The sequence below is a fragment of the Pleurodeles waltl genome, chromosome 9 (genome assembly GCF_031143425.1).
Source record: "Pleurodeles waltl isolate 20211129_DDA chromosome 9, aPleWal1.hap1.20221129, whole genome shotgun sequence".
NCBI lineage: Eukaryota > Metazoa > Chordata > Amphibia > Caudata > Salamandridae > Pleurodeles > Pleurodeles waltl.
Genome location: NC_090448.1, coordinates 1,004,592,883 through 1,004,737,061, shown reverse-complemented (window position 1 = coordinate 1,004,737,061; position 144,179 = coordinate 1,004,592,883).

Here is a 144,179-nt window from a genome sequence, read left to right as displayed (position 1 = left end):
TAGCATGAACTTGAGAAGGTAAGCTTTAGTGTGCCCAACCGGGTGACTGTATCCGACCTGCGCTCTATTGGGGTCAGCCTGAAAGTGTGACTTTGACCTGGTCCAGAGTGACCAGATATTCCGAGTTGGCCCTTTGTGCTTTTTGGAGCTTTTTTCTCTAAATCCTTTACAAAAATCACATGTCTGGTTATACTTGGTGACATTTTGTCGTTTTGGTCTTGTTTCCCCTATTAAATCTTGTTCTATTTTTGTACAGTGGAATCCTTTTGTGTGATGTTTCACTGTTTTACTGCTTGAAGTGTTGCACAAATAATTTACACATTGCCTCTACCTTTATCCTGACTGCTCCGTGCCAATCTACTGGGGTGTACAGCACAGGTTAATATGGGGTTTCCCTGTGTCTTACCCTCACAAGGCTTGTGGTTGCGGTTTGACCAGGGCTCACACCCCAGTCAACCAGTAACCCAATTCCTCACAGGTGGACTGTACTATAAGATGTTGCATTGGTCATCTCACAGTGCATTATGGTAGATGTAGTTCACTTTACTTGCATTCAAGTTATTTTTAAATCTTGCTTAGTTGTGGTCTTTGCCGATAGAGCGGAACCTGCCTACTGAGTAGATAGAATGGCCCTGGGCCCAGGCGGCTGCCTACTTGCTCTGTACCAGAAGGCGCAGGAACAGACATTGCCTCTTCACACTCAGGCAGTAGTGAGGACGTGGAGAGAGGCTACCAGGTATTTGGGCTGGGAGGATAAACTCACAGAACTCACCCCGTTGTGGGACAGTGGCATGCTAAGGGAGGTGGGAGATCTTCCAGGCTTCTCAAAGTGGGCCTTTATTGGAATTGAGCACCTGGGGGATGTGTGGAGAAATCAGGCATATATCACATTCAAGCCCCTACAAACAGAATTTGAAATGAACAACACTTAACGGTTCAGGTATATGCAGTTGGGGAATGCGCTAAGGTGCCACATAGTGGAGGGGGAGAAGCTGTTTCCGGCAAGTCCACTGGAGGATCACTTGCTGTTGGACCCCCTAACCGAAGAAGCTATACCCCTTTTCTACAAGAAACTACTGTACAACTATCCAGACCCACTAGGGAAACTGAGAGCAGCATGGGATCAAGATGTAGACTCGCTCGAAGATGAGGACTGGAGTGAAACTATACAGAGTCCTAGAGAAGTAGCTATACAGGTCAGCTTTAGACTAGTGCTTTTAAAAATCCTGCACAGAGTATACTACTCCTGGACACTGCTAAATCCCATAGGGAGAGCACATACCACACTGTGTCTCAGAGAGTGCAAGCAGGTAGGGACCTTTTTCATATACTATGGGGGTGTCCTAAATTCCAATTCTACTGGGTAAGAGTGATATGTATTATGAACTAGGTCACAGGCCTGGATGCTAAATAGATTCTCCTTAATGTCACTGGTGAGGTACAATGGCCCAAGTATCAGAGGATTTGGCATACACTAGTGGCTGCTGTGGTGAAGCGTAATGTATCAAGGGCATGGGGATCCCACCACAGGTGGTTGACAGGGAAACTGACCTCGATTGGTGTCTAAGGGCTGAACATGTGGTGTACCTTAGCAGGAGCTGCCCGTCTGAATGGAAAAAGGTCTGGGGTGTATGGAACAGCTACAGAGACTTGTAGACACTGGGGGAGCGGTGGGTGTCCTCGAATGGCATGCAAGTGTCCATGGGTTCTATGGAAAATACCCCTGTGTGTAATGTAATAGACTGTATTCTGTCCTGTTGTCTGCAGTATTTAATCATAACTGTTATCCATGACATTCGATAAGCAATGTTTTGTACAATAAGCTGCTTACTGTCGCAATTGAGCAATTCTTTCATAAAAAGAGTTTTTTAAAGAAAATCTTGCTTAGCTGCATTTGATATCACCTAACACACATTTTTATGGTTTTTGTTCTTCAGAAAAATTAATGTTTCCTTCCTGGAGTGCTCACATTCTGCTTATAAACTGTACTGTGAAGTCCCAGAAGGAGTTTTGGTGTAGACAAACAGTGTAGGATTAACGTCCTCCTCTAAAGGAGCCTTTTTACACGTCTCACAGTTTAACGTTCACATTCACATGTTGCACAAGTTCTCACACAATGCATTTTGGTATATGGTTTTCATTTCACTTTCATTTCAAAGAGCTCTGCAGTGATATTCCTGATCATTCACACTGGAAACCTGACACTTAATGGTTTTGCTGTTCTTCAGAAGACAGTATGTCTTCTATTTGGGGATGCATACATTCTGCTTATTTGTTACTTAGCAGAAATACTAAAGTGAGCATGACACATATAACTGGCAGAAAATAACTCATCTACAACTGCTTTTAGGACAGATTTTAAACATAATACAAAGTTCCATAATTCGCACGAGTCCTCCTTCATTGCTTTATGATAAATGCAGTTTAGTAAGCGAATGCCTCTGCTGTTGTTATAGCATGGGAAAAATAGGTCTGGCTTATGAGTGCACTGCCAAGCAACACCTAAAAGTCCATGTAGGTTAATGACTGCCCTCCTCACATCTGTGCTGCTTCTAGAGGAAAAACACCATAAATAATCTAGTCTTCTAAGACACTACAATAACCTATTACAGGAGGCTTGTTTTTCTTACATCTCCCTCACTGATGGTTTGTGCCCAAGGCCGCTCTCAATGTTATCATTAATAATATACAGCTCACAAGTAATGGAACTATTCTCTGTAGTTCTAAGTGACGTTTCATAATAAATTATGAACTCCAGACTCTCTGGCTGCTATTTTGTATTGCCTTAAGGTACCTCAGCTCTCTGCCTTTCTCTCAGTGCAATAAGATTTTGTTTTTGTTTTTTTAATATAGCTCTGCTTGCTGAAATTATGCTTTCCTATATAATATTTGTCTTTATGTCTCAGGGAAGAGAGTGCTTTATACAAATTAGCTTGGGGATGTCCCTGTCCATTATTGAGGTTTTTCCTCTGTTGGTATAGTATCTGCATGTTCTCATGTGAGTAACCCTCAATAGTTTTAAATATTATATTTTTATATAGGCAGACATCAAAGAGTTCACACTTGCTCTGAGTCAACATGTCTAAAATTATAATTTCAATCTCTTGCCAAGTCTATGGCTGAAATGATGGAAGATAAGGATTCCCTTTCTATTGACACTCCTCAGGGCTCTGGGGTCATTGCTTAAAAAAAAAATCAATGCTTGGGGGCCTGTTAAGAGGCCAAAAAAATAGGTTGCCTCGGCTCCTAAATCGCCATTGGTATTGGCATTGGCATTGGCATTGACACTGGGCGACTTGATGGATGAGCAGGGCCAGATTTAGGGCTGTGCAAGCGGTGCAGCCGCACCAGGTACTGACCTGGATTGGGGGACGCTAACCTGAGGGAGTCACTGTGTTTAGCAATAACTTAGATACTTGGGATTTAGAGGCTTAATATGCCTGCTGCAAAGAACAGAACTGCATTTTATGTGGATAGTTGAGTGGATTAGTAAAGCCAGCCTTTACAATTGCTTTTAAATCAAATGAATGCATGTGAAAGGGAGGCTATGGAGAGATGAGACGCACATTTGCTGGGTGGTAGTGAGGGAATCTGAGGAGGTGGTCATTGGGTGGGGGAGCTAAAAAACACTGTCTCACAGGGTACAACCAGCTCTAAAGCTGGAGTGGATGAGCTAAAGACACTGCAGCCATTTGTATGGAACCTACTGCTACGCTGCAAAGGCTGGAGAAACGATGCTCCATATTAGATAAAGGATCTCCACTATGGAGCAACATCTTAGTGATGTGGAAGACTCGGTGCCCAATGTCTCCCAAATTACCAAAGCCACTGAAGACCTGGAGAACAGAAACAGGAGAAACAATCTTAGACTTTATGGCATTCCGGAAGAACCAGAGGGCACAGACATGATTGTTTTTTTTACAGACAATAATACCAAAGATTGTTTGTTGCAATTTCACAACCCCTTTAAGTATCCAGGGAGCTCAACGTCTGGGCCCAAAGCAACCTTTAATCTCAAAAGCTAAACCTAGAGGCATTATTATGTTATTCCTTCAATATTCTTACCTGATTGTCAAGGCGTCTAAATTACAAAAATGTCTTCAATGGTCAGGTAACACAGTTTTTCTATCTCAGGATGTCTCTACTGGAATTGTGGTCTAACATTTTGCACACACTTTTGAAATATCGTGCTGATATCTTCAGTTTAGGGTGGAATTGTATCAAGATATTTGAGCCTTTCTTAGACAATCACTTGTTAAATGTATTGATAATGCACTGCATAATCCTTTTCAGAGAGCAATTTCTCAGAGTTGTCCCATAGATGTGTGAAGACTATTTAACCCAAGTTTGCAAGGATACACATTTAATTCAGCTTTACATCATTCTCAATCAAGGATTAGCTATCTATTTATTAGTAAATAATGACTCAGGCCCTACTTAATTCAGAGATTGTTTCTATAGTAATTTTGGACCATGCCCCGGTTTGGTCTGATTATGACTTGTTACATAACAAATCAAAATCTTCTTGTTGCAGATTTAACAACACTTTATATAGTAACCAAGGTTTTTTAACACAATACTGGCAGTTTGTATAGGAATGTATTGCCTTTAGTTTGACTGACAACATTGACGTAAGTACAGTTTGGGATGCTTTCAAAGCAGCTTCTAGGGGATTTATTATTAGTTTTGTATCTGTTAAAAAGTGAAAACAGAGAAGGAATCTAGCATTTTTATTCAAAATTAAAACATTTGAACACATATTCGACACAGCAAAACATGAGAAAGAGAATTTAGGGGAAATTGTTAAAGCTAAGATGCTACTTATTAAGATTTTCACAAATAGGGCTAGCGGTTATCTCTTAAAAGTTAATGCTCACTACTATGGTGATAAGAACAGATCTGGTACACTTTTGGCCAAATAATTAAAATTGAAAAAGGAGAAGAGACAGATGAATTATATTCTTAATCCGCAGGGTTCTAATTTATATAAAGATGCAGGGATTTTAAGCTGTTTTGTTCGATATTATACTCATCTGTATTCTCCAGATATCACTCCCTCAGAAACCCTATTAAATATTTACTTTTCATTGATGTGTAAGAGCCCTTCTCCCCCATTAGATTACTCTTCCTTAGAATAGCCTTTAGCAGCTCATGAACGTCTTTCTGCAATTAAAAAACTTCCTACTGGTAAATCATGTGGTCCAGATGGTTTCCCAGTAGAATATTTTACACAGTTCTTTGACTTGTTGCTTCCACTTCTACATCAATTTATAACCTACTTTTCCATTTGTAATTCCTCTTAGGGTTCTATAAGGCATCATGATTTGCCTTATTCCAAAAAAAGCAAAGGACCCCATGTTATGTTAGAATTATAGGCCAATTTCTCTTATAAACATAGATTTTAATATCTGTGCTAAGGCTCTTCCTCACCTCTTAGAGACATTTCAATTAGACAATGTAGGCTTTGAACATACAGGGTTTGTAGAAGGACATAATATATCAGATAATTCCTGGTTTATTCTAAATATTTTTTAATAAAGCTGCTAAAATGCAACACTGTTTGGCAACCTTGGGCCTGATTTAGAGTTTGATGGAGGGGGTTACGCCATCACAAATGTGACAGATATCCCGTCCACCATATTAGAAGTTCCATAGGCTATAATGGAAATGTAATATGGCAGACGGGATATCCATCACGTTTGTGACACAGCCCCTCCGCCAAACTCTAAATCAGGCCCTTGTCTTTAGATGCTGAAAAGGCATTTAATAGGGTTAATTGGAGGTTTTTGAAGAAACCAATACAAGGACACTGATATGGGACCAAATTTATTGATCTGGTGTTTTTACTTTATTCAACCCATAGGAGACCACTATTTATGTTAAAGCTGCTCAATCCCCTTATTTCCCTTTGAAAAGTGGTACTGCACAAAGCTGCCTTTTATCATCTCTTCTTTTTTATTTTAGCTCTATATCCTTTTCAGTGTCAAATTAAGTCTTCTTTATTCTTTTCTGATTTACAGATAACAGGCCAACATATTAAATGTACTGGTTATGCAGTGATAGTTTATTGTTTATGTTGTCCCCAGACTTTTCCCTCCAGGACTTTTTTAAGGAATTGCAAACTTAGACGGTCATTATGAACATGGCGGGAAAGACCGCCGACCGCCGTGTCAGCGATGAACAGAATCCCGCCGTTGGCGGTGAATGGAAACCCGCCATATAATGAACGAAAAACCCAAACCCGCCAAAAATCCCCAGATCACCACTGCCTGCCATGACTCTGTCGGCGGGAATCCCGGACCACCCCACCCCACCACCGCCAAGCACACCCACATCCCGCCCTCCAAATAATGATGCACAAATCACCTCTGCAGACAGTGGAGGCCGGACGACTATTGGCGGCTGCGACCGCCACGGGAGGCAAGTGGACTCAACAGCAAGAAGTGCACACATTGGATAGGCGTCTGACCCACACACCTGACACACATCCAGAACCCCAAAAAACACCCCCAGACACACCCCACAATCCCGTGCAACGAAAGCAGGACAAGAAGACGGAGAGCACCAGAGCCAGACAGTGAACGCCAGCATACAGGAGCCGAACACCGACCCACAAAAGAGCACCCTTACCACGTTTCCAGTCCCGACAACATCCACCACACTCACCATGTCCCCCCCAAAAAATCCACGCTTCACCGAAAGGGAGTTAAGGACCATGGTGGGCGAGATCTTGAAGGTGGAGCCACAAATCTTTGGGGCTCAGGTGCAGCACACACCCATCGCCCGGAAATTGGAGCGGTGGCAGACCATTGTGAACAGGGTGAATGTAGTGGGACACTATCCACACACCAGGGACGACATCCGGAAGAGACGGAAAGACCTGCAGGGGAAGGTCCGGGGCATGGCATCCACATCACAGTGCAGAAGACTGGGGGAGGACTGCCACCAACACCACTCGACTACACAGACTGGGACGAAAAGGTATTGTCCATCCTGCACCCAGAGGGACTCACTGGACTCACTGGAGGAATTGACTTGGGTAAGTCATCTACAATTACCCCATATCCACCACAGCTGCAATGCATGCCCACCCCAACCACACCCACCTGGACCTACACCCCACCCAGCCATTACCCACTACATCCACCCCCCTGCATGACCTCAAACCCACTAACAGGCCCACATCCCACCCGCTGTGCACCACCACCCACCCCTGCACATACCCACAATGGAACAATACCCCCACCACAATGCAACCCCACACTGGCGCTAAATGCAATGTCAACCTCACAAATGCACCCTGGAAGGCCACTGAAAGTAACACCAGCACAAAATAGCCCAGTCCTGTACACCTCAAACTTTCATGCATATGTAACAGACATGTCTATGTCACCCAACAGGCACCACCACCCATGCAACCCTAATGGACGGGCCAAGGGTGCCACTGCCCTCCAGGGAGACAGAGGCACCTCACAAGACACTGGGGAAGGATCCCTGGACACTGATGAGCAGGCAGGCCCCTCACACTGTCCTGTACATCACCATGCAGCAGCCCCACACAGGAAACCACTTTCACCCCTACCACCCAGTCAAGACCAGCAGCCCAGGGCAGGCATACCCACACCAGTGTACCCAGGGCACAGACTTGTGGAACATAGGTACAGAGGCCACATTCTCCCACTCCCAACATGCAGGAAGGCGAGGGCCCCAGTACAAGAGGTACTGCCAGACCTGTGCAGGGGACGCAGGCACAGGGGGCTAGGGCAAGTGCAAGGGTCTCAGTGGGCCGGGGGGGTCACAGGATGGATGCATCGGCCCAGGATGTTATTTCAGAGGTATTGGGGGCCTACCACCATACCCAAGACAGGTTGGCACAGATTGTGTCCACCCTGGAGCAAAGTCAGAGGATGCAGCAGGAACAACACCAACAGGCCATGGAGCTGTGGAAAGAGCACAATGCCACAATGGCCACCATAGCAGGAGCACTGCTGAGGTTGATCAAAAAACAGTCTGACACCCAAACCGGACAAGAGGCCCCCACAACAGCCCTGGACAACCAGCATCAGATGACCCAAGCAGCAGAAACATCCCAGGAACTACCCTCCCAGGAAAACCCAAGGGCCAACCATGTCACCCCAAGAAGCTCCACAGCAGGCGCCCAAGCGTACTCTCAGGCCAAGACATGTCACTGGAAACCCAGCTAAGAATAAGACCCCCTCCAACAACTGACTCTGCTACAAATGCAAAGCAGCCATCCCACCCATTCCCCAACAACACTTAGCTGAGGGCAATTTGAAGTACTGTTTGACAAAATGGACCCATCAATACTACCAACAAGGCTGCCACCATGTTGGTTTTGAGGACCCCCCACCCCTACGACTCCCATCACTGTAAATAGCACAATTCACTCACTTCTACCAATAAAACACATTTCACACCTGTAACACTGTCACCTGTCTTAAATTGTGAACAAAGTGGAGTATGGATGCAACCGGCAGATAACAACTTTATTGTCAATTCTGTGCATGATGGTAGTCCTGTGTGCCCAAATGGTGGCAAGGGGGGAATGCATATATTTTCAGTCAGTACCATGCAGAAGTGACAGTTTTAGTCACTAACCCCAATGACAGGCTTAAGTCCCACACAGTTATTGGAAGTAGAGTTGTATCAGTTGGTACCTGGAATTGACATCTTCCCCTTCCTCTTCCTCACCATCACTCTCCTCACCTCTCTGAGGTAGCTGATCAGGACCTATAGCACCCACCACCTCCAAGAGGGGGATAGAATGTCTCATTGCCACGTTGTGCAGCATGCAGCAGGCCATCACTATTCTACACACCTTATCAGGCCCATAGGCCAGGGAACCCCCAGAGATATGTAGACACCGGAATCTAGCCTCCAGGAGACCTATAGTTCGCTCTATTACCCTCCTAGTACGTCCATGGGCCTCATTGTAATTTCTTTCTACATCCGTCCTGGGATTCCTCACTGGTGTCAGGAGCCAACGCAAGTTTGGATAGCCAGAATCACCTACAAAATGGTGCAACACAGACTCGTCATTGTTATGTCCCTTAGTCAGACAGGCTGGTTTTCTGCAATGGGTCAGTTAGTGACAGGCAAACTTACCTATGATCCACCCTCTGTCCTCTTGTAGTTGTTCCATCTTCTGTGGCACACTACTGTTCCTCAACACAAAGAAATCATGGACTGAACCTGGAAACATGGCATTTACATGGGAATTGTACTGGTCTGCAGTACATACCAATTGGATGTTCATGGAGTGAAAGTTCTTCCTGTTTCTGTACACCTGTTCACTCACTCTTGGGGGATGATAGCTATGTGTGTGCCATTGATGGCACCTATGACATGGAGAATTATGGCAAAGGCATAGAAGTCAGACTTGATGGCAGGGAGGTCAGTACTTTGGGGAAACCTCACATAGGATTGCAGATGTTGTACAAATGCATTCAGAAATCTTGTCAGTACCTGGCTGAACATTGGCTGAGAAAAACCAGCACCCATGCCCACTGTCACTTGAAATGAGTCAGTGGCCAGGAAATGGAGTGTGGAGAATGGCATGCTGATTACGATTTCCTGGAGTTAGTGCAGGATCCAGTAATGCAGAAAGGTTCTGAATGGTTGCACGTGTGAGTCTGTAAGTGATTATGATCTGATGCTCCACCATGGTCCCCATATCCACAAGTGGTCTGAACACCGATGGTGTCCTTCCTCGCCACAAGGGCCAGTACCTACGAGGGGTTACAACAAGGACTGATGAAAACACATACATAGGCACACTTGTCATCATTTGTGCACGGCATTGTTGATTGCGGTGCCTCTACAATAACTGCTACCTGATAGATATACATGTACATCACAATGAGGGAACAGAGTATTTCATGTGTGCTACAATACTGAATGGACAGAGGCCTAGGTGCTTCATGTGGCTAGTAGGGCCTGCATTGTGAGTATTAATTAATTGTAGATGCGTAGGTAAAGGCAAAATGTCTGCCCACTGTTGTTCTGTCCTTTCGTTGTGGAAGTGACCTCATACAGCTAGCGGTTGACGTCACAGCGTAAGGTGGTGTTTACCGCTGTTCGCACTCTCATTGGTTAACATGGATGCCAATGGGGAATCCTGGCATATCATGATCGCCGCTGGTGGTGACGGTGCACACCGCCGTGGAACGTATGCACGTTCGTCATTGCTTGATCACTTGACTCCCTGATCTTGTGGGGTCAGGTACTCCACTCTGTGTACTGATGTGGACTGCCTCTGGCTATGGATGTGCCACGTGTTGCAGGGGAAAGGGCCCCGGCCTTCACCCAGGAAGAACTGGAGAAGCTAGTGGACGGGGTCCTACCCCTGTACGCAAAACTGTATGGACGGCTAGAGGTACAGGTGAGTCTGGGTTTCGGGATCACTGTGTGTGTGTAATGGATGGTGTTGATTGCACATATGTTTGCACCTCTGAGCCTGCATGGGCCATGGTGCATGGCATGCTGCGTGCGACTGTCCTGTATGTCTGAGAGTACTGTCCTTCCCATAGTGGACGATTAGCAAGCTGTTCCTATTGTGCAAGTGCCTGACCTCTGTGTTCCATTTATGTGTCACCCTTTTAGGTCGGCGCCCACCAGAAGAGGGCACATAGGCATGCCATTGCAAGGAGGTACGGACATTGGGGGTCTACAACCGGCAGAGCACGCACTGTAGAAAGAGGTGGGAGGACCTGCGGCGCGAAAGATCAGTGAAGCCCAGCTGGGGAAGTCCTCCGAACGTGGAAGGGGTGCTTGTCGGGCACTGACCCCCCTCATGCGACGGATCCTGGTGGTGGCGTACCCAGACCTGGATGGGCACTTGAAGGCTGCACAGCAGTCACAAGGGGGTGAGTACTCATTGACTATACTTCAGTCTGGAAGGATGTCTGGGTGTGCAACAGGGCTCATGCTGCTCAGAGGCAGGGAATTTGACTGGTGTCCATCTACTGTATGTTACCCAAAGGGTGTAGGGGTGTCTCTGTCAGGTTTCACCTACTTCTGCTCCATAGGCATTTCAGAGGATGTGTGTAGAGCAGTATTCTGGTCAGTAGTCAGGGGCATGGCCATGGGCATAGTGAACGGTGGTGCCTGTTGGGTGTGTTCTCTCGGTGGGTGTATGTCTGGCCATTATGTACCTGCATTCAGCTATTTACAAGTGTCTCTCCTGTTTTGTCTCCCCATACCTGTTCTCTTGTGTTGGTTTGGTACAGCATCAACATCAGGCGAGGGAGCTGAGGCACTGGCACACGGGGAGGCAGCGGGCCACTGATCCTCCGAGGCAGTGACAACCGACGCCCAGGGACCAGTGGGAGGCTACTACCACAGGAGGTAGTGACTCTGAGACCTCCTCCGATGGGGCCCCCCCTGTGGTGGCGGACCCTGGTGCACACAGCACTACTATTACATCTGCTGCCCTCCCCATTCCATCACCACCCTTCCTTCTACTCCCCACCAAGTTGCCCGTGCCCGCCCACCCCGAAAGGTGGGCGTCTCCATCGCCCCAGGCACCTCCTCCCCTGCCCCGGTCAGCCCTGCTGCCCTCAGAGAGGAGGCTATTGACCTCCTGAGAACCATCTCTATAGGGCAGATGACCATTGACAATGCCATCCAGGGGCTAGCATCAGAGGTGCAGCAGACAAATGCTATCTGGATGGCATTCACGGTGCTGTGTCTGCCCTACAGAGATCTTTTCAGGCTCTGGCCTCCTCTTGGACGGCAGCCAGTTTCCCTGCCCATTCCGTACCCCCTCCAACCTCCTCTACCCCTTCCAGCACCCCACTCCCTTCAACCGTCCAAAGCACACATTCAGACACGCTGACAAGCACATGAACACACAAGAAGCACACTTCAAAACACAAGCACCACACATCCCACCACAAGCATTCACACAGCCAACATACACCTGCACACACAACAACGTCCACTTCCCCCAGTGTGCCCACCTCTTCCGCCTCCCTGTCTGTCCCCTCTACATCCACACCCTCATGCACTGCACCTTCACTCACTGTTACTGCTCCTCTTCCTGCACTCACCACATTAGCAGACAGCCATACATGCACCCCATACACCACACCTTCACTCACCACCTCTACTGTAGTTGACACATGCAGCACACTCACCAGACTTACAGACACCCACACAACATATTTCAACACTAGCTGTCTGTCTTCTCCCACTGTGTCCACCCCCCACCTCCCAAGACACACAAACGCAACAAGACACTCACCCATCAGACATCCACCACACCACAGCATACTGAACAGTCACCTGCACCCACTACACGCACCCCTACACCACACACATCCACTCCCTCTGCCTCCACTCCCACGCCCCCATCCACGTCTACCCCAATTGCTCCAAAGAAACTTTTCCTCTCCTGTGCTGACCTCTTCCAACCCACTGGCTCCCCCCGTCTTATCCCCAAACGTGCTCACCTCCTTGTCCTTTCCGCTCCTTCCACATCACAGCCCACCCCTGTCCGCCCTTCACATTCCCGTGCCCCTTCCCCAGATAAGAAAAAGGCCCGGACAGAGCCTAGGCCATCCAGCTCCACCCGAGCCAAACACCCCCACCCCCTTCAAAAGAGAAGCCCACCCCCCTCCACCTTCCCAAAGAAAGTCAAAGGCCCACCCCCCAAAAATCCCCAGCCCCCACCACCTGCCCCCCTTCCCCGAGGTGCCCCATTATGTGGAGTACCAAGCACTTGTGGGAGTCAGGTTGGGCCCGTTGTGGCCCATGACAATTGTCAATATGAGGATTGGCTATTGGCCCTGTTTTGACTGCTTGGCTCTGTGAGCTTGTGATTAAAGTTTCTGTGTGGCCTGTGTTTGGGCTGCACGCCGTTAAACCCTGGTCATTTGTTTCACTTTTTTATGGGTGTGGGGCTTTTATATGTACTATGGTCAAGTTGGGTTAGGCTTGTGTCAGGTAAGTACCTCTTGCTGTGGGGTGTATGACTTGTGCTGCTGTGAAGGGTTGGGGGGGCGTTGCATGGTGGGTCGAGTTGGTGGGTCATGTAACTGTGCCCTTTCCTCTATCCATGGCTGCCGCAGCGCGTTCTGTGGGACACCGGTACGTGGTTCCTTATATTTGGTCATTTCCGCCTGGCTTTGTGTGGAGGTGGTTCCCACCCCGGAACTGGTGGCGGAATGGTGGTTCATAATTTGATGGGCGGGTTGGGCCTTTCCGACTGCCTGTGAGCGGACTCTGCCGTCATCGTCGGCACTCCTCTCCTGCCAGTGGGTGGTTCACGGGATGCGTGTGTTTCGTTTGAATCATTGTTTGGCTGTCTGGACCACTCCTCTGTTGGCGGTTTGTATGACCACCGCCGGCGGAGCGGAACGGACCGCCATGTTCATAATGAGGGCCTTACTCTCAAGTCTCTGAATATAATCTTAATATTAATAAATCAGCGGTACTACCCCTTAACAAATATTGTGTGATACAATAAAAATATTGCTCCTTTCCCTTGTCCTTCTTCAATAAAGATCCGACAAACAGTTTTCTAGAAGATCGATAATATGCTTGAAAGAGTTTATGGATTGGGAAAAAGACATGCATTCTCCCTCATTCTACTTAAACTACATACAACTTACGGAAAGTTAATTTACCTGATTTTCCATGTTCCACACAGCATTTGGTATTAAAGAAATTCAAGGAATCATATTATCTCCTTTATCTTTTTTTAAGAAGTTATGGTCTAACCCGGGACTTGCACTAATACAGACATTTACATCTACAGATGTTTTACATATGTGTGCGCCTCCTAGAGATTGCTTCCCTACTACGTTGTCACATACTTGCAGCTTATTGAAGCCCTATATGGATTACAATAACCTGATCGCTCTCAATTTGTTTCCAGTCCTATTTGATATAAATCACATTTATACACATAAAGGCCAGGTATTATAGTGGAAAGATTAGATAGATAAGGGAATAATTATTGTCTCACACCTACCACATTATAACAGCTTACTCTAGTTGTTCAGATGTGTCCTCCAAATTCCATTTACCCAGCTCAGAATCAATGCTTACAACAACATCACCTCCATTGGTCACACACTTCATAAGAAAGCATATACCCTATCTAAGCAGTTAGGTTCTTCACATATTATCAGAACTAAATCCAAAGTTGAAATGTTGAGGGAATTAGATTTAGAGTGTAATTAGTCTATTGATTTATGGGATAAATTTTGTTTGAAATTACACTCCACTGCAAGTTCCACCTCTTTGACACAAACTTTGGTTTTATATTAAAACAGATAGTAGTACACGCCTGAGTAAATATCTAAATTTATACTTGCGAGCCAACAAACATGTTGGAAATATAACTAATTTGAAGATTCTTATATGCATATTTTTTCATCGTTCTAAATTAATGGATGTCTGGAAGTCTGTATGGTTGCAAATTAATGATATTACAAAAATATTCTCGACATTCTGGTTACATAAGATTTTTTCTTTTTGGGAGGACTACATAAAATACAGTCTCATGATCACCTTATTGGAAAATTAGTTGATTTGCAAATTGCTATTGCTATACAGTTGATTGCATCTAACTTGAAAACAAAAGACAATCTTTTAATTCAACAATGGTGAAATTTGATGTCGTAGTTACACCCTCATTAGCAAAATAATGTGACAGACTGGGGTCCTCAGTTAGTAACTTTCTCACCTAAGGATTATGTTGTACTCATTATATTCCCTGGTTTTTACATAGCTTTTTTCGATAAATTGAATTTTGCTGTTTTACAATGTTCAAATTTTATTGGAAACAATTGTGTTACTTTTACATATTATCGTCATTAATATGGCATATCTACTCACTGTCACAATACTTACATTTCAATTTTCTTCTCCCCGTTCTTCTTCCTTTCTGTTTTCTTTCTTAATGGTATATTTATAAGCCTCTCTTATTTTGATAGGATTATCTCAAAGGTGTTCCATAAGACTGTACTTATATTTTGTTATAAAAGGACGTTGCACCTTGGTATATTTCATGTGTCAATAAAAATGTATTTTTAAAAGACACTCCAATACCATTACAATGTCATGTGTGTGCCCCTGAAAGTTCAAATTGGAGGCTGGCTCAGAGGCAGAGATCGCATAGCTGCCAAGTTTCCCATTTCCATGTGTGACTAAGTTGGCCAGCCCCAGTTTTTTCTTAGAATTCTGGCACTTGTATTCCTATTCAACCAATTATAAAACCAGGACTACGAGTCCCAGAAAAAAATGGAAAATAATTAACTAATTACACATGAACCTGTGATACTTGGCAGCTGTGAGATTGAGAATAGCTACAGATATTTGCACCCAGAAGTGGCAAGGATCCATGTTTTGTGTTTAAAGTGATATGTGTTGTTACCACGCCACCAAAAGGGGTAGCCTTGAAACGGTTCACTGGCAGGGTGGTCTTGCAGGAGCATGGCCCACACAATAGAACCACAAACCTGTTGCATAGTGTTGACGGACACCTAGCATAGACTTTAAGAGGAGCCACTGAAAGCAGATCACAGGGCTTTCTCGTCTATGGGGCACTGCTTTGGGACACTGCCATCATGCTGAGAGAACTTGCCTTGCACTAAGTCAGCAACACTAAGCCTCACCTGTTTCTTCCCCTTTTTAGTACACACCTGCACAATGATCTTGCTTTCTTCTTCTTTCTGCTGATAAAAGCCTTCCACTAAGGACCAGCCAGGCCAGTATGTTCTTCATCGAAGGAGGTTACTCTACATGTGCTGAGTTCAGTGGTCACCTCTGTGAGTAATACATTTACTATTTTCTGTCATATATCAACGAAGCTTTACAAGCTAGATTCAGATGGGCTACAAAACACCTTTTGGAAGAAAACAGATAATTAAAAATAAATGTAGTTGACATTTAAGTAAACGAACGGCACGATCAGCTTTATGATTCATGATTTTGACCACATTTTTAATTTTGAGCACGAATGTGCTTGATGTCTTCAGTTTTCAATCACGTAAGCTTGATTGCAGATCCTAAATTCTATCAAAGTTAATTGGAAACATCATGTAGGAGAATGAAGAGAGCATTTTTTCTTAATTCAGCTGTTCTTGTTGACATTAATCGATGCACAATTAAAATTAACCTCAGCAGCAATTGCTCCGGTGACGTCATACTCTTTGATCGGTTAAGCTGTGGGGTCATTAAAACTAGGTACTGTGTAGGACCATTAATGCTCTTTACTGAATGCTTGTTACAGGTTGGAGTTGTTAATGCTCATTACGGTATGAGGTTATTAATTAATGTTCATAATGTGTAGAACAATTAAAGCTTGGTACTGTGTGGGGCGGCATACTGCATAGGGCCACTTCTATATATATGAACAGATGAATTAGTTATATTAGAGGTCTTAGGCATTGTGTGTATCAAACCCCTGAGGTGTATGTATATATATATATATATATATATATATGTATATATATATATATATATATATATATATATATATATATATATATATACACCTCAGGGGTTTGATACACACAATGCCCTATATATATATATATATATATATATATATATATATATATATATATATATATATATATACACACACACCTCAGGGGTTTGATACATACAATGCCTAAGACCTCTAATATAACTAATTCATCTGTTCTGATTGACAAGTACATGCAATAAGGCGTTGCACAATTAAATCTAACCTTAGCATCAATTGTTTGTGTAATGATATACTCTTGATCAGTTAAGCCATGGGCCCATTATTACTAGTAACTCTGTAGGACCATTAATGCAGTTTACTGAATGTGCTGTTAATGCATGTTACTGAGTGAAGTTGTTAATGCTCGTAACTGTGCAAGGTAATCAATGTTCATAATGTGTAGCGCCATTAAAGGTGGGTAATGTGTGGGGTAATTTATGCAAGTTAACTGCCTACCACCATTGACATATGTACTGCATAGGGCCACGGAGAGATATTTTACCTCAGGGAATTGTACATACGCTGCCTACAACCATTAATACTTATATTCCCTGGGACCATCCAATGTGTTTCCCTTTCAATAAATACTACAACAGGAGTGTCCATAGCCATTTTTTATCTACCGTCTACCGTTTTCTCTTATAAGCACCTAAACTAGGGCAGTACCTGAGCTCAGGCTCATACCAGGCCAAGGTGACAGAAAAAAGATCTCCAATAAAGAGTGCCACTCTGTGGGAGCCCTCTGGGTATTGCAGCGCCCACCCAGCGAGGAGCAGGCCTGATGATGAAGCATGTCACCTAGTGGCGTAACAAAACTGGACAAAACATGGAGGGCCCCCCCTCTGGACTCACTCAGGCCAGGTGCTGTGCTGAGGGGGCCCCTGCAGCTCAGCCCCCCCCCCCCCCCACCCCCCACACTGTGAGGTCTGCGGGGGCCTTTGTTACGTCCCTGATGTCACCTAGATGGGTGAGAACCTGTACATCCTTAAAATAAGGATCCCCAAGAACTGTGGATATCGATGCGCCTAGGGACAAAGTAACTCCTTGGTCTTCTAACAGAATGGCACGGCATTCTATGAATTGAATTATTGGTTCGGGGAGTATATTGCTGAACTGCAGGAAATGTTACCTCTCCCTTTTCCTCTTTTGTGGGCGTAACAATATACTTCCCCGGACCATGTTGCAGGTTGCTGTCAGGAGACACTAACACAATACTTTCAAAACAAATTGATGTGCATTGCTCTCTGGTGTCACAGGCAGGAGCTGCATATTCATCTACCCCTATCTCCTCCCAATCCATATAAGAGAAGGCTTCCCAGGCTCAGAGAAGAGACACACCGCTGCAAGTGAGCACAAGTAGTGTACATACTTAGCCAACCTTCTCTCTGAACCCCGGGATCGGTAGGTTATTGTTGCTGTCTGGGTTTCGGAGACAGGTTAAGCCAGGTAAGAGCTATTGTCTTTATAAATATTTGGCTTCACTCGTTCCCCTTGATGTTAAGTTATTTTACCCGTCTCTCTTTTGCACTGCTTCTGAGCGCTTTCCACTAGCGCACGGTTTGACTCATTTATAGATAGAGGAATCTCTGCAAAAAGCAACATGTTCTTCATTCTGGCTAATAAAGGCTTCCCCGGGGGAAAACAAATCTTTCTTAGATGTGGTTAGGCATCTCCACCAAAAGGGCCACCCGCAGAAGATGTACACGTCATCTACCAAGAGGCTCCACCTGGATTCTGATCTCTGAGAAGCTAGGCTGCATTAGCAGGGGCACCACCTGACATGTATGTCTATCACAAGCTTGTGGGTTGGTCCACACTCTGATGTGGCCTTGATTCTCTGGCATCAGAAACACTTCACCACCTGCAGCTAACTTTCAGGTTTGCTGCAACAGGTACTAAATGAGAAGAGAAATCACTCAAGCAATTACGCTGTCAGGGTTTTGCCTTGTTACTGCTGCAAGTACACACTGTATGTTCTGCCAAACAGCCTGTGGGAATCCTCAGTGTTAAATTACCTAGCAAGAGATGAAGGATGCTGCAGCGGATGTCTCTCACATAACCTGAGGTAGTCACGTGTATTGGCACTTAAAAAAGTGAAATATTTAGGCTTTAATTAAATTCTCCTAATAATTTATGTCAATTTATTGTGCTCTTGTGAAAATCATGTCTTATCCAAAGAATATTTTGGACACAATATTTTCCAATGAGCACCGCCATGTAAAGCCTGGTGGAGACGGGGTTCAGAGTGCCCCAGGGGGGCCCCTGCACTTGGCATGGGCAATGCAGGGGCCCACCCTGGCCAGCCCCGTCACGATGTTCACTGTCTGCTTTGCAGACAGTGAACATCGCAACCAGTGCAACCAGTGCAACCAGTGCTGGGGCACCCAACGCACTACAGCATTGTCGCCAACTCTATTATGAGCTGGCGTTAATGTTGTAGGCCGTTGACCCAGCCGGGTACTCTTAATGGGGCCCGCGGGAAGGTGACCGCACTGGGGGCAAACTGACTGTCGGGACTACAGTGGACAGTGTAAACCGTCTGCCGAAGTCATAATGACCCCTAAGTCTCTGTTCCTACAGTGGAGAAAAGTGACTTGTGTATTTTTAGTGCTACGAGGTCACAGCCTGTGACAGAAAGCATTGTGAATATGTAATTCATTAGTTTACACTTGCATTGCACACAGTATAATATAGAATGGTGCTCCAAATATATAGATTTTAATAATACCCAGAATATACTTCGCGCAATTTTCTTACAGTACTGCCCTTTAACACCTCCAGTAGAGGGCCAAATTATGGAGCAGGGTTGAGTAAATTATGTGGCAAGAAAAGGCAAACTGTGTGGCATAATGCAGCACATTTTGTGTTCGTATTCCTTCGTTATTTTGTCATAAACTTGGTAACACTGTATGGGCATTGGTGGTGCCCCATTATTACCGGTTTAACACCCAAATATAGCATAAGCAACAGAAAGGTGACCACTCCAGATCTGCAAAAGGTATTCCACTGCACAGCAACACGTGTTGCTGTATTTTTATTAACTTTTGAAGTGTTTGCGCTAGAAACAAATGTTTTTCTTGTTAAAATCTGTAGCTTATGCAGCAGATGATGGATTATGTAGCAAATGCAACAAGTTTATAATTTTGCAAAAATTGCAGTGTCTTCACATAATGTCAGAGGCCCTGACCATACCCTATTTATTATAAAAAGTAGAAATAGTAAAAATACTTTTAGAATGTTTTTGCTGTGTTTTTTCCAGGTGAATTGAGTCACCTGTTTACAAGGTCCCTTGCGAACCTCCCGTTGCACCACCAGAAGTACATGCTGAACTTGTTGAAGCACAGCGTATCACAGCGGTGTTGCAGGTGCTCCACCAAAAACACACTAATATGTAGAGGATAGGCTTGGGAGGAAGGGTGCCAGCACATTGTTTTTCTTTTTCTGTGTCTCTTGAGATCCGTCTATCTTCTGCTGCTTGCGTTGTTCTGGTAACTAACATCTTTTTTAGCAGGCTGATTTTTTGAGGTGTGTTAATGTTAGCCCATTAGCGGTGAGATGCTTGCTTTCTGCCCTTCGACCCACTAGTCTGTTCAACCCATAGAAGAAAAAAGGAAGAAAGTCAAGATCTAATTTTTATTTTGCATTTTACAAGTTTGCTAATTGCAACCACAATATATGATACCATATTCAATTCCTGGCTTTTAAAACAACAGCATTTTACATTGTGAGGCCTGGAGCTTTGCTTTTAACAGTTTCATTATGGGCTCTGTTGGAAATTGGGTCTCAAGTTGGCAGGGGTATGCACCCTGTCTGAGATGGGGCCACAATCCTAGTCAGGGTAAGTCAGATATACACCATAAATGAAACTGTGCTCACCCTCTGGTAGCTTGGCACAGAGCAGTTAGGCTTAATTTAAGCGGCAATGTGTAAAATATTGTACAACACTTAAATTACAGTAACACAGTGAGAAAAAACTGAAAAATAGAAAATATTTATCTGAGTAAAACAAGACCAAAATGACAAATATCCAATAAGTAGAAGGAGTGATATGAATTTTTAAAGATTAAGGCCCTCATTACGACCCTGGCGGACAGGGGAGAAGTGGCAGTAAAACCGCCAACAGGCCGGCGAAAAAAAAAATGGAATTATGACCATGGCGGTTACCGCCATGGTCATCCGGCAATTCTCCACTCCGACCTCCAGGGCGATGACGACCGCTGGGCTGGAGACTTCCGGCAGTATCAGGACCCTGCATACCGCCATGGATTTTGGGTGGTTTGGAACCGCCACAAAATCCATTGCGGTGGGCACTATCAGTGCCAGGGAATTCCTTCCCTGGCACTGATAGGGGTCTCCCCCACCCCCCTCCCCCACCCCGAGTCCTCCCCCCGCATCCCCCTGCCACCCCCCAAAGGTGGCAGGACCCCCCTCCCCACCCCCACCCCCAACATGCACATACACACATCCCCTCCCCACCCCCACCCCAACATGCACATACACACACCCCTACACGCACACATACACTACAACAACACATACCCGCACACATACAAACAGACATGCACACAGACTGACCCGCACACATTTCCCTTACACACAACACACCCCCGCATGCACACACGCACTCACACACCTCCTCTACATACTCACATGCACACCCCCATGCACACACACAACACACAACACCTCCCCACCCCCTCCCCTATAGGACAATCAACTTACCTTGTCTGTTGATCCTCTGGGAGGGGACGGGATCCATGGGGGCTGCTCCTCCACCAGCTCCCCGTCACCAGAACACCGCCACACCGAATCATGGGATGTTATTTGGTGGGCGCTGTTCTGATGACGGGGCAGTGGAGGTGGAGCAGCCTCCACTTCCCCCCCGACCGCCAGTATGGCTGCTGGCGGCTCTCCGTCAGAAAAAGGACGGAGGACTGCCAGCAGTCATAATACGCTGCGCGGAAAGCCACCTGCACTGGCGGTCTTCAGCGCGGCAGTACCTCAGCGGTCTTTAAAAAAGACCGCCAAGGTCGAACTGAGGGCCTAAATGTGGAAAAGTGCTTAGAAGTCACCAGCTGTCTAAAGGTTACTTGAAATCGCGAGGGACCGGTACAAATCCAAAGTTCAGGATGACCATGATGGAGGGCAGGCCGGCTACAGAATCCATGCAAGGTCCGCTGCAAAAGTGGCTGTTATGGAGCAAAGCGTTGATTTTGAGAGCACAATGCATCAATATTCTCCATACAGTCAAGTTGATGCGCTAGAGGCAAGCTTCGCAGGTGGTGTCAAAGGACCTGCGCTGCGTTGTCACCGACGAGCGATGTGCAGATTTTTCTGACGCAGTTGGGTGGATGTGCTGGTTTTTGCAGAAAACACCTGCAGAACCCACTTCTAAGGCCCAGGAATGCGGGGGGCACCTCAGGCAAGGGTAGGACTCACAGAAGGCAAAGTCCAGCTGCAGGAGGAAGGTTGCAGGCAGTCTGATGTCCCTGGGACTGCAAGAACAGGGGGCAAGCCAACAGGCTCTTGGAGAATCTTGGGTTCAAGGATGTAGAGAACTGATCCAGTCCTTCTCACTCCAGGCAAGAAGCAGCAGGCAGTAGGCCATCACAGGAAAGCAAGTGGCAAAGTGGAAGTCCCTCCTACAGCACACAGCAAGCAGTAGGCCAACACAGCAATACAGTTAGCTGAGTGGCAGTCCCTCCTGGCAGCACAGCAGTCCTTCTTCCTGGCAGAATGTCCTAGGTTCAGTAGAGGTCTAATTTGGTGGGATTTTGGGTCCAGTACTTATACCCAAATGCGCCTTGAAGTGGGGGAGACTTCAAAGAGGCCTTTGAAGATTACAAGGTCCCAGTCCTTCCTTCCCTGGCTCCAAACATTCTACAGGGGAGTAAGCAGCTCTTGTGTGAAGAGAGGCACAGCCCTATTCAGGTATAAGTGGCAGCTCCACCCTCCCATCAGCTTAGTGATGTCCATCAGGATGCCAAAGCCACACCCCAGGCCCGAGCTTTCATCCACCCCAGATGTGTATTCAGAAACAGGAGGAGGCACAGAGTGGTTAAATTAAGAAAATTCCAACTTTCTAAAAGTGACATTTTCAGACTTACAATTTAAAGTCAGACTTCACCATAAGTTGTGATTTTAAATTGTGAGCCCAGAGACACCAAACTCCAAACTTCTATCTTTTCCCAATTGGAAGTTACACTTAAAGGCTTCTCAAAGTAATCCCAATGTTAACCTATGACAGGGATGGGCCTTGAAGTAGTGAAAAACACATTTACTAGTTTTTCACTACCAGGACATGTTACACTTAAAAGTACATGTCCAACTTTTTAAATAAACCGGACCCTGACCTGGGGGCTAATAAGGGCTTACCTTAGGAGTGACTTATATGTAATAAAAAGAAAGGGTTGAGCCTTGCAGGTTGGTGCACTTGCCAGGTTGAAATGGCAGTTTAAAACTGCACACACAGGCTCTGCAATGGCACTCTGGAGACATGTTTAAAGGGCGGTGGCACAATCAGTGCTCCAGGCCTACTAGTATCATTTAATTTGCAGGCCCCGGGCACATATAGTGCACTTCACCGGGGACATACAAGTAAATTAAATATACCAACTGTTGATAAGCCAATGTTACTATGTTTAGAGTACAGAGCACCTGCACTTTAGAACTGGACAGCAGTTCTAAAGTGGACAGAATCCTGAAGCCAGCAAAAATGAGGTCAGAAAAACAGGAGGTCAGAAGGCAAAAAGTCAGGGGAAACCACGCCAAGGATGTCAGGTCTAGCAGGCTCAAAGTCCCAGAATCCAAAGTGCTTGTGGCCAATATACCTGAACTGGCTGAAGATATTGTACATAACATGGAGCCATTTGTTAGGTATGTTGTACAATTTTACAGTATCGCCTTGTCCATTACAAAAACGGCTTGCTTCACATATAAAAAGAACCTCTGCTCACATGTTTTGGGAATGTTCACTCTTTTTTCCCATCATGCATTAAAATCATTGATGAGGCAGCAGCCCATGTCATGAGTCATTGACATTCTAGGGGTGTTTCTGTCCCCTTTTACGTAAAAGCACATTGACAGAGACATCAGAACAAATTTGCATGTTGAAATTTCTGGGATTGGCTGCCTGGTGAGGGTGGGGTTTGAAGGGAGGAAGGGGGTTTAGTTCCTGCAGTGTCTTTTTGGAAACTCATGCTACTGCTTTATCTACCATTGCCTCAACATTTGGAATGCTGAGAATGTGTTTGATCATTCGCCCAACTTTATGCAGTGAGAAGTAACGTTATGGTCAGTCTAATCTCATGGAACATTAGTGGACTTAATTTGACAGTCGGGAGACTCAAACCATACATTTACCTTAGAGATGAGAGGCCAGAGGTGATATGCCTGCTCGGAACACACCTTTTAAAGTGGAATGTTAGATTAATGAGGAATAAGCTTGACTCCTTACAACACTGAGCTTCCTCCATTTCAAAGGAAAGTGGACTTATGGTGGTCTTCTATAAAGATCTTCTGCTTCAGATATCTTCTGTGAAAGCTGACAATGAAGAGGATACATATTTTACATCTCGAATGCTCTTCAAGACAGACAACACCAAGATAGATGTTATCAAGGGGTAATGTCTATGAAATTGAGAAATGAAATGGTAATGTCCAAGAAATTGAGAAATTAAATAAGTGACCTGTGGTTGATACACATGTAGAGAGGAACTCATCCCCAAGATCTCTAATATACTTTTTTCTTTCATATTCATCATTTATTCTCAAGAGTTGGCCTAATCTGGGGGATGCAATCATCAATAAGACATTCTATCCTAGTCAATATATGAGCGATTGATATTTCGGATCATGGCATGATCATGTGGTCAGACAACTTGGGAACAAAGCTCAATAAGAGGGAAAACTGGAGATTTTAATGTTCTCTCCTAAAAGACTGGCTAGTAGTCGAGTGTTTCAAAACAGCCTACAGGAATATTTTAATTTTATGAGCGATTGATGTTTCGGATCATGCCAAGATCATGTGGTCAGACAACTTGGGAACAAAACTCAATAAGAGGAAAAACTGGAGATTTGAATGTTCCCTCCTAAAAGACTGGCTCGTAGTCGAGTGTTTCAAAACAGCCTACAGGAATATTTTAATTTTAACTGGAACGCTGAGGTTACCTAGGACATTCTTTGGGATGCCTTTAAGGCTACAATAAGATGCAGGTGCATTTTGGTTAGGGTAGATCACAAGAGATTGCAAAAATAACTAGAGAGAAGTTAGACTTACTTGAGGAAATTGAACCCCCCCAAAAAAATTGTTTGCTAAAACATAAGAGGAAAAAACTAAAATTGGAGGACAAAGCAACTTGTTAGCTATGGAAAGGGGTGAGAATGCTCTGCTTTACTTGAAAAAAAAATTCTATAAAAAATCTAACAACACAGACAATACATTAGTGAAGTGATAAGGAAAGTAAATACAACTACTAGACTCCCCTCATATCTTGGTAGACCCCAGAACCATTAGTCCAAGTGAAGTAGTAAAGAAGACATTTTCTAAAATTATTATCAAAAGCTCTTCGGTGAAGAGCCTATAGAAGAGAACTTGTCAGATTTTTTACAGCATCTCTGTTTACCTAAACTCTCCTCTGCCATTAAAAAAAACACTAGATCTCCCTATTACAGAGAATGAGGTCTCCTCAGTCTTACAATCATTGTGTCTCAACAAAACCGAGTTACTGAAGACCTTTCTAGTTCTTTTTATAAACATTTTAGGGAGATTCATTCCCCTAAATTAACGAAGGTTTATCATTTTTTCCTTCAAACAAAAACCCCCTCTATTTCCTAAGTGAATGTGACATTTATGCATAAACCTGGGAAGCTATCAGATCTATACTCTTCTTAAGGACCTACTAAACTCTTAAATTCATATGTCAAAATGTTTACACATGTTCTGGCCAACAGATTTCTCCCACATCTCCCCTCCTTTTTACCAACAGACAAACCTTAGATAATATCAGAAGTATTTTACACCTAACTGAAAAATCTAAGATTCAAATCCCCATATTAATTATTTTGCTTGGCACAGAAAAAGCATTCAATCATGTTAACTGGACTTTTTATGATTGAATACAGGAATTTATTGGCCTTGGCCCAAACATGCGTAAATACATTTGGCTGACTATCAAAAGCTGGTTATCAAGCTATTAATTAATGGGCATAAATCATCTTCATTAACTTTATATGGAGGTACTAAACAAAGGTGTCCCCACTCACTCCTCAATTTATTGTGTTATAGAAGCCCAAGATATTATGGGCATGCCATTAAGAAGTGAGTAACTCGAAGCCCATCTCTTTGCAAAGAACATCATATTCACTCTCACAAATCTGGAACAACCTGTTGGTCTAGTTATGACTCAATTAAAATAATAAACACAGTGTCATATCTGGATTCAAGATCAACCTAGAGAAATAGGAATGTTTGAGCATGGGCCTGAATCACGCAATTAAAGAAACAATATCCTCCATCTCAGGTCTACAAGGGGTGAAGGACATCGGTATATCAAGCCACCTATCCCATATTATTTTTGACTATTCGATCAGATCTCCAATACTGGTATCCTCTGTTCTGGCTGAGGAGACTGGCCACTATCAAGATGGAGGTCTTGCCTTGAAAATTGTGTTTTTTTCAAACTCTTGCAATTCTGATTCTTACTGAAGAAATGGAACAAATATACTAAGCATTTTTTGATTTATTTGGGTGGGTAAAACCATGTTGTGAGAAGCACTGACTCCATGTAGAAGCATTGATCATGGGGGGAGACCCAGGGGTTGTACCCTGGCTTTGTAAAATAGACTACGCCCTAGTATGCTATGTCTCTACCGTTCTATAAACCGCTCTTGATGCCTTGCATAGTGCAATAAAAATGACACAGTTATGACATGTCCTTCCCCTTCTACTACCTTATCTTTAAATCCTGAGATCTCTCAGGGGGAAGACAATGTCACTATAATTCCTCGAAAGAAGGGTTGTAGGATGCTGAGAGATCTATTTTACATGGAGGAAATTAAATCCTTCGAGTCCTGATGAAGAGAGTTTTCCAATGTGGAAATGTGAAAGCCTACATTATTTTCAGGTTAGAAATTGGACCCTACATGTGGGTAATACATTAACTGCAAACAGGGATCTTTCAGAATTCAAGACTCTCCTCTTTAAATATCAAAAATCCAGGGGGGCAATATTGAACATCTTCAAATGATTGACTATTATGGACTCTAGTCATTACTGACCCAACATGCACCAATGGCTGCTCCTTCAGGGGAGAGAAATTCACTTGAAAGATTCGTAACCTGTGTGAGATTTCAGTTCTAAAATCTGTATTACAGCTCGAAATAGAGAAACTCTCTCTATAAAAATATTTCTGAGGCATATTGCGCTACTCAGAGCGAAGGAGATTTATAGCGGTTACAATGCAAAATGCTGGCGGGACTGTGGACAGTAAGGTGACAGTATTCATGTATGGTGGTTTTTCCTAGTTATGAAGTTTCTGGGAGGAGATCTTTAGTCACATCAAGAGCATGGTTGTTGTTAAAGTCACCTTTGGAAGAGGAGGGGGTCGTGTTGAGATGCCATGTTCATTAACAAAAATGTATATTCTGAAATACAGTCTTTTCTTTTTTGTAAAATTGTGGCTTATAAAACTTAAAATTAACAATAAAATGTATTTGAATAAAAACAGGACGGTTGATCAATGGGCTGTGCTTCTCTTTTACTTCAATCTGTTCCAACCCTTGAAATTTCCCCTCCAGTCCTGGGTGCCTTCCTAAGGACTTTAGGAATTTCACATTAGGTAGTGTAGTTCTTATAGCATGTGAATCAATTGCATTCTATATTTCCTTTATGTGTTCATAAGATGGGGCAGTAGCAGCGTAAACACCCCTTCTTCATATAAAGGTACATTGCCCTAAAGCAGTGGTTACCCGCCTTTTGGCTCCTGAAAACCCCTACTGAATCACTACTAGAAGCCGGGGACCCCCAAGCAATTTGAACAATTTAAATTTCAAACATTAAAACAGTAATTCACAAAAAATACACAAACAAGTACACACTAAACAAATACTCAAATTAGTAATGCTATAAATATTTTATATTGAAAACTTATACAAAAATCAAAAACTTTAATGGGAAGTTTGCTACTGCATCTTGGCGACTAACTTTTTAATATTTGGATTTATTTAGGAAAGCTAAATCCTCAGGTCAGAGTCTACATTTCTCAAGCAATTTCTGTTTTAATTTTTTAGGTACATAAAATCTGAGAAACCTTTTTTACATAAATATGTGGTGTGGAAAGGGAGTGAAGCCATAAGGACCTCTCATGTTTCCATACACTCTCTGTCACATGTAATTCATTTGCTTTATAGCACCTCACATACCAGTGTAGTGTGTCGGAGCACTTTACAGGGGACAGCAAGGTGTAGGATTCACATGTCATCCACAATGGTATGCTTTTTATAGGAGTGCTTGGTCTGGAGAAGCACAAACTCAGAATTCAGAACATAACACAGTGGTTAGTGTTGACTTTAATAATAAGAATGTATTTCTACTCAAGAAAGCCTTTTTTTAGCAGCATTACGATAAAGAAAGACTGGGAAAAAAAACAAAAATTCTAATTTGTGTCATGCAGCTTGCATGCAGCTCTTTAATGACTGTACATAGCTCACTGTGCTAGATTAGGATTGTAATTTATGACCTGCACAGTAACAAAAGAATCTATGTGACAAAAACAGTAACTCACTGTGCTGGGCACATAACATAATTTTCTTTGCATGATACACATTCTCTGCATCAGGTACATTAACCATCTGCCCTACCTAAGATGAGCCAAAACTGCCACTAGACAAAACTCCCATCTCTCGCCATTAGGAACATTAATCAACAGAGTTATCTTGATGCTTTTATTTTCACCGGAAAGCTGCTGGTTGTACAAGGAACTTTGACATGCTTTTACAACTGCTGCTCAAACAAAAACACACACATGTTTCTGTCAGCCCCCAGCTGGAGAAGTACCTGTCGGTGGTCCATGGCCTGTGGACCCCCTGGAATGTGTCATGGACTCCTGGGGATCCACGGGCCACAGGTTGGGAACCGCTGCCCTAAAGAAATAGTGCAGGCTTCCCTTCTTCAGATGACGGGTACATCTAGGGTCTCAGCGTAAACATTTCCTATTACAGTACAGGTACAAATCAGGCCGCATCAGTGGAAGATGTGCTTTCTGACAAAACAGATACAGCATAGCTAACCAAGCTCACATAAGGCTACCTGTGCACTTGTCCAAACTCCACAGGGCAGATCCAGAAGGGCAAAATAGTCTAAGGTGTCATGACTCATAGAGCACAGTAAGGCATGAATTACGTAAGTTACAGACAGATCTCTGGAGCTGGTGCTTAATTCAATTAACATATAGGTGGATGAGTGAGTGAAAATGCGAGTTCTGACACTATTCTCACTTAGAATAGATTCCACGTCGGCATCCTGAAAGTCCTATGTATCACTCAGAGACATACTGCTTGTATTGATTCTTTGGTTTTCCACTCATTTAGAAGCATTCCTTTCCTAGTATGTTATTGCTTACTGAAGCAGACCTGTTACAAAGTAAGTAACAATGCTCCAGGCCAGTGTTTCCTAGTCTCTTGACTACTGTGGACCACCACTTTTTCATTACATGAACCCAAGGACCCCTACTGAATCAATACTGGACTTGGTGACCCACTTCTAAGTCATAATTGGGAGCCGAGGACCCAGCCTAAGCATTTTCAATTATTTGAACCACAAAACAATATACAAAAAATACAGAAGCCAGCATTCATTAAGCAAATACACAAATAAATACATATTGTATTTAATTCACAAACAAATATAAATTAAAAAACTAAAATTGCAATTGTTGTGGGAAGGTTCGAGCTATTCTAAATTCAATTTAAGCCACTCATCATCCTGTCTATATATTCTGTTTGATGCACTAACACTGCTCTCACAAATCAATCTGATACTAACTTAATTTTTAGTCTCCAACTTAAAATTCCTTGGACCTCACCTTTTAAAGTTTTCAACTTCACATTGTGCTTGTTTATATGCACTTTATTACTCTGCTAATATTTAATTTTCTGAGCTGTGTTGCCCCCCCCCTCGAGTAGGCATCAAGGACCCCCAGGTGTCCACGGACCACACGTTAGGAACCACTGCTCTAGACAGGCTCACAGGTGCCAACCTCTTGGAAAGGGTTTTGAATGCGCGTGCACAGCGGGCTTACAGTCCCAAGTTCCATGCTGCACTTGTTCAAAATGCTGAGGGCATCCACTGTAGGAGGTGACGCTCACCTCCTAGTAAAAGAACAATGAAGTAAAAGGCGGTACTTAATTTGTAAAAATATAAGTGCCAGGCCCCTTGTCAGGAGAGCGCTGCAGCAAGTACCACCCATTGCCTCTGTCAGCGCCACTAATGACAATTCAAACGTTTTATACATTTAAAATGACTAACACCAGCCATCCAAGCTATACTTATAGGTGCTAGTCATTTTTAATGTATAGAGAATTAGTAAACAACTGTTGTAGTGTTCATCACAGAATTAGACAAGCAGCACCACCATGTTGCTGGCTGTCATAAGTCCCGGTGTTGAAAATTAAGTGCCTGTGCCAAGCCCTGGAAACCACCGGCTCAAATTAAGCACTAAAGGTGCACTATGTAGCAGTGATCGAATGCGTTAACGGTGTTCTTTGTATGCAGATATAGATGCGGAGAGTCCCTCATTGCACCTACCACCCTGACTCAGTACTGCACTCAATGTAAAAGGGAGCATGTAAACAAAAGAAACAGGCTTGCCACACAATGAGAAAATGTTACAGGAAAAGTGGGACACTTAATAAAAGATGGTCCTTAGTGATTGGTTGTGGTTGTGTTAATCATGTAAAGTCTTGATACTTGAACAGTGGATTCACATACGCCGACACTTCTGTGAGATATTTTGTCAGACAGTGGCAACAAGCCTAAAACTGACTTGGTGGCTTCGTTGTACTGCAGCATTGAGTCGCAGCTTCCGCAGTTCTGTCCTTAGTGGACAAATGTACATCTGTCTTGGGCAGCAACACGGTTGATTAACCCTAATGCGCGGTGAAAAGAACGCAACCTCACTGCACAGTATGGGCAGAGCCCCTATATTTATACCCCCTAAATCGCTACCGAGTACCACACATCAAGGGTGAAACTAACCCATTTTGAATACATTTTCCACTCATCACAGGGGTGATGATTAGTCACGCATTTCAACTGTGTTCAGCTGATAGCATGGTCTCTTAATTACAGAGAAGTTTCGTAGTTGATTGGCCTCTTAGATGTGTGAGCCAATCTTAGGAGGCATATTTGAGAAAGCACCCACAGTTGAATCTACACCTGCCCAACATGCACCATGCTATCTATTCTTCTGCTGCTGCGCTTGTGAAAGGCCCAGCAGCCGCCCCTGATTTGCCAGAGGTCGCTGCTTGACCCAAAAGAGACCCCTGGTTTGCCTTTTGCGACCCCTGGTCTCAGAGGTGGCAAAATTAGTGTCTAGATCAGGTCCGGCTCCCTTTACCAGCGTCTGGCTCCAGCCTGCTTTCTTGCTCATGTTTTATGGCACTAATAGTGATTAATAATCTATAATTCACTATTGGTGTAATAAAAAAGTGGAACAGGAGGATCTGGAACGGAACCTTCACTGACATCTCAGGTAAGTGAATTAAAATACTTTTCAATATATTTTATGTGCATGTATGTGGGTGGGAGAGAGTTTGGGTGGGAGAGCGTGTGTATGTGTGGGGTGAGAAAGTACGTGTATGTGAAGGGGAGTGAGTGAGAATGTATAGTTGAGTTTGAGTAAGAGTGAGCAAGAGAGTGAGAATGTCATGAGTGTTGCGGTCATATTACATCACTTCCTGTGACATTGTTATGGTCAATAAGTGTATGATGTCACTTCCGCTACCCCTGCCATTTTGGTGAATCGACGCCCATGCTGCTCCCGTGACCCTAAGCTAAAGGCCGGCCTGTTGTTAGTGCAGGCGTCTCCATTTCCACAGCTGAGCTATGCACTCAGCAGCAGCTCGGTGGGCGCTGGCCGCCCCAGCCGCTCGCTCAGCAGCATTTCTACTGCCTGCAAAAAGCTCAGCTTCCATAAATGGTGAGCGTGCTCTGACTTTCAGATATAAGTGGGCCCATGAATTGTCTTCTCTTAAAACTGTCCCACCTTTCGCAAGCAGTATGTTCTTTTCAAACAACTCCTTTAATCAAACAAAGTACTGCGGCTGAACTTTCCAGCGGCACATTTATTATTCTGCTACAATTGTGACATCATATTGTAATTTGTTTACTTTTGCCTATGACTTCTTTATGATTTTGTGATTGCAGGGTGCCTGACGGTTACCAGATCACTCCATAGCACCATGAACGCATTGCTCCACTCGTGGGTTTATTTTCATATCCAAGTGGACTGTGGTAGGCGTAGTCATAATTCCTAGAATTTAAACTGTTTAGACTAGATATTTATTTAAATGGCTTGTGACATGAAATCCCTGAACTGGTGTACTGTGCCCCATGCGACATGTAGGGAAAAGTAATTGTCTTGTTCCCTTCATGATGAAGTGTCACTCAAAGTGACACAATTACGATATTGAAATGTTACACATAGGGACACTGCAGACTTTGAAATGTCACTCATAAGGGCACTGCAAACTCTGAAATGTCACTCATAAGGGCACTGCAAACTCTGAAATGTCACTCATAAGGGCACTGCAAACTCTGAAATGTCACTCATAAGGACACTGCAAACTCTGAAATGTCACTCATAAGGGCACTGCAAACTCTGAAATGTCACTCATAAGGACACTGCAAACTCTGAAATGTCACACATAAGGACACTGCAAACTCTGAAATGTCACTCATAAGCAAACTGAAAGCTCGCCAGCTACGCCCCTAGCAGAGCCCAGCCTTGCCGGTTTCATGTGTGAAAATTGGGTCATGGGTCACCCTTAACGCGCAGGTTTGCTCATCATAACACACAGGGTATCTCAGGAAGCCAGTCATAAAGACAGCCGTCCCAGCAGTACAACTGGCATGAAGCGCCATAAACGGATTTTGGCAGATGATAATTGGTCCCCGGCGGCCAGTCTTGCTTTTTTTTAAGGGTAGGAACACAGTCTCAGTAGAACATGTCCTATTGATTCTCTCGCGCTGCCATCTAGGTTTCTCTGTTACAGTTTTCTGGGAACTTGCTATGCCCCTTGCCACCGTTTCAGCAACATTCTTATTTATTCTGTCTGAAGGGGCAGCTATAGAAAGGAGAGCAAAGGGATTGTAGGGCAATATATTTAGTGCAAGGTTTCCACCTAGCGTCTAAAACCTGCATAGCATAGTGCGTTGCAAAATGACAGTACAATAGAGGTTACCCTTGTTTATTTCATAGTACTTTCCTGTACTAAGTACATTTTTCTGTTGTGAAAAGGCTGACTGAAAATCCGTGTAATGCCTTGAACGGGTATTATGCTTGTATCAGGCAAGCATCCATAAAGATGACATTCTTCATTTAAACACAATGTATTCCAGTATGTACCTATTAGTAGCAGTGTTGGAATTACAAAATAATCACTCCGGGAGCCTATACCTAGTGGTCAAGGTGTGGTAGCATGTCATAGTGCAAATCACCCACACCTAAAGGTGGGAGGGGGCCCAATTGCAACAGCTCGTTGAGCACTGAGATGGCGGATAAATAGCCATGTTGGACTTCGAAGGTGAACGAGCATTAAAGATGACTTTACATTTTGCGGCACATTTACCAAAAAGCCACGCGGCACAGGGAAAGGGCAGGAATGTGCTGTATCACGATACAGAGCATTCCTGCCTTTTCCCAGCAGTGGAGCAGAATGTGCTGCCTAGAGCGAACGCAGGCATTCTTGCCCCATGGTGCAAGTGTGATTGCATTGTAAACAGGATTGTTTTGTGTAGGAAGGATCACCTTCCTGCACAATAACAATCCCATGAGGCTCTTTTCTCTTTCTGTGTGTGTTGCAGAATGCAGCAGACGTAGAAAGAGGAAAACCGGGGAGAAATAAACATATTTCTCATCGTTATGCCTCACCTAGGTAGGCGTACCAGTTTTAGCGCATTCTCAGGTCTATCACTCATGGTAAATTTGGGAATGCATCAAAATCCGTGGGTGTTGCGTGAGAACACCCAGGCACCACCCATGGAAATCGTGGAGAGAGTAACGCAATGCTGGAATTTGTGCTGCGTTGCTTTACTTTGGATGTATCAAGCCACTCAGGGTCCAGGTGGCCTTGCGTGGCTTGATAAAATGCATTTTAGGGTTGCATTGTTTTTGCACCCCATTGCGTGGTGCAAAGGTGATGCAACCCTTTAATAAATTTGCCCCTTTGTATTTATCTTGTCACGTTTGATGTGCGTTCAAAGACAGAGGTCAAGCGTCAGTCTTGTCTTCTGACAAATTGCTGCTTGTTCTTTTAACATGGAGTCCATTTTTTTAGATGTTTACTTTTCTTCTCTTACTGCAAAGTGTGAGCATTTTGTAAAGTGAACTACCTGAAGGTCTTGTTAGTATGAAAGGAAAGGCTGTAGAATGATGTTTACTTCTAAAATGCAAATCAATTTAAATACCTATAAATGAACTGTTCACACATTTCAAAATGAATAAACAGGAATGCAGAAATGAAGCACTTTTTCTAATTCTAAATTGTGATGGTAGCAAACACTTTAATAAGTTCAAAACTAATCAGAAAACTTTGCTAGCTTATGCACAAATGACAAACATGCACTGAAACCTACTTCGCACACATTATCCTTTGTGCGCTATACATTTCTAGCAGTGAAATTGTATGTCTGTACAAATTTCAATGGAAAATGTGCTCTCTGTAAATGACAGTAGTTACTACAACATATTTTAGTAATACATTTGTGAAAGTGTGCTCCTAAATGCAACACGAGCTACATACTACACCCTTACCACTCTACTGCTGAATGGGCATGGTTCATTTGTGACACTTGATCTTTGTGTGATGTTTGGCTTCAAGGCCCGACTGGCCCACAGCCCAATTAGGATGTATCTGAAAAGCTGGTCTGCAGGTCAGTGTGTGGGCTGTTTTTTGGCTGTTTGTGGACATCCTTAATGGTCTGCTGGGCGGGTTTTCCTGGGGAATTCCCTTTTAATAAAATAAACATTGCTTGCAGCAAGCACAAATCCATGCAGTCTTCCATGCCTTGCAAAACACGTACACAGCGTGTTCTTACAAGTTCAAAACAGCTCTACATTTTAAGCTATATAATCCACTAATGGGGACCACTTTCATTTTGGTGCCCATGGCGATTTTCAGTCCGAGTCCAACCCTGCTTGGATTTTGTTTAGATTCTTTATGAGTTTAGTGATGTAATACTGATGGCAGCACTGCCAGTCTGAAAATGTTTCCAGCACCACAGGCCACAGGAGTTGTTACAGCACTGTGAGGTTGCTGTTTGCTCCTTCTGATTCCCTCAGCTGCAGGATTCAGACTTTGAGCAACAGAATCTACTGACACGCTTGTGGGCACTGCGAAAGTCTCATTGTGCAGGCACTGAATAGCCGAGAACTGTGCATACTCCAGGGCAATTTAAGAAACGTGGTGCTGCATCCAAGGCAGCGCCACTTTTCTTGCACGCTCCTGCACCCACCTAACGCCTCCATGTGTGTGCCGTATTTAAGATACATGTGCACCCTGGCGGTATTAGGAACAATAGCGTCAACACGTTTGATGCTATTATGGTGCTTTTTTCTACTAGTGTCAAAAATTCTGAAGCTAGTGGAGCAGAGTGCACGGAGGCCCATTGATTGCCATGGATGCGTCCTTTCAACGCGTGCTTTCTGCATGTGCAGGTGACCTGCACATGCAGACTAGTGCTAAGTGAGTAATGAGTGCCAGCAGCTTCACTACCATGGCTATTGGACCACAACTGCCTTATGCGGAGCACAAAGAATCGCTCCTGCAAGTTTCAAAACCAGCTCTCTGACACCCTGGACTGGGATGAGTAGAACTATAAAAGAATAAAAAAAAATAGACATCCAGATAGATAAGTCTTGCATTCTTACAGTGCAAGCACATCTCTTACATAAAGAGTTGAACAAAGTTAAAAACGAGCCTCCAGTAGTTTCACTTACCTACTTGAGCAGTGGTAACAAGTTATGCGCCTTTGTTTTTTCCCCATTGTATTAGCATCTAGGCATTAGGCACCATATGGCTCCCAGCCAGGATGATACTTGAACAAAAGGAGGGCTGATGGTTTTTAAAATCAGGTCTTTGTTTTGGTCCCAGCTAGATGTTAAAATAGGAAAGCCCCCTCACTGCCTGCAGGTTGCTGCTCCGTCCTGGTATCTGAAAATGACACCAGGACAAATTCAGCATGCTTCCCTGGGTCAGGTTGGGTCAGAATTAGCTGCCGGAACGGGGAACCAATGGGATCCTCCTATTTTCCAGCACTGATTAGCAGCCATTATGCCTATCAGTCTGTGAAGCGCTACCTTTACAATTCTCTATCTAACTCCATCTGGAGGTACAATCTCATCTCTTCAGAGTGTAATGTCACCAGTTCTCCACTTATTTGCTGAAAAAGTTCAGCGGCTCGTTCTAGCAGTCTCTCTTTTGGCCTACTACTTACACAAACATATAGCATAATGCTTAAGGCTCCATAAGTCCTTGAGCAATCATGTTCAATCAATAGTCCTTCCATGTTTTCTGTGGCATCCCCAGTTAGAGCTGCAGTGCTTTCACCTTAATTTTCAATTTTCAAGTTCGAGATTTCCTTTCAGCCTTTTCCCGGTGGCTCATTGGCTAATGCATGTGTTGTAGGAATATGTACTTTTACCTCATAATCACATGTTACAATCCCAATTCAGCCTTTCATCCTTCCGAGATCAATTAAATGAGTACCACTGAAATGGGTAGCAAAATTAATTTGTTTTTCAGTGCCAAGACGTCCCAAGGTGTAGAAGTGCGCTTTACAAATGCACTTGTATTGTGGCACACAGCCAAGTCAAAATCCTTATAAGGTATTTTAACCACAAAGTAAATCATTTATAATACCATCTTAAAAAGAAGGGGCTATTCTCTTCTAGAAAACTGCCTTACTGGAGGCTTTACTAAGATTCAGACTCAGAAAAGTTCACCATTGGCTTCGAACACGTTGCAACATCTTACCTCATTACTTTTTCCTCTCAAACATACACAACAGCCATTCCCTGTGCTTCACAACGTCCAGCAAGGAACACATGGCTTCAACCTGGTCTTTCACAGATCCTGGCCTAGCTGAAATAAAATCTTAATATCACAACCAAAGCCTGGAACCTCATAGGAGTGGCAACAGGAAGTCAAGGTAGCCTGCAAAAAAATGGGCTGTTACTGCTCTGGCGACCATGGGCAGCCGCCGCCTGATTGGTGGTATTATGAATTCTCTGAGGCCTTCCCAACATCTTAGAAGAGGATCTAACAAACGTAGAGTCGGAGCAGGTAATCCTTGAGCCCAGGATGGTCCGAGCCATTGTGGCCTCTGTTAGCCCTGATACCAAAGGTGGAGTTTAGACCTCTTGTAACTACAGTAGGCACACATCATAACAAGTGAATGCATGTGGTCCTCCACGGAGAGGTGGCTATCCAGGTCCATCCCAGGGGCCTTCGCCCACTTAGGTAATCCCACTTTCAGGTAACCCATTTACCAGTTGTTAGGCGTGGGCAATAGTTAATCTACCATGCCCTGAGAGCCACCCATTAGCGATTCAGAGTTCAGACTTGCTAGTGTTCAGTACCAGCCAACTCCACTTCATCCAAAAACTTATGTCATTGATAACACTTGGTCATCAGTTGGTGTCACCCTCATAATCACCACTTATTAGAGGCACTAGTTATGTATTTTCTGTCTAAATATGGACCCCCGCCCCAGTGCCATCAAGTTGACATTCAGTGGTTTCAAATACACATTAAGAGACATGAAACCTCACAACTGACAGCCAGAGGAGGTTCGTTTATTCTATATGTCACAACTGGAAATACCGTTCTACTGAGGTGCTCTGTTAAAAAGTACGAAGAAATCACCACCATGTGGTGGACTAATAAGTGCTGATGCTGAGCACCAGCAAACTCCAGCGCAAATTAAGCACTGAGCCAAATGCGACTGGACAATGTTAGGCTGCACCTCAGCTGAGAACCACCTCTATGATATTTACTGTCTACCATGGTAGAATGATATAAGTGCACCCCTTCCTCTGATCGGTTAGGTATATTCTGCCTGAAACCATCAACGAAAGCTTCATAGCTAAGTGTGTGAGCTTTCACCTACGCCTTCTTCAATGCACTCTCAGAGTGCCCAGCTGGGTACCAAGTTTTCCCTTTAGTTGTGCACACAAGAAACAAGATATTGCTCTCGCTAAAGAAGCAGAGTGCTGGCCGAAGGTTTGAAGGAACAAGGATATGTCCCAGCTTATTCGTTGGTTGCGTAACCCATTGCCTACACTCCTAGCCTCCTGGATGATACTGTCTTCTGACCATTGGTTAAACTCTCCCATGATAAACATGTGCTAAGAGTACCAGGATGATGATGAACTCAGAAAGCCGAACTGTCTGGTTTCATTGCGTTAAGTGAAAATGACAGTGGTTTATGATCCAGTCTTTTTAACGCTTTAGTTACAATTTTAGGAGATATTCCCAACATCAGCAAATAAGAGAAAGTGGAGGAAATAAAACTGAAAACGGAAAGAGGAAGGGCGAAGAGAAGCAAAGTTTTGATGTGCAGGTGAAGGAAAGCAAGCTTATTTAACACTTGGACTTTTGTCTGCAGAAACAACATGATGAATAAAGCACCATACCATTGAATAGGTCATAATCACACTTGCAGCAATGGGGAGGGAGGGGGTTTTCCATTGCTAGCTGGCATCAGCCTGCTAATCAGGTTCCGCTTCTGATTTGTTGTCTTCAAAAGAGCCCCATAACTTAACTTATGCAGACTTCCCTTTTTCACCAAGTGTGGGACCTGTCGTGCTGTTCTCCAGCCCCAGTTAATTCTTTATGTTTTTATCTTGAAGGGTTTCCAGGTCTTTTCAAATTCATGCATCTTGCCTGCCAAGACAGCAAATAGTTTTTCCATTACATAAATAATATTGGAAAACACTGATAAAACTCCACCAGAATTCACATAAAATAGAAACTGAACACAGGAATCCCTAAATATGCCATGATTGCCCACCATGTGAGAGGGTGGAGTGTTTTCTGCCCAGCATTCGGCCAGGGTCAGCCTTCCTGCTAAAAGAAATTGCAGTAGGGGTTTGTCCAAGTGGCAATAAATGTGACTAGGAAGTATCATTATGGTATCTAATGGTTGGTCTATCCCTGTTATTTTTTAATGAGGGTTAGCAATGATGTTCAACATGGCTGAATTCAGGGACAGGACCGCCAAACATATGCCACAGTGCTCTTCAGCTGAAATTCCCTCCGGCTCACATCAAGGCCCCCGAACACCACTGGGTCAAGACTTTATAAGCCTTTTCTTTTCATCTAGTTCATATTGATATTTTTGGAAATCGTGGGCAGATGGGCTTCCCTTCTTCTTCCTCCAGGGTCTGCTCAAGATCTTTCTCCCTCCATGTCATGTAGTTGTGTCGAATTGGTTTTGGGCTTGTATCCTGTACTAGGTATAGCAGGAGATATCTTTTTTGAAGTGACATGTGTGCAAAGATGGTTTTAACTGGAGTCAGTTTCCTGCCCCCTGGACCTATTTCTCACTGTACCCAGCCCAAAGCGGGGTTTCCAATAATTTAATTTCAGTCTATAGCTCAGGCGTGTCTGGTGGAGCTCTTCACGTTCCTCTGCGGTTCTAAGGTCGCCCCCATAAAAAAAAAACATTGCAGAACCTTTGGGGGCCCAGACCTTCTTCCACCAGAAACATGTGGGTCACGTACCCTTGAGTGAGGTATGTGTTATTTGTCAGAGGGGATAAAGGAGAGGGGAATGTGACCACCCTCTTGCTTCTCGCGAGGCCTTTCCAGTGCCCATGTAAGATACTGCCTGTGTGGAGGTGCATAGCTGCTTTAGATCACTGGTTGAAGGGAGCCACAACAGGCGCTATTTTTCTAGAGAGTTGCTCCCACACCAGCATTTGTGATCCACTCTCATGAAAAGTGACTTGTCCCAAAGGAATGTTTTACTATGTTTAAGAGCCCATGAACAAGCCAAGGCTTCTTTCAGTATTTGAGTTTTATCTCTCTTCCTACCCAAAGCAACAAGCTGCGGTATTTTCTATTCCAGAGTGAATTGGCGACAACATGCTCCACTATTTTTGCTACCAGCATCAGCAATGAGGATGTATTTTGTCTCACTTCCAAACAATGGAGTCTCTATTGTTTTCTCCTGTGCGTGGCATTGAAGGGTCTGTGTTCCCTTCAGCCAAGACTGCATGAGCCAAAGATATCAGGCAACTTATTATTCAAGCAAACATAGCATGTGACCTACCAAAATCAGCGGTGTTTACCACCTTCAAGAGTTGTTTGAAAATCAATTGAAAATAAAAAAAGTAGTTTATTAAACATGAAGCTGCAGGTAGTAGTCATTGTTGATGCAGTTCTAATGTCACTGCATTACTAATTAAAATGCCACCCCACCACCCCGATGACAACATGCATAATTTGCTCCTATTGAACCCTCACCCATTAGATACAGAAAGAATTACACTCAAAAGTTTGTACTTGAGTCTGGGGGAAATGACCGAGAGCACAACTGTGATGTGATAACTGGACACTGACTGAATCAAGAGCTAAAAATCTGTTATATAAGTTGTACAGACCTATGGCCTCACCAATCCATGAAATCCCATGGTAGTTGCCTCTATAACTCATAAGGAGGGCCACTGGAATTATGCAGCATGGGTGGATCAAATTACGCGTCGCTTGGGCTAAATTATGCGGCAAAAAAAAGGCATATTGTGCAGCTTAAGATGACACATTTTGAGATAGCATTACTTTTTATTTTATTATTTTTACACATATTAGCACTGTCTACACAAAGATTTCACCCCATTAGTACCAATTTAACCCTTAAATACAGCAATAAGAAACAGATGTGTGACCAGCCAACATTTGCGAAAGGTCTTCATTGGGATGCAACACGTGTTGCTGCATTTTAGTAACTTTTTATCCATTTGAGAAAGAACCATTTTTTGTCAAAATCTGCAGCCTGCACTCTGAGCAGCAGGTGATGGGCTATGTGTCATATGCATCACATTCTTAATTACACAGAAAACGCTGCAGCTGCAAAACTGCATAATCTAGAGGCCCTCTCTTAAGCCTCTCTAAGGGTGTCTTATTGTACTATGCGAGAAAAGACACAGAAAATACCATTATTAGGGGGGTGTAACACCCCAAACACCCTTCACCCCGAAGCTACGCCCCTGATCATGCTATGAGGTTCACTTCCACTTTGAAGAATGTAGTGACAAAGAGAAGGATCGTGGGGTACCCATGGATGACTTCCTGTGATATACTGAAAACACATGAAATGTAAAAGAAGCCCTGTGAACCTTTGCTTTGAATATATAATAAAGCAGAGACGTTTCAAGGCATGGGCAAAGTGGGGTCTGGGCCAGGGCCCCAGCCTTTCAGGGGGCCCGATACAGCCAGCCCTGTTCTGCAAAGAGTCTTGTCCTGATGACCTTGAATAATTCTTAAAGGGATTGTTTTAAATATCGTGTTTCTTTATTTTTATTTGGGTGATGTGTAAGAGTCTATTACATTTTTCAGAGTTTATGTTTATGTTTCATGCAATATCCATAAAAAGTTTCTTTTAGATCAAAATGGGACCCCACATATGAGAAAGGGAGTGTTTTACAGAGATTATTTGCAGTTATATTAGTGAACAGCTGCTGTGGTACAATACTGAAAACAGATCACAATTCCTCAATATTAGATGTAAACACAATTAGAATTTGGAAGAGTGCGCCCCTGACTGTGCACTGTCAATGACCTAGCCAAAGAAGGCATGAAAGAGCTTAAAGTGGATCATAAAATACAAAGCTGTTCGAACAGGGGCCCCAACATTTGTTTTGGCCCGGGCTGGGCCCCAAAATCCTTAAGGCGTCCCTGTAATAAAGGCCACTACTTCCCCTAACTGAGATGAAAACTGAGCATAAAACCATGCACATTTATTGGTTATGTCCTAAGGCCAACATTACCATAACACAACTAAGACAATCCTTACAGAGCAGTCCTCGCCTGCTCTGTTTTGACAAGAGAACAACAATGTAGCATGCTTAAAACAAACTACAGAAAAGAAACAATAAGCAGAAGTGCACAAAAGACAAAGGCCCTGATTTATACTTTTTGTGCGCCGCATTAGCGTCATGTTTTGACGCAAAAGTGGCGTAAACTTACAAAATACGATTGTATTTTGTAGATTTGCGCCGCTGCTTTTGCGTCAAAACATGACGCTAATGCAGCGCAAAAAAAGTATAAAAGAGGACCAAAACATCGAAAGATATGGCAGCATGTATACAAAGTTAGCTAAACAAGGAACAAGTAAAAAGATTAGGTTTTGCGACTCGCAAATTGCCTCATAAATATTCATGAGGTATGTCACAATTTGCGACCCCATAGGGAATAGCTGCACTCACAGGGATGGTGGCCTGCTGGGGACAGCAGACCACCATGTCTGTAACTGCTTTTAAATAAAACAGTGTTTTTTTTTTTCTAAAATAGAAATGGACTGCATTTAAAAATAAAGAAAGAAAAGTTTTCATTTCATTTTTTCAGAGCAGGCGTGGTCTGTGGGACCACTGCCGGCTCTGAAAAAATATTTTCGCATCCATTCACAAATGGGAAGGGGTCCCACAGGGACCCCCTCCCGTTTGCGAATGGGTTAGCACTAATCTGAAATTGGTGCTAACTGCGATTGTTTTGTGACCACATTTATGGTCACAAAACAATCATACATTGGACTGCAACTTGCAATTAGGAAGGGAACGCCCCTTCCTAACTGTGACTTGCAAACCCTTTTTGTGATTCGGTAAACAGATTACCGAATCACAAAATTGGGTCTGTGCATTGCAAAATGCCTTTTTCTTGTTGCAAACGGCCCGAATCTGTGAATCAGGCCATTTGCGACAAGAAAAAAGCTACGTACACGTGGGCCAAAGTCTCACCAGTCCAATGCCTCCTGGATGTCACTTCCTAATAGTTTCATATTAAGGGTTATGCATTATGTATTGGCTTTAGTAATTGTAGGCCTTAACTTAGCAGAGGTCTTGGCCTAGTTGCACGGCCTCATGTTAAGCTGTGTTTCTTGGGCATTTAAAAAAAATGTCTGTTTAGAGAATTATGTGATTTTCCACTGTGCTGACCAAATGTTTGTAGCTAAAAGTCTTTCTCATGAGAACTGCTTGCTAGGAGATGACGCACTTGCTAATGCAACATTGGTAATGTAATGTGTGTTAGACTGACTTTCCCAGGAGAAGACAGTGGAGACTCTGACTGGAGTATAAACTGCAACAATATTGTTACCTGACGAGCCGGATGATGAGAACAGTACGAAAGGAGCCAATTGTCAACATGTCAACCATGTAGTAGTAGAAATGTAGATCTGAAGTTTTAGTTTTATAGGACAAAGTGTGAACATGTGATCCCTTGACCAATAGGGTCTTCGGAAATAGTTTTAGGAAATCTAACTTAGCCAGCCTGCACTGAGAAGAGGACACCATTTTGCCCATTTTCTGTCTTGAGAAGAGACGTGCTTAACTTTACTGCTTAAAGACTTAGCCTTTTCTGAACTTTGATGTTGAATCCTGATGCCTTGCTGACTAGACTGATGTCCTGAGGACGAAGACTGTCACAGCTTGCTGATCCAAACTGAGGATAGGTATATTGACTATGATGTTGTTTGCTATGTTTATTTGCTTTTGTTTCTAGGTACCAACTGCTATTTTGATAGAGCCATAGTTAGATGCTTTTGAAATTTGTGTTGACTAAATTGTTTTGCATGAGGCCCAAACATGCTATTCTAATCTGGTGTTAGTTAGGGTCCCCACTAATGAAGTTCGATACTTAGAATAACACTTGATGTCTTTTCTTTGCTGAAGCTAAATATATGTAATATCGTTTGCACAGTTATTCTTGCTATTAATTTGTACTGTTATTTTAGAATGTGTGCTAGCTCAAGTTTTGATTAGATTGCGATTCTTTCATCGTTTTGGTCAGCCAGTGTTGTTTCTGTATGTTTATCAATTAATTTTGAGATTAACCTACATTCCATTAGCATTACACAAAGGTGTGGTTATTCCTGACTGCAAGGTCATGGTGTGTGACAATTACTGACTCCTATTGATTACTAATGTTATTGATTGTTATTGATTATTGATCTGCATGTACGGGATATATGGTGGGAACATCTTAAGAGTAGTCAAAAGGTTCCTCGACCTATTCGCTTCCCCTTGTAAGTTTACTTATTAAGGTCGGACGCGCTATCAAAAGTGATGTGGTGCTCATTTAACGTGAGTGGTTTTTGATGTGTGCCAGTGAGAACGTTTTTGGAGTGGTGCTGTGCACACAGCCTACAGGGAAAATAGTTCACAAAAGATTCTAAAGCAAGCACAGCTACTAAAGCTCGTTTTAAACATTCAAAGATCTTTTTTCCACTTTGCTCAACATTTATCTAAATGATCCTCTTAAAACTGAAAATCCTGGAACAAAGTAAGAAAAATAATTGCATTCAAATTGGCAAGATACTAATTGCTCCTTGTTCATAGAATGAGTAGGTTCTTTTGTTGTTTTATTAGAAAGTCAATTGTATCAACTCTTTGACATGTAACTGTAGGACCTAAATACTTTACTTCTTCAGTAATAAAAAGTGTGTCTCAAAATGAAATGCCATTCCCCTTTATTGTAGTATGTGCAGGACTTTTCTCCGTAGTTCATGGTGTTCCCTTTTAGGGTCAACATGACACAAGGATGAAATCCTAGAAAGTCTTACGCTAATGGTAGTTCTAAACACATTATGCTAATCTGGCCGACAATCTCAAATATTGAACTACTCTACCTGGAATAACTAATGTTATCAAAGGCTAACAATTAGAGTTTAGTTCAACTAATTAATATGAATCTCATAACCAACTTTTGCTAACAATTCTTGTATCTTCTGCAATTGGTGACAGTCAAAATAATTTGCTTTTCGTAAGAAGGAAAGCTCATACATAATCTGAGATCACCTGATTTCTGTTTGTGATAGTCACAGTTGAAACTTACTGAAGTTAAGTGGCTCACTTTATTTGTCATCACATAATTGAGAAGTATTACCAGGTCCTTCTGAACTTCACTTCTCATTTTATGTTTGATGGGCATGGTGCTGTCTTTTACATTTTGCTTTCTGAATTCAGAACCCTAATTCTATACTTTTTCATCCGTATGGATCCAATTTAATTGTTGAGTTTCCTTTGAGTCTCCCTCCCAATATATGTTGATATTTGTGAGTAATACTTTTCCCGCAAAGGGAAGGTGCCTTCATCTTGTATTTTGAATAAAAATTCCCATGCCATCTATGAAATTCCCACTATACTTAAGGATTGATGTCAGTTTCTACAAATGTTTTGCTAAGAAAATTGTTAAAGAAAAAACAATCTGAAACTAGGGTGAATGATGATCTTGAAACTTTATGTACTTCTACTTTCACATCATTAATGACGTTATCAAACATCAGTGACTCATATAGCCCTCAATCACCATTATCGGCAGTCTCCCCAATACACATTTTCCTAAACCACACTCTTGAGTGTTAACCACCTCTTACACAAAATTCAACTTCATTCTTGCATTAAAACTTTGAAAATCTTGACAAAGTGACCTTCACTGCCTCATATAAGCATCCCTTCTTGTGGAGAAGTGTGGCACAATGGTTAGAGCGGCGGACCCTGATGCAGAGATCTGGTCTGGGACCAGGGTTCAATTCCCACCTCAGCAGGTCTTGGGCTCAATTCCCTTGGACCAGATAGTTCTTGCCTCAGTGCCTAATCTAATTAATGGGTCCCACTCTGTAACTCTGGGCAATAGCTTGCTTAATCTCCACAACGGCCCTCACAGCGCTTGGATGCTTGGCTTCACCCTGGGGCTGTACAGGAGTGGGTGCCTCACAGGGAAAAGCCAAGAGGGGTTCCACAGCAGTATGAGTACAAGACCCTAACGGGTGAGTAGTGTGCTATACAAGTGCAAAGTTTTTACAGTTTTTTTCTTCCGTGCAACATTATGTTGTAGTAATATGTCTTCTTGAACAACATTTGTGATAGCTATTAGGTGGCCCTTCACGTGTCCACTTTTTCCTTGTTCATCTTTTACAACTCATTGCATACAAATCATTACTAGGCTGTGCTTAATGCTCAACCATTTAGCCACATGAATTATTCAGCTGGTCTGACCCCTGCTAATTCCTTCTGTGTGCTGCAGTGCCTACAGACCTATTGGTGATATTGTATAATATAACAATATATTAACATAACTTAGCCAACCTTAGACATTTTCAGCACATTTTATGTCAAAAGTGTCTCTATGCAGAGTGCACAACAACAAGATACCTAATGTATTCCTCACATGTATGTTCAAACTATCATCTGAGCATTTGACCACCAACATTTAGAAACATGCCACATAGGAATCTTACATACTGACAAAAAGTATGGCATTGATAAAGATCCATCTATATGTTATTTCTTCTGTGAAATGACCATTTGAAGAAACCACTTCCTCACAAAAAGCATTATAATCCCCTAATGCTAATCCAAGAGATAGACTAAGCATAACCCATCTTTCCTAACTGATTGAAAACTCTCACCATCAATGTGAATCAAATAGCTAATGAATAAATTGGACAACCTCCCCTACCAGGAGATTGGAGAAATATTGATGGAAGGTTGGCATTCTGAATATTATTAGGAAAAAAGTAGCTGCAGAAGGATATTAAACTGAAGCAGAACAATTAAGAGGCATAAGGGATATATTTTGAACTGATGACGTTTAGGTTAAGGTGATGAATGAAGAGAAGCAAAAACAAGCTCAGTGACTTAAAATTCTCAGTAATGAGTATGTCTCCAAGGCAAACAATGTTTTAGCTGTAATTACCAGTTTGTTACGCCCCTGCAACATACGCCCCAAACCTCTAAATTATTTCAGATAGCAGTCTGTGATGCACTGCTTATCTTCGCTGGTTATAGTTCCCAACAGATTTTTCAGCACGGACAAAGATCCTACTTTAAATTGCCTCATATCCACCCCAAGGTTGAGTTGTCTTGCCTTTCCAGTTGTGCAAGATAGCAAACATTGGTGCCTGCAATATAATGACACATGGATAAGGTGCAGACTGTAGTTCCCGCAGAGAGCCGCCTTTCTCTGAAATAACACCAGACAATCAGTGGCCTCCCAAAAACACAACTTGTAGCTTGTCTTTTATGTAAATATTGCACTGGAGAAGATTAATGTAGACGTATTTACTGGTAATCTTCATTACTCCGAGTAGAAGTCTTGATCAGAGCCCTTATATGTGTGAAGGAAGCCTTCCCGATAGACAGCTACTCATATAGCACACAGCTAGAAAAAATATATTTTCCCTCTAATCCACAGTGTGAATAAGCCTTCCTTCACATCTTGATGTGTGGCCCCCACTACTGCTCCATAACCTCCTACGCTCCCAAGGCATCACCTCTGCATACAAAGCATAAACCACACAGAAAGCCACTCATTCTAGGAGAGGTGCCCAAAGGAGGCGTAGGCAGAAGGGATACCTTTTTTTTAAGTTTCAGAAGTAAGTTTATAAAGGTAAGTTAAAACACAAGTAGAGAACGCATTACAGTGTTGAGTTAGCATACAATTGAAACTATTAAACAAAATATATTATTCCGGAAGGGAAAGGGAAAGGTATACATGCTTTAGAAAGTCTGGTGGTTAAATAGATACATTTATTACATTGTATAAAAAGGAATACCAGCAAAATATATTTTTTTTTATTAACAGTAAAGTAGAAGTCAAGGAGGTTAAATAACCTCTTGATGAGCAGGTGTGTGTGCTTAGGCTCACTTTGCATGTTCATTCACAAAATGTGTAATAGGAGACCATAAGACTGAATGTCTCAAAAGAAGTGATACAGGGTGCATGCATGACATATCTAGTCTATAATTATGACAAACTGTGTACCGCCATGCTTGGAAAGATAGTTTGGATAGATCTCTCCAATTTTTGTGATCTGTTGAAATGCAACTGCTAAGAGCAAATTCATTAAACATACATCAAATGAAAGTGTGACCCAATCAACAGATACATTTCCTAAGAAGATGTTAGTAATCGAAAAAGGTACTTTAGAGTGAAAAATTGAATTAATCTGAGTCCAAACCTGTGTTTAGAAGTCATGAACAATGGGACATGTAAAAAGTAAATGTTTTAAATCAGCACGTTCTAGTGAACATGTCCAACACATGTTAGGAAGATATGGATAAAGCTTGTGCAAAACAATGGAGATAGGCGCTATTTGTTATGTACAAAGAAAAGTGTTTGTGTGGTGTTTGCTGCTCTAGAGGACTTCCTAATTTTGGTCCAAATGTTTTTTCCAAAAGGAGACAGACCACTCTGTACCCAAATCATGTTTCCAAGATATCTCTGTACTTGTTTTGAACTATCAGTCGTATAAGATTGTAAATAGGAATAAATAGTAGAAGCTTTGGGATTTGTTGTCAAAAGGACGTGTAAGCGATTAAAAGAGGATGAGACAGAAAGAGTACAAGATTGAAAGTGAGCATAGGCAGTTGAAAGAGCATTTTGTAAAAGTCAAAATGTATGTTGAAACAAGGGGAGAGGCCGAAGATACTACGAGCTAGTCAGAACGATATAGGAGTGTTATGAATAAAGAGTAGATTAACCCAAATTAGGCCTTTTTTCCTCCAGGATTTCCCATAAATAGGCTTATTGATAATTAGTATGAACCTGATATGCAAAATAGTACAATTCAGAAAACAGTGAAGATCTGTGGGCGCGTAGGATAATAATGTAGGTTTTAACAATTTACATGAATGTTTAAGAAGAGGAGTGGAGAGGGTTTGTGGTTTGTTGAGTGAATGACAAATATTCTTGAATAGAGAAGTGGGAAAGAAAATCCTTTTCAATGTCAACCAATAATTGACAATTGGTTGAATAATCTAAAACCCAATAGGAAGATTGTGGCAGTAAAAAGCCCTGTTTGTCGATGTTAAAACTAATATGTCCAAAATCTGATGGAGGTGTAAACTTACCTGATTTCAAGATTAAATCTTTACACCTACATCAGATTTTGGACGTATTGGTTTTAACATTGACAAACAAGGTTTTTTATTGTTCCAAAGAAATGATGAGAGTATGGAGCCATTCTCCTTGAAATATTTAAGCAGTATTGATACTGGTACATTAGAAATAGGGGGTTATTACAACTTTGGAGGAGGTGTTAATCCGTCCCAAAAGTGACGGTAAAGTGACGGATATACCACCAGCCGTATTACGAGTCCATTATTTCCCATGGAACTCGTAATATGGCTGGTGGTATATCCGTCACATTTGGGATGGATTAACACCTCCTCCAAAGTTGTAATAACCCCCATAGTGTATAAAATATTGGGAATAAGCATAATTTTAATAGTGTCAAGACGGCCCCAACAAGAGAGGTATAATGGGTGCCATCTACCAGTTAATGTAGTTAACTTAAGAACATTTTCTCTATGTTTAACGATATAGAAGTTTTAATAGATAGAGTGAACCATGAGCCAAGGTATTTAATATGCTTAGAACTCCAGGTAAAGTTGGATGCTAAAAAAGTATGTTTAAATGTGTACTTAGTCAGGGTAATGTTTCACATTTATCATTATTCAACTTGTAACCAGATACTGAAGCATAAGATGTAACTTGGTGTAGAAAAGCCGTGATTCATGATTGACACTGTGAAAGAAATAATAAAATGTTATCAGCATATGCTGCTAGCTTAATTGCCAGAAAATTATGTGCAAAACCATGAATATCTTGATTCCGGCTTATTTTCGATAAAAAAGGTTCCAACACAAAATTAAAAGAAAAGGTGAAAGAGGGCATCCCTGAAGGATACCCCTACTTGAAGTAAAGAATGAGGAAGTAAGGCCATTTGCAAAAATAGCTTCTTGTGGGGATATGCAAAGAAGGGAAATCACAGAAACAGTTTTTGGTCCAAATTCAAACCATCTGAGTGTATGAAAGATAAAAGGCAAATAGACTCGGTCAAACACTTTCTCTGCTTCTAGGGCAATTGCTGCTAAGGTTTCAGATAAATGACACAGTTATGATGAAATTAAAAAAAAAAAGTGAGTATTATCAGAAATATATTTCCCTTTAACAAAGCCTGATTGTTCTTTACAGTGGAATCATGGGAGAAAGGATTCTAATCTTAAGACTAGAGCTTTGGAGAAACTCTTATAATCAATGTTAACAAGTGAAATATGCCCATAATTCTTGCAGTAATGGGGTTTTTCCCCTCCTTTTGAATAAGACAAATAAGAGCATCTAAAAAAGAGCCTATAGAATTGCGTGACAATGAAAAAGAGGTAATCAGAGTGTGTAATTTTGAAAGAATTAACTGAGAAAAGTGTTTGAAGAATTGGACCGTAAAACCATCCGGACCTGGGGCTTTATCCTTTTTGAGTACATTCAACACTCTGTGTAGTTTTGTCTGTGCCATATCCGATTCTAAAGTTGTAAGATTGAGTTGAGTATCAGAAGGCTTTTGGATATTAGAAAGGTAATGAGTTATGTCAGAATCAGAGGGTGAATCCTCTGACATATGTAATGACTTATAAAACTGGACAAATTCTTCCAGAATATCTGATTCTTTATGTTTCAGTATCTGTTGTTCATCTATAAGTGATTCAATTTTGAGTTTGTTCCTCTTAACTTTAAGATAATTTGCTTACAGTTTTCCAGATTTGTTTTGACGGCCATAAAATGTTTCACTAGATTTTAATAAGTAAAGTGAAACATTTTCCATACAGGATTTATTGAATTGAAGTTTGGTGTTCATATGTTCTGACAAACACTCTGTAGAGGTGTAGTAAGGATATTCCAGTTTTTTTATTTTTGCAGTACAAGTACTTAATTTTATTTTTTCACCAGTAACATAACTAATGATAAAACCACGAGCCAAGGCCTTGAAAACATTCCAAATGGTATAAAAAGGCAAATTGTCTGTTTGGTTAAAATTGAAGTATTCGTGCAAAAAAGAAGCAAAAGATGAGGTGAAGTCAGTATCTAAAAGAAGTGAATTGTTAAAACGCCATTGTTTTGGTAGGTTGGACTTAGGAAGAATATCTAGTTGTACGGAGACAGGGGCATGATCGGACAGTAGGATAGATCCAATATCCATATAAAGTAGGGTCTGGGATTTATTATGTGACATAAAAATATAGTTTATTGACTGAGTGTGATGAACGGGAGAAAAATATGTACATTCACTTAGAGTGGGATTACAAAGTCTTCAAGTGTCTATGAGATTCCTCTGTTTGAATTGGGGACAAATAGTTTATTTGGTGTATATGTGGCTGTAGAGTTTCGATCGATAAAAGGGTCGACAATTTGATTACAATCCACACAAAAATAAAGTTATCATCAGGATAATGTATGAGTTGTTGGGCAAGATGAGACCACAATTGACAATCATTAGTGGTAGGGTAATAGAAATTAAATAGAGAAACTGGAAGTTTATCAATCAATAAATTGATAAATAATCATTGACCATTATCATCGGACTCTTGGGATATCAATTGAATAAAAAGTGATTTATGACAAAGAGTTATTACACCATTTCTCTTACCATCTCCCAGTGAAAACAAAACTTCACCCACCCAACCTCTCTTCAATTTCAGCGACTCACTTTCTTAGAGTTGTGATTCCTGAATGCGTGCTATATTGGCTCGAAGTTTTGATAGATGTGTCAAAACACATTGTTGCTAAATTAAATTAGGGAATTTAAACCTCTGATGTTCCAGGAGACAATTTTCAAACACAAAGACATTTTAGGTTTTAGGGCTGGGAATTAGGTTTCAGGAATGGGTTTTAGGTTTTAGAAATGGATTTCAGGGTTCAGGGCTGGGGTTTAGGGCTCTGTGCTTTTTTGGGGGGTTTTAGGACTCCGGGTCGGGGGTTTGTCTCAGCTATATGTTGAATTGGGTTGTTGTCGAGGAGTTTTGGTCGGATTTGGCTTGGTTATGGTGTGTTTTTGGCGGGAAATGCCTGTGTTTGGGGTCAGGATGCAGTTGTGTGTTTGCGTCCATTGCAGTGAATGGGGATGTGATTCGCTCTGTTCGAAGTGATCCCATGTGCTCTTGTGTGGCTTCACTGTTGCAACTTCATTGGTTTGAATTGGCGGGGTGAGGGGACTTTGGGAATTTATTAGGGTGGGTTGGAGTGGAGACCGGGGTTTGCGATTTGATTTTGTGAGCTAGTAGGCAATGAGTGAGAAATGTGTCCCTCTAAGTTTGATAAGGATCGGTCTGGGGAAGAGGTTGAAACTAATTTTTGAAGTTGGAGTCGGGTTCCAATGATATCCTATGGCTGCGGTTTGGCATGTTTTTGGGTCAGGTTTTGGGGAGTGCATTGTAGCTAGGGTGATGAGGCTTCTGTCAGTGATGGCTAGGGATGTCACTTACTAGTGTGATTTCTTGGGAGTGGATTGGTTGAGGGGAAGGGTTGTTTGGGGCCTAGTGTGTTAATGTGAATGTTTGCATGTTTCGAGCTGCGATCCGAAGGTGTTGCAGGTGGCCATGGGTGTCTTGCGTTGGTGTGCGGGGAGCTGTGATCTAGGGTTATTTTTGGCAATTTGTTTGAAGAGAATTGGTCCAGGAAAAGGTCATACCAGACATATCATAGAGGAAATTAGAAACTAACCATGTAGCAACAAGTGTGGTCAAAAAAACTTTAAAAGACAGTAAAAGGACAATACAAAGGACAGCAAGGGAATGAATTAAAAAAGGATAATAAGAGGAGGAAAGAGAAAAGTGGTAAAGAAAGTAGTGGTAAAGAAAGTAGTAAGCTCTAGGATTAGAGGGAAAAAGGACACAAATAAGAGAATGAAGAGGGAATAAAACATACCTAAAATTTCCCAAAAAGGAGGGTGTAGGGGTGAGACCACATGGACTAGATGACACGTCCGAATCTCCATGGGAAAAGAGCTCAGGGAGGACTGCAGCACATGAGACACGGACCGAAGACAGGCACCAATAAGAGAACAATACATGTAGGGTAGAAAAAATAGTAGAGCAATACCTATAAAAACACTTCTAAATTAGTTAAAAACATTATAACTGAGTATCAACATAATAACACTAGAAACTCACGTTTAAAAAAATAAGACAATCAGATAAAGCATGTGAGGTTAAATAGATTAAGATTTAGAAGCTCCAGAAGTATCCATAGTCTCAACCTTGCAGGTGTTGATAAAACTCTTCAATTTGTCTGGATCCTTCTATGTGGTTGTCTTATTTTTGATATATGACCTTAAATAAGCATGGATGATACAAGCCAAATCTAGCACCAAGAGAACGAAGTGCTGCTCTCATATTAAGGCATTATTTGTGTCTGTCTGCTGTACTTTTGGCATAGTCTTGGGAAAAATACAGAACATTACCTGACTATGTAATATGTTTCATCAATTTGATTGCTGAAAGAACGTTAAGTATGTTAGTATATAAAAAAAATAAAGGATAACTCCTTTTGATCTTCTAGAAGTGGAAGCACTAGCAGATTGTTGATGACTTAGGGGGTCATTCTGACCTCGGCGGTAAAAGGCCCTTACCGCCGGTCAGAAGACCGCCATAACACCGCCGCGGCCGCGGTTAACCGCCACGGTCATTCTGACCCACAACGGCCAAACCTCCAAAATTCCGTCCTCCACTGCAGCCCGCCACATCAGCGGGCAGCGATAAACTGGAGATGACCAAACCTCCACCGTCACGCCAACAGAAATACGCCCATGCCATTACGACCCACGAATCCACACGGCGGTCATTCAAACGCGGTACTCCATTGGCGGTACACACCGCGGCTGTCAGAATACACACACATCACCAAAACACAGCCACATTGGACAATTTGAAATACACACACCTGATACACATACACACACCACTCCCACACAATCAACCAACTATAAAACACACACCCACATCACCCACAAACCCCTGCGACCATAATTACTGAGAGAAGGAGAGAGAGACACAGCAGACAATCCAAAGCAAGACACACTGAGGCACACTACACCATCACACACACCACATAGTAGCACAAAGCACCACTCACCAACATACTCATCATCACATACGCCACCCCACACCTCACCCACACCACCGCATGGCACCCCAAAGGTACCCACGCTATTCGGACCAAGAACTCCGGGTCATGGTGGAGGAAATCCTAAGAGTGGAACCCCAGCTCTTCGGCTCGCAGGTGCAGCACACCAGTATAGCTAGGAAGGCGGAGCTATGGCAGCGGATCGTGGACAGGGTCAACGCGGTGGGACAGCATCCCAAGAATAGGGAGGACATACGCAAAAGATGGAACGACCTACGGGGGAAGGTCCGATCGATGGTCTCCAGGCACAACATCGCGGTCCAGAAGACTGGCGGCGGACCCCCACCCACCCCTCCCGAATTCACATTGTGGGAGCAAGACGTCTTGAACATCCTGCATCCTCAGGGCCTCGCAGGAGTAGCCGGAGGAATGGACTCTGGTAAGTCCAATCTCAACTACTATATCCCCCCACACCACCTGCATGCCAACCCACACCCCCACCCTCACCCCCAACCCCCCAGCACACATCCTCCCTGACAATGTCTCACCAGCACAACCCACCCATCCCAACACCAACTCCTGCATGCCAACACAAATCATGGGCACCCATCACCTAAGCATGACCACTGCACTAACCCCCCCCCCCCCACTAACTACCCTCACAACACCTCCCTCAAGGGAATGCCTGCACTGGGGGACAAGGGCACCCATAACACGCACGCTATTGTACACACAGAAACAATAACCAAACTCTCTTACCCCATGCAGGACCCGAACGACAACACACCAGCCAGGAGGGTCCAGAAGTGTCCATCCCACCACCGGAACAGGCCCACACTGAGGATAGCAGCTCTGTCGACAGTGAACCTGATGACCAGCCCGGACCATCGGGACCTCTGGGCAGTCGGTTCCCCTCAGGCAGCCACAGGCCACACCAGACCCGACCCCCTCTGCCAACACCAGCACAGCTCCCACCCAGCGGGCCCATGCCTCTGTCTCTAGGACAGCTCAATCAGCGGTGTGTCTGCCACTACAGGGCACCCAGGCTAACCCAACACCCCAACAACAACAGGGACCTGGGGCAGTGGTAGCGGGCACACCGTCCAGGGGACAGAGGCCGGGGGAAACCGGGCAGCTCGGAGGGCTGCTGTGCGACAGGGGGGGGGAAGGAGAGGCCCAGGGAACCCACTCTCCAAGAGGCCCTCACCACCATCATGGGGGCATACCACCACTCCCAAGAAACGATGGCGACGGTACTGGCCAGGTTCACTGAGATCCAGGCACAGCAGGAGGAACGCTACATGGGGTTCAGGGAGGAGCTGAGAATCATCGGGACCGCAATGGGGACCATCGTCCTGGCCCTCCACAGGATAGAGGACGCGTTGCGGGACCATGGTGCACCACACAGGGCCCCTGTCACTAGCCCGGACCAGGAACAGCCTACCACCTCAGCCGGCGCTAGTGGACAGGAGGTCCCAACACCTCGACAGCCCCCAGAACCCCACCTCCTGCTGAAGAACAACCACCCCGTAAGAGGAGCCTGAGACCAAAAAAAAAGACAGAGTAGGATGTCAAGACCCCCGCCAGCAGGACATACCCCCTCAAGTCTTCCCACTGTCCCACATTGCCACCCTGTCCAACCATGAACTGCCTATGCTCCATCCTTCCACAGGCAAAAGGACAATGCACCTGTGAGACTGAGAACTGGACTCTGCCATGGATATTCCTCCACCCCCACCCATCACCCTTAGAATCACATGTACCGATATCTAGCACTGTAAATAAATCACATTTTGCACACAAATCTGTTTTGAGTCATGCTGTATTATTAACAAATGTATTACATATTACTGTTCGATTTCTGTTCTGTCAATTAGTCATGACAACATACCAATGTCAATACGCTGTAGTTCATGGGCGAACCAAGCAGAAGTCAGGTACTGAGTCAGACAGCACTGAGAAGGGAAGGGAAAGGCAAAAATTAATGAAAAACATCTGTGGGGAACTACAGAAAGTACAGATGCAGGAGGCTATAAGCAATTGTGAAATGGCGTGGGTGATTCTTACCTGTGTGTTACTGAAAATACTGTTGTATCACTCTGTCCCTATTGTCTGTGTCGTCCTCAGAGTCTTCCTCCTCTTCACTCTCCACAGGCTCCACGGCTTCTACAACACCACCATCTGGACCATCCTCCTGCAGGAAAGGCACCTGGCGTCGCAAAGCCAGGTTGTGGAGCATACAGCACGCCACGATGATCTGGCACACCTTCTTTGGTGAGTATATTAGGGATCCACCTGTCATATGCAGGCACCTAAACCTGGCCTTCAGGAGCCCAAAGGTTCGCTCAATCACCCTCCTAGTACGCCCATGGGCCTCATTGTACCGTTCCTCTGCCCTGGTCCTGGGATTCCTCACTGGGGTCAATAGCCACGGCAGGTTGGGGTAACCAGAGTCACATATTAGCCACACACGCTGTCTCTGTAGCTGTTCCATCACATAGGGAATGCTGCTATTTCGCATAACATACGCGTCATGCACTGACCCAGGGAACTTGGCATTTACATGGGAGATGTACTGGTCAGCCAAACAGACCACCTGGATATTCATTGAATGGTAATTCTTCCTGTTCCTGTACACCTGTTCATCGTCATTTGGGGGGACTAAAGCCACATGGGTCCCATCAATTGCACCAATGATGTTGGGGATGTGTCCAAGGGCATAGAAATCAGCTTTCACTGTAGGCAAATCACCCTCCTCTGGGAAAATGATGTAGCTCCGCATGAGTTTCATCAGGGCAGACAACACTCTGGATAAGATCTTGGAAAACATAGGCTGAGACATCCCAGATGACATGGCCACTGTTGTCTGGAATGAGCCAGTTGCAAAGAAATGGAGGACAGACAGAACCTGCACTAGAGGGGGAATTCCTGTGGGTTGGCGGATGGGGGACATCAGAGCTGGCTCCAGCTGGGCACACAGTTCATGGATGGAGGCTCGGTCAAGTCGGTATCGTAGTATTATGTTGCGTTCTTCCATTGTGGACAGGTCCACCAGCGGCCGGTACACGCGAGGATTCCTCCTTCTCATCGCTAGTCCCAGCGGACGGTGCCTAGGAAGGAGAATATGGAGTACAGAGTCAATCCACTCACAGGTACGTACAACACAGCTTGCACAGTACAGGTAAATGTATGGTTTGATATGTTTGTATGTGTGCCATTGCAAGGCCTAGGCCTGTGTGACGCATTAGAAATTAAGCCATGTGGGCCCTTGAAATGGCCGATGCCTGACCTGTGAAGTGGGACAATGGGATGTGAGGTCACTGCGCTGGCGGGGCACACCGTGGCGGTAGGCGGTCGAAGACCGCTGTGCGAAGACGCATTGGTTAACATTGAAGCCTATGGGTTTCAGGAGCCAATGACGATGTGCGCCGGCGGTCGCGGGACGCACCGCCGCGGTACGCACCGCCGCGGGCGTGACCGCCATTTTCTATCTGCTCAATCATTCGAGACCTGATCATCCACAGGAGAGGACCTATACTGCAAGTGCTGCTGTGAACTCGGTCTGGAAGTGACAATGGCTGCTGCTACTGGTGAAAGGGCCCCCGCCTTCAGTTCAGAAGAGTTGGAGAAGCTCGTGGACGGGGTCCTCCCCCAGTATGCGCAACTCTACGGTCCTCCAGACCAACAGGTGAGTACACTCAGTGCACATTGAATGGGTTAAGCCTGTGTGGAGGGGGGGGGATGTAAGTTGGTGGGGTGTGGAGGGAATGGGGAGTGCAACGCACGACAGATGAGAGAATGGGAACCATGACAAGGTTGGGGAGGGGGGGGCATGTACTCCAAACATGCAGATATGTGACGGTTTCTCTTTCCCACCCTGTACATGTCAAACAGGTGAGCGCCCACCAGAAAATCGATATTTGGCGTGCCATCGCCGAGGAAGTCCGGAACTTGGGGGTCCACAACAGACGGGGCACCCACTGCCGCAAGAGGTGGGAGGACATCCGCCGCGGAACGAGGAAGACCGCAGAAACACTGCTGGGGATGGCCTCCCGACCTAGGAGGGGTGCCAGTCGCACCATGACCCCCCTGATGTCCCGGATCCTGGCGGTGGCCTACCCTAATTTGGATGGGCGCTTGAGGACAGCACAGCAGACACAAGGGGGTGAGTATCCGCACATTCTCCTATCTGTATGCGCATTGGAGGCGTCTGGGTGGGGGAGGAGGGCTGTGGGTGACATTAGGCCCGGGCGCTCTCTGTAGTGTAGTCCGCTCCCTTAGGCATGGCCCTGTGCCCCCGCCCCCCACCTCTGTAGGGTGCCAAGTGCAGCTACCCATGCTCCAGCATCACACATGTGCGCGTGTGTTGTCCCTAGACCTGTTTGCCTAGTCAGAAGTACTGAGTAGTGTACCCCAAGTTCGCGACTTAGTGCACGAGGCACCTGTGTCTGTCCTCTCCGCAAAGGGTATTGCTAAGGCATGCACTCAACTTTGTTTCATTTCTCCCCCCACCCTAAATCTTTGTCTTCTTGTGTTTTAGCATCATCAGGCGGAGGAGATTTGGCGTCGGAGCAGGAGGGAGCTGCAGGTCACCAGGCCCCGGTGGGCACTGACACAGACACCGAGGGCACCAGTGATCCGGAGGGCGAGGGGAGCACCACAACGGGGGCCGGTGGAGACACCAGCGACACGGACACGTCCTCGTTTGGGAGCTCCCTAGCGGGGGCGGCACCATCTGTGCCCCCCGCAACAACAGGTACAGCCGCCACCCAGCGCACCAGCACCGCCCTCCCAGCAGCCCCTCAGTCTTCGCTCCGTGGCCGCTCGGCCAGGAAGGCGCGCGTCTCCTTCGCCCCAGGCACCTCAGCCCCTGCCTCTGTTACCCCTGCTGCCCTCAGTGCGGAGCTCATTGACCTGGTGAGGACGCTCATTGTTGGGCAGACTACCCTTCTGAATGTCATCCAGGGGGTGGAAAGGGAGGTGCATCGGAGCAATGCCTACCTGGAGGGCATTCATTCGGGTCAGGCTGCCCATCAACGAGCGTTCACTGCTCTGGCCTCAGCACTGACGGCAGCCATTGTCCCTGTCTCCAGTCTCCCTCTTCTATCTGCCTCCACCCTTTCTCTGTCTCCTGTACCTCAACCTATCCCATCCACACCATCAGACCAGCCTGCACACACCTCAACACCCAAGGCCAGCTCATCCAAACATAAGCACCACAGAAAACACAAGCATTCACCCAAGCAACACACAGATGCAGACATATCAACAGTCACTACCACCTCTGTGTCCCCGTCCTCCTCGTCTCCCTCCTCCCTCCCTGTGACGTCTACACTCACACCTGCATGCACCCCAACATCAGCCAGTTCTTCCACCACCAGCAAACCCTCCACTACAGTCCGCACACCTGCAGTCACCACCCCCACTGGCATTTACACGTCCCCTGTGTCCTCTCCCACTGTGTCTGTCACCCCCTCTTCCAAGACACATAAACGCAGGCAGACACCCAAACAACAGCCAACCACCTCACCACAGCCTACGTCCCAGTCACCTGCACCCAAGGACAGCACACCTGGCTCTCATACAACCACATCCTCTTCCTCCACTTCTCTCACCACTACTCCTACCCCTTACCTTGGTCCCAAGAAAAATTACCTCTCCAGTTTTGACCTCTTTCCCTCCCCCGACCCACCCCCTCCAACTGGGAAAAGTCCCAAGGGCACCTCAGCCACCACCAGCCCAACTACTACAGTGCAAGTGGTGCATGGCATGTGGAGTCCACCCTTTGGCAGCAGTAACACTTCGGTGAGCAGCAAGGGGACAGCCAGCCCCCCCCAGGCAAGAGGACCCGGAAATTGAAGGGCCGCCGTGAGCGGACAGAGACGGCTGCCCCCAAGGAGGTGACTCCGGCCACTTCACCGGCCACAGCAGCCAGGGGTGGCAAGGGCCCGAGAGCCCCATCTAAGGAGCGGAAGGACAGCAGGGCGGAGAGGACAACCACCAGGAGCGCGGAGCAGGAGGGCCCCACAAGCCCCATCCCGGCTGCAAGGGACGACACCAAAGGGCCCAGGACTCACTCCCCGAAGGGGCCTGACACAGCACGGTCGGAGGGCGACTGAGCAGGGTGTCCAGGCCAGGTATGACTCCCTTGACATACTGCAAGAGCACCGCTGAACAGGGCCCCGCCGTGAAGACAGGTACCGCTGAACAGAGCCCCGCCGTGAAGACAGGTACCGCTGTACAGGGCCCCGCCGTGAAGACAGGTACCGCTGAACAGGGCCCCGCCGTGCAGAAGAGCACCGCTGAACAGGGCCCCGCCGTGAAGACAGGTACCGCTGAACAGGGCTCCGCCGTGAAGACAGGTACCGCTGAACAGGGCCCCGCCGTGCAGAAGAGCACCGCTGAACAGGGCCCCGCCGTGAAGACAGGTACCGCTGAACAGGGCCCCGCCGTGAAGACAGGTACCGCTGAGCAGGGCCCCGCCGTGAAGACAGGTACCGCTGAACAGGTCCCCGCCGTGAAGACAGGTACCGCTGAACAGGGCCCCGCCGTCTCAAGCACCGCTCCGCTGGGCCCTTCCTGTCAAGCACCGCTCCGCTGGGCCCTTCCTGTCAAGCACCGCTCCGCTGGGCCCCGCCGTCTCAAGCACCGCTCCGCTGGGCCCTTCCTGTCAAGCACCGCTCCGCTGGGCCCTTCCTGTCAAGCACCGCTCCGCTGGGCCCCGCCGTCTCAAGCACCGCTCCGCTGGGCCCTTCCTGTCAAGCACCGCTCCGCTGGGCCCCGCCGTCTCAAGCACCGCTCCGCTGGGCCCTTCCTGTCAAGCACCGCTCCGCTGGGCCCTTCCTGTCAAGCACCGCTCCGCTGGGCCCCGCCGTCTCAAGCACCGCTCCGCTGGGCCCTTCCTGTCAAGCACCGCTCCGCTGGGCCCTTCCTGTCAAGCACCGCTCCGCTGGGCCCCGCCGTCTCAAGCACCGCTCCGCTGGGCCATTCCTGTCAAGCACCGCTCCGCTGGGCCCTTCCTGTCAAGCACCGCTCCGCTGGGCCCCGCCGTCTCAAGCACCGCTCCGCTGGGCCCCGCCGTCTCAAGCACCGCTCCGCTGGGCCCTTCCAGTCAAGCACCGCTCCGCTGGGCCCTTCCAGTCAAGCACCGCTCCGCTGGGCCCCGCCGTCTCAAGCACCGCTCCGCTGGGCCCCGCCGTCTCAAGCACCGCTCCGCTGGACATCGCCATGTCATGCACCGCTGCGCTGGGTCCCGCCGTCTCAGGCACTGTTTATGGTTCACTGTGCCCACCATGCCTCCTCCTTGACCACTGGACTCTGTAATCCACCTGAGAGACTGTGGCTTTGCACTCCCCAGGATGGTCCAGTGGGCAATCCACCCACTGTAGAGACTTGAGAGACTGTGGCTTTGCACTCCCCAGGATGGTCCAGTGGGCAACCCACCCACTGCAGAGACTTGAGAGACTGTGGCTTTGCACTCCCCAGGATGGCACAGTGGGCAACCCACCCACTGCAGAGACTTGAGAGACTGTGGCTTTGCACTCCCCAGGATGGCACAGTGGGCATGGTGGCTCCTCGTGGATCTGGCGTCGTGGACTCATGTGGCTGTGGTGGCCCCCCCCTTCCCTTCCCCCTGAGGTGCCTGTAGTTTTGACATCGGATGCCCCTGCAGTGTTCTCTCCAAAGGACTCAGGTCTCGTGTGTGGGCTTTGCCCTTGTTTCGCAGAACCTTGGCCCACGGACATGTTAGATTCGTAGGATGTGCAGGACTTGTTACTTCAGTGATACACTGATGTGTATATCTTTTTGGTTTTTGTAAATATTTTTCACGGTTGCTCAATTATTTCCAGGTGCTTTTTTTGTACATGAAAATTTATTCCAAATTTGGTTGTGTCATTGTATTTTTAAAGGGGCTTTGTGTGGTGTCACTGTGACTTCCTGCTCTGCATTGGTGTGTACATATTGGGGGGGTGGGGGGGTCGCATATGTGTATGCCCATAACCTTTCTTCCTCCCCCCTCCTGTGTGTCGTAGGTGCAGTACTCACTGTTGACGTCTGCGCCGGAGTTCGTACTCGTGGTAGATGAGCAGGTAGACGAGAGCAGGTATGATGTTCAATTCGGGTTCCATGCTGTCCGGATTCCGCGTGGAGTGTGTCGAGGTGAGCGTTTTCCATTGAAAATGTGCCGTGTTTTTATCGACGGGGCTCCCGCCCCGGAAAAGGTGGCGGATTGGTGGGTCGTGATAGGTTGGGCGGTACATTGTCTGCCACCTGGCTGTTGGCGGTGACCGCCGCGCTGTTTGTTTGTTCCGCCGTGGCGGTCGGAGTGTTAATGCGGCGGGCTGTGTTGGCGGTTCCCGCCAGGGTCAGAATTGCATTTTTTTGACCGCCGGCCTGTTGGCGGTTTGGCCGCCGCTTTATCACCGACCGCCAGGGTCAGAATGACCCCCTTAGTCTGTGAGCACGTTGGATATTAAGTGAAATTCCTACCGGCATAGTCAACAATTTAGGAAGAAAGTATTTAAAGAAAGTGATAGGTTCAGTGCCTTTCATGCACTCAGTTAGACCATAAATATGTCTATTGTTTCCTTCTGTTTCTGTTTTCAAGGTCTTCAGCCTGTTTCTGAAGGGAGGAAACTTGAGCTTGAAGGGTATTTACTTTAAGATTAGTGGCTCCAAAAGACGTGATATGTTGCTCAACTGTGGAAAGTCTTTCTTCTATTTGAGACCACCTGTCTCTGAAATGTTGTAATTTAGCATTAGTCTCCTCCATATATGGGCGCAAAGCCTGAATCTCCTCCAATAGAAGATCCATGGATACAGTAGGAAGAGATTTTGTAGGGGAAGGTGGATCCTTTTTAAGATGTTTGGTGGTTGCTTTCCCAGAGAACTGAGATGAGGGAGCCGCTGCAATGTTTGAAGAGGAATTATCCCTAGGTGTGGAAGCCACAGAATGTTCCATCCTGCAGAACTTAGAAAAAATAGATGAGTTTTTGACCAATTTGTGTGAGGAACACGGCAGAGGTAATTTGATTTGTTTCAGTCTTCACATATAGAAGTCAATCACAAGAACATTGATGAAACACTATTTATGCCAAATATAAAAGAGTGCAAGTGTAATTCCTGCCGAGGAGATGTATAGTTCCATAAACAAGCAAAAATGGAATCCCAATAACAACAAAATAGCTGCAATATCTCATTGTGTGATGGTCTTTTAGTGTTATATATTTATGTTAAATCAAAGATACTGCAAAATTAGCAGCATGAGAGAACAAGCATTTGCAATGCAACGGGTCTCGCATTTGCTCGAGTTAGAGCTTTGTGCGTTGTAAACTCCTAACCGGACTTTTCTTGCCACACAAATTAAAAGAAAAAAATCTAGCGTGATTGCGCTATGTAAAGTTTAGTGCGATTGTGCTGAAATTGAAAGACAAAACACTGAGGGCGATCATGCTATGAAATAACCCAGCGCAATTGCGCTCCATGGAAAATAAAAAAGATAAAGTAGTCCGGAAACCATGCTGAAAACATGGAACCTCATATGTTTTCAATAGTTAGCGGGTGTGCTCGAGGAGGGCTGAACACTGGAAAAGGCATGACGTATGCATGCCTTTCACTAATGAAATCACGCGGATTTTAAAAGGCAAGCCCATGAACCAATTAAAGTGACAGGCATGACATGGGCATGGTTAAAAGCCCAAAGAGATATTACAACAGGGATGAAGCACTTGTGCGCTCAACCTCTAAAAAAGGGCAACCCATAGGGAAAGGAATAGAAACCAAATTTTCTCTCCTATGCGCACAAAAACTCACCTGAAGTTGTGTACTGTCAGTCTTACACTTTGGTGGAACAAAACCTATAGGCAAAACATATATCTACTGAATTCTGTAAATTAAGAAAAATGACCAATCAATATGGCATAAACTATACGTCAGGTTAGTGAGTGCTTATCCAAAAGATTTGCTCACCTGTGAAATGAATCACTGAACTCCCTGGTATCTGGCCACAAAATAAGATTTCCTCCCTCAAAGGGGAGGGCTCTCCACTTTTGAGTACACTGATATAGTCGCCTGTATTTGTGAGTACTTTTTGCCTGTTTTATGTCTTTTTATAGGCATATTTCCCTGTGGCGAGCTACTAAGAATTTATATGTATGTATTTTTGCTAACAGTGTGAAATTGAATGCACATTAGTGAATTACATTCACACAGGATGACATGTATTGCTGGTCTTGGCACAATAGCTGTCTGCAGTGCACATTTATACATAGTGGAATTGAGTACTTTCCTCTGAAAAATGCAGGAAGTCAAGACGGTGTACCGCACTATGTGGAAAATGTACTAACCATTTGAACTGGGGTTGGATCACAAAGGTGAGGTTAGCAAAGCGTTGTAGTGGAATTTACCTTGAAAGATGCAGATTTGCACCCAAATAAGTCACATTTCCTAATGACGAGTACAAATGGAGCAAGCTTTTAAAGACTCCACACTTTTCCAACTTGTGGTGCAGGATATACCACCCATAGAGTCAGAAATCTATTACACTATGTAAAAGAGTTGTTTTTTGTGGAAGGGTATTGTGACGGGCTGGAAACTGTTCGCCCGTACTCGGACTTTACTTGTGCTGACACTGCCACTGGTGAGCCCAGGCAGCCCAGTTTACCGTCCCGTGATTGGCTGGATGTTTGCAAGTGGAGGGATGTCAGGAAGTTAAAATCGCCGCTACCGGAGTTTACGGTGTCCGAGGTTTGTGAGGAAGGAGTTAGAGGCGATCGAGGACCAGTGAAATACCATCAAAACAAGGAGACGGATGACAACCATACAGACGTCGGGAGCAGAGGACGGAGCCAAAGGACTACACGGGGGCAGGTGGAACACTCGTATCTTGGCTGTGACGGCTGGAGACGAGCATCGGACATCCTGAAACCCAGGGACCGGGAGGACGAGTTGCTGCATCCCGCCACGCTTCCTGGAGAAGCGTGGCAGTACAGGTGCGTGGGATCACGAGCCTGAACCTGAGTAACAGTGGGGAGAGAGAGAGAGAGAGAGAGAGAGAGAGTCGAACGAGGGCACAAACACAGCACAACAAGGGGGGGGGAGGAGTGGAAGGAAGGGATGGGTGAGGACTGAAAACTCCACTAACACCGTAGAGTACAATAAGAATCTAAATCACTGAAGTCATCGCGCACAGGATCACGAGCACTATAGGGGGGGAAGACAACAAAAACCATAGTAAGAAAGGATATTAAACATAAAAGAAACGCTGGAATGACTAGTATCAGGAATAGAAAGTGAGGATAAAAGAAAAAGAAACTCAAAACTTACCCTACGACAGGAATACCTAGTCCACTTACCACTACTGTACTCTTCTTTTTTGCATGTACCTCCCGGGGAATCCCTACGGAAGTGGAACAGAGTAGAGGAGAGTGAAAACCTGATTACAGACAAACCCTCACCACCTTCTACCCAGCAATTAATGATCAGAAAAACGTACCTGCACTTGCTTCATCCATAATATTCCAATAAAACCTTTTTGTTTTTACGCTTGGAACTCTTGAGGAGAGATTCCTTCCCTACCATCCGGTCACAAGTGGTGTCAGAAGTGGGATTTTAAGGAAACCACCACCATGGAGGAGAAAACGACAATAGCTGATGTTATCGCCCAGTTGGCTGAAGGGCAACGGCATCTCCAAATGATATGGGAACAAGAAATGAAAGAAGCCAAAGAAGAAAGAGAGGCGTTGCAGACTGCACTTAAAAGCCAGGCAACAATTATGCCCAATAATCAGCTGGTACATGAAACCGCATTAGGCAAGCTCACTGATACCATTGCTCATACTAAAGTACATCCTACGGTGCCCAGTAGTGTGTTACAAAAATATCAGGAGCAGGACGATCCAGACTGTTTTTTTCACAAACTTTGAAAGAGTGGCCAGCACCGCTAACTGGCCTGAGGACAAATGGGGTCAATATATCGCCCCCCTGCTCACTGGACAATTACAAACCACATACCAAGCCATTAATCCAAGTGGGACCTTGCCATATAAGGACGTTAAAAAGACAATTCTAGAACAAGTGGGCTTAGATACTGAAAGTTATCGTACCAAGTTTAGACAGACGAAATGGCAGCATCAGGAGAACCCCCGCACCTTATATTACCGAGTTCAATATGCTGCCGGGAGGTGGTTACAACCCACGGAAAACACAAAAGAAGATATGTTTAATTTCATAGTATTAGAACAGTATTTGGATGCTTTACAACCCACCACCAGGAACTGGGTCAGACAACATCCCGGGCTAACAAACGAAACTGCGGTAGATCTTGCCTGTGCCTATCATAGAGGTTCAGACTTCCATGCTACCACTAGTCGGGTCCCCCCCTCCTATGTGACCAACTATATCGAGAAATAATCCCCAGCCACCTGTATTGACACATGGTACCGATAGACCATATGCCATAGGCCCAGGGCTACCTGGAAATGCAGGCCCTGGACCCCAATGTTACAGTTGTTCAGAGTGGGGACATATTGCCCGTAACTGCCCGCATAAGAAGGAAACCGAAGAACCCATGGAGATCGGGCTGACTAAGGGAAGGGTGTTCTGATCTGGAGGAGACAAACCCAAATATATCCTTCCCATTGTTGTCAATAATGAGAAAAGAATAGCCCTCATTGACTCCGGTTGTAGCCAAAGCGTGATAAGAGGAAATCTACTATTGCCAGGACAAATAGAAAAAGGGCAACAAGTCCTAATCACATGTGTACATGGAGATCAGCGGTACTATCCCTTAGCTACAATAAAATTGCAGTAGAGGGAGCGGTCAGAGCCCCCAGAGTCGGGGTACTCTCCAAACTAGAGGAGGACATAATCCTTGGTACTGACTATGTGGATTTTTCCTCCTTATTGGAGCGAGCAGGGCAAGAACACATGCTGACGTCTTGGTGGGCGGAAGCACCCGAAGGAGACATGACGGAGGGACCAGGAAGGATACGGGTTACCCTCAGTAAAAGACAAAAAAGAGAGCAAAGACACTCATATTTGCAAACCCACCCGTCCGATGAGAATTCTACTCTATCGGGGAGAATTTGCACGATTACAGGAGATTTCCGGCGGAATCAGAATGAGGATCCCTCCTTAAAATACGCATGGCAGCAGGGGCAGTCTGGGGAAATACATGGGGTAGGTCCCAGGTTCATAATTCATAACCAACTACTGTATCGCAATCCCGCACCCACCCGGGTAAATGACCTTCAGTTAGTGGTACCTAAAAGTCATTGGCAACAGGTATTACAACTAGCACATGGGGATAACGGGGGAGGACACTTGGGTCTGGAGAAAACTGAAGAGGCAGTACTTAGACAGTTTTATTGGCCAGGGGTTTATGGTGAAATACGTAGACATTTTGCGGAATGTCCCAAATGCCAGTTATACAACCCTTCTTCCCAAATTCCTGCTCCACTCCAACCCCTTCCGATTATTGATATCCCTTTTACCCGAGTTGGGATGGATCTCATTGGCCCCCTCACGCCCTCCACTCGGGGTAGACAATACTTACTTGTGTTGGTAGATTATGCTACACGGTGTCCGGAGGCCATAGCTCTTCCCAGTATACACACTAAAACCATTGCCCAAGCAATGATTGAATTTTTTTCGAGTGTGGGTTTCCCGAAAGAAATATTGACAGACCAAGGGACTCTATTTATGTCCCGACTGATGGTGGAAGTATGCCACCTATTAGGGATCAAACAAATTCGTACCTCGGTCTACCATCCGCAAACCGATGGACTGGTCGAAAGATACAATAAAACTATTAAATCCCTCCTCAGAAAAAGTATATCAGACGCGGGCAAAGATTGGGAGAAAAAGTTACCGTTAGTCTTATATGCCATCCGTACACATGTACAGGCATCCCTAGGTCACAGCCCATTTGAATTACTGTTCGGCCGCCAACCTCGTACATTCTTGGATATGTTAGCTGAACAATGGGAGGATACGGAGGAAGAAGTAAAAGATTTGTTAACCTATACCCGGGAGTTAGGAGAGAATTTATATACGGTATGGGAAGAAGCCCATACTGCTTTACGGGAGGCCCACGACAAACAGAAAAGACTATATGATACCCGAAGCACAGTACGAACCTTGACAGTAGGAGACAAAGCACTGGTGTTACTCCCTAGTACGGATAATAAGTTGTTGGCCCGATGCCAAGGGCCATTTGAAGTGACAGCCCAGATTAAACCCACCATGTACAAATTGGCCATACCCCAAGGAAGTGGCAGGGAACAGATTTATCACATTAACCTGCTTAAAAAATGGTTAGATCCTACAGAGGACCATAACATTCGGTCGATCAACACTGACGTTAATGAAGACATTCCATACCCCACCCTAACCAAACCTGAACTCCCTAACCCGTCCTTACCCTGGATCAATCCTCACCTTACTGGGTCTTATCACAACCAACTAACTCACCTAGTACGACACAATCATGATGTCTTCTCCAAATATCCCGGGAGAACCCCCACCTAGTCCAGCATCCCATCCGCCTTAAATCAAATACGGTTCACCGCCAGAGACCATACCGCATCCCTGAAGCCAAACAGATGATTATCGAAAAAGAAGTCCAAGCCATGTTAACAGCAGGAATTATAGAACCATCAACCAGTCCGTGGTGTTCGCCTGTAGTACTGGTACCTAAGCCAGATGGCAGTACCCGGTTTTGCGTAGACTATAGGGGAGTCAATAATGTAACCTATTTTGATGCATATCCTATGCCGAGAATTGATGAACTCATTGAGAGACTGGGTCAGGCCAAATACTTATCTACCTTAGACCTTACTAAGGGGTACCGGGAGATACCCTTAAGGAAAGAAGATAAAGAGAAAACCGCGTTTGCCACCCCTTCGGGATTGTACCACTTTACAGTCCTCCCTTTCGGGCTCCACGGAGCTCCTGCCACCTTCCAAAGACTCATGGATGAAATCTTATGACCTTTTAGACAATATGCCGCAGCCTATCTGGATGACATTGTTATCTATAGCAATTCCTGGGAAGAACACATGACCCATCTCAATACCATTTTACAGGCTTTACGAAATGCACAGTTAACTGCCAATCCTGAGAAATGCCGACTAGGTCAAACGAGGATCAGATATCTGGGTTATGTTGTAGGGGGTGGTAAGATCTTTCCCCAAGTAGAAAAGGTAGAAGATATCTCCAATATGACGTTCCCTAAAAAAAAGAAAGATGTTAGGGCTTTTCTGGGATTGGTGGGTTACTATAGACGGTTCATTCCTCACTTCTCCACAGTAGCAGAACCCCTTACGGAACTGTTAAAGAAATCCTATCCCAACACCCTGGGGTCCCCTTCAGTGACTGTGCTGTGAAGCTTTAACCATCTTAAAGCTGCTCCTATTTCTGAACCTGTATTATGTTGTCCTGATTTCAAAAAGCCCTTTGTGTTACTCACTGATGCCTCTGACGTGGGCCTTGGGGCTGTATTGTCACAACCCCAAGAGGATGGGACAACCCACCCCATTCTCTACATCAGCCGGAAATTACTGCCCAGTGAAAAACATTATCCGATTATTGAGAAAGAATGCCTGGCAATAAAGTGGGCTGTGGAATCCCTCCGATATTATCTATCTGGCAGACCCTTTACCCTCATCACTGATCACGCTCCTCTTACATGGCTCGCCCATAATAAGGACACTAACTCCCGCGTTATCCGGTGGTTTCTTTCCCTACAGCCTTTCTCATTTCAGATTCAACATTTGCCTGGAAAACAAATGGTGACTGCGGATTTTCTCTCCCGCTATCCGATCTCTGAGCGGCTCGACAGGCCGCTCTCTAGTGGGAGTGTATGTGACGGGCTGGAAACTGTTTGCCCGTACTCTGACTTCACTTGTGCTGACACTGCCACTGGTGAGCCCAGGCAGCCCAGTTTACCGTCCCGTGATTGGCTGGATGTTTGCAAGCGCCAGGATGTCAGGAAGTTAAAATCGCCGCTACCGGAGTTTACGGTGTCCAAGGTTTGTGAGGAAGAAGTTATAGGCGATCGAGGACCAGTGAAATACCATCAAAACAAGGAGACGGACGACAACCATACAGACGTCGGGAGCAGAGGACGGAGCCAAAGGACTACACGGAGGCAGGTGGAACACTCGTATCTTGGTGGTGACGGCAGGGGACAAGCATCGGACATCCTGAAGCCCAGGGACCGGGAGGACGAGTTGCTGCATCCCGCCACTCTTCCGGAGAAGCGTGGCAGTACAGGTGCGTGGGATCACGAGCCTGAACCTGAGTAACAGCGGGGAGAGAGAGAGAGAGAGAGAGAGAGAGAGGGAGAGAGAGAGAGAGAGAGAGAGAGTCGAACGAGGGCACAAACACAGCACAACCAGGGGGGGGGGAAGGAGTGGAAGGAAGCGAGGGGGTGAGGACTGAAAACTCCACTTACCACTAACACCGTAGAGTACAATAAGAATCTAAATTACCGAAGTCATCGCGAACAGGATCACGAGCACTATAGTGGGGGAAGACAACAAAAACCATAGTAAGAAAGGATATTAAACATAAAAGAAACGCTGGAATGACTAGTATCAGGAATAGAAAGTGAGGATAAAAGGAAAAGAAACTCAAAACTTACCCTACGACAGGAATACCTAGTCCACTTACCACCCCTGTTCTCTTCTTTTTTGCATGTACCTCCCGGGGAATCCCTACGGAAGTGGAACAGAGAAGAGGAGAGTGAAAACCTGATTACAGACAAACCCTCACCACCTTCTACCCAGCAATTAATGATCAGAAACACGTACCTGCACTTGCTTCATCCATAATATTCCAATAAAACCTTTTTGTTTTTACGCTTGGAACTCTTGAGGAGAGATTCCTTCCCTACCATCCGGTCACAAGTGGTGTCAGAAGTGGGATTTTAAGGAAACCACCACCATGGAGGAGAAAACAACAATAGCTGATGTTATCGCCCAGTTGGCTGAAGGGCAACGGCATCTCCAAATGATATGGGAACAAGAAATGAAAGAAGCCAAAGAAGAAAGAGAGGCGTTGCAGACTGCACTTAAAAGCCAGGAAACAATTATGGCCAATAATCAGCTGGTACATGAAACCGCATTAGGCAAGCTCACTGATACCATTGCTCATACTAAAGTATCACCACCTTCTACCCAGCAATTAATGATCAGAAATACGTACCTGCACTTGCTTCATCCATATTATTCCAATAAAACCTTTTTGTTTTTACGCTTGGAACTCTGTCGGAGTGATTCCTTCCCTACCATCCGGTCACAGGTATCCTTGCAGTACAACACCTGTGCTTGACTGAAGGCACAAACTCTTGCACTATGGTGAAAGGGTATGTGCATTGGTGCATGGCAGCCTAAAGCACAACAGATGGAGGGGGGGTACCAGAACCACAGCTTACTTGAAATTGGACTGTTTTTCGCCCTAACTTTGATGTAGTGCTGCAACATAAACTGCACCGTTACGTAAAATATACTGCACATGCCTGTAATGAACATATGTACTGGACGAAATATAGTACAGCTCGTTGAAGCATATATGTGTAATAGACCACCTGTATTTCAAATATGCATTTTCAGGATGGAATATGCTGCTCGTCCCTGCTGTGGGGAGATGCCAAGGGCCAGGATGAAATAGGTCACTCACTCTTAAGAGAACCTGCACATAGCACAGAATATATTGTCATCTCTGAAGTACAGATGTACACTAATCCTAGCTAATCTCTGGCCATTTGACGGTAAACCAGTTAGGTGCACTAGTTTGGCAGTTAGAACAGGGTGGAGCAAGTAAAGAGCTTTCCTGGACACAGTTGAGGAACCATGCAACATAATGGTGGTATAAAGTAATCGCTGTCCCCATGGTCTGTTCACGTCACCTAAGAGCAGTGTGAGGGAACTAGGGTCCAGATGTAGGTAGTTAAAAATGAGCGACTCGCAAATTGCGATTATTTGCGACTCGCAATTTCCGACTCGCTAACTGCAATGCAGGTAGAAAGTGCGAGGACAATTTGCGACTCGCACACGGAGTCGCACCGCAGATAGCGAGTCCGCTGTTTCCGAGGTCGCTTTTTGCGACCGCGCAAAAAACGGACTCGCAATTTTCGAGTGGGTGTCGCAAATAGCAACTGTGCTGAAAATTGAATGCAAGTGCTGCAGAACACTCTGGAAAACACTTCAGAACACTCTGGAAAACACTTCCTGGCACATGCTGATGACATCACAGCCAGGAAGTTTACAAATACACCTGGGAGGAGGGAGGACCACACCCATTTCAACTTCAGCACAGCAAACAAACAGAGCTCCTGCAACCATGGCTGAAAATCCAAGGAAGAGGAAACTTAAGTTTGCTGAAAAGGAGTTGGAGGTGCTGACTGATGAGTGCTGTCAGCACCATGACGAGCTGTTTGGCAGGGCAGCCCTCACCGTGCCAGAGACAGAGAAGAGAAGACTCTGGCAGGAGATTCAGGACAAAGTCAACTCCCTGGGGGTCAGCCACCGGAGTGTGGAAGAATTGAAGAAAAGGTGGTATGACCTTCGCTCCCGGACTAAGGAGAGGGTGGCAGAGCGGCTCCGGGAGATGAGAGGCACAGGAGGGGGACCATCGACTGTACCACCACCCACACCCCTGGAGGAAAGGGTAGAAGAGACCCTTGAGCCTGAGGCTGTAAGCGGGATGGGAGATCTGGACACCTCTGAGCCAGGACCATCAACCGGTGAGTACCATGTGACATGCATTCACCCTCATCAATGCCATACCCCCACCCACCTTGAACACAGGAGCATGCACAACCAAGATAGCTCCATTTCAGAGTAGCAAACACCAGACTGATGCATTATGGGCAATGTAGTCAAGTAGGCAGTTCATAGGCAATAGTTTATTAGGAAGTTGATAACAGATAGTAGACACTGACAGTGTGTTCCCTATGTCCCACAGGTCTCCCACAAGACACCCCCACCAGCCCAAGCAGCCAGGGGCCACTGGTCAGCCAGCACACACATGAGGGAACAGGACCAGCCACCACTGCTACCTGCACCACCGACACCATGTCCCCTCAGGAAACACCTGTTGCAGTAGTGGTGTGTGAGCCTGCACCAGGTACGAGCCAGAGTGCCACGGGAGACAACACAGGGCCTCCACCGCTTCGCAGGCGACGTGGAACATCAACAGCAGAGCGGCAGGCAGAGTCAGGGCATGCCTCCACATCACCAACCGAGGCCGCACTTCTACGGGGTCAGCGCCTGCAAAACCAAGAATTATGGAGGATTAGTGGGGCATTGTGGTGCTTTGAACGCAATCATGCCAACAGTATGCAGCAGGTACATTCGGAGTTGCAGGTGATCAGTACCAACACAGGTGACCTTGCACTCTCCATGTGCCAACTAGTGGCAGGACTGCTAACGCAGACTGAGAGTGCACGGCGCAGGGACCGCCAGCTGCTGCAACGCCTGGACAGGATGTCCTCCTCTATAGTAAGGCTGGCTGTGAACACAACAGGGCTGTCTAGGCGCTCAGTCAGCCTCCAGGTGGACATGGACCACTTTGCTGGTGACGTGGCACGGGGACTGGGCCGTCTCAGCCATGCAATAGACCTCATGGAGGCACGGCAGGTGGCCAGGGGCACAGGCGACACGCCACAGGACAGTGAGGAGGGCTCCACAGTCAGCAGTGTCTCTGCCGGTGACACCAGGATGCTTTGCAGTGGAAGCACAAGGCAGAGCACTGCTGACCCCCCTAGTACCAGCCAGGCTGGCCGAGCCCGCCGTAGGGTGTGAGCTCCACATTGTCCTTGGGGTTGGGGCACATGACGTCAATGTGTCCCATGCCAGGTGGACTATTGAAGCCCCTGAACTGTTCCTATTGCACATAGTTTTGTTATTTGCACTTATTAAATCACTTGTTCTTTCCACTTAACACATGGACTCTTTGTTTGTTACATTGGTGAGTATGGTAAAAGTTGGCACGTACCTTCCAAAGTATTGGTTTGCAATGTGTTCCCGTCTCAGTCTGCCTTGATTTGTGATGCTCCTATCCCCATAATGGCGATGTGGTTGCTCTTGCTCTTCATCCTCCGAATCTGGGTCTTCAGGGGTGAGAGGTAGCCCACGTCTGGTGGCAATGTTGTGCAGTATAGCGCATGCAACAACTATTTTGAAAGCTGTTTTTGGGGTATACTGGAGGGCACCTCCACTTCGGTGGAGGCATCTGAACCTTGCTTTCAGCAGTCCAAAGGTACGTTCAATTATTTTCCTGGTCCTCTTATGTGCACTGTTGTATCGCCTCTCTGTCTCATTGCTGGGTGTTAAGTATGGAGTTAGTATCCATGGACGTAGTGCATATGCACTGTCACCTGTTTGGTACAAAACGTACAATGTTAGCAAGGCATGGGTGGTTTGCACATTGACCTGTGTGCATGTCTTCAAGGTGTATTCAGCTCTACCTAGGAGGTATCCGTCTCCAAACTCCTCATGTTCCAGGCGTTGGTGTATCCCACTGTGCCTAAACATGTAGGAGTCATGAGTCATGAGTACTGCCTGGAAATTTGGCAACCATGTCAGTGATGACATAATGGGCGTCACATACCACCTGTATGTTGAGTGAGTGGGTACACTTCCTATTGCGGAACAGATATTCCAGGTTTGCAGGAGGGTATATTTGTATATGTGTCCCGTCTACACACCCTATGACATGGGGGAAGTTGGCAATCCTGTAAAATTCCAACTTGGTGCTGTTGATTTCTGCCTCATTCCTGGGTAGGTATATCTATCGGGACATGTGTGTGAGAAAGGCGTCTAGGAATGCCCAGTGAGCATAGCACTTGCACATGCGTAGGGATGGCGCAGCCGCGCACAGTCTGGAGTTGTAGCTGTGGTTTGACTAATTCTACTAAATCTAGTATAGCTGCGCTGCTAAGTCTATTTTTATCATATATTTCCTCCTCAGTTTGCTGGAAGAGTGTCTGCCTTGTTCTGTATATCTTCTCCTGTCTCTGGCTCCTCCTCCTCCTCTGCTGGGCGGTGTGGGGTCTCCTCCTCACTGTTATCAGGTATATCTCCGCCATCTTGAGTAACGCAGATGCCTTCTGGGTCCCCTTTTATACTTTGGTAATGGTTACCACCTGCTCTGAGTTAGTGGTAAATTGGAAGTGCAAAATGGGCTTTTTGCGACTAGTCGCAATTTGCGAGTTGCTATTGCATATGGTTTGCGACTCGCAAATTGCGACTTGCTATTTGCGGGTCGCAAAATGGGGTCGCAAATTTTGCGAGTCGGTAACGGCTCGCGTCGCATTTTGCGAGTCGGAAATGGGATTATTGCATCCCATTTACGATTTTGCGGGGTCGCAAATTGCGAATCAGGCCATATGCGACTCGCTAAAGTTTGCTACATCTGGCCCTAGAAGTGGAAGGCAGTAGAAACTGTTACCAAATACCAGCTTTCAGCTCACTCTCTGGGCATATGGAGGGAGCTGAGCTAATGTAAATTAAGGTCAGGAGCAATTCAGGAGTCACAAATGGAGAGCGCAACAGGGTAGGACATGTCTCAGGCACGCAAGTGTGGCAGAGACAGGCCGTCTGTTTCCTGTAGTCATCTTATTCTTAATTGGCTTCTACAGTGGGTGCTATACTCTGCCACAGTAGTGCATTGGGTGGTCGTGTCACCGTTGCAGCACTCCGCCGCACTTGCAGATGGCTGCCAGCCTGACTGGCCTCTTTTACTGCCAGGCACATGACTTATGATGCACTGCAGGTGCTAGGCAGTCCCTTTTGTGTTTTGAGTAGCCACATTAGTGTTTGAAGCACGTATGTGTAATGATAGTGGACCTTCATTTCTTAACTGGGCTACTTCTTAATTGGAATGGATGAACACAGCTGTCCCGTTACTCATACCTAAAATGCAGCTCAGTGCAGCCTCCTCGGCCCAGCTACAGAAAACAGGCAGGAGCTTCTGGCTCGGAATGAAACTCAGTATGAAGGTGCCGGAATCTGTTGAATTCTCTGCTACTGCCTCCACATGGACGCTCCCAAATAACATTAAAACTATTAGGGGGTTATTACAACTTTGGAGGAGGTGTTAATACGTCCCAAATGTGACGGATATACCACCAGCCGTATTACGAGTTCCATAAGATATAATGGACTCGTAATACGGCTGGTGGTATATCCGTCACTTTACCGTCACTTTTGGGACGGATTAACACCTCCTCCGAAGTTGTAATAACCCCCTTAGTGTTGTAAACTCCTAACCGGACTTTTCTCGCGACACAAATTACAAGAAAAAAACCACAGTGTGATTGCGCTATGTAAACCCCAGCGCGATCGGGCTGCGTGGAAAATAAAAAGATAAAGTGGTCCGGAAACCATGCTGAAAACATCGAGCCTCGAATGGTTTCAGTAGTTTACCAGTGCTGTGTAGGTAGGCTAACCACCGGAAAAGGCATGACGTATGCATGCCTTTCACAAATGAAAGCAAGCAGATTTGAAAAGGCAAGCCCACAAACCAGTGAAAGTGACTGATGTAGCATGGGCGTGGTTAGAAGCCCAAAGAGAGAATACAGCATGGGACAGAGCGCTTTGCGCTCGCCCATAACAACAAGGTCTCCTGAACTATGATGAATTAGGCATTTGCAACTAAATATTCAGTCGTGTCATAATACAAAGGTGGTGTTCAAACACATGCCTGGAAGAGTGACATATTTCAGCAGACGAAACATCATCCAGGCACAAGCTTAAAAGCTAGTTATTCCTGTCATTACAGTGATTTGACTTTACAAAATGGTGCACTTTGCAGTGAACTGAGATTTGCTGGTTCCGGTTATCTTGGTAAGTGCCTCACCTCTAGGTCGCAAATAAGGAACAGGGGGCCATATGTACGAACACTTTTTCCCATAGACATAGAATGGGGAAAAACCTTTGCTACATCTGGCCCAGGGTGTTTAGTAATTTTTGAGAATCAAAGCACAAGACAGCAAGACGTCAAAGACCACTAATGAATTTTTCCATGTGGAAGCATACAAGATTAAGAACACCAAAAAGAAGGAAAGCTTCTAAAAGTAGCAAATGATACCAATTGTTCTAGGTACACTCTTTCTTTAATTATTCTCCACAATTAAATTGGAATACCATGAGAAGGCAGCAGTGTAGAGCAAGAACCAGGGGCCATATGTACGAAAGCTTTTTCCCATAGACACAGAATGGGTAAAATCCTTTCGTACATCTGGCCCCAAGTTCCATATATTATTTTGTGCTCAGTGAAGGGGTTAAACTGGTAATAAAAACGTTCAGACCAATCATGTAGGGTTAACACCAGTACCCCATGATATATCACTACAAAAAATGTGCCAGCAGAACTGGGAAATGTGAAGACACACACCTGAGAAGTCTGGATTCTGTTTTCACAGCTACTCAGCAAAATGTCAATCGCTGTTATTATGAAGAGAGCTGCGTATCCATCTGGAAACGTTTCCTGACGCTCCTCAAATCCGTCAACTGGAGACTAATGGTGCCTGAGGTTTCTAGGTGGATTGTGCCATAAAAATGTCAGCTTTCACGAAGGAATATTCACACTTTGCCTCATTCTCTCTGCTCCATCCAGAGGAGAATCACTCAAACGCGGCCATCTTTCTTGGGCGTCAAGCAATGCCTTTCAGAAGGGAGTCCTTTGAAGTGGACCGTGATAATGCAGACTAGGACTTGGAATAACGGCTATCATCAGTAACTAATCAAGACATGACCCTCTTGTACGTCGTCCTCGCCCGCGCCCCAGTTCCTATACCTGTGAGGAGGTTCCAAGGCAGGAGCTTGATTTCAAGTACCCCAAGTACCCAAATTTGACACAACGACCGACTAAAATGGACAGCCTGCAGAATATACGCATTATAAAAGGCTGTCTGAGACCTCTGAACATCCAATCTGTAGCGTGAAACACAAATGGGGAGGAATCACAAGCAGCAGCCTTACAAAGCTCCTGCAGTTGCCCTCATTAACTTCATCCTAAGAAGCCACCATACCTTGAGTCTTGGGCCACTGAACACACAAAGCAACTGGCACCCCAAGCTAAGATATGCCTGAGCAATGGCTATCCCCACCAAAAAATAAAAGTAGCAATCATGGACTTTCAAAAGTCAGCCAGAGCATAAGAAATTAACAGAGCATCAGGGGAAAGAAAACTCTAGGTCCCACCCAAGTACAAAAGCAGAGTTGTATGCCTATTATGGGAGAGGACATCCCGCCCCAGCTCCAAGAAAGAAGCCAAAGAAAAAGGACCATGCAGTTTCCTTGGAGACTTAAAACTGAAAGAGCACATTAGCGGGAAAACTGGGCCTGGACCCAAGCAAGTTTTTCAGGAAAACTGGTGTAAGGGGATGTCTGAGCAAAAGAACTGCACGAATCACAGAAAATCTGGATAACTGCTTACGGAGCACAGAGAGAGCAAAGAGTCAACTCCCTTACAAAATCGTCATGCATCAGGCCTACAAATTTGGAATGGATCACATGGCGAAGGATTTAAATCCTTATCCTTGCACCAAACCTTGGAGTGTGACTGATGTTTGCCACAACAAGTGACCATGGACAGATGTCAAATAACCATTAATGGACAATGCCCCACCTCTGCAGTCCCTCCCTCTCAACTTCCAGGCCAGGCAGAGTGGATTGAAATGCAATAGACTCAATAAATGGAAAACACATGCATACACATGGAGAATCGCAATTTAGACTCCATCCTTTACACATCACCATTGCGCAATTATGCATTTATATTTGACATTATACTTAATGTGTGCCTTACAATTAACATATGTAAAGCATTTACATGCATTAATGAAATGTAATCATTGCAGTAACTAAAGGGTTATACATGTGCAGTAATGTTCAGTTGAATATATTTACATGTATTCATTATTCACGTTTATACTTACACTTCAAGGTATATTTGTTTGCATCTATAAACAAGTACTCTTTCATTAAGACTTTATATTTATTTTGAAAAATACATGTACATGCATAATGAAGAATTCGAAGTGCATGCTAAATACCAAATTAATTTAGTCTGACTGTAGGCCTCATTTTGAAATGTTTTTTGCTCTGCCAGAGTATTCTTTCTTTCTTTGCAGAAATCCTTATTGCGATTCTTGTTAGATGAGAAAGGAGTGTTGCCTATATTAGACGGCTGATGTTGAGGCCTGAAGAATACAGCTTGGCGAGGATACTGTGGGCTAATGGTGAGAAGAAGCCTCCTGTTCATCATGTACCAGTAAAAGATGTTCAAGGTTGCATTTACTGCCTTAGTTTTAATGCACTGGGAAACGTAAGTGATGTTGTGAATGCCCATCGCGAGTAATGGATTGATTGGTTGCTGGTGGTGTGGGAAAAGATGCAGGTGTTGCAGAAGCTCCTATTGTTTTCAACTGGTGTTCATATAGTTACCAGTTAGGCAGATTCCCTTTGGACTTTGAGGGGTACAGACCTCTCTGCCTTCCTTCTGAGACATTTCTAAAACGTCCTAAACCTTCCTAACTCCAAAATTGGAGCCCTGATTATATGATTCTATAGCCACCCTATGTTTAGGATAGAGAACAGAGGTTTCTTTATGGAACACCTCTTTCTTATTCCCAGTTTCTGTATTGCTGTGACTGTTCCTACTTTGTATCTTATTTTGTTACGGCTAAACTTATTGAGGTATTTCAGCTTGTCAGCTGTATTGATGTATCTGTTGAATATATTCTTGGCATGTTTATATAATGGATTAATCAGTAATCTGAAATAAATCATTGCTAATCACAGTCATTGATTTCTGATCCAGCCTGAAATGTATTTTTGATGTTTACTCCCTGTGAGAAAACAGGGCTGATTGCAGAGGCCCCCTAACTTTTTGCCCCCATTTTCCACTTTTTGCTGGTGTTTTCCTGACTCTGATGGTGCCCTGGGTACTGCTAACCAGTCCCAGGGCCTGTGCTCTGTGTAAAATGGATATGCAAATTAGGCTAATTATAATTGGCTAAGTTAACCTACCTATAAGTCCCTAGTATATGGTAGGGCATGTAGGTTTAGGGACCACAGCATGGGTGGTGCACCCATAGGTGCACTGCTGAGGTGCCCAGTGTCATTTTAAAGGCAGGCCTGCCTTGCTGGCTGCTTTTAAATTAAAGTTATATGCAAATTCGACTTTGGAATTAAAAGTAGTTCCAAAGTCTTAAACTACCTTATTTGTACATATAAGTCACCCCTAAGGTGTGCCATATGTGCCCCTAGGGCTGGGTGCCATGTAACTATAAGCAGGGACTTTATAAAAATAGTTTTATAATCCCTGGTGAGGTAAAAACAGCCAAATTAGTTTTTCCCTCATTGTAGTAAATGGCCTTCATAGGCTAGAATGGGGAGACTTTATTTTAATTTTTAAAGTCTCCTTAAATGATGCATACCAAGAGTTTGGTATCAAATTAATTGTTGTAATAAATCCCACAACTTCCAGTTGCTGGATTTAATATAACTTGTTCAGGTAAAAAGTTTTAAACTTTACCTGAAAAATTGCCAATTTCAGCCCTGCATTGTTTTTGCTGCTGTGCTCTGATTGGTCGGCCTTGAGCAGCTTTGCCAAGATGCCTTGATGAAGTGTGAAGTGGCCTGGCTTCACACAAAGGAATGTGCCTGTGGGAGGGAATCTCCCCTCAGCTGATGGTGAGGCAGGAAGGGGGAGGGCTGCCAAACTGGTCTTCAATGGCAGAGAAGGACATTTGGAGCAACCAGCAACACCCCCACATCATGCAACCCCAGATAACTAGGTGCCCCCTTGATTAGATTAGGAGAGGGCAGGAGAGGGGTGTGTTTATGATTTTTAGCCACACCAGTGGGTGGGCTCAGCCAGATGTAACCTCCAAAAATCAGATTCAGCCATGATGGATTTTTAGAGAATGTTGCCTCCTGGGATTGATTTTTGCCACACTTCCCAGGAAGTGGTCATCACAGGGGGAAGGACCCTACACCTGATTGGAGAACCAGGACCCCCCTGCTTTTCACCCAGGAGCAAGGATAAAACTGGCAGACCTGCACCCACACCTCAGTTCCCTACCACATCTAACAAGGAAGAACAACAGAAGAAGAAGGACTGCCCTGCTGGACCCCTGGCCTGCACCTGGAACCTGCCCTCAGAAGGACTGCACCAGCTGCACACTTGGGCTTCACCACAAAAAGGACTTTGCCTGGCTTCAACTGGTTCAAGGAGGGACTCCCTGTTTGCTACAGGTGAAAAATTGCTAACCAGAGTCCCCTGCACCAACTCCTGAAGAAAGCGACCAGCTGACCTCTGTCCAGTGGCCAAAAAGGAGTTTGCACCAGGTGCATTCTGGGAGTTGTAGTCCGCACCCCCAAGGACCATCTCAGAACTTCTGGACCCTTGGGGTGAGCTGTGGACCTCAAAAGAACCTTAAAAGGACATCTGGGAGAAGCCCCAGAAGTTTGGAGAATTTTTGTAAAAAAGCTCCATAGAGGGACCGACCCGCCGCGGCAACTTTAGGCGGCTTGCCTCAACCGCGACCCGGCCTGATTTGCTGGTTCGTCCCGGTAAAGAAAATCTCTGAAAAAGAGACTAAGGCCCTCATTCTGACCTTGGCGGGCGGCGGAGGCCGCCCGCCAAAGTCCCGCCGTCAGGTTACCGTTCCGCGGTCGAAAGACCGCGGCGGTAATTCTGACTTTCCCGCTGGGCTGGCGGGCGGTCGCCTTCAGACCGCCAGCCAGCCCAGCGGGAAAGAGGCTTCCACGAGGAAGCCGGCTCGGAATCGAGCCGGCGGAGTGGAAGCTGTGCGACGGGTGCAGTTGCACCCGTCGCGTATTTCACTGTCTGCGCAGCAGACAGTGAAATACATGTAGGGGCCCTCTTACGGGGGCCCCTGCAATGCCCATGCCAGTGGCATGGGCACTGCAGGGGCCCCCAGGGGCCCCGCGACCCCCCCTACCGCCATCCGGATCTCGGCGGTCCGACCGCCGGGATCTGGATGGCGGTAGGGGGGGTCGGAATCCCCGCGGCGGTGCAGCAAGCTGCGCCGCCGCGGAGGATTCAATGGGGCCGCGGTACACTGGCGGGACCCCGCCAGTGGTGCCGGTCCGACCGCGGCTTTACCGCCGCGGTCGGAATCCCCATTGGAGCACCGCCGGCCTGTCGGCGGTGCTCCCGCGGTCCTCCGCCCTGGCGGTCTTTGACCGCCAGGGTCAGAATGACCGCCTAAGTCCGAAGGTAAAAAGTTGACCGGGACCTCCCAGCCAGCGTATCCGAGGAGGGCTCCATGGACGTCGGATCAAGATCCAGGTTTACCCCAGTCGAAGGATTTTCACCTCGAAAAAACAACTAAGTCCGAAGGTAAAAATCTCCACTGAGGATTCCAGCATCGCGTATCCGGAGAAGGGCTCCAGGAGGTCGGATTGGACTGGCAAGTTCGTCCCGCTGAAGAAAATCTTCGAAAAAAAGACTAAGGGGGTTATTCTAACTTTGGAGGAGGTGTTAATCCGTCCCAAAAGTGACGGAAAAGTGACGGATTTACCACCAGCCGTATTACGAGTCCATTATATCCTATGGAACTCGTAATACGGCTGGTGGTATATCCGTCACTTTACCGTCACTTTTGGGACGGATTAACACTCCTCCAAAGTTAGAATAACCCCCTAAGTGTGAAGGTAAACTTTTAACCGAGGCCTCCCGCGGCCTGTAGCCGAGCAGGGCTCCATCGCGGTTGGCCTGAAACTTTGACTTTGCCCCGGTCGAGGTGCAACCAGATGACCCGATTGGCGCTTTTTGTTTCTAGGCGCAAAAAAATAATAATCCTTTAAAAATTCATATCTCCGGTTCCCCTTATTCGATTGTATTCGCTTTGGTGTCATTTTAAAGATAAAAATATAATCTATTTTTATAAATTGGTTTTGGATTTTTAAACTCTTTCCTGTGTTTTATTTAATTACTGTTTTGTGATGTTTGAATGCTTTACACTATGTCTCCTAAGTTAAGCCTTGACGCTTGTTGCCAAGCTACCAAGGGTTGAGCTATGTTTAATTTACTGAGACCTAACTGGACCTTAGTGGAGGTTAGTGGCCTATTGCTAAGTGTAGGTACCTACCTGCCCTTACCAATAACCCATTTTCCAACACTCCCTTTCAACGCTTCATGTCAATTAACTAATGTCCATATGACCAATGGGTAAAAATCCTTGACAACTTTACTGTGAGACTGCGATACACCTCCCTGCACACTCTCACACGTGATGCCACAATTGCACAAATCAACATTGAACAAAGACAGAACAGCTAGTGCAATAGGAGGGGGAGTGGTTGGGGCTTGTCAACATCATGGAGTAAAGGAAAAATAACAATTCCCCAGATCTAAGCTACAGATTTACCTGTTCTGATTGAAGCTTCCTTCATCAATATAAGGAGTGGAACAAGGGAGAAAAATAAGGGGGTAAGCAGAGATGTATGTAATTAACACAAGCCTGCAGTTGTGGTCCATTCCTTGGATGAACCAGGCTCACTAGCCAAGTTTTCAGGTGGAACATCTAGATAACAGAAAGCAAACATATAAACAACAAGTGATGTGTAAACATGCTATAGTTTTAAGACTCATTGTGAGGTCTGATGCAAAGAAAACATTATATAGTTCAGGACAATAGATGCAAAAACTGTTTTTCTGCACTTAAAAGTGACTCCAGTTCTAATGGACTCCATCCTTAGCCACCTGAATAAATCTATACATTTTCCATGAGTAAAGAGTTGATTTTCATTTTTCAGCCTGTGTTTATGTATTTTAATACAATGATACCGCTATACCCCAGGGCCAGCATGGTACTCTGAGACAGTTTACATAAAGAGTCCATAAAGCAGGGAAACTAGCAGGGGAGTAGCTTAATCGTTGGAATTCAGGAGGTGTGAATACCAAATTTCCCAGATAAGTGGGAACACCAATACAGGCCTAATAGACCTGATTATGGGCCCCCAGACCCAATTGACAAGCCAAGAATGTATTTATTTGGGGGCAGTCACACCTCAAAGAGCTCCTCTTGAAGCTGCACCCCTGGCAACTGCGCTCAGTTGCCAGGAGTAGGCAGGGGATGTGTAGACCAACAAAACAAATCCATATGAAATGAGGAAAGAAAAAGTAAAAAACAATCCTCCCCACCCTCCTGAGTGCCCGGTAGTCCCCCCTCAAAACCTATAGGTGTTGAGTCATCCACTCAATTGTTGGTTTGCTCTAATGTTAGAGGTGTGATTCATGTGTTACCAGAAGGGTTTTCATTTACTGACGTGACCATCTTCAAGACCCGTAGGTTCTTTGGGCAGATAATCTTGTGAAATTAAGATGATAGCATAAAGAGGCACGCTGTCCAGAATGACTCAAAACTAGATCCCCTGCCCAAGAGTCTATCTTTAGCAAGTCTCATACCTGGTAAAGCTAGGATCTGTGAGTATGAATTTTGTCTTCGCCCCAGACACTCCGTATAGCCTATTTAGCTCCTCCTAGTAGCAGTGTAATTTGATGTCCCATACATGATTTGAGTGAGTAGTGGAGTCGGTCTGTCACTCTTAGGATAACATAAGCTGGGAATTGCAACAATTTGATCCCAAACATACGGTCAATCTTGTCTTAGGCTTTGTTCCAATATCTCTGAAGTTTGGGACAATGCCAAAGTAGGTGAAATAGTGTTTTGGCATTGCCAGGGTTCCTGGAAACAAGTATGTGGGAGCCCAGTTATGTGACCCTTTTCGGGGGTATAGTGCCAATAGTGCATGATCTTTGTAAAGGTCTCTCTCATCGAGGATCTGGTTGCACTTACTCGGGGTCTTGCCAAAATCTCTGGCCATTCATGGTTCGCAAGCGATCTCCCTATCTCACCTAAAAGTATTGCAACCTCTTGGTTTCATTGAGGCAACAGTCCTATTTGAGTTGCTCGAGTTACCTAATGCAATGAATGTCAAACGGGTCACCAATCCGCTAACAATGATCTTTTTGCTGTTCAGAGAACTGAGAGCAATGAACACCTGGTTTAAAATCCGAGTTCCCCCTAATGAGGGTGAGGGGTGAAGGGTAGGAGGATAAATTATGCCTGGCCATAACCGAGTCCCACAACGTTAACGCAGCTCTTGTGACCAATATAGCAGACCTGGGCCGTGTGATGATGATTGGTGATGTGTTGTATTCCGAGGCTTCCCTCTGACTGGTGGCTATACATCATACACTTTTTTTTTTTAGCCCCCCCCCCCAATGAGAAGATATTGATAATTTGTTGGATATCTCTCAGAATTTCACGTGGTGGGTTTTAGAGGGTGTGATTGGGCCAGATAGAGAATTTTAGCAAGGGTCATCATTCTGACACAGAATCCACAAGAATTAGCTGGTTCCTCGCACTGTGGGATGGTGGCGACATCTAAGATTTTCAGTTAGGACCAGCTAATAATTTTGTTCCGATCCTTATGTCTTCGTGTAAAATCTGATTTGTTTATTTTTCAAAATTTTCACCCTTGGATCCGGACCCCTGAATAATCCATAAAATAACAGTTGAGATATTCTTTTCAATGATCACCTCAAGCTTGTCCAAGATCTTAAAGACTACCAAAGAGATTTACAAGAACCCATCAAAAGGCATCTTCTAAGTAAAGCCATAGCCTGTGCCAAGTTTGGTGTAATTGCATTCAGCAGTTTTTGCTGTAGCAGAAAGCAAAAATTCCGCTGGGGCCTAAATTCGAATGGGCTTCAACTTTCCCCTTTTTAACCTTTCATCCCCTTGGTACTTATGCACGGAACTTGGCATTTCAAAACTAAATTTAATGTGGTACCTACTAAGTTCCATCCAGATTCGTCAAATGATAACAAAGTTGTTAATAAATGAAAAAAGCCTTTTTGGACTTTCAAATAAATCACAATACTCTTAGAACGCATTGGGCAACTATTATTTTTCGGATGTTTGTGAAGATCTCTAGACAGAGTTTAGAAACTCATTAAGAAGGCAGAGATGCGTGAGTGAATCTTGACAGCTAAGTCTGAAGAGAGGCATTCAAAAATTCCCTGTACTTTCCTGTACTCATTACCATCACACCCAAGGCCTTTCATTTTAAATTACATTCACTCTATAATAGTGAAAGCTCCAGTAATCGGTTGCAGAGGGACAGAAGATTGGTGAGGTACTACAGAAAGGAGGAGAAGAGATGTATTGGAAATAAATTATAAAGGCTGTTATTTAGAGTGTGGCAGAAAATTTGCCTAGAGCACCAGGTCGGTGGAAACCACATCTCCGCAACCCCCATGGAGGACCGCGCACCCTATGTAGAGTTCACAGCCATGCTGAGCAGCGATGCACTTTCAGTCAAGCACTTTCATGCAATTGTGCCCTGCTTGGCATTCTATTTGGTTTTTTAGAAACAATCCCCCGGAGCAGGTGTTTGTTTCTGAAAAACAAAATAACAATTGCCCCAGCACACAAGAACTTCTCTCTCTGTGCAAGGTGGACCAGGCAAAGAAAATATGGATTGCACAGCCCACCCTACAAGAGTGAAGAGCCCTGGAATGGAAAGGCCATTGACTCGACTCAGTACGGGCTATTCTGGCTCCACTTTGACAGAGTGGTAGCTCAACCAGTTTACAGTAGAGCTTCATCTAAAAATGTCCACAAGTGTTGTCTTTGTGGTTTATCGCTGCCATATCACCAGGGTCATATATTACAGCGTACAAATTACAATTCACAGATAATCGCTAACCGTGTACAAGACAATTTTTCTTGTGTCCTTAGATGATTCAGCTAAAAAAGAAGGAATTAAAAAAAATAAGTGATTCAAAGGTGCAAACACCGTATTGTAGTAAAAAAAAATCAACAGAGACAGTTCACCAAGAAAGAAAAGTGGCCTTGTTGCTGAGACTGTGTTGTGCTAGCTCCTGGTATGATAAGCACGAGCCTGATGTATGAAACTCCCATGCAGGCACAAATCTTGTGTGGCTTGAAAAATCACAGGGTTTGCAACCGCAAAATGGTGTTTGACTAACTCCGAATCGCAATTAGGATGGGAGGTGAAAGAGAGGTCGGTTCCTATTTGCTATTCCCAACGAGATGTGTCAGTTGCAGTCACAATCCTTGAAAACGTTACCAACACCCCAAAGGACATGGTGGCTGAATCGCAAGGCACAGCTTCTTCTTTTGGTATTGCGTTGGTGGCCCCTGAAGGAGCATTCTGTGTTCCAGGGGACCAGTTCCTCCCCCCTATGTCTTCAAATGGGAAATCTATATATTTTTGGTTTTCTGTGTGGGAATGCGAAGGCAGGGGTGAAGATCTGCAGTTCCTTGAGGACCACCAGCATTACCTTGGTAGCCAAATGCTTCACAAGGGGTCCCAAAAGGCGACCCGCCTAATTAATATTCATTAAGCAGATCACTCTGCAACACAATGGAAATGGGCATTTTGCATTGCAATCTGATATTGTATACACTACATAACAGAAAGACACTGCACAGAGTTGTGTGAAATTTGCACCCACTGTGTGTGACCTTCCTGTTCATATATATATTCAGCCATTTTAGAGCGGCAGACTCTGCAACATTTGTAAATCACGAGTTACAGTATAATCTTTTATTATCTGTTGTTTCGTGCGATCTAGAGTGATTTAACCAGGCAAGCTAGCATTTGCTCAGAGCGCTGAAAGCTCAGGACTGCCTTGGAGTGTCCAGCATTGGGTTCGGGGGGAGTGAAAGGGAAGAGCGGGGGATGCTGGGTGATTTTTTCATTACTATAATATCGTCGGCATCATTCAGTATTTGATCACTAATGGCCCTAGCTCGCCTCTCTAGTACACTCTTTGGTACAAAAATATTGTTCAGATGTGACTGGAGAGAATAACAGAGGCTGCTGGGGGACTGAATACTAATTAATTGGGGCAGAGGGAAGAGCAGACGCAGATGTCTGACTTTTGAGAATTCTGAATATCACTGATGTCTGCTATTCTCCTATTTTTGATAGCCTCCGTCACAGCATCTCATGCCTCGAGGTCCAGTGAGGTTTGAGGTTGGGCATGATGCTTTACAGGGAAAGAAATGAGATGGACGTCACTTGCAGGACTCTGCCCTAATCTATAAGAACTGAGGATGGGTTAATGATTCAGTGTGTCGGCTGGAGCAGAAAACAGCAAGCAAATGTCACAGAATCATCAGAAGCAGGCTTTTACAATTACAATTACAACAACATATTGACAGCAAAGAGAAAGATTAATAGATTTGCCCTAGACGAACTTTGCAGACTTGCAGTCCTGGACAGTCATTAGGAGTCACCCCTGAATGTGGAGCAATATGGTGTCTTCCATAGTACCCTGGTCATCAGGATCGGCTTTAGGGTGGTGTGATCTTTGCAGCCGTACCTGCTGATGAGCTCGGGGGGAGGAAGGGAATCACTGTGTTTAGAAATTACTTATGGATTGAAAAGTACCTGCTGCAGAGTTCCTTGTGTGCCCATCAGTTTTCAAGCAACAATAAAAATGTGAAATTAATTCTCGGTGTTTCATGTTCCTGCTAGGGAGAGGTCGGAGTTTTGCCAAGTGGCAGTTTTTACTCATCATGAAGTACCGCAGAGTGTTAATATGCCTTCTGCAAATAATGTGTACCATGCAGATCAAGTAAAGGTATGTTATGGGGATAGCTCAGTTGGTTAACCCCTTCGCTGCCAGGCCTTTCCCCCTCAGGTTCCAGGCCTTTTTTTTGGCTATTTGGGGCAGTTTGCGCTTAGGCCCTCATAACTTTTTGTCCACATAAGCTACCCATGCCAAATTTGCATCTTTTTTCCCCAAACATCCTAGAGATTCTAGAGGTACCCAGACTTTGTGGGTTCCCCTGAAGGAGACCAAGAAATTAGCCAAAATACAGCGAAAATCTCGTTTTTAAAAACCAAAATGGGAAAAAAGGGCTGCAGAAGAAGGCTTGTGTTTTTTTCCCCTGATAAGTGCATCAACAAAGGATTTGGGGTGCTAAAATCACCATCTTCCCAGCTTTCAGAAACAGGCAGACTTGAATCAGAAAACCCCATTTTTCGACACAATTTTGGCATTTTACTGGGACATACCCCATCTTTACTATTTTTTGTGCTCTCAGCCTCCTCCCTGTTAATGACAGAAATGGGTGTGAAACAAAATGCTGGATCCCAGAAAGCTAAAAATTTCTGAAAAGTAGACAAAATTCTGAATTCAGCAAGGTGGAATTTTTGTAGATCTTACAAGCTTTTCCTACAGAAAATAACAGTGGAAATATAAAAATGTTGAAAATGTGGTGAAGAAAACTGCCATTTTTCTCCACGTTTTACTCTGTAACTTTTTCCTACGATGTCAGATTTTTTCAAGCAATATACCGTTACATCTGCTGAACTCTTCTGGTTGTGGGGATATATAGGGCTTGCAGGTTCATCAAGAACCCTAGGTAGCCAGAGCCAATAAATGAGCTGCACCTTGCAATGGGTTTCCATTCCTTACCTGGTATACAGCAATTCATTTGCTGAAATATAAAGAGTGAAAAATAGGTATCAAGACAAACTTTGTATTTCCAAAATGGGCACAAGATAAGGTGTTGAGAAGCAGCGGTTATTTGCACATCTCTGAATTCTGGGGTCCAGATACTAGCATGTGAATTACAGGGCATTTCTCAAATAAGCGTCTTTTTTACACACTGTCTTACATTTGGAAGGAAAAAATGTAGAGAAACACAAGGGGCAATAGCACTTGTTCTGCTATTCTGTGTTTCCCCAAGCCTCCCAATAAAAACAGTACTTCACTTGTGTGGGTAGGCCTAGCGCCCGTGACAGGAAATGCCCCAAAACACAACATGACACATCACATTTTCCCAAAGAAAACAGACCTGTTTTTTGCAAAGTGCCAAGCTGTAGATCTTGGCCTCTAGCTCAGCTGGCACCTAGGGAAACCTACCAAACCTGTGCATTTGTGGAAACTAGACACCAAGGGGAATCCAGAACGGGGTGACTTGTGTGGCTTTCACCAGGTTCTGTTACCCAGAATACTTTGCAAAGCTCAAAATTTGGCCAAAAACCACTTTTCCTCACATTTCGGTGAAGAAAAGTTCTGGAATCTGAGAGGAGTCACCAATTTCCTTCCACCCAGCATTCCCCCAAGTCTCACAATAAAAATGGTACCTCACTTGTGTGGGTAGGCCTAGTGCTCACGACAGGAAATGCCCCAAAACACAACATGGACACTTAACATTTTCCCAAAGAAAACAGAGCTGTTTTTTGCAAAGTGGATTTTGGCCTCTAGCTCAGCCGGCACCTAGGGAAACCTACCAAACCTGTGTATTATTGAAAACTAGTAGGGGAATCCAGGTTTGGGAGACTTGTGGTGCTCTCACAAGGTTCTGTTACACAGAACCCTTTGGAAACCTCAATATTTGGCCCAAAAAATACTTTTTTTGAGAGGAGCCACAAATTTCCTTCCACCCAGCGTTCCCCCAAGTCTACTGATAAAAATGGCACCTCACTTGTGTGGGTAGGCCTAGATCCCACGAAAGGAAATGCCCCAAAACACTGTGTGGACACATCAAAATGATCAAATACTAAACTACCTGTTTTTGCGGGGGGATGGGGACGTGCAATTTTGGGCCTGGGCTCAGCAGCCATATAGGGAAACCTACCAAACCCAAACATTTCTGAAAACTAGACACCAAGGTAATCCAGGGAGGTGTGGCTTGCATGGATCCCCCAAAGTTTTCTTACCCAGAATCCTCAGCAAACCTCACAATTAGCTAAAAAGTCACATTTTCCACACATTTCTGTGTGGGATCACCGCACCGGGACAAATTTCCTACCACTCAACGCTCCCCTCAGTCTCAGTCCCAGTCCCCAGTCTCAGTCCCCACAGTAAAAATTATACCTCACTTGTTAAGGTGGGCCAAGTGCATGTGACAGGGAAGAGCCAAAAACATGTCGAAATTGAGGGGGACCCAAAGCGTGTCCAAATGGGCAGTTTGAAAACAAATAAAAAAATTTAGGCTGACAAGTGCAGAAGAACTTTTATCGGTATAGATGAGACAATGCTGGGTGGTAGGAATTTTGTGGATTCCTGCAGATTCGAGAAGGTTCCATCACAAAAATGATGGAAAAAATGTGTGATTTTCAGCAAAGTTTGAGGTTTTCAGGACGTTGTTGGTAAGAAAATTGTGCGGGTGCATGTGAAGCACACCACCCTGGAATCACCCAGATGTTTAGTTTTCAGATGTTTCTAGGTCTTTTGGATTTTTCTACAGGGCACCGTCCCAAAGTCCAAAAAGTGCAGCCCTCACCATTCCAAGTATGATTTTGAGAGTTAGCCAAGCTCTCATGACCCAAGGGTAAAACCAAAACCCAAAATAATCAAATGTCCTCTTGCATGCCAGGGGATGAGATGTTTTAGTGTGCGGGGGGAGAGCTGAAAGACTGTTACCCCCTTCAGTTGGGGTGGGGATGTAAGCAGACTTTCTACCCTCCCCAGGGTGTGGATCAGGAGTAATTGTCCCATCTGTCCACTGGTGGGCAGAACAACTTTGGCCCCATTTATTTGGGGTGGGGGCATGGCCTTACGCCCACCCTCTTATTTTGAAAAAAAAAAAATCTTCCCTGGTCTCTGGTGGGCTTTCGGCCCCCAAAGGGGGCAGACATGGCCAACAGTAATGTGCCCCCATGGAGAGTGACCCTTGCCCAAGGGGCTGCACCTCTAAACAAAACACACACATACTCACACACCAATCCCTGCTGACTAAGTGGATTCTGCCCCCCCTCAGGGTTAGATCGGCCTGATAGAAATAGGCTGATCTGCCCCTAAGGGGAGCAGGAATGGCCTAAAATAAAGTTGGCCCCCCCCAGGGGAGCGACCATTGCCTAAGCGGTTGCTCCCCTTGTGTGAAATTGGTGCAAAAAAAATCCCTAGGGCCTAGGGGTTTCTACCCCCTTTGGGGGCAGATTGGCCTAATTAAAATAGGCAGATATGCTCCCAAGGGGGCAGAAATGGCCTAAAAACAATTTACCCCCCAGGGGACCGACCCTTGCCTAAGGGGTCACTCCCCACATATAAAAAAATAAAATAAACAAAGAAAATCCCTGGTGTCTAGGGATTTCTGCCCCCCCCCCCCGGGGGCAGATCGTCTTAATTACAATAGGCTGATCTGTCCCCAAGGGTGGAAGAAATGGCCTACAACAAATTCCCACTTCCAGGGGAGCGACCCTTGCCTAAGAGGTCGCTCCCCTCAAGTGAAACTGACAAACAAAAAAATCCCTGGTGTCTAGTGGTTTCTGCCCCCCTTGGGGGCTGATTGGCCTAATAAAAATAGGCCAATCTGCCCCCCAGGTGGGAAGAAATGGCCTAAATACAATTTGCCCCCCAAGGGAGCAACCCTTGCCTAAGAGGTTGCTCCCCACATATAAAAAAATAAAGTAAACGTAAAAAAAAGAAATATCCCTGGTGTCTAGGGGGTTCTGTGCCCCCTTGGACACATCGACCTAATTATAATAGGCCGATCTGCCCCTGGGGGGCAGAAAAGGCCTACAAATATTTTGCCCCCCTGGCGAGCGGCCCTTGCCCAAGGGCCCGCTCCTCTTATGTATAAATATAAATATAAAACAAAACTCCCTGGTGTCTAGTGGTTTCTGCTCCTCTCGGGGGCAGATCGGCCTAATAAAAATAGGCCGATCCGCCCCTAGGGGGGGGGGGGGGGGGCAGAAATGGCCTAAAAGTAAATTTACCCCCAAGGAAGCAACTCTTGCCTAAGGGGTCGCTCCTCACATATATATAAAAAAAAAAGAAACACATTTTTTTTATCCCTGGTGTCTAGCGGTTTCTGCCCCCCACCCCCCCCGGAGCAGAAATGGCCGTAAAATAATTTGCCACTCTGGAGAGCTGCCCTTGCCCAAGGGGCCGCTCCCCTTATAGATATAAAACAAACTCCCTGGTGTCTAGTGCATTTCTGCTGCCCAATCACATCGGGTTCGGGCAGCAGAAATGCAGAGAGAGACATCAAAGGAAAGGCCTTTCCTTTCATGCCTCCCTCGGACCCTCCATGTGATCGGAGGAGAAATAATTTTTAATTTCTCTTCCGATCCGCGATGTAAGATGAGCTTCCAGCACGGAGGGGTAGGCCTCTGATGAGGGGACGTCATCAGATGCCACAGGGGGACTGGGGGGGTGGGGGTGGAAGGGGAATTCCCCTTCCATTCCTGCCCAGGGGACCGGGGGTGCAAGGCCCCCAGGGGGAGCACTATTGCTTCCCCGGAGGCCTCTATCTAGACGTAACAGTTACGTTCAGGGTACCCGAGCGGTGTTGCCCAGGATGTAACCGTTATGTCCAGGGCACCCAACTGGTTAAAGCTTTTGTCACAGAGATCCTTTTCTTACTTGTTGTTCGTAAGTTACAATCCTAATACACCACAGTGAGGTATGAACTGTCATTATAGAGCTGAAGGCAAACAACAAGGCATAGGTTAGGACGTTATGTTTTTTCCTCAATCCTCCATTATCCTAATATTTCTACAAAGGATATGTTTGTGCAGGAATACATTCTTAACAGAAAATTTTTTGCAAAACATTTTTGATTATTTAAAACAAAGAGAGTGGTGGCTGGCACTACACAGCCAAGACACAGTATAGAATCTCGACTGCAACCCAACCCAGAAGCAGCATAATAATGGTACAAAGCTACCCACTGGAGCTCCGTACACCCACCCAGTCCTACACCACGCCTTCACCCCTCCCGGGAATTTCATGTGTCCTGATCATGGTGTTGTGTTTTCCCAAACTAGACCATGGGAGGCCCGTGTTTGGTTCTAAATGTATGTCTTAGGATTCAGCCCAGTCTTTCTATATTTTGTTATGTTTCTTTGGACAACCCCACGCTAAATAAATCGGTCTCTCTAGTCTCATTCAGAAGTCCGTCTCTTTAGCCCATATTTCCATGGAGTGGGCTAGTGTTTCTTTCCATGCCCAAGCAATGTCTCGTTCGGCCATAATTAAACCCAGCCAGAGCAGTGCTTTTTGATAGCAGGTGCCCCACTAAGTCTTCCGTGACATGTAGCAGAATGAGAATTAGGGTCTCAAGGGATCTTCCACCCCAGCACCTCCTCCAGTCTTTCCAGTACCCCTGTCCAAAAGTGAAAGAGTGAAGAGCAGAGCCAGATTGTGTGGGACAAATTAGCGTGTGGAGCATCACATCTCAGACAGCTCCCCGAATCTATCAGACCCATCTGGTGCAGTCTCTTCCTGGTGAAGTAAATATGATGGAGCAGCTTGAGTTGTACTAGCCTAAATTGGGATGCTATCACCGCCTCCCTAGGGGCCTCCACTGCCTCCCTCCAATCATTATTAGTATGTTTTAAGTACATAGTTTGTGATCTTCCAACCAAACACTCTTAAAAAATACTGCCGGCAAGGCAAGCTTGATTACATGTGATTTCTACACCTTGTAATCCTCATTATTTAATGTAATATTTACAGTTTATTGTCTCTGTCTAAGGTGTTTTGTGAAATGCTCTGACACCCTACATTGGTATGAGTAGTGCTATAAAACAAATTAAATTCATGTGAGGGAGGGGCTATGGGGAGATGGGGCACTCAGTGCTCAATTTGTAAATAAAAAGGTGCCGGTGCCCAAAGCCCTCCTCTTAAACATGCAACTGCTGCAATTAAATGTGCGAACACGGAACACTAAGGCAGTGTAGTTCTGAAGACATCTCTGGCATCTTCAATCCATTTACAGCCACTCCCTGCCGCTTCAGCTCACTCAAGCAGCTTTCTGCTTTCTCCCATTGTGATGCTTTTTTCTTTTTCTCTTCCTCCGTCTTTCCCACGTGTCTTTTGCTTGCAGTAAATGCTTAAGGCAGAAAAGTAAGTGCTGGCCCTCAAAAATAAGTGCTGATGCTCCGTACCGGAAACAACAAGCACTGGGGGCACAGTTGGAGGGTGGAAGTGAGGGACTCAATGGAAAGGAGGTCGTTGTGAGGGCACCAAAAAAAGTTTCACACCAGATGCCACCTTGGCTATGGACCACACACTGGAACGTCACCACTTCAAGACCAGACCTAAGCCAATCCAAAAATATATTTTAATGATCAATTTTATATTTTTTAAATTAAGAGGGGGTCTTCAAGTTCGTTTAATAGTTTTTATGATAATGGAAAATCTGCAATTTGAGAAATAATTTGTTCTTCCTGTGTCTTCAATTGTGAATAGGTGTGTTGTAAAATTGTAAATTTGTGCAGTCTACTGTTATCTTTAATTAATGTACTATCAATGCATTGTTGAATTTGTCACCCTCACATTTGTATTATTTCAACCAATAGTGACCCTGCATAGTGCTATGTTTCTATGTAGACTGCTACTGGTAAACAAATGCTTAATTTAAACATATTAAAATGTTATTTTTTTTTAGTTGGCATATCAAGGAAAATCGTTGTACAAAGGATATGTATGTTTGTATTTATGTATGTGTTTGGTAATTACATAGACAAAAGGCGGCAAAGCGTTGTACAAGGTAAAAGGCAAATATGCAGTCAATGTGTGATTGCAAGGGTTAGCTAAGAGCAAAAGTGGACTGTTACATCATCATTATTTTAACCAATTAATTTAAAATGGCCGCACATCCACTGAGGCCATCTTTGAATGGATTTGCAAAAATAATACAAATGCATTCAAAGATGACTGCCTTGGATATGCGTGCATCCACAGGGGCCAATTGAATGGATCTATAATGTTTTAACAGACTCATTAAAAGATGGCACACCCAACCATAGTGAGTATCTAACACAAAAAATGGCAAATCAAATAGGTTTCACTGTTGGGTCCCTTAGCTTTGCCTATGCTTTATTCCCTCCTTGGACTTCATTCAGGATTGGATCGGAGATTGTAAATTGTGCTAATTTACAGGCAAGAAAAACAGTTGGATCTGAGTTATGATATGAGTTAGAAGAACCTCCTGAGCATCCCTAACGAAGAATCGAGGTATGGTTAAGTATTCACTGAAGTGGCTGGAGCAGGAAATCATCAGCAAAACCACAGACACATCAGAAGCCACTGTCTATAAGTAAGCAGCACATCACCGGTAAGGGGGAAAGTAAGCACATCACCAGCAGCTGCTGCCGCATAACTCAAGAGGAGGGGAGGGGTGGTGGAGGGAGAACGGAGACGAGGTGAAAATAAAAAAAATAAAACACACTTACCTTGCCTCGGTCCCTGCTGCCTCACTCATCACTCCTTTTGTGGTGTCCTAGCTTTAACTGCTGGGACACTAGCGCAGGATTCCCAGCAATCCTGGTGCTGCTTCTATGCTAAACTTAGCATGAAAGCGGTTCCAGGATTAGTCTGAGCAGTTTGGACTGCCGCTCAGACAGAGTCCTAGGGTCTGTGCAATTTCTCCAGCTTGGAAGTAAAACACAGCTGGACTGGAGAAACCTAAGTGCACATATGTGTTTGGCCGGCCTCAGATGGCTGGCCAAACACACATGCGCACTTAGGTGCACTCTCTACCCACCCCTCCTACTACCGCCTCTGGCCCAGCCCCGCCCCTCCCTGCACTGCTGGCCGTGCCAGAAGCAGAAAAATAAAACAATATTAAACTATTGTTTTATTTTTCTGCTTCTGGCTCAGCCAGTGGGGTGACGCTCCTTCGCCATAGGGAAGGAGCTGCCTCTGAGTATTACATGAAAGGAACTCTGTGTCCTTGCAGTCTTTAGTACTTGGCAGTTAACAGGGATCAGCTGTGGAGGTGGTGCAATGTCTTGGAAGCACTGCCAAAAATATGTTGCATCCCATTTTATTTCTATATTTTCACACATAAGTGCTGTTTTACAATTTATTTATGATATGAGAACTTGTGTAAGTCAGGTCTTCTGTGTCTTAAATTATAAATCTGTGTACTGTAAAATATAAATATATACGTTTTTAATAATATATGTAATGTACAAAGAAAGTGTTGTGCCGTTCATTGCAAGAGTCTTCACTATTCTCGTTTAAAGGCCGATGTCCCGGTGTACTGCCATGGTATGTAGTTTGTAGTAAAAATCTTTCATTAACATAAAATAAAAAATGTAACTATTGCTAGTATTTTGGGTACTTATCAAGCAGAGCAGCTGCACACGGACACAAAAACACACAGTAGAAAAGCTGTATTGTGTCAGACAAAACTACAAGTCGTATGAACTTAGTGAAGTAGGCAATGCAAAAAGTTAATGGTCCGACTGGCCTGTCGGGCACTCGGACAATGCCCAAAGGGCTGCACTGACAGGTCAGTGTGTGGGCCAGTTTTTGGGCTGTTCATGGGTCTGTTTTTTGGTCTGCTGGGCCAGTTTTTACTGTTGATTTCCCTGACAATAAAACAAGCATTGTCTACAGCGAGCTCAGATCAATGCAATCTTCTACACCTTACAAAACACAGATACAGTGTGTCTTTACATATTCAAAACTGCTCTAGTTTGTAAACATGAGGCACTGTTTTGGTTACCTCATTCACTAATGGGGGACACTTTTATTTTTGCTCCCGGACCCATTTTGTGTCCCAGCCTGACCCTGAAAATATTAATTATATATTGAATAGAACCTTGTATGGGAAGGATGTAACTTTGTAAATAAATACATTAGTGCTTAAAAAGAGGCATTAATAATACATCAATAAAACGATGAATAATAAACTAAAATTGTCTGAGATTCTGGAGAGGGTAAATTTAGAGGAAACAATGAGTTCCTTCCGCCTAGTTCCTCTATATGATTATGGAATTCCTTGGTGACTTGCAACATCCTTAGAAAGTACTGGGGCACTTTATCCCATACAAAATATGACATCAATTCGGATAGTATGTTATTTTTTAGCCAATAAATCCAGGTGGGCTATTAACAGGCATGGGAACAGTGATGGACTGTATATTCTGGCACAATGTTAGAAACTGTTGTGGCATATTATTTCTGATTCCCACTTTTATAAATGATGAAGGAGTACTGCTTGGTTTTGCTGTGGCATAAAGTGTTTTTTACATCTGGTTGACATCGATGTCATGAAAATATGGGTGATTTGCTGGTGTCGAGAAAAGTGCTTCTGGGCGCTTTCAGACTTCCATTCATTGCTGTGTGTAGAAAGCAGGGCTGTTTAAAATGTTTGAAATGTTGTGGTGTGAAATGCACAGCCTGAATCAATTATTCAAATGTTTTCTTGAGAGAACACTCGCCCCACACCCTCCTTCCCACATCTCCTTACAGACAAACCAGCATGCTTGCCGTACTCATGAACATGACTCAAGGTGGCGCCAGTGTAACATTTGTCAGGCGTGCCTTTGGTTCTCACTTTGGGCCCTGGTTTTGTGTTGTGGTAAAAGCCTCAATAATACAGTGTACACTGTCACAAAACACACCTATATTTTACTTTGAATCCGCAGGAGTATGCGATTTAGCTCTAAATCATTAACGTGTTTATTTTTGGTGGTACAGAAAGTGCAGTCTCCAGATGTGTAGGTGAACCTTCCTGCCATTTTTGTGTAGGTACATTTGGTGATATGCATTTATCCTGCTGTCACTCACTTATTATCTACCATGTTTATTCTTCTATAATTACTGTGTGCACCTGTGAGTTTATAATTGGTTTCAGCTTTGGATATCTGAAGGAGGCATGTTTGTGGTGAGTAGGAAATATTGTATTAGTTGTATTTCATACATCTTTTACAGAAGTATTGTAATAGATTTACCTGACTGTTCTGTTCACCCTTAATTCCTCTCTTACTATTTGCTAACAATAAAGAATTTCTCCCTTATACATGCTTACGAGGTGGTTAAATTCTATCTGTGATTTTGATAGTGAAAGGTGCGCGTGAATTTGATTTGGTACCAGAACTCCTTTTAAGGTCGCGCGCCCAAGCGCTTTGACCTGTTGTAAGTATTGATGGCTTTTAACCACGCCCATGTCACGCCCATCACTTTCAGTCGTTCGTTGGCTTCCCTTTCAAAAATCACTTGATGTCACTGGTAAATGCTTTACATTTGTCCTGCCTTAAGGCTGTTTTTGTCACGCCTTGCAGACTGCCCCTGTTACCTGGATTATTGCACAATTACCAACATACTTCAGCGTGCGCTTTTTTTTTTGTCTCTCCCTTTCATTCTGCATGGTGACCATGGTGCTCACAGCGTGAAAATGCACAACAGCATGAACTCGATCGGCGGTATTGGTGCCCTGGTACCATTGTTCACAGTTACCTAATCAGAGTCATTTCTTGTCCTCTTAAAACACTTGAAATTGGTAAATGCTTTACATAAAATAGAACTCCTCAAAGCGAAAGGATCTCTCCCAGTTCAGAGGAAGAGCCAATATTACAATATTCACTGCACTTGGGAAACTCACCAATGCTTTGCAGGGCAATACTTTTCCTAAAAAGTTTTGCCCGTAACTCACTGTGTGGTGGTCCTAGGACAATGGGACCACCACCAAAAGGTTCAGCACGATGCTGTCTTTCGGTCTACGTCATCTCTAGGTCCCCAAACTAGGTTAGTGGGGACCCCAAAATAATAACCCCTTCCACCATTCAGTGTCTCTTTAAGCTTTCTCATTTTGTTTTACAGCTGTGAGTGCTTTGTGATTTGCGGGCTTTGTTTGTAATATCATTGCTATGGCTCTGCTACTCCTGAAAATACATAATGCACTATGGGGGTCATTACGACCTCGGCGGTCTTTGAAATAGACCGCTGAGGCCGCGGGAGACAGAATACCGCCATTGCCGGCGGTATTCCTGGCTCCCTATTATGACATTTCCGCTGGGCCAGCAGACGGTAACAGTGTTACCGTCCGCTGGTCCAGCGGAAATGTCACATCAACATTGCTGCTGGCTCATAATAGAGCCGGCGGCAATGCTGATGTACAGCGGGTGCAGTAACACCCGTCGCGCATTTCACTGCCCGAAATTCGGGTAGTGAAATGCGCGACGGGGCTATGCCTGGGGGCCCCTGCACTGCCCATGCCAAGTGCATGGGCAGTGCAGGGGCCCCCGGGGGCACCCCAAGTCCCCTTACCGCCAGCCTTTCAATGGCGGTGTGTACCACAATCCTGGCGGAAAAGTGGAGGGGCCGGCGGTATGGCCGTGGCTTTTCTGCCACGGTCATAATTGCTGGCGGAACACCGCCAATTTACCGCCGGCCGCCAGGGTCGTAATGACCCCCTATGTCCCCTAGGGGCTAAATATATGGTTACATTGTATTATTTATTGTTGTTTTCTTTTTGTATTATTTATTGCCAATTTCTTTTTGTGTGGGTATACTCTTTAGAGGCTAACTATATAGTTACATAGTAACTAGTAGTAGTATATAGTTACATGCCCATGTTTCTTACAAATGCTAGTTTCATTATGGTGTCCTCTAGGGGCTGTTCTAAGCATTAAGGTCATATCTACATACTACAATTTTTGTGGCACGGAAACATGCCCCATAATGCTTTGCAGGGCATTACAATACATTTTTGCCCATAACTCAGCCTGTGATATCCTAGGACAATGAGGCCACCTTCAAAACATTAACCACAATGTGCTCTTTCTGTCTACAACGTCTCTGGGTCCCAACACTGTGTTAGTGGGGACACCAAAATAATAACCCTTACCACCATTCATTAGCTGCTAAGTTATCTCATGGATGCAACTTTTGTTTTACAGCTGGCTATAGTTATGTTTAAGTGGAAGGTGCCTTTATGTTCCATCCTGCAGGATTAAGAAGCAAGTATGAAAATATTATTCTGCCATTTCATCCTGGTGAAAAAGAAGCAGGTGGGCTTGCTGAAGGAGGAAGGTTGTTAAAGGGGCAGGGCGAGGGGGGTACCATAAGTCTTGGATCCAGGAGAGGAATTTCCTGCATTTGAAGGAAGCATACACTGGTGTCATTCTCTTTGGCTGAAATGGGTCATTCAACATGTATGTATGTATGTGTATGAGGCATCGAAGCGCTGACTGAGATGAGGCTGTGAAATCTATGCAAGAAAAAAAAGAAAAAAAAGAAACAGGGTCCAGACTTACCGTGGGAAAAGACAGGTCTTAACCTGTTTTCTAAAAGTAAGGTAGTTGTGCTCTCTCCGAAGTTCCAGCGGGAGTGAGTTCCAATTCTTTGTAGCCACGATAGTGAAGGCTTTGTCCCCCCACTTCGCCTTCTTGGAGGGGCGGACTTGAATTTGATGGGTGCTGGCAGAACACAACAGTCTATTAGGTCTGTACCACTGTAATTTGGCCGTCAAATACTTAGGTCCGATCCCGTGGGCGGCTTTATGGGTAATACAAAGGGTTTTAAAAGAAATCCGTTGGGCTACCGGAAGCCAGTGTAGACGTTTAAGGCTCTCCTTAGCAGAAGCCGATCGTGGGAGGCTCAATAACATTCTAGCAGCTGTGTCTGCATCGACTGCAGTTTATTAAGAGATCCTTTGTCCAGATTGAGCAAAAGGGTGTTACCGTAATCCAATCTGGACAGGACAAGGGCCAAAGTAGCTGCAATTCTCCATTGTTTTAGAATATAGGGAAAAAGTTTCTTCAGTTTCTTCAAAATCCACATGCAGGTTTTAACGGTCTGATGGACCTGGGGTTTAAAAGATAAATGGTCGTCAAAAAGTAGTCCTAAATTCCTTGAGGTGGAACCCGGCGTAGGAGGGGTGCCACACTCTTTAGGCCACCAGCTAGAGGACCACTGTTCCCTGCTTATACCAAAGCAGAGAATCTCAGTTTTCCACAGTCCAATTTTAGCCAGTTGGCCTTCATCCAACTATTTACAGCTAACATACAAGCGTTAAAATGAGCTGCAACTTCCTCCACGTCTTTCTTGATAGGAATGATAAGTTGTGTATCATCTGCGCAGGAGGTTGGAATGAAGCCAAACGAGCGTATTAATTCTGCTATAGGGGCCACATAGACATTAAATAGAGTAGGGCGGAGCGACGAGCCCTGCGGAACCGCACATGGCAAAAGATAAGCAGGGGATCTGAAATCTCCACTGCTTACTGTAGACCACCTATTGGTTAGAAAGGATTCAAAGAGCTTAAGGGCTTGATCCCTGACACCTATATGATAGAGACGTTCTAACAAAATATGGGGTGCAATGGTATCAAATGCTGCTGACAGGTCCAGCAAAACCAAAAAGACACCCTAGCCCTCATCTACCAGTCTGCGAATAGTATCTGATGAAGAAATGAGAGCAGATTCAGTACAGTGGGATTTCCGGAATCCATGTTGAGAGACATCTAAGCCCCCAGAATCTAGCAAGAAATTGACCAGTTCTTTATTAATATATTTTTCAAAAATTTTGGCCAGAGAAGGAAGCAAAGCTATGGGGCGTAAATTAGTTAAGTCATCATTCTTTCCAGTTTCCTTCTTTTTTAGGGGGATAATGATAGTCTCTTTCCATGCCATAGGGTATATGCTGGTAGTGAGGACCTCCTGAAAGATGGGGACTAACGCAGATGCCACCAACTCAGGGACCAATTGAGGAATAGCAGGGGGGCAGGGATCTAACGGGGAGCCTGATTTGCATTCGAGAAGCAACTTACAGATTGCATCATGAGATGGAGTTTTGAACTTTGAAAGTAGACAAGGGTTATCGGGGTGGCAGTGAGTGAAGCAGAGGGGAAAATCGATGTAGCGTCCATAGGGAAAGAGTTCCCCTGAGCATTGCCCGAAATAAAGCTAGAGTAAATTTTTAAAATTTAGCTTTACATTTTTTTTGCTATTTTGTTACAGAAGTCCTGAGAATTCTCCAACTCAGGCGTACCAAGGGGAGTTAATAACTTTAAACAACTCTCTAGAGGAATTGGCCGCCTCTTTAATTCTTAAAGTGTAGTAATGTGATTTAGCCATTCAACAAGCCTCTTTGTAGTTATTTAGAGCAAATTTTAAATTCGCTTTCTCGCTAGAACTGGGACTCAGTCTCCAGCGGCACTCCTGCTGTCGATATCTCCTCTGAAATAGTTTAAGGTCCTTGGAGTATCATGGTTGGCTGGGTTTTTTCCCGGTACGTGGCGCATAGGTCTTCAGAGGGGCTAATGAGTCAATGGCCAAGGTAATTCCCTGGTTAAAACGAGCAAGCGGCGGCAAAGCAGACACATTTGGATCCTTCCAACCGTGTTCTAATGCCGTTCTCAAGGATTCGGCTTTAATGCTTTTCCATTGCCTTATCAGTTTATTCGGGGGTTTGGGTATGAGAAAAGGCTGTCTTTCAGTGAATTGAAAAAGTCAAGAGCGAATGGTCAGTCCAGTCTAAAGGTGTAGTCGTGAGCTTTAACTGCTCCTCAGGACGGGTGAAAATCCCGTTGAGGATGAGGCCAGCTGTATGAGTAGCAAGACCCCCCTTTAAAACCCAATCCAAAGAGGCCATAAGACTGAGGAATTCAGTGACCAGTAGATTGCTCATATCATCGAAATGGATATTGAAATCCTCTAATATAATGGCTTTAGGGGATATAAAAAGAGGTTCCAACAAGTCAGTCCATTTCAAAAGGAACTTGGGAAGGGGACCAGGAGGACGGTAGATTAAAAGACCCTCTGAAACTAAAGAGTGACCGTATGAAAGTTTGAAAAACATAGTTTCACATATATCTGAGGTGCAACTCCAAGTACAGGTGAGGTCTGACCTACAAATAATAGCCAGTCCACCACCTCTACCCGTAGTCCTATCTAACCTATAGAAGAAGTAGCCTGCAGGGGAAGCCTCAATGAAAATCGGATCCGAATCAAGCCTATCCCAGGTTTCAGTTATAAAAAGGCAGTCTATGTTGAAGGTAGAGATAACTTCACTAATTTCAAATCTGTGCTTGGGAAGGGATCTGGCATTGATGAGGGCAAAGGATCCCATTTTCCTAATATCCCTTATGCCCCCAAGATTGGCGTGATCCATCTTATTCCTTCCTTCACCCAAAACTCTATGCTCCTCAACTGTTAGGGGCATAAGCGGAGTCCAAATACATCGCACACATTTCCAGGAGGGAGAATTACCAGGCACAAGCGTGTGGGGGCAAGAAATGCCGGCCAAGCTGCGGAGATCTAAAGAGGCATACATGCCTCTTTTAAATAAAGATGTAAAATCCCTGGCCCTCTGGCGCGGACGGGCCAGCGGCCGTGTTGCTGCTGCCATTTTATCCCCTAGTAACAAACTAGACCGCTAACCAGCAGGAAGCTGTCCCTGCTGGAAACAGGAAGTGGGCTCTAACAGGCCCAGACTTCCTGAGAGGTCCGAGAAATAAAGAGGACCCCCGATCAAGAGAAAGCAGCCCCCAACAGCCCCCAACAGCCCCCAAAGAGAGCATCGATAAAAAGGTAAAAGCGCTTGTTTTTTTTTTAAAACAATCAACTAGTCGTATTAAAAAGCCATAAAAACCATAAAAAAGAAATCAGTGGCTAACAGCACTATAAAAAAATAGATAAAACACTGATTCAGGATTAACATTTAAATTACAGATTGCAAATTGGTGCACAGTCACACGCGCTCACCTCAGTACAGGAATTCTGAGATGGAGACCGGCATGCAGGAGATACTACTAGAAGATGTTGACGAAGACAGCATGGAATTTAAGTTGCTTATGGCAGTTGCCCAAAGAAATTTATGTGACAGCAGATTCCAGGAGCTTATCAAAAACCACAACTCCCAGGTATGGGATGAAAAGAAAGGGAAAAGGGTTGAGCCGATGAATGGACATGGTAGAAAGGCCCTGAGAGACCTTTCTCCGAATGCCCCTTTGAAATGAAAAGGGCGCAATTGAGCAGGAGGCATACCTAAGAGTGTGTTCAAGCAAGAAGGAGGTGATGTAGATCCAAAGAAGCTGTCCTATGAGTCAGGCAGCGTGCCGAAATCCAGGTTCAAAGCTTCCTTTTACTCATCTGACCCAGAATCCCAATGTCTGAGTGGTTCCGTCAGTGTTGAAGTCAGGTGATGCAGCTCCAGATCCTGTGGAACATATTGCAGACCACCTGGTGGGGATTCTTAATGATGCCCCCGATTACTCATCAGACCCCGGATACCGAGCTATGAGCAAGTCCTTCAGTGTGGAACCTGATGGAATATCAGATGAAGAAGCTCTGATCCAACAAATCGCTGCAGTTTTGTGAGAGTCCGGGGATCGCTTGCAAGAGGAGATTAAATCAGACCAGACCTTCTACCAGGGTATCTGCAAACTGTTTACATCTTAAAGTTACTTCAAGTAAGTGACGGACATGTACGTGGGAGATCAGGTGATCGAGGAAGAGATGGAAATCCAGCAGCACAGCGTGAAAATTGAATTTGCCATGGACATCACTACCAAGCTGACTGCCATTGACAACCACCCCATGAACAAAGTGCTAGGATTTGGGGGTAAGTACCTTAAGAAAAAGTTCAGCCCCTGGATCCAAGAGCATGGAGGATGGCAAAAGGCCTTTGCGGTCATGGACGAGGAAGAAGTTGATTGACCGCTCCGATGGGACTCCTCCAAGTCAAGAGTGTGCTAAAATCAGTGGAGCTTGGATGCATGTGATGATGTGCCAGTATCCACCACAACAGGAGGGGCACTCACAAGGAAGGACAGACCCATGATGATGCTGTCTTTCAAATGCAGTATAAACATGCTCTTTTTAACAAACTAGACTGTGAAAATGAGTTCTCCTTTGTTTCCAGGTCTGTTTTTTAACAAGACTTATGTCCCTCTGTACATGGAGACCACTGAATCAAAAGAACTCTGAGAATTGATGCACAGCAAAATAAATTAAATCACGTTCTAAACTTTCCATGCGTCAGCTTTTGTCATAGCCAGAGGGTGCTTGCTGTCTAGGCTGATCACTTCTTACTTTCAGATTCACATGTGCCTCTCTGTTGCTCAAGCAAGGGACAGGGGATGGAACACGAAGAAGAGTCTGTTTTGGAGCTGTTTTGTAGAAGGGAAGGGGGTTCCTGGGAATCCCTGGATCCGGTCTTCTAGGTTTCCTACTCTTGGGGTTTGGATCAGAATGTGATGAGCTCCGTTAACTCTTACCTCCTATGGCTCTAAGATGGTTACGTTTGCCTTAATTCTCTTGCGTAACAATCACCTTCTGTTTCTTAGCAGTTAGGAGACTGTGCTGAAGATATGAACATTTAGTTCTATCGTTTGCTCAGGGATAGTAGCTGGTACCATATGGGGGCAAGTTCGTCCCCCCTAGTTTAAGCAGATATTGCATTTGATGTTTACATGCCAGACCTATGCCTCAGTTGTATCCAGATGCATATTTATATCTTACTACAGTTGGCAGAATAGTATAGTTCATGTTCAGAGTGCAGAACTCCCTCAAAGAGTGGTAAGATTGCAAGTTTTGTGTTTTCTGGACACCACCAATAGCCATCAGATGTACCTAGCTACTACAGGGGATGCAGTGTTTTGGTTGGAAACCAATATTAAAGAGGAAGCTTTAGATAGCTGTCTTGAAATTGCACCTTTGGATTTAGCAGAATTGCCTACTACATTTGTCCCGAAAAGGTGCAAATCTTAGCGCAGCTGCCACATACCTTTTTAAAGAATGTCCAGAAAATTGCTCCGCTGAGGAGAGCTTGTAGGTTTTTATACGTATCTGAATTGGAAAGTAAAGCTGCATTGATTTTTCCAGTGGGATCTAATGACACTAGCAATTCCCATAGTGGAAATTCACCATTGCTAGTTTCTCCATGTCCGCTACCTTGTGGCGGTATTTCCCTGCAGTGCATTGAATGTCAAACACCTCCTCTACATGTGGTGAGGGCAGTCTCTGGTTCTACCTCTCACTCTGCTGGTCTGCTCCTCTGAAGGCTGTTGTGGCGTCAATCCCTCCTTGGAAGCTCCAGCCTCCCTCCCCACAGTTAGAGCCAGAGATAGGTAAATGAAGGCTGGAGTGATGTCGAGTCCCCCCTCATTGCCTGTCTTTGCTGAGCTTCCATTGAAGGCACCATGGCAGTGAATTCAACCTGATGAATCCTGGGCAGTAAGTGGCTACTATGGATTTCCCAGAGGCGATTTTATCAGATATCTGATATGACTGGATTGAAAAGCCAAAGGCAGATTCCGTCCTAAAGAAGGTGGGCACATTAAGATCTGTATTTGTGTTAGGATAGGCATTTAGTGACTGAATATGTGTAAATAAAATATTCTGAAAATAAGAACAAAAAAATATATATATAGATATAGTTATGTTTTAAGGGCCTTGTTTGTAATATCAATGCAATAGGCTTGCTAGCCTTGAAAATATGTAATGCACTATGCCCTCTAAAGGCTAAATATATGGTTACAATGCATAACTTTCCATTCTTTTTTCATGTGGTTTTGCTCTCTAAGGGCTGACTGAATGGTTACATGACCATGTTTCTTCCAAATTCTATTTTTATTGTGGTGTCCTCTAGGGGCTGTTCTAAGCATTGCAGTCAACATACTATAATATTTGCAGCAGAAAACCACGCCCTATAATGCCTTGTAGGGCATTACTCTTACAAAACATTTTTGCTCACAACTCAAACTGTGGTGGTCCTAAGACAATGGGACTACCTTCAAAATGCTCCTTCTGTCTCCAGCATCTCCGCGTCCCCAAAATAATAGCCCCTCTCACCAGTCAGTGTCTTTTAAGCTTTCTCATGGCTACAACCTTTGTTTTACAGGTGAGAATTATTTTTTTTAAAGGCCCTTTTTGTAATATCATTGCAGTAGGCCTGCTAGCTTTAAAGGTATATGGTTATACTGTGTTACTTTCTCCAGGTTTTTGGGGGGAATATCCCCTTTAGGGGCTAACAATTTGGTTACATGACCATGGCCCTCATTACGACCTTGGCAAGATCGGACCGCCGGGCGGCCGCCAATGCGCCCGCACTCCCGCCGCGGCCATTAGGAGATCCCCGCTGGGCAGGCAGGCGCAAACCTAGTTTTTGGACCGCCAGGGCTGTAATAACCCCCCATGTTTCTTACAAATGATATTTGTTATGGTGTTCTCTAGGGACTGTTTTGAGTATTATAGTCTAATTCCAAAAGTTTATTTCTGATAAAGGTTTATATTATAATTGTATATGTTTTAATAATCTCTCCATATTATCATTATGAATTTAATTCACAACAACTTAACATCTTTATTACACTATGACTGATTGAACACTCTTGGTATGTTGGGTGAACCTTCTAGTTTTTTTCTTGTGCCTTTTTTGGGGGAAATGTGTCAGCCAGCCTACAACTCTGACGATGGGGTGGTAAAAGTGGTTTTCTGTTGGAATTAGCATGTCCGATTTAAATGAGGATGCTAAATGGCAACATTATAATTTTTTGATGCAGATAGAAGGATGTAACTTGAAGTGCTTTAGTTATATGCCTTGCCACTGGAATAATATGGCAGGAAAAGACGAAATTATGGTCAGGGTTGACCAATTTATGTGGCAAGAAAAATCAAGTTATGAATTTACATTGCCAATAGCTCCACTCAAGAAATTGTGAGACTTATTGTATTGCAAATGCTTGTTAGGTTATAGTTCATATAATGGTGGTGCATGTTTTTGTCTTCCTGTTACATTGCCCTCACCCCTTTGGTCACCAGGGAAACTAGGACAGCAAATCATGCACCATTCTTCTGTACAAGAAGCGAGCCAGCTAGCAAGACTAGATTTACTTTATAACAATATGATCAGTGGTTTCCTTGGAAATATAGAAGTGGAGATCTTCACTATTTAAAGTAACTGTTTGCCCCAGAGAAGTGCCAGTGCTCTCCCATTAAATGTATTGCAGTAGTGCTGGGAAGTGCAGGAACTCTCCCTTTCAAATTAAAGAAGTGCAGGCACTCAGTACCAGGCAGTACCTGCCCATTCAAAGCTCGAATGTAATTATGTACAAAGAACATACCTAGAACCAGTGAAGGCCCATACTACCCAAGACCATTCTCAGTTCTCAGTTCTGCTATGTTGGGTTCCACAAAAACTGGGCATGCATTATTATCAGGCCTCTGGAATCATGCATTTTGCAGCTGCAACGTTTTCTGTATAATTATGGATTTGTTCCATCTGCCACTAATCCTTCACCTGCTGCATAATCTGCCGATTTAAAAACAAATTGTTTTCAGCTCCTGTGGATCAAAGATTACTAAAACGCAGCAACACGTGTTGCAGCACAGCGGAAGGCCCTTTGCAAAGGATCCCTTGCCACTTTTCTGTGGCTATTGCTGTATTTGTGATTCAAATTGGTTCTAAGAAAAGTAAACCTTTTCCTAAATTGTGTTACTGTGTGAAAATGACACAATTATAAGATAATACATTTTCCGAAATGTGCCGCATGATGTCGCATATTTTGCCTTTTCTTGCTGCATAATTTAGTCACCCCTGCTGCATAATTTTGTCCTTCCCTGGCGCGTAATTTTAGTGGCCCTAATTATTATGCAAGTGTCCCTGATGACGCTTATAAACGATTATAAAGAAGGTATCACCATAGCTGGTAAGGCACGCTCTCTACTCCCCGAGGTGTGCTGACAAGGCCCTTTAGCCAGGAAATAAGGTGGAGAAATGGACACAAATTCACACATTTTTGGCTAATACTATCAAAAGAGGAAACTAATAAAAGGTAGCCAGTGTGTCATGGGTGCTAGTGCAAGGAAGGTAATATGGCCCCAGGGGGATTTTTTATTTCTGAAATACAGCAGTAATCAGGTATAAGTGGGCCCCTCCGGCCTCTGAGCCCCAGTGCTACTGCACCTGCTGCACCAATAAAAGCTACAATCCTGAATTGCATGGATGTGACCCACAGCTCATCCCATAAGGGATAGTTTGCTGCAGGGGTGTAGGTGAGTAGTCTGTTGATTTCACCTGGGATTTTCTCACGCACACACACCATGGACACCATTCAGGGGTCACCACAAGTCACAGCTGTGACCCCTGGGTTGCCCCTTGCGAACCCTGGCACTGCTTTTGCGACCTCTGGCTTCAGAGGTGGCAAAATCATGTCCAAGAACACAGGGGTGGCTTGCGCTACCAGCGTCAGACTCCAATCTCTTTTTCTGCTTACTTTCTATTACTTTAATTGTGAATAATAAACTAGCTTTTATTATTAATGTAATAAACAGTGGAGCAGCAGGATCTGGAAGCGGACCTTCACTTGCATCTTAGGCAAGAAAACTAAAATCCTTTTCAATTTATGCTATGTGTGTGCATGTGGGTGAGTTGGCGTGTGCTTGTGTGAGCATGTGTGTTAGTATGGGGATAGTGTGAGTGTGAAAGTGAGTGAGAAAGTGTAAGTGAGTCAGAGTAAGGGTGAGTAAGAGAGTGCAGGTGAGTCAGGGTAAGAGTGAGTGCAATTATTGTGATGTCATCAGGGTGAAGGTCATGTTACATCACTGCTTGTGACATCATTAAGATCAAAGCGTCCATGATGTAATTTCCGCTACTCTTGGCGTTTTGGTGAATTGACGCCCATGACACACACACACTCTCACGCTCTGTTTTAGAGGTCTTACAAATATTGGTTATTTTACAAAAATATTGTGTTGTAAGTGCCCCTTGCAATCAGCTCTGCACTCCCTTTCCACTGCCCCTTCACTTTCCTCACTGCACCTCTTTTAATGTATTTTAACAAGATATGTCAGCATGGTTGTTGGAAAACCAGATCTTACTGACCAAGCTACACCCCTAGTAAGCTGACCTGAAGAAATGGGCCTCATCTAAATTAACCACCCTTTTCAAGTTATAAAGTTAAGCCAACACTGAGTCACGGATACTCGACTGGGTAATTGTTTGACCTGACAGCCTTACAGCGGTCATTCCCCACCTTTTTGCCTGCCTTCCTCCACTTTCCTGGCACTGTTTTTGCTGGTTTTAGAACTCTGCACACTTTACCACTGCTAATCAGTACTAAAGTGCATATGTTCTCTCCCTTAAACATGGTAACCTTGGTTTATCCCCAATTGGCATAGTTGATTTACTTATAAGTCCCTAGTAAAGTGCACCACACAAGCCCAGGGCCTGTAAATTAAATGCTACTGGTGGGCCTCCAGCACTGATTGTGCCCCCCACCCAAGTAGCCCCTTAACCATGTCTCAGGCCTGCCATTGCAAGTCCTGTGTGTGCAGTTTCACTGCCACTTCGACTTGGCATTTAGAAGTACTTGCCAAGCCTTAGACTCCCCTTTTTGTTTTCTACATATAAGTCACCCCTAAGGTGGGTGCTAGGTAACCCATAGGACAGGGTACAATGTAGGTAAAAGGCAGGACATGTACCTATGTGTTTTATATGTCCTGGTAGTGAGAAACCCCTAAATTTGTTTTCCACTACTCTGAGGCCTGCTCCTTTCATAGACTAGCATTAGGACTGTCCTCATCTACCTTTTAAGTGGTAGATTCTGATCTGAAAGAGGTAAGAAGGTCATATTTAGTATGGCCAGAATGGTAATAGAAAATCTGGCTTATTGGGGAGGTTGGATTTTATATTACTATTTTAGAAATGGCACTTTTAGAAAGAGGTAATTTCTGTGCACTTAAAAACAATCTGTGCCTTGCAGCCTGCCTCCAATCAATGTCTGGGCTGGGCTGGTTGACAGCTCCTTTGTGCATTTCACCCAGACAACCACAAACACAGGCCCCTCAGTCACACCTGCACTCATCTTCATATTGAATGGGTCTTCCTGGGCTGGAAGGGAGGAGAGCCTGACATTTACATTACAAAGGCCAGTGGCCTGCCCTCACTGGGATGTCTCAGGGCCAAAAAGACTTCATCTCTTCAGGAAAACTCCTTGTGCACCGAAAATCAATGCACCGCCTGCTGGAATCGACGCAAAGCCTGCATTGTGATTGAGAAATCACTGCAGGTTGACTTCCTGAGTAGAAATTCAACACAGTGACTGCCCTGCAACGGAATATTTGATGCATCGCCTACTGGATCGATGCATTGCTCGTGCCTTCTTCCAGTGCGTCGAGGATTTTCCCCACATCGTCCCTGGGCATCCAACTATCCTGCATCTCAGTGAGGAACCAAGACTGCGAGCCAAAAAATGACGCAAGCCTCTTGTAGCGAGGAAAAGAACAACGCATTGCCTGTATCGCACTGGAATATCCGACGCACACCTTATTTTTCCACACATCTCCTCCCCTGCAGTCTCTTACAGTTTGCAAAAGTGATATTTCAACTTGTGCTTATTGGATCTTTGTCGTTTTTCCCTTATTTTAATCAGATAAATATTATCTATTTTTCTAAACCATATGTGGTGTATTTTTGTGCTGTTTTCACTGTGTTATTGTATGATTTATTGCGCACATACTTCACAAATTGCCTTCTAAGTTAAGCCTGACTGCTCAGTGCCAAGATACCAGAGGGTAGGCACAGGATAATTTGGATTATGTGTGACTTTCCCTGACTAGGATTGTGGTCCCTACTTGGACAAGAGTGTATACCTCTGCCAACTAGTGACCCCATTTCTAAGTCATGCTGGTATGAAGTATCATTATGAACATGATATGTGTGTGGTGTACTGTGAGTTCATTAGCTAAGAACTGGGTAAGTATTCTAGGAAATTGGGCATCTTCTAAGAGCAACACAGCCGAGCGCTACAAGCAATATACCTACCAATATGCTACGGCTGTATATGTAACTGTAAACCATCTTTTTTTTTTTTTTGTTGTAATGTGTTTGATACAAATAAAGAAATATTTTAATTATCTTTACTGCCCTGTTGCCTCTAGTCGTATTTTCATGCAGATGGACTTCAACAGAGCAATTATAATGTATTTCAGAGCAGAGGCAACGTTGGTACCAAAAATTTAAATCAATTTCAGATAGAAACATTGTTTCAGATGTGTTTCTTTTTATTACTCTTTCATTAACAACATTCTTATAGCAACAGGTGCAGAGCAACATAATGTTCTGTACAATGAACAGCAAGAAAGCAGATGCGATAGAGGAGGGTGTGAAATATGTAGATGAAATTATTACAAAGGTGTCCAGATTTCAAGGTCAATGATTTAGCGCCTAGACCACCCCATCACTCACTTTTTGCAGATATTGTTCTGTTGATTTGCTTGCATTTTGAATATATAATAAATTACATTATTTACATTACTTATGTTATGCATAAATGTACCCTCTATACGCTGTCCTAAGTGTATTCACCCATTACTTAAAAAGTGGTGTTCCTTTTGATTGCCAGTTTGAAGTTATTATAGATCTTACAATCAAATGGCTATAAACCACCCTCCCCTTGCTGCGTTGGTTACTATTCTAAATGCCAAGAGCCGCCCAATAATATTAACATAGGGTCCGGAGTAATCTTTGTGGATAGGCAATTGCTCATAAAATCCATATTTTTATCCCAGAATAAGTGTAGAGAGTTGCAGTACCAAACCATATGTATCCAAGACCTGTCTTCATCACATCTCAGACATTCAGACGAGAAGTTTTAATTGCACTTATTAAAGATAAGTCAGTGTGTCATATATACCAGCCATTGAGCGAAAAACTGCATTTTCTTAAAGTTCGCCCCCGCAATGCTGTTCCATTAAACACAAGTGTCCTTCCTTTCAGAAGCCCCCAGTTACATTGGAGACTCCTAGTCCCACTTTTTGACAATTGGATTAAATATTTGTGAATTTAAAGCCATCGGCATTTGTAGGCAGAGAGTCCAGTAATTAATTTTATGGGCTATTGAACGTTTCTTAAAAAAGATGAACAACCATCTTTCTTGTGTTTTCTGTATCTGCCATGGAGCGAGTGTTTAATCCACTGCATACTTGGAAGTATGCATTTGGATTCCAGGGTTTATTGAATGTAATTTTTGATTATATGTGCTCCTAAGAAATATTGTTACAATTCTGGATCCAGGTCCCAACTTTACTAGCTAGTGCCTCCCATCGTGTTATTTCCATTAATGAGATGTGAGGGAGAATGGATGTCAAACCCATTGTGCGTGTATCTCGGGGTTGGACAAACATCTGAAGAATTGTTGCAACCCTACATTATATATGTTAATCATGCGGAAACTTCACTTTAGGATTCTTGTTTTTTTTTTAATGTGGCGGAGACTTTGAGAGATAATATTCTTGAAATAATAACTGTCAAATCCCGAATTATCCACCTGATTGCATAGTCGAGGCAATACAGGTGAGAAAAATGACATGATGATAGTTGCAAATTCTGGTAAAGCAATCACCCCCCCCCCCCTTTTTTTTGGAAGCTGCAATTTTTTCAAACCTATTTGAGGCACTTCTTTATTCCAGAAAAAATACTACTTATCATCCCCTCAAGATGGAAGTATATTTAATCACCTCTATCCTCATAGATATAGGGAGGTTGCTTCAGCTCTCTGATGTGTATTTATTTTGTTTCTTAGTGGTTGAAAATTCAGTTTATAGTAGCCTTCAAATTCTTCATATATCCAAATCCCCAGATATTTGTTAGGAGATTTATTAAAGCTGGAAAATCTGGGAGCAAATAAGCAGATGAATTGAATCATAACTTTTCCATTTTAAATTTGGTAACTTGGTATACCCCAATCTTTGAACAATCTGCTATTAAATGAAAAACAGATTCAATAGAATCATTATCTGGCACTTTATGTACCAGTAGGCAATCCACGTACAGTTGTAGTTTTGGAGTGCCATTAGCAATGACTATACTTTCTGATGTTGCTTTAATGTCAATTGCCAATAACGCAAATAAAATAGGTGAAAGGGGGTAACCTTGTCTAGCGGCTTGGGTAACATACATTTTTGAGTAATCATTTTAATTAGTATAAGTGAAACTGGTTCTCCTTCATGAAGTCTAGAAAAAGTCTTAAATTAGTTAAGTGGGAACCCCATTTTATTGAATACAGACGAAAGAAGCTTCAATTGAGCCAAATCAAATGCTTTTTCTGAATCGATAAAAATAAACACTGCTGCGGTGTTATTAGCAGTCACATAGTAAAAAGCACCTACCACAAAATGAATATATAAACACATGGTTGACGAGCAGGAAAAAAATCTATCTATTTTGACATTTGTGGATTGTCTGTCCTATTTTGCCTGCTCACCTATCGGCAAGTAATTTTGAAAAAAGTGTATAATCTGTAGTCAGGAGAGGAATTGAGTGATATGAATTTAAATTAAGTGGGCCTTTCACCCTCTTTAAAAAAACAAATGAAGTTTCCTTTCAAAAACGAGGAAGGGATTTTCACTCCCAGCAAAATATAATTACATAGCTATGTCACAGGGGCGCACAGCTCTTCAATAATTCTCCATTGCGTCACCCTTGAGCAGATTCTTTAAAGCCAAGGCTGCCTTCTCATGCGTAAGTGGGCCTATTACCCCTGCGCCTGATTGTGGTTAAAGAGGGCTGACCCACTGCCTTAGCAATTAAAGGATAGATTGTCCAGGGTTTCTACCTGTTCAGCTTAATTATCTCGGAAATGCCTCCACGTCTAGTAAAATGGGAGCAATTATGTGTTTCATTAGCGTGGCAGTAGAATCACAGATCCCGGGCTAGGCCACTAATGCCTTGAAATTCCACAGTGCAATCTGCTCTATAATATTATATGAGAGAGTGGGTGTGCACACACTGTGTCTCTGCCTCTTGTTTAAGTGAGCGATTAGGTACTGTAAAGTATCGCATTCTCTCCTTTCTTGCAGCATTTCTCCTGCTGCATCAGCTTGTAAAAAGCAAATAATCCACCTGATACACAGTTTATACTAGAACCTTTTCAAGATTGTTTCCTGTGTATTTCCCAGTTGCCTGAACTAGTCAACACAATGTAAAAACTCTTCCATGGCGCCAGCTAGCCCACACTCAAGGTGGCATGCTGGCCAATTTACTTTCTACCATAAGGCTTAAAGACCCAATAGAAGAAAGGGAGTAAATGAAGCGCAGCACTCTACCCGAGTTGCCACTGTGTCTTTAATTATTCATTGTTGTAGTTTTAAGTGTCAACTGTGGATGCACTTTAGGGATTAAATAAATACAATTGGGAACACAAATATAACGACCCAGAGCCCATGCCTAGTAGGTGATGCTGGCCCCAGGAGGCAGCTACAAGTCACACACCTTGCCCAATAGCTGCTTGCCAGAGCTGGATGCTGCATCCTGTGGGTGCTGAGCCTGGTTAATCAGCCTGAGGCATCGCTATATGCCACGCTCTTTGCCCGTCAACTTCTGGCACAGCCACAGCACATGCCTAGCTGGTAAACCCAGATAAGGGTTGTATGGCAAAATATCAACTACAAAAACATCATGCCAGCCAAATATTGTGGCCAAAATATAGAGGTCCCAAATATTGAGAAGGTAAGTGCATATACGTACAATTACATTTACTTGTTTTAACTCCACATTCACGTACCTTGAAGGTATAAATTTATACATTCTCAAAGTGCATATATGTGGACTTGAGTAAAGTTACCCTATACTTATCTATGTATAGCTACCTTCACAGTATTTTGGCCATGATATTTGGGTATTATGATATTCTGAAGTCAATACTAGGGTTCCAAACCCGTTAGAAGGCATTTCCCTGTGTCTAGCAAATGCTAGACATAGCTGCAGGCCTTACACAGAGTACCTTGGGATTATTGCTAATGGGGACAGGGCACAGCCTAACGCCATCCTCTGTGCCCAGGATTTACTAGGCATGGAAGCAATCTGGGTTTTGGGGAAATAGTGTTGGGAACTAGTGTAACCCTGTATAACAACCTGTTTGATTTTCTCCAGGAATAGATCACTGAATCACAACAGTGCTGCAAAATCCCCAAGGGCATCAAAGTCCTACAACAATATCCCGACTGACGTCACTTTGTGTGTTGTTACCAGGGACTTACGTCACTTACATTCTTCATACAATTATGGTGAAGTCACTGGTTGCAATTTACGTTTACCTACAATTCTCAGTGGCGGCCAACTCGTATTTACAATGGTGGGGTGGGAGGGGGGATACGCTAAAAATAAAATTTAAAAAAAGGCCCCTACCTGTCGACGATCTTCTCTCCTCGAATCGTCTCTCCCAGGTCTGACGCGCGATGGTCACAGGACCCAGGAACCTTCACAAGCCAATCTGACGCTGGTTTCATGCCGGTAACCAGCATGAAACCAGTGTCAGGATTGGTGGGAGCGGGCTTTCTCAGCGCTTACCAGAGTGCTGGAGGCCTGTGCCTTCCATAACCCAGCATTTTTTAAGACAGCTGGGTTAAAGATGTTTAAAGCGCACGCGTTTTGAAGTGAGTGAGAGAATTTTCAACTGAGATTTAGGGTGTCCTATGTGCACCAGGACAGACCCACTGATCAGTTGAAAGTAAAGTTTGCGAATCAGGGGAACTAAGAAAGAAAAAGTAGCTGCTAGAGCGAAAGGAGAGGTGTATATTCCAGCGACAATAGGGAAACTTACTCCACCAGAAGGTACACCTGCCTATGTTGTATTTGAAGAGCAAGGTGCACCATGCCTTTGGTTACAACAGTGGTGCAAAGCGACAGAAAAGGATGGGAGTTTAGTGCTTCCTACACATGGGTTGTTTAATTTGAGCATACTAGCGTACTTGAGGAGGGTGATGTACGAATTGAAATCCCTCCGAGACCAGCACAGTTCAAAACATTAGCAGTGTGGGAACTAGTAGCTAGAAAGCAACAGCACTTAAAAGTTGAGAGGAGAATGGGAAAGGCAGAAAAGACACTAGCAGAGGCTAGATGGGACAGCGATCAGAAGTTTTGGAGATTTGAGACTTTACAGATAATTAAATTGTTTCCTGCAATTACACAGGATAATTAGAGAGAAGGGAGGAAAGCTACCAGAAAGACAAACAGAAGTCCTTCTGAGGGTAGGGATCTGAAATCAAAAGAGTCTAGGAAATCATTGACTCCTGACGAAGCGTCAGATGATGATGAGATCATTTTACAGTTGCTGAGGAATAATCCCCACCATATGCAGCACAAGTGAGCAGTCCAAGCACTGATGTGAACCCTACAGCACTGACACAAGTTATCCTGTCACAGGGTCCGATACAGAGTAGTCCTAGTATACCTACTACATCAGCAGTTCAAAACCCAGCGCCACAGCCGAGTCTTCCCAGAGTCTACCCAAATGTGCCTATTGTAGATACTGCAACTAATTTAATAGTGCTGACAGGACAGGTTTACCCGAAACCAACATTGTCTCGAACGCAGCCACAAGCGATTCCAAAGTATACCCCTATAACAGTAACACAGACACAGATGTCTGTACTGATGAGCCAGAACACGGGAATAATGCACCCTCAGAACCCAATTGTCAGACCAAGTCCAGATGCAGTAACAAGTACCCATTACCAGTGGCCCAGTCATACCACTGTTTGCCCAGTGAAATAACGGGGCAAATGATCAGGGAATCCTGAGTCAAAATTTAATGGGAGAAAGACTTGATGGGAATACCGGAATACCATGAGACAGACCGTTGATGGAGCAGGATCATTATTAGACTTAAGTCCTTGCAGAGCCCCTCTAAATACTGAAGCAGGGTCACACGTCAGGCCTAACCTGAAGTTATCGACACCACAACCTCCAAAACTAACTGTACAGCAGTTGCCAAGTTCTCAGCCCAGCAACATCTCATTGCAATGTTTGACAGCCCAACAACTAATTGAATGGTTGGAAAAGGTGAGTAGCCCCCAAGGTACTTCTAGTGGCGGGAATTACTTAAACTATACTAGACTTAGGATGGAAGCAGAGGAACTAATCGAAGGAACAATGGGAATAAACAGACTTGAGTCATACACAGAAGATGAGCTGCATTACTTGTGCTCAGTAATTACCAAGAGAGCAGGAATAATTCATCAGAAATGAGCAGATATAGCAGATAAATACAATATCGACATTGAGAAAACTAAACATTTGAAGAGAAGTTACAGGTTACAATTTGATTCAAAGGATAGAGAATTACTTCAAAACATTCAAACATGGGGAGCACTGGATAAATGGGAAGGCAGACGGGTGAAGAAAAGGGACAAAGGAAGAAGAGATTCTGTAACTTTACCTGCAATTATGCCACAGTCTGAAGAAGCAGTAAAAATATTACCAATGAGTGAAATTCAAAGAGGGAACTTCGTTCACGTCCCTTGGAGCAGAAGTGACATTTTGTCATTCACAAATGATTACCCCAGACTGAGGGAGAAACCTGTAGAATGGTACCAGCAGGCAGATAGGTTCGTGAAACTTGCAAAATGTCTGTGGGAAGCTGTAAACACTCTGTTAGAGATAGTAGTCCCAGCAGACCTATGGATGGAATGCAAAAGGAGTGTAGATTGGCCAACAAGGGAACCAGAGAGAGATCCAGCAACAGGTGCACCATCTCCTGAAGTAATGAAATATTACTTTAAGGTGATTGAGATTTTGAAGACAAGGATTTTGCCCAATAACGCTGTCTGGCAGCGCCTAGATAGAACAGCCCAGGAAGCAAAAGGGTCATTACATGCATACTATGAGAGATTGTTGCAGGCATTTAAGCATTTTAGTGGTACAGAAACAATGGAGCCAAAAGACATGATTCATTTTGTGTTCAGATTTGTCGAAGGACTGAGACCTGAAATTAGCCAGATGATTAAGAGCCATTTGATTTGCTGGCAAGCAAAGCCGATTCATGAAGTGTTTCAGCATGCAAAATACTGTAGTGATTAATATGAGTTGAAACAGAAAAAGTTGAAAGAGAAGGCAATGGTGATGCAAATTAAAGCAGCACAGACAGGGATTCTGGGAAGTTTTATGCCTCAGCAGCAGCAGGGATACGTGCCGTTTCAAAATCAGGGCAGAGGCCGAGGTCGTGGGTATTGGAAACAGGAGTGCCTGATGATAAGTCAGGGAGGTACTGTTTAGCAAATGAGTGATGTTAATTCTTTCCAAAAAATGAAAGGGCTGAGAATGAAAGGTCCAAATCCAAATTTTCAGAGAAATGTGAATCCGATGCATGGTTTTCAGCCCATGCAGCAGATGCAGTTGCCTCAATTACAGACACCCCAGTCACAAAAGATGCAACCTCAAGCCAAATGGTACCTAGACAACAAATTCAAATTCCTCGAGCTCCAATGGAACAGCAGCAAGCGATGCTTTCTGTCGGTCACAGGTCAAAGGCTTAATCAGAACAATAATTCTGTACACTAATTTCCCTTACACAGTGAGAATGGAATAAACAGTGACCGAGTGAGTGAGAGTTCAGATGAGGGAGAATGAGTGTTGGCTGCATCTCTAGAGGTAGATCAGAAAGGTCCCTATGTTAAAGGAAACGTGATGGGTCACAAAGTCTCATTTTTGGTCGACACTGGAGCTACACACTCTACAGTGAGAACTGCAAAGTTCCCAACCTGCCCCTTTAGGGAAAACAGTCCACATTGTAGGAGTTGCAAACCAATATTTGACTAACCCAATTATAGAACCAGTCCCAGTTAAAATTGGCAATTTTAGGGGACTGCACAAATTCGTGGTTTGTGATTCGAGCCCTGTGTCCCTATTGGGAAGGGATTTGTTGTGCATAATGATATGCTCGATTACTTGCTCAAATGAAGGAATTGAAATTCAGACAAACAGTGATGATGAAGATGATCTACTTACAGAGGCAAACAATAACACAATGACTGAGGAATACCCTCTGATTAGCCTCTTTCCAGTCTTCACTGTGAGAGATCATCCTTCCAATCTACAGGGATCTGTTATAACGAAGGTGTGGAATTTTTTATGGGAAGACATTGGCCTGATAAAGGGAGTTGAGCCAGTTAAAGTTACAGTTAAGCCAAATGCAGTCTTTCCCCAGCTTCCTCAGTAGCACATGACAAAAGAGATGATTGAAGGTACAGCACCCATAATTGCAGGATTTGTAGAATACGGTGTTTTTAAAGGGGTGCTGAGGAAGATTGCCAAACCATGTGGGAAGTTTCGAATTGTTCACGATTTGAGAAAAGTAAATGACATTGTGGTTAAATGTTGCCCGGTGGTACCTAATCCTGCAGTGATTATGCTTCAAATCCAATAGAATTCTGAATGGTTCACCGTAGTGGCTCTATTGCAAGCATTCTTTTCCGTTCCTCTTCATGAGGATAGCCAATTTCTCTTCTGTTTCAAATTCTTAAATCGAGTCTATGGTGTTGTAGAATCCCACAAGTGTTCTCTGAGTCACTTTCCATTTTCAAACAGATCTTGAAAAGGAATTTAGAATCACTGGAATTGCCTTACCAATTGACACTGGTACAGTACATTGATGATTTGTTGATTGCCTCCAAAACTAAGGAAGAATGCAAGTATGATACTATTGCTTTACTGAATCACCTAGGGGAGAGTGGTCCCAAGGTGTCTCCAGTGAAATTACTGTACTGTCAGAAAGAAGTAAAATACTTGGGTCACCTAATTAAGAAAGGAATTCAGATAATATCTAGAGAAGGGTTGCAGCCACATTGCAGATGAGTCCCCCACCTACTCAGAAAGATGTTAGAATGTTTTTGGGAATAGTAGGCTGCTGCCGCCAATGGATTCCACATTTTTCAATCATTTCAAAACCCTGGCAAAAGCTGACTCACAAGGAGGTTACTGATCCCCTAGTGTTAGACCAAGCCTGTATGAAAGCCTTTACGGAATTGAGCGAGAGTCTGTGTCACGTGTCAAGTACCCGCTGATTACACAAAACCCTTCATGTTGTTTTGTCATGAACATAATGCATGTTTTTTGTCTGTCTTGACTCAAACACATGGCGGTGTAAATCGCCCAGTAGCATATTTTTCAGCAACCTTGAACCCAGTTGCAGCAGCCTTACCAGGTTGTTTAAGGTCCGTCGCAGCAGTTGAGCAGAGTCTCACTCAGATTGAGAGCATTGTGATGAGACACCCCCTTATGGTACTAGTCCCAAACTTAGTTGAAGTTTTGCTCACCAGATCAAAGACTCCGCACTTTACAAGTGTTTTATTGCCTAAATATGAGTCCATTATCTTGGGATCACTAAATGTGTCAATCAAACGATTTACAGTGCTTAACCCAGCAACTTTACTTCCGAACGAGAATGTTGAAATTGACAAGGTGGATGACATTGAACATGACTGTCTAGAGGTAACTGAATTGTGCACAAAACCAAGACCCGATATTAGAAACACTTGTTTGGAAGAGAATTACCAAATTGTCTTTGTTGATTGCTCTTGCCAGAGAGATAACATGGGATAACATGGCCATATTAAGAGCAGGATATGACGTATGTACTATCTCTGGGATACTAGAAGCGTCCTGGCTCCACAGAGTATATTCTGCACAAGTGGCAGAGCTAGAGCATGCCATGTTTCCGCACAGCTTAAGGTCACAATTTTTCAGACAGCCAGTATGGATTTGGAATAGTCCATGACTTTGGCCAATTGTGATCACAGAGAGGTTTCCTGACCTCTTCTGGTTCACCAGTAAGGAATGGCAAGAGAATTCATGAGCAAGCTATTCAACTGCCCGACAAGATGCAGTGCATGTCAGAAATCTCAAGATTTTGTTTCAATGGGAAACGGATATGCAGTTCAAGTCACAAGATTTTGTGCATTGAACTGCATACCGTTCAGAGACTATGACCTGATGACAATGAAAGGTTTTCTAGTTATGCTTTGCATGTTATAGACTCCCTGGAAGAATTAAAAGCCTTGCAGGACAATGTGTCTAAGGAGGAAAACAGAGAGTGGGTAAAAATGAAATGTGCTCAAAGGGAGGATGATGTCTGGATAACAGACGAAGGACTGGTGATTTTGTCGAATAGTCTACTGACTCAAATGGTTAGGACAAGCACATATTGGGAGGGATGCAATGGTTTGCACTTTCAAGCAACATTGGTTCAATACAAAATTTAGACAGGTTGCCGAAGCAATTTGCCATAGATGAGTTGTGTGCCAGCAGATGAATGCGGGAAAAGGAACGGTAGTCAATTTGGGCCACATTGGAAGAGCAGGAGGGCCATTCAGCAGAATGCAGATGGATTTTATTGAGATGTCTGAATGTGGAGGACTGAGATATGTACTGGTGATTGTGAGCATCTTTAGCCATTGGATTGAGGCTTACCCTACACAAAGAAATGACAGCCTTGCAGTAGCAAAATTACTGCTTAGGGAACTGATACAACATTTTGGGTTTCCGGTCTCTTTAGAATCAGATAGAGGAAGTCACTTCAGTAATGAAGTAATCAAATTGCTATGTTCAGCTTTAATCATTGAGCAGCGATTGCACTGTAGTTACTGCCCTGAAGCATTAGGACTTGTGGAACAGATGATTGGTACCTTGAAATCGAGAATGGCAAAATGTGTGCGTCCACGAATCTGAAATTGCCTGCCGCATTACCGTTAGTTTTAATGTCGATGAGAAGTACACCTGACAAGAAAACAGGACTGTCTCCACACAAAATCCTCATGGGCAGAGCAATGCGGCTGCCAGCAGTCCCTGCAAATGCTCTTTACATTACAGACAATATGGTGTTTGACTTCTGCAAAAGTTTGGCTGATGTGGTTTGCTCTTTTTCTCCTCAGGTGGAAGCCACCACACTGCAACCGTCTCAAGATCAAGGACACAGCCGGAGAGCAGGTGACTGGGTTGTGATTAGAAAACACATGAGGACGTCGTGCTTGGAGCGTCAGTGAAAGGCCCCTACCAGATAGTGTTGATCATGACAACAGCTGTGAAGTGCCCTGGACTTCCGAATTGAATCCACGCCAGCCACACTCAGAAAGTACTGAATCCTTCGGATGAAGAAGCAGAGTTGTTGAATGTACCAGCAACACCCAGGCACGCTCCTGGCTTGGAGAGAAGAGAAAGTGAAATAGAAACTGTACCTGAGCAGACAACAGCCAACGTAAATACTCCTGTGAGAGATGAAGTGGGAGAAATACAGGAGAGTGAAAATGAACCAACCTCAACCGAGGTAATAGGAGAACCTGATCAGAGGAAGGCTTTCCCAGAAGCAGACGGTCTTGAAAGGCACACAGAACAAATGACTGATCCCTGCTGGGAAGGAGTTGAGATGGATCAAAGCCAAAACGGTCTGACTCCTCCAGAACCAGTTGTGGGCACGTCAAAAGAAGATATTACAGAACAGGAAGAAACTGCATATCCGATACTGAAAACAGAATTGACAAAAGGGCCATTAAAAGGAGATAAGTGGCTAGAATCACAGACAAAGGTGAAAAAAGCAATCAAAGTGACAACAATCGAGAAATAAATCAATACTGCAAGAAAGGAGTATCTAAGTGATAGAGAATTGGTTAGAGATAAAAAACTGAGAAGGAAAAGAGTTGCAAATAGAAGGTAAGCATGTCCTGAATGGGTGTATGTATCTACCAGTGAGTGGTAGAAATATTTTTTGTCCTTTTGTTTTGACCGAGATATTCCAGGTCAATATTTTGGCACGTGAAGAAAATTGATGAGCTGAACTGTTGAAAAAACCTGTAAACTGAGAAAGGTGTAAAGAAAATAGATTGTTGAAATTAACAGGAACAGACATTTGATAACCTGATCTGACAAGCTGCTAACTGATTTTGACAAAATATCTATTTTTGACAAGGAAGACTGAAAACTGTAAATAATTGCTGAAGAAGAGTTGAAGATTTTGTTTGTTTGTTAATGATTTTTGCTGCATAGCTACAACTCTTTATTGCTTCTACTTTCTGATTCTTTACCGACCATGATTAACCATAACCAACAGGGTAGCAAAAATTGTTGCTGTAAAAACATGGGTACTGGTTTGGTGATTGTATGTATAATAGTATGTCTGGTATTGATTGTGGGTGTGACTGTTCTAGACAAGAATGCGGCCAACCATACACCAGCTATAGAGACATCTACTACACTCTCGAACATAGATCAGTTCAGGTTAGACGAGAATTATCTGCACGTAGATGACACACAAGGAGAGCTTGTTTCTAATGTTTCTACTGCTTACTGCGTGAGTATGTTGACATGATGGATGCGAAAGAGTGTTATGTTTGCACACACATTCCTGCCTCAGTCGAGGAAGGAGTAACATATCATACTCTGCCTCTAACTTATGGCATAAGTTATAGTCTGTTACCAACAAGATTTTATAATCAGGAATATATCCAATATTTAAATTCCAACAACAATGTTGTGTTTTCGTTTGTGCCTATAATTAAATACCTGAGTAGAGTAGCTAAGGAAAATAACATAGAAATAGTGAGAGGATTCTTTGAACCTACATTAACATTTGGAACGGCTTATGCGCATAGAAACAATGCTTACTTGCACCTGTAGAAAAGAGCTTCTTAGACCACACATAGGGTAGAAGAAGGGCATTAATGGCGAAAATAGAAAAGGGGTTAGTGATAAGGACACCAGGAAATGATCATGCATTTAGTAACATAAACATGCAAGGGAAATTAGCTTTAGATGTGCAGCATGTAGGAAAGCTTTGTGTATATTTGGGCTAAATCTACAGTTGCTAATGTGTTTGTGAGAACGAGTGAATGCAGACATGTGTTTCTGTTTCAGTATAAATGGACATATGTTGAATGGTCAGGATTCTCCAGTTACAAGTGTTTATTACATCTGTGTACCGAATGCATATTACCGTCATCCTAGAGGATGGTATGGCACATGTTATTTATGGATATTTTTTCCGAAAATGTACCAACTTGAAGACTTAAACAAATTATCCAAAATGAATGAATTACATCAAAAAAGATGAAAATGAGAATCGGTCTCTGGCATTGTTGGAGACATATTTGGAGCAAAATTCCTTCAGGGGGATTTGTTCTGTATTCTATTAAAATTAGAAAGCTGTCTACTATTGTGGATAACATGCTGACAGATTTTTCAGGAGCAATTATCCTAGTGGATACAGAGATGGCTGTGTTAAGAGCTATGACTCCTCAGAACCGCCTTGCGTTAGGCATCCTTTTAGCAAAACAGGGTGGAGTTTCTAAATTGCTGAGTCCACAACATTTCTGTTCATATATACCAGATAATAGTACAGAAATTAGAGGCATTCTTAACAATCTAACCAAGTAAAAAGATGACTTAAAAGAAATAACTGAACCAAGTTTATGGGGAAATGTTTGCAAATGAGTTGCTTCTATGGGGAATTGGCTTGGCAACCTGGGGAAAAGGATATTACTGAAGATAATACAAGTGATCCTGACTATTGTGATTTGCTTAATTGGAATATGGGGAATATGTAAATTGTATAAAGTGATTAAATTGAAAAGATTGAAAAGGCATCAGAGGAGGGAAGAAATTAGAATGGAAATATTGTTTAGGGAAACTTCAAAGGGGAAAAGAATAAATAAGATGATTCATTGACCAATGGAGCTCATTGCTTGTTGTTCATACCTTTTTCAAGGGCTATTGCTTTGGTCTCTCTCAGCAGAGATCTTTTCCACTTGATACTTTACTTGTGCCCTGTGCGTAATGCAGGGGTCCATTTTTGTGTTTGACATTTAGAGCTTGTAGCGCTTATATTGCTTACTTTAGATACTTCTCTCAAAAGGTTTGGAAAGCCTAGAGTCCTAGATTCTGAACCATTACCCCTTTCCATGCCCTGCTGCCGATACTGACGACCATCTGACGAAGACTATTCACTGATTGCTGATCCATAAGGATAGGTATCATCCAAAGCTAATATCTTTATTATTGCTTTGTCTTTTGTTTCTAGGTACCAACTGCTGCATTTTTGATAGGGCCATAGTTAGATGTTTTCCAAATTTGTGTTGACTAAGGGGGTCATTATGACCCTGGCGGAAGGCGGAGAAGCGGCGGTAAGCCCGCCAACAGGCTGGCAGTCTTTTTTTTTGTATTATGACCATGGCGGTTACCGCCATGGTCATCCGCCGGTTCTCCGTTCCGCCCGCCGGGCTGGAGACCTGGGTCTCCAGCCCGGCGGCCGTCACTATACCGCCAGTGGTATTTTGACCCGGCTTACCGCCGTGGATTTCCTGCGGTTGGAACTGCCATGAAATCCATGGCGGTAAGCACTATCAGTGCCAGGGAATTCCTTCCCTGGCACTGATAGGGGTCTCCCCCACCGCCCACCCTCACCCCAACTCCCTCCCCTACAACCCCCCACCACCCCTGCCACCCCCCAAAGGTGGCAGGGCCCCCCTCCCCACCCCGACCCCCAACATCACAGAAGTCACACACACACGACACGCATGCAGGCACCACCAACACACACACGCACACACATCGACATACATGCCTACATCCACACACACAGTCAAATACGCACACCCACATACAAACATACACGCACACATCCACACAGACATACCCACAGACATACATGCACTCATTCCCAAAACATGCAACACCCCCGCAAGCATACTTGCACTCACACACCACCTCTACACACACAGACGCACACCCCCATGCACCCACACAACACACAACACCCCCTCCCCTAACGGACGATCGACTTACCTGTTCTGTCGAACCTCCGGGAGGGGACGGGAGCCATGGGGGCTGCTCCGCCGACACAACTCTGCCAACAGAACACCGCCACGCCGAATCACAGGACGTGATTCGGTGGGCGGTGTTCTGTTGGCGTGGCGTTGAAGGTGGAGCAACCTCCACTTGCCCGCCAGTATGGCTGTTGGTGGCTCTCCGTCGGAAAAAGGTCAGAGAGCAGCCAACAGTCATAATACGCCAAGTGGCAAACCGCCACTACTGGCGGTCTTCCGCACGGCGGTCCCTCGGCGGTCTTGTAAAAAGACCGCCAAGGTTGTAATGACCACCTAAATTCTTTTGCATGAAGTTCAAACATTGTGATGCTGATCTGATGTTAATGAGTTTTTCTCCCTTCAACGAAGCTGTATATGACATCATTCAATTGCTAATTTCAATGTATGGTATAACTATTGCGCAATTACTCTTATTGTTGATTTGTACTTTAGCTTTAGAATGATTATTTGTGAATGCATTAATCCAATTAAGATTCATTAGAAGATTCGGTCAAACAGTGTCGTTTTTATACTTATATCATTTGGTTTTGAGACAAATTTATGTGATATTAGCATTGTTAGTTTAGGGAAATAAAACTTCTAACTGATATTAAAGGTGTTGTTATTCATGTCCAAATGGGTCATGGGGCGTAAAAGTTACTGACTACAAAGAATTTCTATTGCTTGTTTTATGATGTTGAAGTAATGTATGGATTTAGGGCGTGATCATAATAACGGGGTCAAAAGATCCATCGACCCCATCAGAGCGTATCCTTATTAAAGCGGCCTGGTGAAAAATATAAGGTGACGCGCTGCAGCAATAACCATGACACCCTCTGGTAGTTGGAGTAGCCTTGCTGAGACTGTGGGGCCTGTGCTACTCCTTCCAGGCACTGGAGTCTTTTATGATTGTCCTCCTTTTGACCCCTCGGCAGTAGTCTCACTGCACTCACAGGCCGCGCATGGGGCTGAAGCTGCCAGCACACGGTCATTTCAACTGGCCACTAGGTGGCACTGCGAACACTTCATGAGGTCGCCGCAGCCTTCCCTGATGCTGCGGGCCTCCCGATCATTGGGGTGTGAAAGCAGCGATGTTCAACCTGCATTTATAGGCCCCCAACCTTCTTCACTGCCTGCTGTCCACAGATGAAGGTTTGCAGGGGAATTTGCACAGTTGAGATGCAGCCACGTCCTTCTCCTTTGCGGGCAAGGTTATGTTCCTTGCACGATGCGGCAAGGTGGCATTATTGTAAATAATGTTTTTCTCCCGGTCGGGCCGCCTCGTTCTATGACCAACTTGCTTTGCCTGTTGCGGTGCAGACACATGCTCACTAAGTGGTGCTTCAGCATTGCAGGAGGCTGCTGCAGCCTCTTGAACGCTGCAGGCGTTTCGCCCCTCATGGTCGCTGTATGGACAGATGCAGCAAAGGTACCACCCAGGGTAGGGTGACCAGATTTTGAGGAGCAAAAACCGGGACAGGTCAGACATAAAAGAAGGACTAAAGACTTTACTCTCACTTTTAATCCCTTCGCTGCCAGTCCTTTTCCCCCTCCTGTGCCGAGCCTTTTTTTGGCTATTTGGGGCAGTTCGCGCTTAGGCCCTCATAACGTTTTGTTCACATAAGCTACCCACGCCAAATTTGCGTCCTTTTTTCCCAACATCCTTGGGATTCTAGAGGTACCCAGACTCTGTGGATTCCCCAGAAGGAGGCCAAGAAATTAGCCAAAATACAGTGAAAATTTCATTTTTTTCAAAAAAATGGGAAAAAGGGGCTGCTGAAGAAGGCTTGTGGTTTTTTCCCTGAAAATGGCATCAACAAAGGGTTTGCTGTGCTAAAATCACCAGCTTCCCAGCTTTCAGGAACAGGCAGACTTGAATCAGAAAACCTAATTTTTCAACACAATTTTGCCATTTTACTGGGACAGACCCCATTTTTACGATTTTTTGTGCTTTCAGCCTCCTTCCAGTCAGTGACAGAAATGGGCATGAAACCAATGCTGGATCCCAGAAACCGAAACATTTCTGAAAAGTAGACAAAATTCTGAATTCAGCAAGGGGTGATTTGTGTAGATCCTACAAGGGTTTCCTACAGAAAATAACAACTGAAAAAAAAGAATTGAAATTGAGGTGAAATAATCTGCAATTTTTCTCTACTTTTTACTCTGTAACTTTTTCCTGCAATGTCAGATTTTTTAAAGCAATATACCGTTACGTGTGCTGGACTATTCTAGTTGCGGGGATATATAGGGCTTGTAGGTTCATCAAGAACTCTAGGCACCCAGAGCCTATAAACGACCTGCACCCTGCCTTGGGTTTTCATTCTATACCGGGTATGCAGCAATTCATTTGCTGAAATATAAAGAGTAAAAAATAGCTATCAAGAAAACCTTTGTATTTCCGAAATGGGCACAAGATAAGGTGTTGAGGAGCAGTTGTTATTTGCACATCTCTGAATTCCGGGGTGCCCATACTAGCATGTTAATTACAGGGCATTTCTCAAATAGACGTCTTTTTTACACACTCTCTTATATTTGGAAGGAAAAAATGTAGAGAAAGACAAGGGGCAATAACACTTGTTTTGCTATTCTATGTTTCCCCAAGTCTCCCGATAAAAATGATACCTCACTTGTGTGGGTAGGTCTAGCGCCCGCGACAGGAAATGCCCCAAAACACAACGTGGACATATCCCATTTTTTTTTACAGAAAACAGAGGTGTTTTTTGCACAGTGCCTACCTGTAGATTTTGGCCCCTAGCTCAGCCAGCACCTAGGGAAACCTACCAAACCTGTGCATTTTTGGAAACTAGAGACCTAGGGGAATCCAAGATGGGGTGACTTGTGGGGCTTTGACCAGGTTCTGTTCCCCAGAATCCTTTGCAAACCTCAAAATTTGGCTAAAAAAACACATTTTCCTCACATTTCGGTGACAGAAAGTTCTGGAATCTGAGAGGAGCCACAAATTTCCTTCCCCCCAGTGTTCCCCCAAGTCTCCCGATAAAAATGGTACCTCACTTGTGTGGATAGGCCTAGCGCCCACGAAAGGAAATGGCCCAAAACACAACGTGGACACATCCCATTTTTTTACAGAAAACAGAGGTGTTTTTTGCACAGTGCCTACCTGTAGATTTTGGCCCCTAGCTCAGCCAGCACCTAGGGAAACCTACCAAACCTGTGCATTTTTTAAAACTAGAGACCTAGGGGAATCCAAGATGGGGTGACTTGTGGGGCTTTGACCAGGTTCTGTTCCCCAGAATCCTTTGCAAACCTCAAAATTTGGCTAAAAAAACACATTTTCCTCACATTTCGGTGACAGAAAGTTCTGGAATCTGAGAGGAGCCACAGATTTCCTTCCACCCAGCATTCCCCCAAGTCTCCCGATAAAAATGGTACCTCACTTGTGTGGGTAGGCCTAGCGCCAACGGAAGGAAATGGCCCAAAACACAACGTGGACACAAAACATTTTTCCACAGAAAATAGAGGTGTTTTTTGCAAAGTGCCTACCTGTGGATTTTGGCCTCTAGCTCAGCGGGAACCTAGGGAAAACTACCACACCTGTGCATTTTTGAAAACTAGAGACCTAGGGGAATCCAAGATGGGGTGACTTGTGGGGCTCTGACCAGGTTCTGTTACCCAGAATCCTTTGCAAACCTCAAAATTTGGCTAAAAAAACACATTTTCCTCACATTTCGGTGACAGAAAGTTCTGGAATCTGAGAGGAGCCACAAATTCCCTTTCACCCAGCGTTCCCCCAAGTCTCCCAATAAAAATGATACCTCACTTGTGTGGGTAGGCCTAGCGCCCGCGACAGGAAATGCCCCAAAACACAACGTGGACACATCTCATTTTTTGACAGAAAACAGAGGTGTTTTTTGCAAAGTGCCTACCTGTAGATTTTGGCCTCTAGCTCAGCCGGCACCTAGGGAAACCTACCAAACCTGTGCATTTTTGAAAACTAGAGACCTAGGGGAATCCAAGATGGGGTGACTTGTGGGGCTTTGACCAGGTTCTGTTCCCCAGAATCCTTTGCAAACCTCAAAATTTGGCTAAAAAAACACATTTTCCTCTCATTTCGGTGCCAGAAAGTTCTGGAATCTGAGAGGAGCCACAAATATCCTTCCACCCAGCGTTCCCCCAAGTCTCCCGATAAAAATGGTACCTCACTTGTGTGGGTAGGCCTAGCGCCCACGAAAGGAAATGGCCCAAAACACAACATGGACACATCACATTTTTTCACAGAAAACAGTGCCTACCTGTGGATTTTGGCCTCTAGCTCAGCCGGCACCTGGGGAAACCTAGCAAACCAGCACATTTCTGAAAACTAGACACCTAGTGGAATCCAAGATGGGGTGACGTGTGGGGCTCTGACTAGGTTCTGTTACCCAGAATCCTTTGCAAACCTCAAAATTTGGCCAAAGAAACACTTTTTCCTCTCATTTCGGTGACAGAAAGTTCTGGAATCTGAGAGGAGCCACAAATGTCCTTCCACCCAGCGTTCCCCCAAGTCTCCCAATAAAAATCGTACCTCACTTGTGTGGGCGGGCCTAGCGCCCACGAAAGGAAATGGCCCAAAACACAACGTGGACACAAAACATTTTTTCACAGAAAATAGAGGTGTTTTTTGCAAAGTGCCTACCTGTGGATTTTGGCCTCTAGCTTAGCCGGCCCCAGGGGGGGCAGAAATGGCCTAAAATAAATTTGCCCCACCACCCCCCTCCGGGGAGCGACTCTTGCCTACGGGGTCGCTCCCCTTGCGTGACGGCGCAAAAAAAAGATCCCCAGTGCCTAGTGGTTTCTGCCCCCCTTGGGGGCAGATTCACCCAAAATCGGCCGATTTGCCCCCAAGGGGGGCAGAAATGGTCTAAATACAATTTGCCCCTCCAGGGGAGCGACCCTTTTCTAAGGGGTCGCTCCCCATCTCTAAAAAAACAAACAAACCAAAAAACAAAACACAAAAAAAAATTAGCCCTGGCGCCTAGAGGTTTCTGCCCCCCGGGGGCAGATCGCCTAATAACAATAGCCTGATCTGCCCCCAGGGGGGGGCAGAAATGGCCTAAAATAAATTTGCCCCCCACCCCCCCGGGGAGTGACCCTTGCCTACGGGGCCGCTCCCCTTGAGTGACGGCGCAAAAAAAAAGATCCCTGGTGCCTAGTGGTTTCTGCCCCCCTTGGGGGCAGATTGACCTAAAATCGGCCGATTTGCCCCCAAAGCGGGCAGAAATGGCCTAAATACAATTTGCCCCTCCAGGGGAGCGACCCTTGCCTAAGGGGTCGCTCCCCATCTCTAAAAAAACAACAAACAAACAAAAAAAACACACAAAAAAAAATGCCCTGGCGCCTAGAGGTTTCTGCCCCCCGGGGGCAGATCGCCTAATAACAATAGCCCGATCTGCCCCCAGGGGGGGCAGAAATGGCCAAAAATAAATTTGCCTCCCCCATCCCCCCGGGGAGCGACCCTTGCCTATGGGGTCGCTCCACTTGCGTGACGGCGCAAGAAAAAAGATCCCTGGTGCCTAGTGGTTTCTGCCCCCCTTGGGGGCAGATTGACCTCAAATCCGCCGATCTGCCCCCAAAGCGGGCAGAAATGGCCTAAATACAATTTGCCCCTCCAGGGGAGCGACCCTTGCCTAAGGGGTCGCTCCCCATCTCTAAAAAAAACAAACAAACAAAAAAATGCTCTGGCGCCTAGAGGTTTCTGCCCCCCCTGGGGCCAGATCGGCCTAATAACAATAGGCCGATCTGCCCCCAGGGGGAGTAGAAATGGCCTAAAATACATTTGCCCCCCCCACCCCCCCGGGGAGCGACCCTTGCCTACAAGGTCGCTCCCCTTGCGTGACGGCGCAAAAAAAAGATCCCTGGTGCCTAGTGGTTTCTGGGGGCAGATTGACCTAAAATCGGCCGATCTGCCCCCAAAGCGGGTAGAAATGGCCTAAATACAATTTGCCCCTCCAGGGGAGCGACCCATGCCTAAGGGGTCGCTCCCCATCTCTAAAAAAACAAAAAAAAACACACAAAAAAAATTGGCCCTGGCGCCTAGAGGTTTCGCCCCCCCCCGGGGGCAGATCGGCCTAATAACAATAGGCCGATCTGTCCCCAGGGGGGGCAGAAATAGCCTAAAATATATGTGCCCCCCCACCCCCTCCGGGGAGCGACCCTTGCCTACAGGGTCGCTCCCCTTGCCTGACGGCGCAAAAAAAAAGATCCCTGGTGCCTAGTGGTTTCTGCCCCCCTTGGGGGCAGATTGACCTAAAATCGGCCGATCTTCCCCCAAAGCGGGCAGAAATGGCCTAAATATAATTTGCCCCCTATGGGAGCGACCCTTGCCTAAGGGGTCGCTCCCCACCTCTAAAACAAAAAACAGAACAAAAAAAACAAAATTATCCCTGGTGCCTAGAGGTTTCTGCCCCCCCTGGGAGAAACCCTTGCCCAAGGGGTCGCTCCCTTTTGTCAATTTAATTTTTTTTTAAATATCCCTGGTGTCTAGTGGTCGTTTTGACCGCCGGATTGCTTTCAATCCGGCTGCCAAAACGCAGAGAGAGACTTCAAAGCATTTCTCTTCCGATCGCGCTGGAAGCTGAGCTTCCAGCGCGATGGGAGGAGGCTCTGTGACAATCAGCGCACACTCGCGCGCTGATGTCACAGGGGGGGTGGGGGGGTCGGGGGTGGAAGGGGAAGGGCTTCCCCTTCCATCCCTGACTTGGGGGGGTGGGGGGGAACCCCACAGAGGGAGCGCTAGCGCTCCCTCTGGGCTGTGTGCCCAGGACGTAATGGTTACGTCCTGGGCACAGCAGCACTGTGCCGCAGGATGTAACCATTACGTCCGCGGCACAGAAGGGGTTAAATCCAGTCTGTCCCTTTTTTTGCATAGCTTTGTGAATGTGTGCCTATACATGTGTGTGTTTATATACATACGCACACACACACACACACACACGCATATAAACAGACACACATTTACAAGACTACATTTATAAAATTAGCTATGGCTTGACCTACCACACTGCACCACCAACCCGCCCCCACTAGGGTGACCACCTGGCATTGAGGCAAATTCTGGACAGGACTGTAAAAAATTCAGGACAAAGGGTCAAACAGTTTGGGAAACATTAAGGTAATTAACCTTATGCTAGTTTAAACAAATTGAACACAAACATCTGGCTTACCCCAACCGCCCATGGACTTTCAACCTTATTTTTTTTTAAAGAGGCAGGGCAGATGGTGTGGGCGACAGTCTCACACCTAATGTCAGGATGTGATGTACCCATAACTTGTCTGTAGTCTCACTGCACTAGAGTGTATGCCTGGGACTCTACATTTATCTCAGAAATGGGAGCCCGGACTACCAATCAAAGATAATAAAAGAGGAGGATGAAATCGAGAGCAAATGGGAGATCCACGGCAAGTAATTCAAAGGGTTGTTGCTAAAAACTGGATAAATAAAGAAGAGAAGAACAAGGTGGGACAATTCCTAAAATCAGACAAGATGAGTCCACCAAGACTATTGGAAGGTATTGGGTACCTGGGGAGTTGTCTCTGCACACAGGAGCGAAACAGAAGGGGCACTGTCAAGTGGTTGAACAAGCAACACCCATCCACCTTGGCAAACTCTTCTGGTGCAATGGTCCGCTGTTAGTGCTTTTGAAGGGTGAGCAGGGGCCAGACCCCTTGCAAGTTTGTGCAAGGCAATTGCCCACTTTGTCCATGGCTTTGTATGGTTTTGAAATTGAGCAAAAGCCAAACTAGAGATCTGGGTTATCCCTAAGTGTCAAGTACACATAGAATCTTCAAAATATTTGGTATGTAAATTGCACAAACAAAATTTACAATTTTAAAATTTTTATTAGTGTTTCTTTAACATATGGCACTGTTTTTGCCTTTATATACAATTGGATCTCAGATTGAACTGGGAACCAGTTACCTTTTGATACCTAATGATTAATATCTACCATTCTTACACTGATTTCCAGGATGAAAATCTCGGCAGAGCGAACGGTCCCTCCAAGCCCAGTTTGCTTTTTGGTCTTCTCTTCTGCTTTCTGTAGAGGCCATGTGGCACTAGTGAAGATTGTTTGCTACCCCAATGATAGTATTATTTTGCAAACCTTCCCCTGGTCATCCTTCTTCAGACAGACCACACATCTGATTTGGTCACTGCAGCGCCATCAGGAGCTCTTTCCACTCTAAAGCTAACTGTGACTGCGGGTGGATTAGGTCTTCTGGACTTAGAATGCCATTATTCAGCTGCACAGGTCCAATGGGTGTCTCGCTGGCTTTCTACCCACCTCCCTGCATGAGATGGGGTTCACCAATAAAGACTTTTAAGAAAGGCTTAATGCACTGCTCATTGTTTCCTACTGACCATTCTACGGATCACCATGCGGGGTTATCATGCACGGCTTTCTCTTGCCTTGCCAGAACCTGTAAACTCACTGACACGAAGAAACCCTATGCTCCTGCACTACCTTTTCTAAGCCTTCCCACTCACACAGGATGGCTGTGCTCAGAGCAACTCCATCAGTGGCATGTTGCAGGTGTCTTAAAATTGGGGTCTTTGTTTCTGAACAGTGAGCTACTAAATTTCCAAACCCTTGTGGCAGACTACCATCTTCACCCCGGTCAACTCCTTACTTACAACCACCTTAAATAATCATTAAATGCCCTATTTAATGTCTGCCACCTAGCACTAACCCTACAAGAGGTGTGCCAGAAGCTCTGTATCATAGGAAATGGTGGCAAACTGATAGAATCGGTGTACAGACCTATCCTGCAACGTGGAAACCACTCCAGGTCTTCTCGTCATACTACCTGGGTGATTGATGTGGCCAAACCTCTGCAAGATATGGACTAAAATACCAGACTTTCCCCACAAAGTATCCCACAGCTGTCACTTTAAGTAAGTTCATAGTGCTTCCTTGTGAATGCATTCTGCCCGTTGCTTGCCATTGGCCTTGTGGTTTGTAACTCACAATTTGTTGCTTTCAATTTGCTGGCTTTATTTGTTTTAGGCTATGCAGCTTGAATTCGTCCCTTCCCTTGCCAAAACCTTATTTACAGTATCCTGCAGAGTGCTCCCTTTCTGTAAACAGGCCTGTAAATCTTGTTCTTATCTTGTCATATTTGCTGTGCATTCAAAGAACAAAGTCAAATGTCAGGCTCTGTCTTGGGTGGGAACTTAGGGCCATATTTATACTCAGTTTGCGCCGGATTTGCGTCATTTGTTTTGACGCAAATTCCACGCAAAACGAACTCCATATTTATACTCTGGCGTTAGACGCGTCTAGCGCCAAAGTCCATGGAGTTTGCGTCATTTTTTAGCGTGGACACCTACTTTGCGTTAATGATATGCAAGGTTGGCGTTCCCGTCTAAAAAAGTGACTCCGAGGCATGTGCGTCTTATTTACACTCCCGGGCAAAAATGACGCCCGGGAGTGGGCGGGTAAAAAAAAATGACGTCCAGCCGCTTTAGCGTCGTTTTCTAGCGCCTGGTCAGGGCAGGCGTTAAGGGACCTGTGGGCTCGGAAGGAGCCCAGAGGTGCCCTCCCATGCCCCCAGGGACCCCCCTGTCACCCTTGCCCACCACAGGAGGACGCCTAAGGATGGAGGGACCCATCCCAGGGAACATAAGGTAAGTTCAGGTAAGTAATTTTTTTTTTTTTTTGTGGCATATGGGGGCCTGATTTGTGCCCCCCTACATGCCACTATGCCCAATGACCATGCCCAGGGGACAGAAGTCCCCTGGGCATGGCCAATGGGCAAGGGGGCATGACTCCTGTCTTTGCTAAGACAGGAGTCATTTAAATGGGGGTTGGGAGTAAAAAAAAATGGCGCAAATCGGGTTGAGGCGAAACTTTTGCCTCAGCCTGACTTGCCCCATTTTTTGGCGCCCAAGCTCCATATTCCCCTACGCCGGCGTTGCCTGGTGTACGTCATTTTTTTTGACGGCTAACGTCATTGAATAAATACGGCGCCCGCATGGCGCTTCAGAATGGCGTTAGCCGGCGTTAGATTTTTTGACACACAACTGCGTTGGCGCAGTTGTGCGTCGAAAAGTATAAATATGGCCCTTAGTGTTTACTTTCCTTTCTCTGACTTCAAAGTGAGAGGATTTATGCGACAATCTTGCTGGATACTGGGGTTAGGAAAGAGTTTTTTCTATCACATGACAACATTTAAATAAACCTCAGAATATATCAGAATTAGAAGTACAAATCAAGCACATTTTTGTTAATTCTGAGCTGTGCTGGAAACAAATACCTTTACATGATTAAAACAAATCATTGCATTAGGTGATGCAATTTCCACACATCATCGTCTGTGCACAGTATAGTTTGATTTGAAAAACTGTATATCTGTGCAAATGTAATGGTCATTTCAATCAAAAATGTGTTGTCTGTAATGGCAGTGTGTTGGCATACCATCCATACTGCACTCCACTCTGCTCTGCACCACTACACGCCACTGCACCCTACTCTGTATCACTCTACTTTACTCCACTCCATGCCACTGCACTCTTCTCCATTCGGAACCACTCCACATTATGCCACTGCACTTTATGCTACTTCACACTATGCCTCTCTACTCTGTACCACTCTACTCTATGCCACTGCACTTTACGCCTCTCTACACCACTGCACTCTGCTCGTATGCGTGCCATACCACTCCAGTCTAGGCAACACCAATCTAATCCGCACAACTCCACTCTCTGCCACTCTGCAACACTGCACTGTACGCCACTGCACTCTATTCTAATACACTCTATGCTGATGCGCTTTTCTCTGTAACACCCAACTCTATGCCCCTGCACTCTACATCAATACACTGTACATCACTATAATCTACTCTGTACCTCTGCACTCTATGCCACGGCACTCTACACTACTTTACTCTATGCCATCACACTCTATGCCACTTTATGCAACTCCACTCTACCCTGTACCTCTCCACTCTAGGCCACCTCACTCTACTGTGAAATAATCTACTTTATGCCACTGCACTCTGTGCCACTGCACACTACCCTGCACCTCTCTACTCTATGCCACTGCACTCTACTGTGAAACAATCTATTCTACGCCACTGTACTCTATACCACTCTGACCACTGCACTCTATTTCAATGCACTCTACACCACTGCAAGCTGACTCTCTGCAACACTGCACTGGCCGCCACCATACTCTACACCAGTGGTTCCCAGCCTTTTGACTTATGTGGACCCCCACTTTATCATTACTGGAGTCCGGGGACCCCCACTTACTCTTTATTGGAATCTGGGGACCCCCCCACTGAGCCATTACTGAATGTTGGGGACCTAATCTATTAATATTATTTATTTTTTTAAACAGCCACGGACCCCCTGAGGAGGCTTCGCGGACCCCCAGGGGTCCCCGGACCACAGGTTGGGAACCACTGCTCTACACCACTCTGCTCTGTACTACTGCACTCTGCACCAATATACTCTATTCCACTGCATTCTATGCCACTCTACTCTGCCCAATGCCACTCTATGCAACTGCACTCTACACCAGTGCACTCTAAACAGCTGCACTGTATGCCACTGCTCTTTACTCTGCACCACTGTACTCTAGGCCACTGTTCTCTGTACCACTCTACACCACTGCACCTACACTCTACTCTGCAACTCTGCACTCTACACCACTCTACTCTATGCCACTGCACTCTAGGCACTATACTCTACACCACTCTACAATACTCCACTCTGCACCACTCTACACCACTGCACTCTATGCCACATGAGTCTACTCTGCACTCTATGACGCTGCACCACTCTGCATTACTGCACTCTCTGTCACTCTATTGTATGCCACACTACTCCACTGCACTCTATGTAACTCTACCCTGTGCCACTCTATGCCACTGCACTCTGCACCAATGCACTCTAAACAACTGCACTGTACGCCACTGCCCTCTACTCTGTACCATTGTACTCTATGCCACTGCTCTCTGTGCCACTCTACTCTACTTTCCATCACTGCACTGACACTCTACTCTGCAGCGTTGCACTCTCCACCACTGTACTGTACACCAATGTACTATGTACTACTGCATTCTATGCCACTGCACTCTATGCCACTCTACTCTGCATCACTCCACTCTACAGCACTTTGCTCTACTCTGCACCACTCTACACTACGCCACTGCACTCCCTGCAACATGAGTCTACTCTGCAATCTATGCCACTGCACCACTCTACACTACTGCTCTCTCTGCTACTCCATTGTATGCACTCTACTCCACTGCACTCTATTCTGTCCCACGTCACTCCATGCCACTGAACTCTAAACGACTGCACTCTACGCTAATGCACTCTAAACAACTGCACTGTACCCCACTGCACTGTACTTTGCACCACTGGGCTCTACGCCACTGCTCCTATGCCACTCTACTCCACTCCACACAATTATGCCACTAACTTTAAGCCATGCTGAACAGCAGCTACTCTGGTGTATAACATGGCTAATGGCTAAAACACATTAGCAAAGCCAATAACTCTTTCGTAGATAAGACCTATTGGCTTTGCCAATGTTTGTTAGTACTATGAGGTACTGAGGTACCTGAAAGAACTGTGAAAAATACAATTACAATTACAAAAAAGGCTGCTACAAAATGCGCAAATACATTTCGGTTAGATAAAAAAAAAGTGCTTCTCAAATACAGATTTGAATAATATACAGTTTATACTTAGTACTAAAAAAAATTATAACACTCTATTATAACCACACACTCCACAGCTCACCTGGGAACACCATTACAATACCTCTCTAAAAGAAATATCTTTGCCACCAGAAAACTTCATGTGACTCCTTTTAGTAAAGTCAATGAAGGTTTTCAAGCCCCTTTGTATTTGCAGATTTACCAGTTGGGCACATTTGCATGTCTTTAGGGAAGGAGACCCCCTGTCAAGAAGGTCTGATTCTTATCTGTCTGCCCCTCCCTCGGAGCACAGGAGACTCCCAGCCTTTCAGTCCAGCTGGGGAAACTGATCTGCCCATAATTTCGCCCTGCCTCCGTTGCCCTTTAGGTGAAAGTCTATAACGGACAAATGCGTCCCTTAAGGCTTTCATAACGGACAGCAGGGCGAAATTACGGACAGTCCGTGAAATTTACGGACGGGTGGTCACCCTGGCCCCCACCCACACCTTTCTGCTCCCCACTCCCTCTCTCTGCTGGGAGCAGACAGGGGACTGTGTTGCCTGACAGTAACAGATAAATTAGTTTAATTGTGTCATACTTTGTAGCCGCCTTTAACTTATGCTTCCCTAGATGATCTAACCTTTGTCCGAAAAAATCCGGGTCATTTATTTAATAATCTGACCTCTGTCCTAAAAACCGGGACATTTATTTAAAATTAAGAGAAGCGTCGGGACACCGGGACAGTCCTCTAAAAACCGGGACTGTCCGGGGAAATCCGGGACGTCTGGTCACCCTAACCCAGGGCGGGTGCAGCCTCGGGTCTTGCCCTCCACCTCACACCCACGGGGATACTTCATCCAACTGCAGGAATCAGGCTCACGCGTCACGATGCCTCACGCCAGTCGGCAGTACTTCTTCAAGCCTGCAGGGTGCTCTCTGGTACCGGGGAGCAGGACACTGCGTGTACGGCACGATTGCCGCTTCTCTTCTCTTGCTGCGGCATTTTCCTTGAGGCTGCGGGAGCCTGCAGGCAAGCTAAAAGTTCCTATTTTGGAACCTTAATTAAAGACACTTCTAACTCTGAAAGAACCTTCTTTAAAATAGTTGCAGATCTTACTAACCCTTGCTGCGTGAGCTCAGTAATTCCTGCCTAGGAACTATGTAGTAAATTGTCTTCCTATTTTACTAAAAAAGATCAAACAATCTATGAAAGTATTAAAAATGATTCAGTCTCATATGATACTACAACAAATTCAAATGCCAGACAAGATATATTATTTTCAAAAGGTGCCAGCTGCCTCGACAGGAAATAGACCTTAAAAGTGGGCCTTTTAAGTCTGACTCTCCTGGTGGCATTTATCTTACCAGAATTGCATGACATGGCAGAAATAGTGACCCTTGTAATCACAGTCATCCTGTTCATTTTATGCCTGGCCAGGTTCCAATAAAATGGAAATGCAGTGCAGTCAAACCACTGCTGGAAAATCCAATCTTTAGTCCATTTACAGGTCAATGACTTGCTTCCCTTTGATCTCTTGGTCTCAAAACTAGGATAGAAATATCTTGCTAAGTGTCTTTCAAACCACATAGAACAAAATATTCTACTGGAGCTGGCTCAAACTGGATTTTGACCTAAAATTAGGCCAGCAATTGCTCTGGACATCATCTTGAATTAATGAAGGCATCCGGGCATAGGACTGACCTTGCCAATGTCGATAGCCTTTTCAAGACTCTTCTGCTTAGGTGATGAAAACTACCAAAGGAATGGTTAAGTTGTTCCACACCTAGAACCTGGAAGGAGCATGTAAGAGAATGACTCTTTTTTATGCTTTTTTTTGGAATGATGCTGTTAGTTTTTGGAATCTTTACACTGGGACTCTGCTAACCACCCCAGTGCATGTGCTCTGACCCCTATAAACTTGTCAAAGTGGATGAAATCCCTGAGGGGCACATTTACTTTCTTATAATTCATTAGTTTATTGTACCCCATATGTCCGGGGCCTCTAAGGTAAATGGCACTAGTAGACTACAGCACTAAGGGTGCTACCACTAAAGTGATCATGTAAAGTCTGACTCTACACATGTCACAGCAGCCTAGCTGAGCAGTTTTAAAACTGCCATGTCAACTGGGTGAAATCACTGGTTTGCCAGGCTTTAACCTCCTGTTAAATATTAGTGAACCATCCCTACGTTAGGCCTTGGCAGGGGTATAGTATTTAAAAGTTTGACATGTGTATTTGATATTTTACATTGAAAAAGGCTCAAACCCTGTTCTCAGTGTAGCAAAGTTGGCTATGCCATACAACACATTGGGCTACTTTTTTCTGTTTATTATGTTTTTAGAAACATGCAAAAACCATGTGTATGACATTGCATAAACTCATATAATGATAGTGTACATTGACAAATACCTTTCTTACATTATCCTTTTAAGTGCATAGCCATTCCAACATCATTGTAGTTATTCCTATGAGCCCCTTTTCAGCCACTCAATATAGTCCTTTCCCCCGTCTATCCTGTTGCTGGCACTTAATGAAATCTGCGCTACTACCAGTGAGCCCCAGTCTTCCCATCTATAGTGCTCTCATCTGCAGTGGGGGCACAGCTGGGCACTCATCGCAGACTATAGGGCTTAACGCATCACGGTCAGATGCGTTGTGTCGGGACAGTCGTGCCTGTCTTCGCCTTCACCTCCCAGTTGGTGTAAGTAGGCTTGGAAAGGGCCCCAGATAGCTTGTGGGTGACTTCATTGTGGGAGAAGTTCTTTTGCAAATTATATTATGTCATTTCTTTTATCCACTCCCCTATTGTTGGTAGAGGGCCTCTGTCCCAGCGCATGGCTACTCGTCTTCCGCCATAAGTAGCCCCACTGCTATTAATCACCTATTTGTTGGGGGCAATTGCCTGTCGTGGTCCAACAGGGCCAGTCGAGGGTCTGGAGCTGTCCGCTCATCTGAGATAGAACTCAATTCGCTGAATACTGCTTGCCAAAAACATTGTATTCCCGGGCAGCCCCACAACAGGTGCAGGAACCCAGCCTCTGGGCATCTAGAGCACTTTGCACTGTCACAAAGACCATACCTGCACAACCTGGACAGAGTATAGTAAACCTGATTAAGATACTTAAAGTGTATGAGCCTCTGACATCCATTAGAAGATAGAGTCTTAGTCCTCGAACAGCAGTATGTCCACTGTTTGTCCTCTATAACGATATCCAGATCTCTTTGCCATGCTAATTGCGCTCTAGATAGCTCCAGTCTGTGTGCCTCCTGCGTAATGGCGTACAGCCTGGATATAACATGACCCGGCGCAGATTTCCGCAGTAATGACGATAGAGCGGGGACTGTGGGTGGCTCTTGTAGGTCATCCCCTAATATTTCCCGCATCCCAGTGCATGCCCTGTGATAGTGGAACCTGATTAGAGGTGTGACCGTAGCCCCACCACCTTGTACTGTTTCCGAGCTTCAAAGCCTGCCCTCTTCAAATATGTCTCCCACATTGACGATGCCCAACTCCTAGAGCGCTTTAGAGGGCCTCCTCTCTTGTGACATCAGAAACCAAGTGCACCAGGCTAGCGTCCGGCGTATGTAGCAGGGTGCTCGCTTGCCTTTCCTTTTGTTTCTGCCAGACACAGGAAGTTGCGTTTATCGAATCCAGTATCCTGAGTCATAATTTTGGTTCTCAAAGAGGACCTGAGGTAGATTAGATGAAGTCATCATCCCCCTCTCCAGCCGGAGGTGGGGTAATTCAGGTGCTTGAGCGACCTGTTAGCACGCTTCCAGGTCTGGGGCACCTAGGCCTCCCATATCATATGGTAGAGTGAGTGTCCACCATTGTACCCTGGGATTTTTACCTGCCCAGGCCAATCTACTCAATAGAGCCCGTTATCTACCAAAAATAGAATGGATGAGGTTGATCAGGATGTTTAGGAACAAAAATAGAAAGCGCAGCAGCACCACCATTTTCATGATGGCCACTCTTCCAGCAAGGGAGAGAGGAAGTTTAATCTAGGGGTCGACTGTGTCCGACAGCAGCTGCACCCCACTGTAATTATCTTGGAGGACGATAGCTGGATCAGAGTGAATTTTAATCCCCAGATAGCGCACCGACTCTTCGGTCCAGTGCAGTGGGTATTCCATAGGTACCCTGTTGGTGCCAAAGTAAGAGGGAACACCATTGATTTGCCCTAGTTCACGTGGAGTCCAGTGTGGTCTCCAAACAACACCACTTCTCGGAGCACAGGCACGAGATTCCATGCTGGTTCCCTGACATATGGCAATGTGT